At 39.0% G+C, this 144,179-nt stretch overlaps 1 protein-coding gene and 2 pseudogenes across 1 annotated transcript; 2 read left to right on the top strand and 1 right to left on the bottom strand.

The window, feature by feature from the left end:
* Positions 1-44,971: 44,971 nt before the first annotated feature.
* On the top strand, positions 44,972-46,353 carry LOC149192945 (sphingosine-1-phosphate lyase pseudogene; annotated as a pseudogene).
* Positions 46,354-46,552: 199 nt separating this feature from the next.
* Positions 46,553-110,077, top strand: LOC149192944 (sphingosine-1-phosphate lyase-like; annotated as a pseudogene).
* Positions 110,078-114,651: 4,574 nt separating this feature from the next.
* On the bottom strand, positions 114,652-115,173 carry LOC149192943 (uncharacterized). Its single transcript, XM_089407163.1, has one exon. It carries the CDS (start codon positions 115,171-115,173, stop codon positions 114,652-114,654), a length of 522 nt encoding a protein of 173 aa, XP_089263289.1.
* Positions 115,174-144,179: the final 29,006 nt, after the last annotated feature.

Genomic DNA, 144,179 nt, shown 5'->3' with positions numbered 1-144,179 from the left:
TTTCATATCATAGCTATAACAAGTGGTATCAAAGCTATAACAAGTGGTATCAGAGCACTTTCTTGGGCAAAGTGGCGAATTTTTTTTATTTTTGCAGGAATTTTTTGGGTGGCGAGTTTGCAGATCAGATCTATACGTTCTAGTGAAAAATATGCAAAATCTAATTGCATATCTAGATTCTTTGTGAAAAAATACCCAAGTTCAAAAAAAAATCAGCCGAATCGGAGTCTAGATGAGGGAGATATTGATGATTTAAAAATCAGTTGGGTTGTAGACATTTTTTCAGGTCGGTGGGTTTGCGGCACAGATCTGTATGTTCTGGTGCACAATCTAAAGAATCTAATTGCAGATCTGGATTGTTTGTGAAAAAATACCCAAGTTCAAAAAAAAAAATCAGTCGAATCGGAGTCTGGATGAGGGAGATATCACTGATTTAAAATCAATTCTCTTTTCAGATATTTTTTGTGACAGTGGGACAGTTGCAGTGTGGATCTAAAATTCTAGTGCCTAGATCTATATGTTTACCACATGGGAAGATGCAGAATGGTTGTTCCATTTCCGAAAATAGGTCATAATAGGGATTCTGAGCAATATTGATGGAATTGTGGTCATTTCAAATTTTCGCCAAAATTTTTTTGTGATGGCGGGCCTAGATCAGAATTTGAGGGACTTGTATAAATTTGATGGCTCTCATCCAGCCACATGGCTAGCACAAATGGAGAAATATTTCACATTGAATCACATCATAGATGATGCGACTCAGTTGAGTGTGGGAATCATGTACTTGGACCACGAAAGATGGCAATGGTGGCAGTGTCATCAAAAATGTCATCCAAGGACAACCACTTGGCAGATGTTCGCAAAATCTATTTGTTACCACTTTGACCATAAATCTAATTTTGTGGGTCCTCTTACTAAGCTCACACAGACAGGCACACAACCTAGAAAATATTTTATTTTCACAGGAAAGAAGGAAACCAAGAAACCTAAAGGGTTATTTTCTGCTGGTATCTCCTTATTACAAGTTCATGGATTGATTCAGAAGGAGAAGATCATTGTGTCTATAAATCCTAGTTGCAAGAAAAATCTCATAAATGTCAATTTGGCAAAAAAATTGCAAGTTCCAGAAAAACACATTGAAAACACACAGGTTAATGATGAGGATGTGCAAGTTTATAAGGATTTGAAGCTTTCGATGGATAAGTATCTGTTGCATTGTGATTTTTACACTTCATATATGGATAACATGGATGTTGTTTTATGATATCCTTGGGTGGAATCTGTGGGTATTGTCAATATTAATGTGCAGAAGAAATTCCTGAAGCTCTGGTATAAAAAGAAGAAAATTACATTTCAGGATATTTCCATTAAGACCCAAGCAGAGACTATGGAGATAGAAGCACAAAGCTCTAATGACACTTACACATCAGATGATGAGCCTTTGATGATTGACAATCAAACACAAACAGAGGTTGAAGTAGAAAAGGTTACAGGTACTGATACATCAGATGAGGACTCAGTGGTTGAAGTAATATTGGAAGATAAGAAACAACAGCAAGCACCACAACATGTACCAGATACCACTCAGGCTCCATTGTTGGTTAAAACTTTAGCATATCACCACCCACATCACCCCACAAGAAAACAACCAACAAGATGGCAATGAATTAGCCACGAGGACAACAACCCCCACATGATAGATAGAGAGGAGTGGCGATCCAACTGCTACACATCAACACAGAAGAGCCGCCATGATCAACTTCCATCTCAAGCAATCGAGGCACCAACTAGATCGATGGTTCACCTTTCTCTTGGATGGATAGATGCACGTGCATGGTACCAGTGGAATACTCTTTTGAGTAGATCTTATTATTTGTTTTCTTCCCATGTTTCAAGGATGAAACATGTTAAGGGGGGTGGAATGTAGTATACCTAGGGGGGATAATATGGGGTACAAAGGGAGGTACCCAATGGAATAATAATGGGATGGGAAAGAGTAATAAATAAGGTGGTTAACCTGTATCATGTAAGGGACCACAAGTAGTTAGCAATAATGTAATAATCCCATGGTATTAGATAGATGGTATTGAGGAACCATGGTAATGACCCATGGTATTGTATGTATGAGGCCTATATAGAGGCTAGAGACTCCACATTAAGAGATGTCAAGGCATATTGTATGAACAGGCATATGGCTTGTGGAGTATTCTCCTTCCTTAAGGAGTGAATGTATGGTGTTTCCCTACCTTAAGGGTTTGATCAATAAAGAAGCATTTCTATCTATTTCTATCTTATTATTTTTGGGTATATTTGCAGTATCTTATATTTTTTTATCAGATCTATAATGGGGGAGGTGAATCAGTATTCCTTAGTAATTAACACTTTTAAATCTTTTCAAACCATTAGTTAATCTTAAATTATTATTAATTTTTATGTGGTAATAACAGTAAATAAAATAACACAGTAGACACAAGAATTTTAGGTGGAAAACCCCCTCCGGGTCAAAAACCACCAAATTATTTTCTAACAAATTATTTAATCTTCAGCCCCAACTAAAATGAAAGCAAAGACTTCCTATAATTGTAGAAAAGAATTTTTCTCCAGCTCCCACTGGAAGGATGCCCCAACGCCCTGGTTTCTTCAATAGTCAATTGAATTGATGCCCCAATATCCTAAACCAACCTACCACCCTAAAGTTTTCACAGTCTCCAACCTATAGGCGACTTCATGCACCAGCCTAGCACCTCCCTGCCACCCTATAATCATTGAAATGAGACAAGAGTGTGGATTCCCATACCAAGGACAACGATCCACGATACAATATGATTTACAATGATTTTGAACGAACACCCAATCACACTATGACCTGCAACCCAACCATAACATCATCCCAATAGAGACTACTATACCTCCCAATAATACCTTTTCAACTCTAGGCAGATTGACTCTTTTACAATAATGACTCTTTGAATGATGACACTTTTACAAATGACTCTTTTACAACTTTAAAATTATGACTCTTGGCCTTGACACTTCTTCACAATATACAGATGGCTATCATGTATTCAAAGGATGTCCTAATGCAATGCTTCCTTTGATTTGATACTTCTGCTCTTGAATTCTTTCTTGAAGTTGTACTTGAATCTTCTTTTACGTGCATGCAAAATTTGTATGGTGAAACCAATCCCAAAACAAAACAAAATACCTTTCAACTTACCTATGCTTGGAAAACACATGTAAGTGCATAATAAAGAATAAATACAAATTAAAATTACAATGCGTACTTGAAGTGTGCTTGTCACTTTTGTTGTTGACTTGTTGCGGCAATAGAAAAATAATCCCACTCTTGATATAGGCCTGGACTCTATGCAAGACTATATCCAAAACGGACCTAAAGATATATACAATATAAATTGATGATAGACCCTAGACTTGTGATGAACAAAGTTCTAAGTACAACAACAGAGACCATTCTATCAACTATGACAAAACAAGTAACATGAACATACAACATCATATAGATTTAGCAGACTTGGTGTAGCATCAAGAATATGTAGCATCAAATGTGTAGTATCAAGAATAGGACATTTGAAATGTGGTATCAAAACTAAATGTGACATATAGAGGCATAGAGATATAACCGAGACCCTGTATGTACTTACGTTGTCCTGAAAAAACATATGTCGGAGATGATACTCATATTTCAAATGTAAATACTAATCATACATACCTTGTTATAGGAGACTTAACTTCAATTGTTGATGTGTGGTCCTTACTACAGTGATCCTTGAATGCGTGCTTTTTCTTGCCTTCTAGGAGCTCGATATTGAATTTGTTTTATCTATGTAATTTCAGATCTACATGGTCTGAAATTTTGTCCTGTGGTAGCCCTAGGAGTCCTCTTTCCAACCCCAGAGGTCTGATCAAGATTCTATTCTTCAAGAGATAGTTATGCCCAATATCCCACGATGACCTGATTATAAACTAGTTCAGTGGAGTGAACTTGTACAAAGTTCCACGTGTCACTGTTGCGACCTTCGACCCTGAAAACACTACTCAACAAACTAATGTCTATCCTATTTCTGTGACTATTTATGAAATTTGAATCCAATGCTCAGATAGAAAGTTATGACGATTTTCCCAACGTCCCCTGTTTGACATGGAATTTGGGAGCCTGAAAAAACCCTAATTTCCTTAGATCATATCTCCGAAAAATATAGAGAAACAAGATCTAAAATTTGGTCACAAGGTTCATCAAGATTCTAAATAAAATGGGTTTTAATTTAAGCTTCCTAATTTTCACATAAAATAAGTTATAGCTACAATTCCACGATGACATGTTTGAAGCCACAAAATCCCTACTAGAGGAGGATATGAGGGTCACTATTTAAATGAATGTCTTGAGTTTAGAGGGTCCTCAACAAGTGAACGTTGGAGGGATTTTAGAAGAAAAAATAAAAATTATTGATTATTGATTATTCAATGATCACAACCAATTATGAGTGCCATGCCACAACCCCATAGGGTTTTAGCCCACTAACTGGGGTTACTAACTTCAAACATGAATATATCTCAAACCGTGAAGAATTACGTGGCGTGTCATATATCAATGGAAACATCTCGACGAGTAGAATCCATATAGAAGATCCTTAACTTGGAATGGAGTAAGTTGTCAAGTTAAAATACCCATGCAATATCTGGGTAGCCCTTGGTGCTTCTTGGGTTGACATCAATGACAACCACTAATCAACAATCCCCCCCTTTGGCATTGATGGCAACACAAGTGCTCCCCCTGCGGGCATGACACCTCTTCCTACTACCTTCTCTCCCCCTTCGTCATCAATGGAAAATGGTAACTCCCCCTGACAAATTGTCATCTTGCAGACCTGTGCACACCTGCACTCCTCCTTTCTACTTAGTTAGATAAGAGAAAGATTCTAAGGATAACTTGGGAGAATTCCAAGCTTTTGGCGAAGATACTTAAATGCTTCATGAGGTAATGGTTTGGTAAATATGTTAGCACTTTGTTCCTTTGTGCCAACATATTCAATATTTATATTCTTTTCAACGACCTGCTCTCTAACGAAATGATATTTGATCATAATTTTCTTTGTTTTGGAATGAATCACAAGATTTTTGGAGATACTGATGGCACTGGTGTTATCGCAGAAGATGGGAATAGGCTCATCAAACTTAACTTGAATATCTTGCAAGTTTTGCTTCATCCAGAGAACTTTAGTACAACAATCTACTATCGCGATGTATTCTGCTTCTCCTATGGATAACAAGATTGAATTTTGTTTTTTACTTAACCATGAGACAAGGAAACCACCTAGATAGAACGTTGCTCCATTGGTACTCTTACGATCATCAACACTTCCTGCCCAATCTGTGTTTGTATAAGTTTGGATAACCAGATAATTTCCTTTGGGATACCATATACCATATTCTGCTCTACCCTTAAGGTATTGAAGAATTCCTTTTGACGCCAATAATATGAGATTCTTTTGGTGCTTCTTGGTATCGTGCAACTTGTCCAACTACCTAGATCTCATCTGGCAGGGAGACTGTCACATATAGGAGACTACCAATCATGGATCTATACAACCTTTGGTCCATATTTGTTGATGAATCTTCTTGTACCTGTTACCATGGGGGTAAGGATAGGCTTGCAATCTTCCATCTTGAATTTCTTGAGCAAATCCTTGATGTACTTGATTTGATATATGAATATTCCTTTATCCTGCTGAGATATCTTGATAATCGTTAGATTGTCTTGATCCACTTTCACATAAAGATTGCTCGTCAATGCTTCCTTTATTGAATTTGTAATACTTCAACTATTATTCTCCCCCTGAACATGTAATGAAATTGCCATCTTGTTCAAACTACCTATCTGTCAATCATAGACTTGTGTCATATATTGTTGCATAGACTCCTCATATTCAAATTTCTAGGAGTCGATAAGCTGAATTGTTCATAATAGTATGTCATTTAACAGACCGTCTTGACTCGAGTCATTAACTGAAGCAGTTGTTGATTCCTCACAATCCGTTACAAATAATTAAAGCATAATTGTTGGGACTTTATTTCCTTCTTGCTTTTCTTTATCATCTTCTACTTGTTCATCCTATACCTGTTTTCCTTTCCAAACCTTCTTATTCTCATCGTCAAGATTTTCATTCATGATTGATTCTGAATTATACCTGTAGTTATGAGTTATGTGTGCATAGTTATGACATTTGTAACATTCGACATCATCTCTCAAATGATCAAATTTTTTGATATTATTTTGAGTTCTGGAATATCCATTTCTGAACGATGTCCTGGAATTATATTCATTCCAAACATACACGTGACATTCTACAGCTCTATGTCCAAACCTTCCACATGAATAACAATGTAGGTTGGTACCTAGGAGTAAATATTCTTCGAGGAATTATATTCCAAGGTTCTTCCTGAGTCTTGATCTCTTGATTTAGCTGAGAGATCTATCTGCTTGGTAGATTTTGCATATCCATTTTCTTTAATTTTCATAGAAGAACTCAACTTATTTTCAAATTTTTCTTTGTAACCAAGGCCAGTATTGTCGTTGTATGATCGTTGGTTTTTTATGAGTTCATCCAAAGTCTTTGAATTGTTAGCTTAGTTTTGAAAAGTTTTCCCATTTTTTACTTCCTTTCATAGAGCAACTATTTCAGCTCCCAATGCTTCTCTTTCCTTGTTGTTTTCCTTTAATTCTTTCCTGAGAGATTCTTCAATTCATTTGTATTCTTCAACCTTCATTTTAAGGTTGAGGACCTATTCTCTTTCTGTCTTCAATTCATCTTCAAGAGTGTTGGCATGCTTCTTCTCGACTTTGAGCTCTTTGATAACCTTGATCACTTCATTTTGAAATTCAACCTCAGTCATTTCTTCTTCTTCTTCTCATCCTTTGTTAGGTGCCTCTTGCTTATTGTGCTTGGCCATCAACAATACTCTTCCATTGAATTATTCTTCATTATCACTATCTTCTTTGGATGAGGAACTATATTCTTTGGTGAAGAAACTTTTCTTAAACCATTTCTTCTTGCCTTGTTTGTTGAACTTCCTAGGACCTTTCCTTCCATTCGTAGCAGCCTCATTTTTCTAAGGACATTTGGCTGCAAAATGCCCAACCTCACCACAGTCAAAAAATTTTAATAGAAGTTTACCTTTGAATTTTCCCTTACATGTTCTCATTTTCCGTGTGAAGTAGGAAAATTATTTATCTGAGAGTTCTTCTTCCTCTTCTTCCTTTTCTTCATCCTTACAACTGCAAGTTTTTGCTTTCTGAGTTTGCTTGTCCTTACCATTCTTCATGGATGCCAAAAATTTTGTTTCTAAGTGAGGTGTGCCATCCTCTTATTCAATCCTCATTTCATATTCTGTAGGAATTCCATTCAATTCATCTACGTTCAGATTGGTCAGATTCGATCTATCTTCCAAGACAAATACCTTAGGGTTAAATCTTGCTGGCAAGGTTTTGAGGATCTTTCAGACATCAATTTCTGTTTCAACGGGTCATCCCAAACCTTCCAATGTATTTGTTGTTTCATCAACATGCTGAATGTATGCAGCAATATCTTCATCTTCCCTCATTTTGAGTTGCTCAAATTTTTCCCTAAAAAGTTGAAGCTTTGCTTCTTTCACCTTTGAGTCACCTGCATATATATTTTCAAGCTTGCCCCATACCTCTTTAGCAGTTTTGCAACTCAATACCTTAAGATAAAAAGATTCGATAAGCCCACTAATAATAAGATCTTATCCTTTTCATCATATACCATATTTTTCTTACCTTGTTCATCCTGGGTCTGTGTGAAGCCTTTGTCAATGATTTCCCATACTTCGTATCCTTGTGCCAACAAATGAACCTACATTCTTCCAATCCAAAGTGCATATCTATTTCCATTGAGCAAAGGAACTCTATTCTTAGTATACTCGATCTCCTTCCAGTTGTTAGACTTTTCTTGAAGGAACTGGGCTCTCATACCAATTGTTGGAAATACTAAGAGGGGGGGTGAATTAGTATTCCTTATAAATTAACACTTTTAAATATTTTCAGAGCATTAGTTAATCTTCAATTATTATTAATTTTTATGCAGTAATAACAGTAAATAAAATAACATAGTAGACACAAGAATTTTAGGTGGAAAACCCCCTCCGGGGAAAAAATCACCGAACATTTTTCTAATAAATTCTTTAATCTTCGGCCCCAACTAAAATGAAAGCAACAACTTCCTATAATTCTAGAAAATAATTCTTCTCCAGCTCCCACTTGAAGTAAGCCCCAACGCCCTAGTTTCTTTAGTAGTCCCCTGAATGGATTCCCCAACATCCTAGACCAACCTACCAACCTGAAGTTTTCAGATGCTCCAACCTGTAGGCGACTTCATGCACCTCCCTACCACCCTATAATGACCGAAATGAGACAAGAGTGTGGATTCCCATACCAGGGACAACAATCCATGATACAATATGATTTACAATGATTTTGACCGAACACCCAATCACACTATGACCTGTAACCCAACCATGACATCATCCCAACATGGACTCCTATACCTCCCAATAAGTCCTTTTTTACTCTAGGCAGATTGACTCTTTTACAATAATGACTCTTCCAATGATGACACTTTTAACAATGACTCTTTTACAACTTTATAATGATGACTCTTGGTATTAATACTTCTTCACAATATACGGATGGTTGTCATGTCTTCAAAGGATGGCCCACTACAACGCTTCCTTTTATTTGATACTTCTACTCTTGAATTCTTGCTTGAAGTTTTACTTGAATATTCTTCTACCTTCATGAAAAAATTTCCTGGTGAAACCAATCCCAAAACAAAACAAAATACCCTTGAACTTACCTCTGCCTGCAAAACACATGTAAGTGCATAATAATGAATAAATACAAATTAAAATTACAATGCGTACCTGAAGTGTGTCTTTCACCTTTTTTTTTGACTTGTTGCAGCAGTAGACAAAGACTCCCACACTTGATATAGGCCTAGACTCTATGCAAGAATATATCCAAAACTGACCTAAAGATATATACAATAAAAATTGATGACAGACCCTAGACATGCGATGGACCAAGTTCTACGTATAACAACAGAGACCATTCTATAAACTACGAAAAGACAAGTAAAATGAACTTACAACATCATATAGATTTAGCAGACTTGGTGTAGCATCAAGAATATGTAGCATCAAATGTGTAGTATCAAGAATAGGACATTTGAAATGTGGTATCAAAACTAACTGTGACATATAGAGATATAGAGATATAACCAAGACCCTGTGTGTAATTACGTTTTCCCTCAAAAACATATGTCATAGATGATACTGATATTTCAAATGTAAACACTAATCATACATACCTTGTTGTAAGAGACTTTCCCTTCACTGTGGATGTGTGGTCCTTACTGCAGTGATCCTTGAATGCATGTTTTTTCTTGCCTTCTGGGAGCTCGGTATTGAATCTATTGTATCTATTTAATTTCAGATCTCCAGGGTCTAAAATGTCGTCCTGTGGTAGCTTTCTGTGTCCTCTTTCCAACCCCACATGTCTGATCAAGATTGGATTCTTCAAGAAAGCGTTATGCACAATATCCCACAATGACCTGATTATAGACTAGTTCAGTAGAGTGAACTGGTACGAAGTGTCACATGTCACTGTTGCGACCTTCGGCCCTAAAAATTCTACTCAACAAACTACAGTCGGTCCTCTTTCTGTGACTATTTACGAAATTTGAATCCAATGCTCAAAGAGAAAGTTATGATGATTTTCCCAACATCACCTATTTGACATGGAATTCGGGAGCCTATAAAACCCTAACTTCCTTAGATCATATCTCCTAAAGTATAAAGAACCAAGATCTAAAGTTTGGTCACGAGGTTCATCAATATTTTGGCTCAAATTGCTTTTAATTTTAGCTTCCTAATTTTTACAAAAAAAATAAATAAATAAATAAAAATTTATAGCGAAAATTCCACGATGGCATGTTTGAAGCCACAAAATCCCTACTAGAGGAGGATATGAGGGTCACTATTTATATGAATGTCTTGAGTTGAGAGGGCCCTCAACAAGTGAATGTTGGAGGGATTTTAGAAGCAAAAAAAAAAACATTATTAATTATTAACTATTCAATGACCACAACCAATTATGAGTGCCATGCCACAACCCCATAGGGTTTTAGCTCACTAACTGGGGTTACTAACTTCAAACACAAATATCTCTCAAATCGTGAAGAATTACGCGGTGTGCCATATATCAACAGAAAAATCTCGACAAGTAGAATCCATATAGAAGTTCCTTGACTCGGAATAGAGTAATTTGTCAAGTCAAAATACCCATGCAAGATTTGGTATCCCCTAATGTTGCTTTGGTTTGACATCAATGACAACCATTGATCAACATCTAGCACTTAGTCCTTCTTCATTTGGCACTTCTTCCGGAAACTGTAGAGACCTTTGATTGCATACTTTAGAGTGACCCTTGATATTTTCTTCCCTTGCTATTGATGGAGCCTTTCAAACTTAAGGAGATGATCTTATTGCCTCCCAACCGAGCCTTCTTCTCTTTCACAAATATTGAAGGCTTTAGAGCAGCAGTAATGCAGCCCTAGTTCTTCACACTTGTGAGGTAATACCCTCACAAGTATTATGTTAGACTTGTCCTTCTAGCTTCACTTGTATAGCCTTCTTTCACGCTTGAGAGAGAGACCTTATAGGCATAATGATCTAGCCCAACCAACGAAATTATATGACTGTTATAGTGGTGTTTTTATGACCGCATGTAGGGCTTCCTTTCTTCTCATGTGTGACTGTAACAACCTTTTAAGACTTCGGTTTTACTTCCTCCTTTCTTCACTGTCTTGGTGACCCTTTACTTGTCTTCTTTTTACCCTTTTCTTGCCTTCCACCTCCATTGATTTTAGATGTTATTAATTTGTTATCTTTAGCGGAGTGAATAGCCTCTATATATAGAGGATTGTCCCTCCTTTAGACCGACTTGCTACTTTGAGGCTGACTTGTATTCCTTGTTGCGATAAGTGTTTTTAATGGTGTCATTGCTTCTTTTGATGGTGTCTTTGCTAGGAGAAGACTTGACTTTGCTTGGAGTTATTCTCTTGACCCTAATACATAATCATACATGGTGTAACATGTCCTTAAGGCCTTCAACATTTCCTTTTGACTGTTTAACTCACCTATAGCACTTAACATGTGCTATATTTATTTCAATGAGCAAGAAACTCATTGATATATATTATAAAAATAATATTTATTTTCTTGAATAAGTACAAATATCAAAATTACATTTATGAAGACCGAACCTAGTTACATTTCCTTTGACACTCAAAAGGTCACTATGGACCTTGGGAAGAATACCACGCAGGAGCCAAAACACGTAGACGAAGAGGAGCCAGACACGAAGGAACTGGAGTAGGGTGGAGTAGACCCTTTGAAGGAGACAGAAGATATTGAATCTCCTTTCATACTAAAGAAGAGGAAGAAATCCACCACTGGAGGTGCACGCAAGAAGCAAAAGTCTGACAAGACTTCCAACATTAAGTCGATGGTCCTCACTGAGGGGGACATCGATGAGATTGGTGACACTATGTGCTCCATCACCAAGGATATGTGGGGACACATCAAGGATTAGTACAAGTCAGTACTAACGTAGGTCCAACAGGGCCTCAAAGAGCTACAAGTGCAAGCGAGCATGGTTCAGGAAAGCGAGAATCAAGCGAGCGTGGAAATGACAAGTGCGACACCAGCATTACCTTCAATGGTGGTGGTCACCACAGAGATCTATATAGTTCCTATTCGAGGAGGGTCATTGCACTTTCCTACTGACCCAAGTTGACTCAACTCCCAGATTTAACCAAGATCTTTTGCTTCCATGATGTTATTAGAATTTCATTTTTATAAGAGCATAAATGAAAATATATGCATGTTGTAAAGAAGAGGGAACATTACCAGGATCAGCAACATAAAACACAAGATGTTGATAACGGAGTTCGTCCAGTGTGGACTACGTCTCCGGGCCCGGTGTCAAGATGGTGTTGGCGTTTCATTCAATGTTGGATATGGTGAAGATGTACATGGACTATGTGTTCTATCATACAAGGATATGTGCCCTCTATATGAGTGGAAAAGTCTCTCCACGAGACATTTCGCTACAGGGACTATCACTCACAATAGACCTCCTATCAGCATGACATAATCTTACACATGGTGACAATGAGTATCCCACCATGATGGTATCAAGGGGATCTCAACCAAAACACCCATGGTGACAATGAGTATCCCACCATCGTGAAAACAAAGGGATCTCAATAAAAACATACATAACAATCCATGATGAATACATATCACATTAAATAGACACAAATATTCTGCATCATACATCAATAAGGAATCAAAACAACATAGTACATCTCACAGAAAATGATCAAAGAAGTACATGAAAACAACACTTCATATACCTCAACTCTGATGTTGGTTGAAGAATAGAATACTTAGCTGCTGGATCTGAATGCACCATCGAAATTGTGGCATCGAATGGCATAGAATTGGCTATCCACACTCTGAAATCTGACACCTTCACTCCAATCTGGAAAATGGTGGAAAAATAGAAGGCCCGGTTACAAAACCTGACTGCACCACTGAATTTGTGTCATCGAGAAGTGTAAAATTGACTATCCATTTGTCAAATTCTGACACCGGAAAAATCTGGGATTGTAGGAATCTTTTAGATTCCCCTGTGATTCTCCAAAGATTCCCTCCTCTGGGTTGACTGGAGATCTGCAACTCAAATCAGAAAATTGATCTCGCCATTGAGATCCTTGTGAAATTATGAGAAGAATGAGTATAAAGTTGGTTGCATTCTGAATCTGGGAAATTTCAGCCTCCAAGGAATCTGGAAGATTCCCTCAAGATTCTCGAAAATTATCCTCCACTGGGAATCTAAAATCTGCTACTCAAAAGGCGAATCCAAAATCGACATTGCATTCCCTGTGAAAATCTCAGAAAAAATGACTGTAAACTTGATTACATTCTGACAAAATGAATTTTTACCTCCTAGGGAATCTTTTTAGCATCTTAATATTCTCTGCAAAAGTTATCTCTCGAAAAGTGTGCCAATCATGGTTCCACCCTCTGGCATTGCGTCATGGTTCTGTCTCTGGCCTAGCTCATGGTTCCACTGTTCCGTTCGGCCTCTGTTCCCCATTCCATTGTACAACCCTCCCCATGCAAATGAGTGTGTGAGGGTCTTATACACAATGGGCAGCGAAATTAACAATGAAGTGTCATTTGGTCAGTTGGTTTGGTCGTTTGGTTTGAGGTAGGGAAGTCGAGGGATCAAACCCCGCCTCCACCAAAAATACATAACAAAACCTTTTATATTTAAATTTTTCTTTTGCTAGCAATGGTTTGTGGATTGGTTTGTTTTGGTGTGTTGGTGTGACGGTTTTGTGTGGGTGCCCAAGCAGTGGGTCGACCGTTCCGGCCGAGCGGGTTCAAACCCCGTCGCCCACAGTCTAACAAATGGCACTCATATGGGGGTGGGTGTGGGCCAATTCCACCGGAGGTGGCCCACCCAACCCATTTGTATTGTAATAAGTTTGGGTATATGGTGGTTGGGGGTCCGACGAGGTCATGGCCGTCAGCCCATTTTCTTTGTTTTTTAATACATGGTTTTGGGTCTGATGGATGTGGCGTGGGTCATGGCCCACCACCTTTTTAATATATATTTTTTTATTTTTGTAAATATAGGTCATTTTTATTTTGTCTAATATGAGAGATATTAGACAAATTAAATAGGCAACAATTTCGCCCGCTCTCGGGAGCTAAGTTCCCACACTGGTTGACATTGAATTTGTAGGACACTTAAACCTGACCCACAACTTTGACACCAATTTTAAATAGCTCTATCTCCCACATACGAGCTTGGATTTGAGTGTTGTTCACATCGTTGGAATCAGAGCGACGAGCACTTTGATCCCATACTAGTTTTGGAGCAATCTGACCACTTTTAATTTTGACCTTTTCTGAGTCCCCTAGGACTTCTACATGTGTCTGGAGCCACCTAAATCAATGTGTAGAACGGAAGGGGGAACAGAGGCCGAACAGAACGATGGCACCGCAAGCTAGGCCAGAGATGGAACCATGATGCAGTGCCAGAGGGTGGAACCATGATTGGCACTCTTTTCGAGATAGAATTTTTGTAGAGAATCTTAAGTTGCTAAAAAGATTCCCTAGGAGGTAAAAATTCATTTTGTCACAATGTAATCAAGTTTATAGTTATTTTTCTCATATTTTCATAGGGAACGCAATGGAAAGGTTGGATTCACCTTTTAAGCAGCGGATTTGCAGATTCCCAGTGGAGGAGAATCTTTGAGAATCTTGAGGGAATCTTCCAGATTCCTTGGAGGCTGAAATTTCCTAGATTCAGAATGTAGCCAACTTTATACTCATTCTTCTCATAATTTTGCAAGGATCTCAATGGAGAGATCAGTTTTCTGATTTGAATTGCAGATCTCCAATCAACCCAAAGGAGGGAATCTTTGGAGAATCACGGGGGAATCTAAAAGATTGCTACAGGCCCAGATTTTGGGGGTTTCAAAATTTGACAAATGGATAGTCGATTTTACACCTCTCGATGACACAAATTCATTGGTGCAGTCAGTTTTTGTAGTTGAACCTTCTATTTTTTTGCCATTTTCCAGATTGGAGTGATGATGTTAGATTTCAAAGTGTGGACAGTCGATTTTATGCCATTCGACGCCACGATTTCTATGGTGCATTCAAATCTAGCAGCTGAGTATTCTATTCTTCAACCATCATTAGATTTGAGGTATATGAAGTGTTGTTTTCATGTACTTCTTTGATCATTTGTTGTGAGATGCACTATGTTGTTTTGGTTCCTTCTTGATGTATGATGCAGAATATTTGTGTCTATTTTATGTGAGATGTATTCATCATGGATTGTTATGTATGTTTTGATTGAGATCCCCTTGTTTCCATGATGGTGGGATACTCATTGTCACCATGGTTTTTTTGGTTGAGATCCCCTTGATGCCATGATGGCGGGATACTCATTGTCACCACGTGTAAGATTATGTCATGTTGATAAGAGGTCTATTGTGAATGATAGTCCATGTAGCGAAACTTCTCATGGAGAGACTTTGCCACTCATATATAGGGCACATATCCTTGTATGATAGAAAACATAGTCCATGTACATCTTCACCATATCCAGCACTGAATGAAGTAGCCAACACCACCTTGACACTAGCCCCGGAGACGTAGTCCAAACTGGATGAACTCTGTTATCAACGTATTCTGTTTTATGTTGTTGATCCTTGTCATGTTCCCTATTCTTTACAACATGCATATATGTTCATTTATGCTCTTATAAAAATTCAATTCTAATAACATCACAGAAGCAAAATATCTTGGTTAAATCCGGGAGTTGAGTCAACTCGGATCACCTACCACAGTGGATAAGGAAGCAACACCATATGGAAGGAACTCAGAGTTGAACTTAGTGGCATTTCCCATTCAAGAATTACATGAACTCCATGAGGGAGTATCTTCTCTTCGTGATTAAGGACATCAAGAGCCACAATGAGAAGTTAGCTCAGGAATTTGTCAAGGCAATGCAGTATAGGGATGTAGCCATTGCGCGCAGGAAAGAGTTGGAGGACACCATCACTCATACTTGAATTGAGATGCTAGAGCTCCTCATACAGACTGAAGTAGATTCTGAAGAGAAGCTCCACGCGCTGGCAACCGTGGTGAAGGAGTCCATAGCGGAGGTTCAATGAGTCAAGTTTGAGATGCATATGTAGGTCGCAAAACTACAGATGAAACTATAGAAAAAAACACCTCCAGAAGTTCAAGAGCAGCACGAAGCTGCTACTAAGGCTGACATGGAAGTCCTAGAAGCTGCAATTAAGGACTGCATCCATATTTTTTAAAACACCATGGATATGTGGGCCTCGCTGCAGGAGGATCCACATGTACAAAATATTGAAGTGGACATCAGGGACAAACAGTTGCAGTTTGATGAAACCAGAGCAAGAGCGTGGACCTTAGCACCTATGCAACTGTTTTCTAGACTCTGGGAAGGGAAGGCCATTCAGAATCAGATAGATGAGCTGCGACAAAAAGCCTCAATCATTTCAGTAAGAAAACAGCCTTAGGCCAGAGAAGCTAGTAAACTCTCTCAGTCTATCGTGAGTAAACTTAAAAGAATGCAACAAATGCAGAGGACCATTGGCTTAGCAGTCGAGGGGCCAAATACTGAGAAGTTGGTGAGGAGGTTCGGCAAGACGTCGCACAGTGCACAGTAGAGCTTTAAATATTGAAAGCAGAGTTCAACGGCCTCAAAGTGTGCATCAAGGATGTACCATCATAGTGACTTGGGATGAGTCACATCTTTGTATTGGGGGCCTATTGGGATGCGGACCCCCAAGTCTATGATTTGCCTAAGTTTTGAGTCAAATTTTTTAATATTGTAAAGTCTCTGAATTTTGAGGAGCAGAGCACACAGAATGTTAAGAGTCAAAGCGGCTTTTAGGAAGGTCAAATGCCCTTATTTAGTAAAGGGATGGGTTGTTTTTATTATACAATGAACTTCGCCGATGGTTCGCGGACCATGGTAATAGATATAAAAGGGAGTCATCTAGGAATCATTAGGCAGTTAAGTTATAAGCTTATGGATTGTTGATAAGTAACATTTCGAGTCTGTAATTCTATATTATGGTGAAGGGGAAGGTTCCTACAATTGAGTGTGCAAAGACCTTGGTAAGTTTGTATCTGAGTGCATGGGCCCTTGCAGTTGTGTGCGCAGGGTCAGAAGAAGTGTATGTATTAAATATCTGAAGCAATAAAGCATATTTGAAGCAAATCAATGTGTTCTTTGTTTATGTGTTTTTATGCTCAGTTATGATTCAATTCTCTGTCATATTTTTTTAATTGCATCGCGAAGGTTCAAATATACTTTTGTATGTTAACTTATGCATGTTAAAACACTTAGGAAAAGTTCATAGATCTAATTAATTAGAAACTAATTTAAGTTTGTGATTCTAAAGATAAGGATTTTCGAAGGTCAAATCAGGCTCTATATTAAGAAAAAACCTCGTTGCTACATCACATAGCCTTCTAGATGAAGAAACCTGGTTCTAGGATCCCCCAATATTGCCGCGGGTGAGACTGCATTCTGCGCTAAGAGGATTGTTTCCTGAAGGGCCAGTAGTGTAAGGTTTTGTTGGTTACCGCAGCTAACTTTGAACCTAGTTCCAAACCCCCTCAAGCCAACAAATTTTTATAAGACTATTCTTTGAATGTTTATGGTTCGCATTTTCTTTCATCCGTATTGGAGTAGTTGAACTATTTTGGTGATGTGTTGTTATGTTTATAATGATCGTTGCATCTTTGTGAACTTCGCTTGATGTTAGATGAGCCATTCTCTTTTACGTGTGTCTCCATTAGGGAAGTACTATTGTTATCACCAAAAAATTGATCATCTAGCCTAATTTACTAGATGGATCGAAGTATACCATGTAAAGCCAGTTTTACCCTAGTAAAATTGCTTTCACTGTGAGAAATTACCTAATAAACCACCTTTATTAATCAATTTATAGTCAAACCCATGAATAATAATTAAATAAATAACTATTTATTTGATTTTCTTCTCGGAATAATTAATTAAACCATTGTTTTATTATTATTCCTTGTCAAATTTGACCCAATCATGAAAAATAAACAAATAAATCATTATTTTTCTTATTTTTCTCTAAGAATAACTAATTAATTATTATTCTTTGTTAAATTTGACTAAACCCCTGAGAAATAATTAAATAAATCATTGTTTGTTTATTATTCCTTAACTAATTCCTTGAAATGATAAATAAATCATTTATTTATTTATTATTTCTAAATAAAAGTTTAAATACTTTTTCCCTCCTAAACAAATATAATAAAACATTCCAAGTGGTTATTCCAAGAATGGGATTAATAATATTTTATTATTGCTCATTATTCAAGGATAACTCAATATTTTTTTATAAATAGAAGGCTTTTCCATTCGTTATTAACTTTTGATTATTTTCATTATTGCACTCATTATTGTAACTGTGATTATTTTCATTGTCGCACACCATATTTTTGTTGGGTTTATGCATTATAGAGGAAAGAGACTCTATACAAGCTAAATACGTTTGAGGATAGCCAAGAACCCATCCCATAGAGGGGGACTGGTAACATTTCTCTGTTCTATTCATAGGTGTTATTATAAAATTATTCTTTACATATCTGGTTTCCATTGGATGATTGGAATTATTACTCTTTCTTTTGTTGTTTAACTATGATTGTGGCATAGATCCTGACTTTGGCAGGTTTTGTTTCTATCAATTGCTACAAATCTACAATGTTTAGCAACCATTTATATTGTCGAGATTGTTTGTTATCCGCAATCTTAAGTGGGTTCTTTTTGTACATCATTGAGAAGAAAACACTACAACAAATTGGCGACTCTGCTAGGTTTTATACTTCAGATCTAGAAACCTGGGTGACCTTTGGTTTTCAGCTTAGGGTTTCTTCTTTTTTAAATTCTCTTAATTTTTCCTAGTTTTTTAACTCTATATCTGATAAATTTCTGACCTCTGCAAGCTTTCTGTTCGTTTCCGCAGGTCGCAAGAACTAGCCACGACAAAGGCGACGCTTTTTTCCAAAATTTGCATACTAGGATCTTTGAAATAGAAATCACAGTTCTCAGCCCAAAAAGTGTGATCTGGGCTTCAAAACACACCTTTTAGCCCCAAAAGTTGGATTTCAGCAAAAAACATGTCAGTACCTGTGATTTCTGGGTTTTCAGGTTTTTCTCAAATCTGTTTCTAAGTTTTGTTGAGAGTTGTCTGTTGGATGTATGACCTCTATTTCATCCTTCTTAGGCCTTGTTCCACTCTGATTTACTCATCAAAGTCAAATTTAGCCTCCCCTAAGGCTTCTAGTACACTTCCACCTTTCTAGGAGGAGTTTCGTTGAGTGAGTAGTCTGAGTTTCTGCAGCACTTTCAGCCGATCTGTACCTTTCTATTTTAGATCTGTTAAGATAGGTTGTTACCATCCATAGTGTATAATTTCCACTTGTTTGATCATTTTCCTTAGGGTCCCATCGGTTGCCCTAGGTGTTTCACCCATCTCCCTATCTTTTTGCAGCAATCTTTCCCACAGGTTTTTTTTTTTTGTTGCACCACTTTCCAGTAGCTTAGAGTCACTTGATCCCAGTAACACCAACATTCAGATCTCTTGACCATTTCAATGTATTTCCCATCGATTTAGCCACCAATAAGTAAAGTGTTTGCAAACCCATTTTGGGTGGGGTTTAGTTAATTGTTTTGCTGTTCATTTTCTGTTATTTATTTCAGTTTATTTTCAGCAAGATTTTTTCTTTTTTTACGAACACGGTCTAGGCTTAATCAATTAATACACTTTCACATGCAAGTACACCTTAAGCAAAGGGCGCTTGGTTTACATCGCCAATCCAATACTTAACGTAATAAATTTATCTCACCGCATCAGAGACAAAAGATATATTGTTGATCTCCCTTCACCATTTCTGTGTTTTGTGTGTCCTTCCACCATTGCACCACCAAGGTGTGTGTCACAAATACTATTAGGCCTTCACACCCAGTTTCCGCTTTGTATTACTCCTCCCCGTCAATTTTGAGTTCATAGTCCTCTGAGTCCCCATACCAACTCTTCTCCTAGTCCTTCTGAATCCTCATCTGATTTCGATCCTCCTTCACCGCATATCATCACCATGTCTGGACCCATAGCTGGTGTAGGAATCCAACCTGGTGGTGGCTCTGGTTCTATACCGGTGGTCACATCAAGCAAAATAGTCTTAGGAACCCTTTCTGCAACCCCCATGCTCCCCTTTATGGCTGGTTTAAGTCTATCGGATCTTAACTAGTTGATAAATGACCCCATACACCATGATGTTGGTTGGCCCTCTATGCCGACTAAGCTTCTATCAGACATCCCAAAGTTTGAGGGTATTGTTGGAGAGGATCCTACCAACCATGTTCGATACTTCCACATGTGGTGTCCATCTAACTCATAACCGATGACTCCATTCATCTTCGACTCTTCAAATGCACACTCACTAGAGATGCTGCAAAATGGTATGTAGACCAGCCCTCCGCCTCTCATTCCATTTTCGCGATGCTTTCTAAAGCGTTCCTTTCATATTTCCAGTTACCTCTCTGGTACGACACTGGTACTGAGTTATTGACCACATTCCATCAATCCTCTGCCACTCACCTTTCTGACCATGTTCAAGAGTGGCGTCGAAGGAGGAGCACATGTCATGCCCCGCCTTTCGAAGACTGTGTCTATCTAGATTGGTTTCTTAAGAGCCTTTTATCCCCCATTGGGAAAGATGTCGTATCCCATTTTCCTCAGACCAAGGAAGAAGCTCTCCAGACCACTTTGAGATATGATCTGATTTATGCACAATCCAGTTATGTCTATACCGTCATTCCAGACCTCCCTCATCCTGGAAGTGCCAATGCACCAGGGGCATCTCAAGCCATCGACAGTATTGTTTGATCCCTTTCACACTCTTCACCATACCCTCAGTAGAGTTATGGCTACCCACAGGGGGGCACTAGTTCCTCCAACATTTATGCCCCTCCTGCTAGCAACATGTTTCCAGGACCCCAACCCATCTACCAAACTGTTGCTCCTCCTTATGCACAGTCGATCTCTCTAGCCCCTCAAGCATTAGCGTCGCAGCCTCCCATGCATTCTTAGCCCCAGTAGCCACCGCCCCCTCAGGGCCAGGTGTTTGCACAGCAGAGTGATACCAATCCCCAAAATTTGAAGAAAAATGATAAGGGGAAGGGTAACAAGGGTGACCAGGGTAACCAAGGTAACCAGACTAGTGAACCCCAGGGTAACCAACCTAACACCAACAACCAACAACATGGTGGCCAGCCCAAGAAGAACAAGGTTATTCGTATGAATAAGCCTTGTGCATGTTGTGGTGTACATGGCCACTATACACATGAGTGTCCTCTTTTACCCCATATGCGCCAAATGTGGGAAGCTCAAGCAGCTTCTCGAGGCCAAAAATCGCCTCAAAATCCTGCGCCACCTCAACCGGTCGTGCTCACAAATCCTTTCCCTCAGCAAGGATTTGTTGCTGCTCAACCCCAGCCAAGTCAAGCAGCCCACCTCCCCCAACCTTCTGGTCCCGGTGACTACCAAATCCTTATGATGAACTCTAATGAGGTCAACCCCTCCAATATCAACCTACAAACTCGGTCATGCCAATATGACAAACCCTCCACTTCGTCTGCTACCGAGTCCTAAACCAAAGTATCCGTTGAGCCTCTTATGACACCAAATGGTCCTCTAAATATACCTCAACCCAAAGTTGAGGCCATTCCCAATATCCCAAAGGGACGATTATACCATAATGTGGCTTCTAACAGAGTTGCCCATACATAAAGTATAGTAGATGACTTAGCGCAATCACATGCCGCCATGTCGACACTGGAAGTCCTCCAGTCATACCCTTCCCAAATAAATCTCTACTATCTTCCTTGGGTGCAGTGGATCCTTCTGACAATCGTTTGATTGTCTTCCCGGTTGATACGTAAGAGTACCCCCCATTACCTTCATCGGTTTCTTTCCAGATACCAGATAGAATTTGTAATGCCATCATCTCCAGATGCATTATTGATGAAGGCGCATCCACCTATGTGATGTCCGCTACTATTTGGAAACATTTAAAGTCACCTGAGTTGTCCCCTTCCATCATCACTTTGCGTGCTTGGGATGGACACTCCTCCCAGCCTCTCGGCATGTACCGCAACTATCTAATAACCCTTGCAGGCAAGACTATCCATGTCGATATCAAATTCATCGATGCCCCTTTGGATTACAACATTCTCTTAGGTCATAGTTACACATATGCCATGTCAGCTGTCACATCTGCATTGTTCCACAAGATGTGCTTCCCCCATGAAGGGAATATTGTTACCATTGATCAGTTGACTTACTACGAGCTCACATTTGTGACCTCCCCTGAGTCCATTATCTCGTCAATGTCTGACATACAGTCTTCAACTTCTTCCACCAATGTCTCACCGGGAGTCTATAAAGGTTCCTCATTGTTGGGTTCCTTCACTGGTCCTTCCCCTCTAATCTATGAACTTACTTCCATGAGTGTTTGCATGTTACAAGCGTCACGGTCTCCTCTTAAACAGTCTGATACACTTGATCAACAGCCAGCTCCTCAGCATCATGTTGTTGCTCTTCTAGTTGAACCCTCTAGACCCACTCCCCCAGGACCTCCTTCATTTTTAGGTACCTCTCCTATGTTCCCACAAGGAACTATTCCTCTAGGTCTCAACCATCCAGGAGCTATTCTGCTAGGACATTATCCTGCTGGCTAGATACCTTTCTTATTCCCCCCTCCGGGAGTTTTTTCTGTACCTTCCATGGCTTCATTGTTCCTTCCTAACGTGACTCTAGGGATCCCAGTATGGTACATCTATCCCCTGCAAACATTATTCCTGGTCAACCAAGACCATATCAAGCTTTGACCCTGGTTCAACCGGTCCCCATGACCCTTGTCACTGCTTCAATGCCATTACAACCTCAACAAGAACCAACTCCTGTTGCGAAATCATTTGTCCATGGGGGAAAATCCAAAAGGAAAGATTCAAAGGACAAGGCTCCCCAAGATCCTCCAACCCCTAAGGCCCCAAAGCCATCACCCAGGTGTGCTTTGTGTCAAGTTGTTGGGCACACCACCAATAATTATCCTGAAATTCCTCAACTTAAACATTTGGTTCATGAAGCATTCCCTGAGTCAAATATTCTAGAAGTACAAATTAACTTACTAGTCCCACCGAAGAAACTCAAAATGCTTCGCACAAACCACCCTTGTGCCCTATGTGATCTTCATGGTCACTGTTCCCATTGTTTCCCTCATCTCGATGAATTTCGTGATTACCTTGGGGCGATTCGTGAATACGAGGCCACTCGTAGTGGAGCTTCTACTCCTCTACCTGTGGATTCTGGTACCACCAGTCAACCAGAATAGGGAAACTCTAGCCCTACTATTGTGATCCCTCCCCCCAATGTCGATATGACAAACACCACAGGCCCCATTCTTTACATGTCGTCATCCTTGAGTTCCTTGTAGGTAAACCTTTCTGAGGTTTCTGCGCGCATTTCTATCGAGCCTCCTTCGAAATAATCCCAGGTCTCAACATTAATAGATCCTCCATCTACCAATCTGTCATCTACCATTCCAGATGATGTGTATGTGAACCTTATTTCTCAGGTTGATGAACCAGGTAATGTTGCTTCATCATGTAGTCAGTGTTCCTCCCATCCACCCATCTCCCAGTGTGATGAGGACACCATGGAAGCTAGGTATACCCCTGATTACCCCTACCCTTAAGTAAGGGGGAATTTCTTCAGAAGATTTTGAAGGCCATTTCCTTCCTAATTCTCCCCATGCACTCTACCTCCAGAAATTTTGCTCATGGCACATCCCTTTGATTTGCATGTCTTTATTTCTACCATGAAGTTAGGTAGATTTCATCATCTCATCAGTTGTATTTTTCACCTTTTAGATGGATCCATCATCCACACCATATATCAGCCATGTCAACGGTGCAAGTCACTTCTCTCGGAATCTAGCCTCGGCCACTTTTACCCCCTTGCATACGTTAGTCCTTTCAAACTGCGTGTGCATTGGGTCTGCCACCAATAATCAATCTGAATATGATGCAATGATAGGTTTGTTAGTCGATGCCCTCGCTTATCCCATCCTTCATCTTCATGTTTGTTTAGATTCCTTACTACTTGTCATGCAATTGAATGGTGTGTATCATGTGCATAACCAAGTCCTATTTAGAAAATATCTACAAGTGAAGCTATTGGTACGTGAATTTGAAACCATTACTTTCAGTCATGTGCCTAGAGCCCAAAATCACTATGTAGTTACTATTGCAAACAACTTTGTATATTGGCATTTATCACATGTATACCACAGAAGATAAAAACACAAATGGTGAACCATCATCGTCATATAAAATGCATAATCATATTATGTATCATAAAAGTGTTTGGATCCATAGCTCTAAATACATCCGACATGCCCATAGCATGTTACAAAAATCACAATCAAAGGGACCCACATTTCCCTGCATCTAGTCATTGTCCAGTGGATCTCATGCCAAAGGCTCTGATCCACCTACACGTAGATCACGTACTGCATGACCTATCATCACCATGCATCGAACAATACCTCGCCACTCTAAGGGAAGACCAGTGCACTCATCTATGTATCGATCCTCTAAGTCATGTCATCCGCTCTCTGAAACCCTAGTCAAGAGAACATAAAACCTACAATGCCAATCAGCAAGCAGCGTAGTATCCTTTGGACCCTGCTGTGATGATGATGTCCCCTGATCTGCAGCCCGAGGCGCTGCAGCTCAGCCTGCATATCCTGTCGGCTTCACGGTGCTATGTCTGCATACAACATATTTCACACTCAGTACCATATACATGTGATAGAAATATAAAATGCACCATAAAACATAGCAACTTGACACTTATTGTTTGGTCCCCATGCTCGCCCAGGCAGAAGTGGCAAGTCAGGATCCCCCTGATAGTTCATCCCACTATAAGGGAAATTATCAATGTAAAGGGGCTTCTGATCCGAGTGTGTGAAAAATTCAGGTTGGAACACTTGTCCGACTCCCCCTCCTCCTCCTCTCCGTAGTAGCTGCCCCCAACGGTGCATCCTGGGCTTTTGTGGGCCCCCATCTCAGATTTGTACATGAGGAGTGATAGTGGGTATCTTCTCAAAGAAGAACACACACAGTTCTATACCAAAAGTGTAGTTATGATTCACTTGCCTCTTATAAAGACTCAATTGTCGTTTCACCGACAATAGCATCATCTGGGCCCACCCATAGTAGATCCCAGCCGAAACACTCTCAACTAACATCATATGCCCACTAGTGATGTGGTGGAACGCCTGGCTTCCCAAGACCCATAGCATAGTTGCGGCAATAGCCTGTGTCTCTAACCTCTCTGGATCAATAAGCGAGATAGTCATACCCTTGACATGAACACCCTGTTGACAATGGCGCTCCACGAACTTAGTAATGTTCCTCCCACAAGGTAACACCGGATGAATATCCCCCACCACGCCGAGGAGAAGTAGTCCAATCAAAAAGTAGATATCCTATAATGTGAGCTTGATCTTGTGCCCCTACATGACAAAGACCTCCTGGTATGGATCCCAATAGCTAACAATTCTCGATAGAAAGGCCTCACCTGCCCTCATCAATGGGTTCTCTACCAACTTGAGAACCCCATAACAAGCCAATGCCCCTCGAACCGCCTGATCCCCCTGGATCTCAGATCGAAGAGTATCCAAGTCTCATTCACGCCAGTTGATTTTCAGCTCTGCCATATCTGCAAAACACCACATGTCTTGTCAGTTCAAAAAAGAAAACAACCAGCTACACTGATCAACCTACAACCCCCACCAGGCCAACAGACCAACTCTTTCTCTAGCCACAAATTGCAGTTTTCAGCCCAGAAAATGAGAGCTCACAAGTTTCCAGTTGTTTCCTGTGAGCTAGATCGTACTTCTGGACCTATAAAGTGTGATGCGACCGTGAGCAAGGGCAAGGGTCTCTTAGGGCGCTGCCAGGTGCCAAAAACCAGGAAATAAACCAATGAAATTGGAGATATGAGTAAGGCCACCTACTTGAAAGTCACAGATCCAGATTCTGACGGTCGGCTTGTCCGCTATGATCTCCACAATATTTAGGGCCTTTTCCTCCTCTCCAAGTTCACCACAGCTCACTTTGCAAATGAATCCAAATTGAAGGGAAAATGTCCTTTCATAGCAAAATCCCTAATTTTTATATCTCCCATTGCGACTAGACCGTAGCTCAATTTGACGAACCGTTAGAACCATTGGAAATCTCTCACCAAGCTCTAAAATGGGTCTTCCTCATTTTTTGATGATTTGACATTTCACTAGGAAACCATTTTTTCAAGAAATGTCACTTCGTCGCCTCTCAAAATTGACTCTCATCATAAAGCGACACTTGTACTTTGAGGTCCACCTCCTATCAATACTTGTTGTACCATATGTCAATTTTCGTCATGAGTAACCATCATTTACTCATGTTTTCATGGTCCCCACCAAGCCTAGTCTCTGTGGCAGCGTCATCGAATCACCCTTGTTCATAGGATCTGCGATGAGTCACCCTTGCATTCTTGGAATCTATTTCATGTCCCATCATATCATTTCACAGTATTCCATCCATATTTACATAGCGTTCATCCTGTGTTACCCATTTTGGCCCCCAGCCATACTATCCCCATGCCCTTCAGAGTTGAGTCAGTTGCTGCTAGGTCAACCATGCACTTTATGCCCTGACAACGGAAGTCGTATGTTTGTTCCTCAGTCCCATTTCCCCATTATCCCTAGTGTTATTCCATCAGTCACATTACTATTTTCCCTCGTGCTTTAGTTGAGGATCCTTATTGCCTCATCTAACATGGGCCCTATTCTGTCAACATCAGCTCATTTATTCCAAAAGAACAACCTAGAGGGCGGTGTATCTTGGTTCCAACTTCCATTCTTGTTCGGCACCTTAGATCGAGCAGAGGTTCTCCCTATTACCCTTTGACTTGGTTGTTTCATGTTCGTGATCCATACACTTGATGGTCCAGTGATGCAGCAGATTGTACCAGTGATTCCCAAGTATGTGTGAAATGTTTCAGACATCATGATGGGGTGGCCCTCCAGGTAGCCCTCCACATGCCCGGATGCATACCTACTATGCTACAGCCTCAGATGCAGTTCCGCATAGTTGATGGGTTTGGCTCCTACCTATTGCAGTGTTCATAGCATGCACATCTCCTTCAGATGATCCATTCATTTTTGCAGAACCCTTCCTTGTTCAACAGGGCTTCTCCGTTTGTTTTACCCTCCCTCCCACCAATTTCTTGAGGGAAGGGGATTTGTATCTCATGTACTCATATATACTATATTCAGTCCTAGCTCATGTTTTTACCAGGTACATTATGTATATGGAACACATCGTATTATTTTATGGCTCTGTTACGCCAACATGTCATGTACCATTCAGCATGTACTTCATTGCTCAATTTTATATTTTTGGGCGAACCATTATTTTTGTACTAAGTTATCTCAGTGGGTATGGGTATGCCTACCCTGCCTCATTGTGGTTTGGTAACACAACATAAAAAGATACTTGCATTAGTCTCGCCCCCTCTATCCCTATCCTCTTTCAATTCAGCTTCATTGGTCTCTCTCTCTCTCTCTCTCCCCTTGACTCCCCTATGTTGTCTAAGTGATTGTGTCTTTACAACATACTTTATTTTCTCCTTCATAGTAAGAGAACCTTGATACATCTACAATTGAACATTCACAAGGTGCACTTTCTTGCTCATTCAAAAATACATTTACACTTCTCTTTTGTGCTGACAGTTAAAGCTAAGGAATATCTTTAAGTAAACGACAGTCAAGTCATATTCTGGATGGGACTCATACACCAAACAGTGTGAATTCTAGTTGGGACCTTATATCGGGGAGATCCCATGTATGTTGGCGGTATCCAGCACCGTCAACATTTTGGCGCTCGAAAGAGGGTCGCTAGTTTTTTATGGTTGATAACTCCACACACCCTAATCATTCTTCTTTTGGACAAGGTAGCAACATTGCGAGCAACATTTTGACTCTGATTCCTGAAGTAGGAGGATCTTCTTAGCATGGTCTGAAATCAACTTGTGAGGATACCTACAAGGAAATCTGGGTAATTCGACCCATAACATGTTGATTCGTAAAGGTTATCAGATTAATTTCTTGAGTGCAAGAGCTTTCACATTTTTCTAGGAAGAAAGAAACAACTTGTACCAGTATATTATTATCTATAGTGGAAGATTTGGTCTTTGCCACTCTTGAAGATTTGGCCAAATCTGCAGAGCATACAATACATCAATATCACCTTCCACCTCTTAACGAAGGGTACAAGGATGATGTTGTTCTTTCTGATGACATATTTGACAGATTAAATGGTGAAGGAGAAGACTCCTTATATTTTGATAAGGATGAGGACCAAAGAAACGAGAATATGGCTGACCAAGATTTGGATTGGATGGCCCAAGGTCCTCTTTCTCTTATAGAAAATATTCATAAGATGCCTAGACATCACTGTTATCAAAGTATGATCCAAATAAGAATATGAAGGCAGAAAATCACCTCGATGATTTTTACTTACATCTACGATGTTGGAGGTGAGGTGTGATGATGTTGCTTGCAAAATTTTTCTATATACATTAGAAGGTAGAGCAAAAACATGGTACCATAGTTTTCTCGTCAATTTGATCCACACTTGGAGGGAGTTTAAGAATTTATTTCTCAAAAAATTTGTTGATGATAAGACTCTCACCATGTCACTGAAAGATCTCATAAGCATTAAGATGGGGGAAAGGAGAAAGTGAAATATTTCAATCAAAATTTCAATCATATATTGAACAAAATTCCCCCATGCACGTAACCACATGATTTGATTACTATCTATTAATACACAACTGCCTTGCACACCAGCATTTCTAAATTTGTGAAAAGAGCTACAAATGTGACATTTCTATTAAACTTTGTGGAAGTGATCATTATTGAAAATTAATTTCACGCAATTGGAGTTATTATGGACAATGACTAATCAAAGGACTCCAAAGAAACTAGTAGGAAGTCACATCCTTCTTCTAGTAAGGCTAAAGAAAAGGGATCATCGGACTTCCACTAGTAGCAAGCCTACCAACTCCTTCCCTTTTCGAAGGAATAATAGTAACAACAATAATCAGCCCACCAAGTTTTAACATAGCTCAAATGTTCTGATGAATATAGAAAGTATCGGCATGGACAACTATTGATCTTTCCACTAGGAATTTTATTCAGAAAAGGCATGCCCTCAGTGGAACCACAACATGGAAATTATGGTTGCACACATAGTGGATTCCCTATTAGAAAACAAGAAGGAGCAGACACAAGAAACAGAAGAACTTGTGGCAGCTAATGAAAACAAAAATATTGGACATGCAGTGAATGCATATCATTGTATCTACAATGTTGACAAGAATAATGTTGAAGAGACACCACAAAATGAGGCCCCTCCTCAGAAGCAAACTAGTCAATATAGTTTGAGGAGTAAAGGACCCATCTCTAAAATGGAATTGACAAGTGAGAAATTGAAGGAACAATTTCTAAGAATGATTTCACCATTGGTCACTCCTGCTCAGAAGGCACAGAGTATGTCTAGAGATGAAACTAGTTCCAAGAACACTTCCTCCAATAGTAAGAGTAAGTCTGCCACTCCGGAAGTGTCCAATAAAGATACTCCTCCAGACACTTCATCATTGTCTGCTATATGTGACATTATGGGATTTTTGAGGTCTAAAATGGTCCTCCTAAGGAAATTATAAAATAATAGTGGAAATAATAAAATAATATTAGATGACATCATCAAATTTTAGAGGGAAAAAAGAAAAACTATCTTTTCGACTCGTATTTTCAACTTATCTCCCTATGGGTTTACTCAAATTTTGAGCATAAACACTTGTTGGATGCATAATTTGATTCATCATCCAAGGAGAACCCATGTTTCATACTTTTGATGGACTCTGATACACGAAAACTGAGAAATGCATGAAAAACGTGATTGCAATCACGTTTTCTCATGTATTTCTCATTTTTCGTGTACCAGGGTCCATTGAAAGTATGCAACATAGGTACTCGTAGGATGAGGAATCAAATATGAATCCAACAAGTGTTTCTGCTTGAAATTTGAGTAAACCCATAGGGAGATAAGTTGAAAATGTAGTTTTATTATTTTATTATTTTTTAATCTTTCTACTTTTTTACTCCAAAAATGGTGAATCATCCCCCATTTTTGACATCATCATATTGAATCCTATTGGTTATTATAAAGTTCATTTTGATTATACATTTTTCTTAGGAGGCCCATTTTAGACCTCAAAAGTCCCCTAATGAATCAATGACTATTATATAGTGGAAGATATGAAGAAGACATGAGCCAACATTTTTATCTATGAACTCACAAAGATTGTAGGCCAACGTGAACTTGTTATCCAGACCTTTTCACAGCCTTCGACAGGTGATAAAACTTATTCCTCTCAAAAGTTGTCAGGTAACTCTTTCAGTCCCCTTGAATCTATATTGAATGTTGTAACACTAGAAGCTAGAACTCTTTTCCCTCCATTTTTAAATTTTGAAATTTTTAAGTATAATGTCCATTATAGTCTAGTTGAATCTAGTGCATCCATTAATGTAATTCCATTATCTATTGCAAAGAAAATAAATGCTAGATGAACAAAACTGATGCACAAATTATTCAGCTAGACAGGTCTCTTGTCCAAGCCATTGTTGAGCTTAAGAATGTTCTTATTAGATTATCAAAAGACAATCAAGTTCATCAATGTATAAATATTGTAATTGTGGATATACCATAAGCCTGTGATTTACTTCTTAGCAAAGACTAGTCTAGAAAATTGCAAGGGTATTTTCCAATAGGTTGGTTATATTTGTGGCTTCCCTATAAGGGCAGGAATAATCAAATTCGAGTGGAAAGTGATCCATATATGAAGCATACCGTGACACAACTTGAGGGACATAATGAGCCTCTTGCTTTTGTTGATCTAATTTTTGGGAATTGTTTTCTTGAAACTGATATCAGGTGCTATCAGGCACACCCATCACCCATCCCGCCAGATACATAGTTGGAACTCCTTCCTTGTTCTCCAACTGGTGCAAATTATATTTCACTACATTCAAATATTGGAGCCTACTATCACCATCTTGTCGCCTTGATATTCAAATGGTGTCTCATGTTATTCTATGTGTTTCAAGTGTCCTTGAATGGTCTCAAGTGTCATCACATTCATTAGAACATATTTAGGTGCATTTCATGGTTGTAACATCTTTGTTGTTGTAAAACGACATGTTTGGGTCGCAGTCACGCACACCTCACTAGTGCTACTTGGGGAATGTGTATAAAGTGGTGTTTTGATGTATAGTTATCATTTTTCAAGTTTGTCTAAGTTTTCTTGATGATTTGGTATGTGTCGCACATGGTTCTATGTCTACACTCATCTTATTTGCCCCTTGCCTTATATCTCAGACTTAGACAAATCTTCAGTTCAAATGCAACCCATTGAGGCCAAGAGTGCATGAGCACACTCTAAAGCCTTGATGGGGAATCCTTCATTGTTTGGAAGTGCATCCTACACCCTCCAAGAGAGAAAAGTGCACTTCTTAATCCTCTTTTCCCTTGATTTGAATTATGCACTTCAAGAGACTAAGTCTTCCTTGAGTGCATAGGTGCAGCCTGAAGGCCTTAATATCCACTCTTCAGCCTTCCCCAGTGTGCCATACACCTTCCAAACTCTTTGAGTGCATGAGTGCACTTTGAAGACATGAAGCATCAGTCTTCATCCTTCATGAGTGCACCATATGCCCTCTTGAGCTTCTTGAGCACATGAGCGCACCCTGAAGGCCTAAATCCTTCATCCTTCATCCTTTAGGAGTGTGCCCTATGCCCTCCATATTCCCCTTGAGTGCACAATGCACAAGGGAAGCATGAAGTTGATCGAGGTGGATATTGGTGGCCACCAGCCTATTTGTTATCGGGAAAACTAGTGTCTATTCAGAGCTGCTAGTCCCACTAAGATGGGTAGCTATCTTAGAAACAAACAAACTAAAGTCACTTGTGTTTTCCTTTATGAGAGATAGATGAGAAAGAAGCAGAGAGTACCAACCTCAATCTTTCGATTGGCTCCTTGCTTGCTTCCTTTCCCCTTTGACAGAATTTCGCCACTCCTTCCTTACTTGTCCCGCTTAAAAGAGCACCTGTAGAGTCAAAGCAGCATAATACCATCAAAGCATAGAGATCTATAACCATAAACAATATAGGATCAGATGTATATTAACCATACAGATACATATATCAATACAAGATTCAGAGATATACAAGAATATGGAGGAAAACTCAAACAGCTTTATTGATAGAAGTAGTAGAAGAGAGGATTACAACCCATTGGTCTGACTCAGCGCCATCCTCCCAACGTGAAAGCCCTCTTCACCTCATACAAAGCAAGATCATCCAACAATGTCTTCAAAGAGAAACCAACAGCACTTCCTTGCAAATTACAAAATTCCAGCCTCTAGATCCATGGGATGACGGATCCATATATAGATGTTTGTAGAGGGGTGAGTTAGCTTCTAGGATTTTGATTAGTGTCATCTCTCTGATAGTTCTTGGTTCCACTTGGAGATTTCATGATCCCTTACTCATCCCTGGGCGAATTCAAAGAGGCAAGTGTCAAATGAGCAGCTTCTAGAAGATTCTCAGGGTCTCCACCTAGCAAACTGCTTCTGCCATTTGTCTGCTCTCGCTCATCGCACCCTACAGAAGGGCTTTCCAGTATGCATCACACTTTTTGCATGTGGCAGGTGAGATGCATCGCACCCTTAGCACTGGGCAGTCTGTATGGTCTTGTTTTGACCAGTTCTGAGTAGTTTTTTAGGGAAAACTTCTGGGAGATGATGTAATCAGCTGACCTTGCTCCTTTAGGGTATGAAACAACACTTTTAGGGACTTATAATCCCTTGGTTTATGGACATATGTGATTGGGGTTGTAGTGCCCAAATATGTCTATAACAGTTGCCCCCTAAAGCATGAGGTCGTAAATATTTTTGATGTCGGGTGAAATGCTTTATCATGAGGATCCGAGGTTTTTCGAAATGGAAAGTGACATGTAATAAGATACAATACAATACATTATCTTCATAATATTTTTCATGATCTAGCTGAGGCGGGCATTCCCATGCTCAACTTTATAAATTCATTTTCATGTACATAGGATAGACAACCGTCTGTGTGACAGACTGATGATTCGGGTAGAGCCATCATCCTTTGGTTTGGATGATTATCTGTGCAGCAATGATGTACATTTGATGTCTTTATTTTCCTGAATATATTGCAGCCTGGATGGATGAAACCAGATCCAGGGTCTTCAAAACTCGTTCAATCTTCGCCCAAAGTACAAGTCGGTCCATGTGAAAAGATGTTCTGATGTCAAACATGGAAAGACATTGCCTGATTACCAGCCAATGATGTAAGTTGTTAACAGGTGCGAGAGGAATCACCGATGATGATGATGACCCTCAAGGTACTGCAGTACAATTCACGTGGTGTGAATACATGATTCGATGTCGAACACCACACAAAATCTTTCGGTTGAAGGCCATTAATGTAAACCTGTCTTCGGAAGTGAGAAACTTGCCATTGAGGCATTCAAGCTTCAAAGTACTGAAAGGCTTGTTACTAGGTCGACTTCTTGGATAATGAGCTAATGTCGACAAAAAGTGACCCATCGTAGGAGGGCATTAATAAATCCCACATCTACGACACAGAACAGAGCAAATTATTTTGTGGAGGTGAAAACAATCTGATGATACGAGGTTCAGGGTGGCGGTCATGAAAGAATGAAGTGTGAAGGTATTGCAGCGGATGAGACACAAGCTGGGTTGGTGAATTCTTTGAGTGAATTCTCTTGAACATATCGGTGACACTGAAATGGATTGGTAGCGTTAACCCCAAAAGTGGATGGTACTGTGGACCAATGGTGATATGACCGATGAACGGAATAACCCAACCTGACTTAATCATGGTGATGAAGTGAAAGTGTCATGTTCAAGAGCGACCTGCTACCAATAAAGTTTCTTCAAGTTTTCTTCCCAATTTTCCCTAGTCATTTCTGACCAGTACCTCTTTATTTTTGTCAAGCTTGAGGAGGATAACATATGCTTGTTCTATAATTTTCTCTTCAGGAAAACCCGTCGCTATATTTTAACAAGCCTAGCAACAGTGAGACTCGCTCTTATCTGCATGGACAAGTTTGTTGCTATTGTTTTAACGAGTTTAACGACAAGGATAACTCAGTTCTTTTCAATTTTAGAGGGTCTGAAAAGAGACAAAAAGGAAACTCAAATATTCCTTTTTCGTAATATAATCCCTTAAGTCCGAAAAAGTATAAAACAATGCGAAGTGGATGACTTTTCGATAGTTTTAACGAGCCAAACAAGACAAACGCTCAATCTTTTTGTGCAATAATCCCTCAGGTCCAAAAAGATTAAAATCTAGAGGAGGGATGGTGCTTCCAATCACTTTAATGAGCTGGGGAGGCAAATTTCTCGGCAATATTTTCATATTTTACGAGTCAGATGAAAAGAGCTTAAAGGAGACTCGTTTTTTTAGGAACGAGTGATGTTTTTGGATAGCAGTTGGTTCCAGGTAACGTTTGGAACTTTTTCAATCACGGTAGTGTAAAGAAAGTGGCTAATAGGATCACTTGTCGCAGTTGTTCCTCAAAAGGGGTAAACAATCAAATGGAGGCGTATGATCGGCTAAAAAAGAGTGGAGGTGATGGTAAGAACACGACCAACGCTCAAAAGTTGATAATTATGCGATCACAATGGTTATTTACTGGAGGTGGGTTCATTTTTTAATGAGCTTAAACTCTGGTGGAACATATGCTCATTGTTAGGTTTATTTTTTAACGAGCTTGAACTTCGCATAAAACTGCTCGTTCCAGTCGTATAATAAGGATGTCTCATCGATAGGTTTATTTTTTAGGGAGCTTGCCCCATTCGAAACTTTGCTCCGGATCCTTTTATTATGTAAGCTAGGAACAACCAATCCTACGAGTTTAAAGGGTTAAGAACCTACAAACTAAGAAAATAAATGATCGCTTTTCACTTTCATGCAAAAAGGTTTGCATGCCTCTAGGTATAGTGAAGTAGAGTTTCCAGGTTACCCTTCAATTTGCAAACAAAACATTTGTTCTGTCAGGAAAGGCATACCTTTTGATGGAGGTATCTTATTCCAGTCTAATCCCATTTTCCTAAATGGACGGGTGTGTCAAACTAGTCATATATCCTCCGCAGAAACCTACCCTATACCTGAAATTTTCCTGCCGAAGCAGACCAAGGTGCACGCCCCCTGGGTTTCAGTCACAATCACTGAATCACTCGCGCTCATCAGGTGGAAGGACTGGAGATTGATGAGACATTCCTTGCGCAAAAAGACCACTTAGGTATGGAATTTGACTATTAGCTATGTGTGAACAGGGGAATGAAAGCTGGTCTATGAGCTGGACTACTCTGCCTTCATGCGGAAAACACATCACTCGAAAGAGTGAGGAAACAATAGCTCCCATGCTATAAATGTAGTCACGCCCAAGGAGTAGATTGTAATCTAAAGGTCCTTGGAGCGTTCAAATAAATGGTTTTCCTTCTCAAAGTTATAGGCAAATTTGGAAGGATCCCTAACGGTCGACTGGTTCCTTTGTCGAAGCCTGTTAGATTTCGCATCTCAGGCAGAAGCAATGGTGAACCAAGCACTTTCCAAGTAGTTGATGAAAGGATACTCACAGAAGCCCCTTCATCTATGATGGTACCAACCATGACCATTCTGTAAGTTTGCACTATGATTCGGAATGGTACACTAGATGGTAGACGGGGTCTGCCTAGTAGATTCCAATCGAAGGAAATGACTAGGTTGCTTGGAGGTGGGACCGAATAAACGTCCAGATACATCTCCAGTGAACTTCCTTCCTGCGGTAAAGGGACGGGTATATTGCCCCCATGTTCATTAGAGTCTGTGTTTACGAAGAGAATTTGAACGATGTCGTTCTCATTCTCTTTGGTGATTGTATCATCTGAAGGTGGATCCTCTGAAGACAAGATGGGGTCGACTGTTGTCTTGACCTGTTGACTTTGGTCCAATGTGGACTCAGAGGGTTTATCTTCAATGATAGGTGCTTTGACCGACAACAAAGGTGTGTCAGTCGGATTTTCAACTAGCGATGGACTCGGCAAGAGTTTCTTGTATCCAGGAGGAAGTCGTAGCGGTGAAGCAGGACGGTTATCCAAGACTCTTTTAGCTTTGTCTAGGAAGGGACAATGGTGGATGGCATGATCACCTTCACACAGTCTGCAAGGAAATTTAGATCTTCCTTTCTATCCATTGACTTCATTTTCACTAGTTGATGGTGTACTCTCAACATGATCGTCAGAGGTTGACGACACTGGATTGTGCAAGTGGGGAGACCAGTCCCTTAAGATCCATGGGATGCAAGGACAATCTCAATGATAGTGGTCCCCTTTGCAGATGACACATGGAGATTTAGGTTTGGACGGTGCAGTGTGTGGATTTTCACTAGACGATGTACGGTTGCCCCTTTTTGCCGTTGGTTCCTTCTTCTTCTTCTCCTTCCCTTTCTTCTTCTTCTCAGTTACTTGGTTTTTAGTTTTACTAGCTTCACCAAGCGAAGAGGAAGAAGGAGAGGGAGAAACAAACGAAGTAGAAGGTTGGGGGGTAACTCTAGTATCATCTAGTTGTTGATTTGATTGCTCAGGAATCACGGTGCTTTGAATGACAGAGGTCGAGAAGAGCCATACTGGCAGGCCAATTGTCAGTCCTGGAAGGGACAATGTGGCCATATGAGGTGCACCAACATCTCCCCAAGAGGAGAAAGGACTAGGATTTCCCCAAGGGGAAATCCTTGATTGGTGGACTCCATTTTCTCAACCTAAGATCAATGAGGGAATAGTGATGTTATTCCGATTAAAATAAATTTTATGACACTTTGACACAACTTGATTTTTCAATTTTTAAGAGTCGAGAAAAAGCTAAAGATGACTCTAGTCGCCTTCGATTTTTAATGAGTCTGAAGTGACAAGTGCTCAGATGGACCTTTTCCTTTAAGGAGTCTGAAAAGGAACAAAAGGGACTACTCTAGAAATCTAGACAGAGGGATTACCAAACCAATCGCAAAACTACATAATACTTTTTACGATACGGCAGTCAATCTTCCCAAATGTTGTGTTCAGTGCATTGCGATCGATAGGGCAGTAGACACGGCTTCCTAAGGATAAAGGATATAGCCTATTGTGGTCTCCCAATATATACTCGATGGTACGTGGGAGCATAAGTTCGTACTAGCACTTGTCGTCTCAAAGAGGAGGAATCACCCAACCTACAATGAAAGTGACAGTTACCAGGCTTTAAAATGCCGGAATACGTCTCTAGCCTAGACTTCTAGATGTTGTGTGTTAGGTTCCAAAGCGTTTTTATGTTCATTGAATTTATTTTACAGTTGATCTTTCTTAAGAAGTTTGCCTTTAAGGTTCACCACGTGATGTAGATATACAACTCCTAAATATGCAATCTAAGATGATAAATAGTCGTTTACTCTTCTTTTTGCAATGAAAATCCTAACTGCTAGGGAAAGAGAAGTGAAATTCTTTCAACATAGAGCAGAGAGCACACACTAGAATGCACTGTCCTAAATCAAAATCAACAAGCAGTATAAATGCAAATGCACATGCATGTATTTGTTTTTCACTTTCTTAATGTGTGAATGACAAAAAGAATGCTAAGTACAAATCTGAATTATCTTTTCTCTCAAAGCGACAGTACTAACAATTTTCTTTTCAAAAATGAAAGGAAGACAAGGACGACACTTTGCGATTTTGAATTGAAAACTAATTTCGACACTTGAAATACTATTAATTCAAATCAAATACAAGAGTAACAGTGTAATCGACTATCACAAAGAGTAGGATTCTTTTCTTTGGCTGAAAATGACACTTGCGACACTTTCAAATCAAAAGACGACAGTTCAGTTAAGCTACTTTTTTGTAAAAGAGAACTATAAATGGCGAAAAATACATAAAAACATTCACAATTCTTTGTACAATGGAGGCTGAATAATGCAAAGGAAGAGAGTTTCAACAGTGGTATACTGAACACAGACAGCAAAACTCCTAAATAAATCTGAAGACAGTGAAGAAAAAACCAAAATCTGGAGGCAGAAACAGTCTTATCTGATCATCGCACCTGTAACACAGGGAAACAGGGATGCATCCCACCTACTGCACACGGGAGGTGTGATGCATCCAATCTGCCAAAAGGAGACAGTGCGATGGTCCAGGGACAAGACTTTAACTTGGTTTTTGGTCACAGTTTGCAGCTTAGTTCAGGGATTTAGGCTGAGCTAATGATAGTCAGCAAATACAAAGTCTAGGGGCTGATCTAATAAGGTTACTTCAGCTACCACCAGGGCACTTAGGATGTTTGCAAGTCAGTTGTTCAGTTCATAAACAAACCCAGAGATTGACTAAAGTAGCATTGATCTACTTTGCACTTACATAGAAAATGCAGTTCGAAGGCTAGCTGCCTTAACTTCAGGTTCTGTCTGAAGTTTATGAAGCAAACAAAGAGAGACAAGCAATCAAACTATTTTCTCCCCAGCGGAGTCGCCATTTTGTTATCGGGAAAACTAGTGTCTATTCAGAGCTGCTAGTCCCACTAAGATGGGTAGCTATCTTAGAAACAAACAAAATAAAGTCACTTGTGTTTTCCTTTACGAGAGATAAATGAGAAATAAGTAGGGAGTACCAACCTCAGTCTTTTGCTTGGCTCCTTGCTTGTTTCCTTTCCCCTTTGACAGAATTTCGCCACTCCTTCCTTACTTGTCCCGCTTCAAAGAGCACCTATAGAGTTAAAGCAGCATAATACCATCAAAGAATAGAGATCTATAACCATAAACAATATAGGATCAGATGTATATTAACCATACAGATGCATATATCAATACAAGATTCAGAGATATACAAGAATATGGGGGAAAACTCAAATAGCTTTATTGATAGAAGTAGTAGAAGAGAGGATTACAACCCATTGGTCTGACCTAGCACCATCCTCCCAGCATGAAAGCCCTCTTCACCTCATACGAAGAAAGATCGGCCAACAATGTCTTCAAAGAGAAACCAACAGCACTTCCTTGCAAATTACAAAATTCTAACCTCTGGATCTCTGGGATGAGGGATCCATATATAGATGTTTGCAATGGGGTAAGTCAGCTTCTGGGATTTTGATTAGTGTCATCTCTCTGATAGTTCTTGGTTCCACTTGGAGATTTCATGATCCCTTACTCATCCCTGGGAAAATTCAAAGAGGCAAGTGTCAAATGAGCAGCCTCTAGAAGATTCTCAGAGTCTCCACCTAGCAAACTAGGTCTGCCATTTGTCTGCTCTCACTCATCGCACCCTACATAAGGGCTTTCCAATATGCATCACACTTTTTGCATTGGCAGGTGAGATGCATCGCACCCTTAGCATTAGGAAGTCTGTATGGTCCTGTTTTGACCAGTTCTGAGTAGTTTTTTAGGGAAAACTTCTGGGAGATGATGTAATCAGCTGACCTTGTTCCTTTAGGGTATGAAACAACACTTTTAGGGACTTAGAATCCCTTGGTTTATGGACATATGTGATTGGGGTTGCAGTGCCCAAATATGTATATAACACTATTCCACCTAGACCCCCTAGTCAGTTTCATATGTTTCCTTAATTGTAGTACAGTTTACTAGTTTTGGCAGTTTTTTGGGTCTTGAACTTCCAGAGCCATTTTGAGGCCCTAAACGATGTTTTTTTGGCAAACTTCCTTTAATGATTGTCAAGGAAGTTTCATTAATAGTTGTAGTCCTCAAAAATATATTTCCAACTCGGTATCATACGTGTCAAACAAAGATAATATGACCAAGTTACAACCCCGGGAAGTTGGTTGCCCCCAACAGGGCCCATAAACTCTTGGTGTTACATCTCCTCGGGTTAGAGTTTTGGTTTTTTATGGTTTTCTCTTATTGTTCAATAATAAAAAGGCCCTTGAGCCTCATTGTAGCTCAGTTCAGAGGCATGTATCCTCCACATCTCTTCTCAGAGATAAGCTACCATCGCTCGAGCTATATTATTTCCATTATGTTTGTAAGCATAGCTCAGTGTTTTTCTATTAATGAAAGGAAGTGTTTTTCTGCTGCATCTCTGTGTTTATAATTATATTTGTAATTTGTTTCATTCCTATTTAAGTTCGGATCAGAAGCCTTCCCCTTCATCCTTTGAACTTGAGCCATGTGCCCTACCTTGACTTTCTCCCACTTTTGGGCACATGAGTGCATGTCGAAGCCTCGAATACTCCTCTTCTCATCCCTTCAGCCTGAAAGTGTGTCCATGCACTCATAAACCCCTTTTACCTATTTTGAGTGCACTGAAAAGGCATGAACAAAAAATATGCAAAAAACATGGTATATTAGGATATTTTCAGGCTGATGGTTGCTTCAGCTTTTCATGAATGATTGTAGATACAGTTATTCCAAGAACAACATGGCAAGCAAGCACGAGGAATATCGGGTAGAGAGAAAAAAAAAATGGAAGCATGGGAAGAATTAAGTTACACTTGAATCTTGATGATTAAATCACTTCATAGACTCCATCACATCAAAGAGCCTTTGGAGGGTGAGGGAATCAACGTTTGAAGCTACTTGAAAAATGAAGATGCACGTGGCAGCCATGTCACCACTAGAAAATTCCATGTCATCAGTCACTATTGGTCCCAGTCATCAAAGATAGTGACATATCACATTCTCATCACACAATGATGTGGAAGTCATAATGTATTTTGTAATGATTGTAAAGACAAATAAATGGAATTTAAAGGGTCATGTATGAACTAAAGAGTCATTGAAGTCCAAAAGACATGTAATACCAAAGGTCATGTGTAATTCCAAAAGTCATTTGGAATTCCAAAGGTTGTAGAAATCCAAAGGTCACTAGAAGTTGGAAAGTCAAGAGTCATGAGAATATGAAAGGTCATTCCTCAAGTTATAAATAAATCATCATTTCTAATGTAAAGGAATTTTAACCTTGGCTTCTCCCATAAGGCATTAGAGAGACAGAGTTAGTACCTTTAGGGAGAAAGTAGTGGATCCAATGCTCCACTATTGGAGCTAGTGGTGTTCATTGTATTTTTGTATCTTGGCAATTTTTCTTAATATTGAAGCCTTCCAGGCCAATATGGTTTCACAAGCGTATTTTGAATTTTTCTACAACTATTCTTTGAATGTTTATGGTTCATGTTTTCTTTCATCAGTACTGGAGTAATTGAACTATTTCGGTGACTTCAGTGCTCGTTGTTGGAAATGTGTTATTATGTTTATAATGATTGTCGCATCATTTTGAACTATTTTTCTTGATGTTAAATGAGCATTTCTCTTTTACGTGTGTCTCCATTAGGGTAGTACTATTACTTGTCTCTTAGAGGCTCACGTTATTTTCTCCTAAAAATTAAGAGAACCTTGATACATTTACAATTGAACATTCATAAGGCACACTCACTTGATCATTCAGAAGGACATTTACAAATATCTCTTGTGTTGATAGCTAAACTCGAGGAATAACTTTAATTAAATGGAATTTGGTCATTATTTTGAATGGGACTCCTACACCAAACGGTGTGAGGTCTAGTTGGGACCTTATATCAGGGAGATACCCTGTATGTTGGTGGTATCTAGCACTGTCAACACAACCTAACCAAACCTCAACTAAACCAAAGTGGTCATAGAGAATTCATGGGATATTATAAGACATAAATATACTCCTACCATGAATTTGGAGTGAATCTGGGAAAGGAAGGAGCTCAAAAATATATTGCTACAGGAAACTCTTTGTTGCTACAGGATTCCTATAGGAAACTTCCAGCAAGCTTGTTTCTTGAGTTAACCTAATAAATGATAAAGATAATCAAAGACAAATGATGTGGGGTAAAAAAAAAATTATTAATTTGGGTGTTTTTAGGCTTCAATCCAAGTATAATAAACTCAAAAGAGATTCATTAACACGTGTTAAAATTCAGCAGAAAGTAACTACTAAAACCAAAAATTTCTTAATATTGAACTAGTAGGTTGATCTAAGCACCCAAATGCCTAAGCTAATCAAGTGAAAATTATATGGGGTAAATTTTTTACTAAGTTTAATGTTTTTAGACTCCAATCCAAGTGGAATAAACTTGAAAGAAGTCCATTAACATCTGATAAAATTGAGCAGAAATTTATTACTAAAACCAAAAATTCTAGAATTGTGAACTAGTAAACCAATACATGTAACTCAATGATTAATACTATCTTTGATTAAAAACAAATCACTTAAATTTTTTAACCAATATAATCTACAGAGAATGAATCATGAATACTAAATATAGAACTAGGAAATGCAAGAACAAGACATGTAAGTAAACAAGAAATGCAAAAAAGAACAAAAAGTGTACAACAAGGCTCTGAAGCTCCTAGGATGGCCAAACCCAAGCATACTCAAAGTCATATGAAGGAAACCAAGCCTTAGAAGATGAAAATGAAACAAAACTTCATTATTAGAATCAATTTAAGTACAACCCTACTAGAAATGAAAGTAGAACTGCTAAATAACAAGTTTTCTTCACAAGAAGACTAAAAAATCCATGCTCCTAGAGGCTAATTCAAATTGATGGGGAATAATACTCCTTAAAACGAGGTAGATTTCCCCTCCAAAATCCCTCAAAAAGTGGATCTAGTCCCCAATAGTAGGAATCTTTATTAAATATTAAGTTCTGGCTTCTCCTGTAGCAGGGAACACATCCCTAGATTTTCTCAATCCGTGGAGCTATATGTTGAATTTCCACGACCTTGGGTCTAGAATAGAATCTTAAAATCTCTAACACTACCAAACCAAGAATCTCAATGATACTATTTTGCACAGTGGAATATAAACATCAGTAAATCACACATGCACAGAATATAGACAACTTTTTAATTTTTCAACCCAACTTCGTTATATTAATCCTATCGATATAATACAACAGTATAGGGCTCCTGTACCATGGATAGTAACCCTCAAACATCGACTAGTACAAGATAGAAAAAACTAGGGATTGGTATCAATACATCAACGACTAATCTGCCCTCAACAAGATAGTCTAACCATCTGGTTGACGAAGTCAACTCTCTCAACTCCCCTAGGTTGTACCTAGTACCTGTCCAGTCCTTCGACTCCCAATCTGTAGCTCTTGCATGTACCAATGCTCCAAGTCAATATGTCCACTGAATCTTGGCTATCCAATTTTCTCTCTAGTTGATTGTTCATCCATTAACGCATCAACACATTGAGACTCATGTCGAGTTGTTCATAACTCCACTTGTGAATAACTCTTACCCGCCCACTGCTGCTCCTCAACTACTCAGGAACCTCAGCCCACTATGGTCTTACTGCGCTGCTCTAATGAAGATCAACATAGGGCACAGAGGGCTTCCCCCTATCACTGCAAGATGTCCATCTCCCATAATGAACACGGGCTTGGAGGACTTCCCATGTTCAGTTGTAGATTTCCTTCTCCACACACATGTCTAGGACTCCACAAACTGCTCTTGGTTGATCAAACCCTTGAGTTCATCCACTGTCTCTCTCAAAACTACCTTTCTCCATCAAGGTGTTGCTCACCGAGCTCCAACTTGGACATTGTCACGTTTTCCTCCAACATACCAAAAGTTCCCAATCACATCCACACTTGGTCTTCTCTCACGCTGTCCTCCAACACTCCACGAGAGGCCAAGTCCATGTTGTAGCATCTGCACCTAGTTAGGGAATCCTGACACTTAGGAGACCCTTACACATGGTTGCCCACAAACTCCACTAGTCTTCCCTTTCTTCTGCAATAAAGGATCTATTACACAAATCTAGGCATCAACGACTTGTCCTCTCCTAGGACACCATCAACCCATCAACCAAGGGAACATCTGCAACTCTCATTGTTGTTGGCCTATTGCCTTCCAATCTGATGTGACTGTTATCTCCTTGGCTACTTGGTAGGCTTCCCAAAATTCCATGTGGGCTCCTCCTAATAGCTCCTAAGGTACCCTACAACTGCCCATAAAACTGATCCAAGCTCTGGTCAAACTCTTTGACCCAACACACATAAAACTTCCACTCCAAGTCTGTTGCCCAATCACTGTGGAAATTGTAAGTGGTTTAGGGCATCTAACCATGAGGTCTGGCCCTCCTCTATGACTTCCAAAGGATTCTCTATAAACGATCCAAACACTGGTCAAGACTATGACCCATCACAACATAATGTTGCTCAAGATCTGTTTTTTTTCTTGTTGTTGTAGTTGTGACTAGTTAGGGCATCAAGGCACACTGCAACAGCCTTAATCAAGCACCCAAATAGACCTTAATCTCTGCAACCCTACTAAGGAATATTCCTCTACATACCTACTATTGTTCTGGGTATAAATCTACCCCAAAACATCTCCATGTTATCCTTGTTTTGAAGTAATTAGGCCTATGGCCTACCACAGTCCCACGTTGTCACCTATAGCCCACTGTGTTATCACTCAAGAAAAAAAAAATTAAAAAATTTTCACATCAGTTCGGTTGTTTGTCAAAGGCACATAAATCCTTTCTATCAGTTTCGCAGCGCAGCTCGGTTTAGGTGATTTCGTAGCGGAAAACACTGAGTTTGCACTAACTGCGCTACGAAATGGGGAATTCGTGCTGATCCATAGCACATCTCACCCCAGCCGTCATATTTTCTGCAAGAATTTTACGGGAATAGCATGTGTAAGGTCTTACATGTCAGTATTGACACGTGCAGGCTCTGTTGGCATCAAAGGGGCTTTTGCAAAGGACTATTTCACAGAGTTACAGGTATTGTAACAAAGCCACTTGAAGGTGCTAGATCATCTGGTGTGGAGGGTTTTGTTCAAGGTGTCTACAGAAGGTGCAAATGCAATAAGGATGAAAATCACTACAACGATAACCTCTGAGGAACAACTACTTCGTTACAGGCTTCCTCGGGAAATTAATGGAGGCCATGCTCTTCGACCCACATCGAACGGGAGAAGGGAAAGGTTGTTCACAAGATGCAGTCTAGTGTTAAATCTGGACGAGAAAATTGGCAAACTGAGCTTCCAAGGGCTGGTCTTGGTATAGGAGTCATAGAAAGGTTGAAATTTGAGAAGTCAAAAGATGTGCGATGGCAAGGAAGATGCTCTGGTACAGTGTATATTGGTGGGAGTGAATCCGAAGGACATTTTTCACTGATAAATGAAGCATATTCCATGTTTTCTCACACCAACCCGCTGCATTTGAGCGTTTTCCCAAGTATGGCACGATTGGAGAGTGAGGTGGTAGCAATGACAGCAAGCATGTTTGGTAGTAGAGAAAAAGCATCTGGAGGACAAGTTTGTGGTAATATGTCTTCGGGAGGCACAGAAAGTATTATACTTGCAGTAAAGTCTTCACGGGATTATATGAAAGTCAAGAAGGGAATTATGAAACCAGAAATGATAATTCCAGAAATCTTCCCATTCTGCATATGATAAAGCGGCCCAATACCTTAAAATCAAGCTATGGCGTGTACCGGTAAATGAAGATTTCCAAGCAGATGTAAAAGCAATCCAGCGTTATTTGAACAAGAATACGGTTATGATTGTTGGCTCAGCACGGGGTTTTCCTCATGGTATCATTGATCCCATCGAAGAACTTGGAGACTTGGTCTTGCGCTGGGGTATTTGCTTTCACGTTGATCTCTGCCGTGGAGGTTTTGTGCTTCCTTTTGCTCGCAAATTAGGGTATCCAATTCCACCTTTTGATTTCACTGTTCAAGGAGTAACTTCAATATCAGTGGATACTCACAAGTATGGCCTAGGGCCAAAGGGCACAAGTGTTGTGCTGTATCGCAATCATGAAATCAGAAAGCAACAATTTGTGGCTGTAACGGAGTGGTCAGGAGGTCTTTATGTTTCACCAACTATTGTTGGAAGCAGGCCTGGTGGTCTTATTGCTGGTGCCTGGGCAGCTATGATGAGTGTTGGGGAGGAAGGATATCTGGAGGCAGTGAGAAAAGTAATGGAAGTATCAAAAACTTTTCAGGAAGGAATAAAGCAAATTCCAGAACTATTCATTGTGGGAAGACCAGACATGACAGTCATTGCATTTGGATCAGATAAGCTCGATATTTTTAAAGTGAATGATGTTTTGTCAACATGAGGATGGCATCTAAATGCTTTACAAAGACCTAACAGCATACACATATGTCTGACTCTTCAGCATACCCTTATAGCAGAAGATTTCTTGAAAGAGCTGAAAGAAGCAGTTACAACTGTGCAAGAAAATCCAAGTGCATTTGAAGATGGAATGGCTCCAATATATGGAGCTGCTGGAAAGATGCCAGACAGAGGGATGGTGCAGGATTTGCTGATTGAATATATGGACAGTAAAGCATCTTAAGTTCTTTCCCCTCGACACCAAAACAAAATTCATCACATGACTTTGGAACCCCTCTTACATGTTCCAAATATGAACTTTTGATTGGAATTTACCCGTAGGAGGGGAAAAAACCCAAGAGGAAGATGTATCTGATTTTGTGAATGTCACATTTGTTACAAGGTAGCCCAATTCTCCTCACTATGATGGAACAGACACTCAGATGAACATTCGCATGACAAAGCTTGATTTCTTCTGCAACAGATGTACTGTTGTTTCTTTGATTGACTTTGGCATGGAACTGAGTGAATTAATGGAAGTCATATCTGAGAAAGCATCTCCACAGCATGATACGGCAGGTATTACAGTGAGGATGGTCACTGGTGACAAATATTAACACAGCTAAAGCAATTGCAGCGGAATGTGGCATTTTAACAGATGATGGTGTTGAAGCAGAAGATCATAAACCTTCTGAGGCAGTTATCTCTTGTTCAGGGATAAAAACTCAAGACAATGAACTTCGTTTTAGCCTCTTATGTCAGGCAGCTATTGAAGCTCCAAAGATTATTAAGCTCTCAAGCAGTGAACACTTTAGTGGACCTCATGGGGAGGGTTTTATTTTCATTGTCAATGATTGGCATACATCTCTTCTTCCTTGTTACTTGAAGACAGTCAAATTTTAGGTTGAAGCTGTGTTTTTTAAATTACACAGCAGTTTCGTAGCGCGCTACGAAACTGCTGTAGCTGCATGTTTCAGTTGAGCCAATCAATTATGATTGACAAATCAGCAAATTTTTGAAGAAAATGCCTCAAGAACATAAGGGAGACCATAAAAGACTCTCTTAGCTATTCAGAGAATGACAGGTGTGCATTTTGGAAAAGGTGAAATATTTTGTTTTTTGCTAAAGTTTCGTTAAAGGTACTTTATGACCGAATTGTTAGGGTTCTGGTTAAGGTTACCGGAGATTTTGGTTTGTACACCTGTTCAGTCCACAAGGCTTCCAGCTCATTGGGGAGTATGGTGATATGCATTGTTTTTGAAGAATTAAAGAGAGGGGAACATGTTCTTTAAGTAGTGAAGAATGATGGGTGACAAGGACCGTGAAGACAGGGCACTTATCTTGATTGATTAATGAGCCATCTACGCAGCCAGTATCCAAAGCCAGCTTGTTCAGTGTATTCTCCTCCAAGATATCTCGACCAAAACAGAAAGAAGACATGTGTCAAAGAGTCAGGAAGGAAGCATGATACGAGGAGGACAGATTTTGAGTTTTGAATAAATTAGGACCCTTTGTAGTTACAGTTCAGCAATTATGTAATTAATGAATTAGTTACACAGTAGATAGGGATAGTTAATAGCAGCCTTCGATGCTCCCCTCATGCTGGAGGAGGAAGCTCGAGGTGGTTAAACATGTATTCCTATATATGGATCAGACTTGGATGTAATTGGGGTTGGATGTTTTGAGAAAAGACAAGACTATTTTGGTTTATGTATAGCAGATTTCAGTAATGCAAAGGACTGTTGTTTCTTCTCAGGATTCACAATAGATCTAATGGTTCAAATGTATGATGGTTTATTCTCTTTAGTGTTCTTTTACAGTTTTGTTACTGCATAATCACTCAGAACTCATGTGTCATGCTCTGACTTCCTGTATGCCTTGGCAAACTGTGTTTTATGTAAGTTATGTTTGAACATTAGATGTAAAGTGCCCTGATTTCTATGAAAGGATAGTGTTTCTTGTTTGCTGAGATATGTGAGACTCCATAAGCCCAATGGGAATCACTTTGATATTTGTCCAGCCAGCTTATTTTCATGTGTTTTAAGAGTTAGCCATCTTTCCTTGTTATTAGTCAATATTCATAGTCTGTGAGAGAGCCCTCTCTGACTAAGGAGGCTAAGCCTTAGTCTAAAGCCTGGTTTGAAACAGTTACATAGAGTCTTGCTGATTGGCAGCCTTCAGTACCTGATTTTGTGATAACATTTTGGTGCGTCTGCCGGGAGCCTGAAGTCTATTCATTCCCGAAATTAAGAGGTTGAACTTCTGAAGGTAGCAGGAGTTCAGACATCTTTTTGAGGCTGCAAAACTACCTTGGCGACTCCACACATCAAATAACAAATTGGAAGGTGACTCCACTGCTAGAAGATCAGTAGCTTGATGAAGTTTCAAGATGGATTCCACTGCAAGAATGAATGCCAGGTATGCTCCTATGAATCGGTCTCGTATCCCTGGTTTTCCAAATCCTATGTCGGAGGTTGATTGGTTAGATGATCTTCCAATATTCAAAGATGAAGAGAAGGACAATGCTACTCTTCATTTGGTTAGGTTTCATATGCATGTACGTAGTCTTAAGGTTCATTTCCCTGAGGATTGTCTCATGAGGATGTTTATGGCCACTTTAGAAGGAAAAGCATGGTCTTGGTATAAAAGTCTGGAAAATGGTTCAATATATTCACTTGCTAGTTTTCATGATGAATTCTGTGAAATGTATAAAGAATGTTATCCTTCCTTATTGCTGCTCAAAGACTACTGTAGACATTCTTTAGCTCTTATTCAGTACTTGGAAGATTGTTATGATGATGATGAATTTATGGATGAAGAAATTTTAGAGGCTCTTCATAACAATGCATTCCAACACCAAGGAGAAAGTATAACCTCTCATGAAACGCAGCATGAAGACCAGCAGGGGTTTATTTGTGAAAACCATGTTTCATCCCTTGATATTGATGTAGAGATGCAGCAGATTTGTCAGGCTTCAGATCATCATGAGTATGAAATCGATTGCACACAGCAAGAAGAAGTACTGGAAGATAGTTTTTACGACCCTCAGGCAGAGGAAAAGCTTGTTCAATTTTGTAATTCCTTGCAGCAGCTTTCTTCAAATAATAATCATAATAGTGAGGAAAATTCCATTGTTTGTTGGAATGATTCAGAAAAGCAGTTGGATAGCTTGTCAAATAGAAAAGTGGATAGCACATCAAAGGGGTCTTGTGTGGTTGAGAATCAGTGGCCTGAAAATGAAGAGTGTTATCATGATCATTATTTTCAGCAGCTTTCTATGGCAGAACGCAAGGAGAGAATGCTGGTTCCTTTCTCTTTCACGATTGAGGAACTGAACACTGTTGTTGAAGATCAGTTTGCACAGCCGGAAAGTTACAAGAAAAATCAAGCTGATCATGTATTCTGGGATCCTATAGCTGACTACATGGAAGAGTTTTACTCTCCAGTGTTTCAGTTTTCCTATAAAGATCAGAGGCAATTTCAGTGGCAGTGGTCATCACGATTTCATTGTGGCTCTGAACTCCTATGCAGTCAAAAAACTCAAATATCAGATAAAACAGAGGATTGGCTACATTGGAAATTTCATATTGATTGAGCAGAAAGAAGTTGAAATTGTTAGGGTAGGTAGGTAGGTAAATGCAAATAAGCTCAAGGTCAACTGAGCATTTTTCAGTAGAAGTATTTTTCTTTCTCCTACAGTCATGCTTGTCAAGCAAATTTCTGTTTGTCATAAATGAATAAGGCACTGGATCTGCATGTTCTTAGTGTACTGCAGGAGCACACTATCCCAAGTGGAGCAACTGTTATCACTCAAGAAAATTTTTTTTAAAAATTTTTCACATCAGTTCGGTTGTTTGTCAAAGGCACATAAATCCTTTCTATCAGTTTCGCAGCGCAGCTCGGTTTAGGTGATTTCGTAGCGGAAAACACTGAGTTTGCACTAAATGCGCTATGAAATGGGGAATTCGTGCTGATCCATAGCACATCTCACCCCAGCCGTCATATTTTCTGCAAGAATTTTACGGGAATAGCATGTGTAAGGTCTTACATGTCAGTCTTGACACGTGCAGGCTCTGTTGGCATCAAAGGGGCTTTTGCAAAGGACTATTTCGTGGAGTTACAGGTATTGTAACAAAGCCACTTGAAGGTGCCAGATCATCTGGTGTGGAGGGTTTTGTTCAAGGTGTCTACAGAAGGTGCAAATGCAATAAGGATGAAAATCACTACAACGATAACCTCTGAGGAACAACTACTTCGTTACAGGCTTCCTTGGGAAATTAATGGAGGCCATGCTCTCCGACCCACATCGAACGGGAGAAGGGAAAGGTTGTTGACAAGATGCAGTCTAGTGTTAAATCTGGACGAGAAAATTGGCAAACTGAGCTGCCAAGGGCTGGTCTTGGTATAGGAGTCATAGAAAGGTTGAAATTTGAGAAGTCAAAAGATGTGCGATGGCAAGGAAGATGCTCTGGTACAGTGTATATTGGTGGGAGTGAATCCGAAGGACATTTTTCACTGATAAATGAAGCATATTCCATGTTTTCTCACACCAACCCGCTGCATTTGAGCGTTTTCCCAAGTATAGCACGATTTGAGAGTGAGGTGGTAGCAATGACAGCAAGCATGTTTGGTAGTAGAGAAAAAGCATCTGGAGGACAAGTTTGTGGTAATATGTCTTCGGGAGGCACAGAAAGTATTATACTTGCACTAAAGTCTTCACGGGATTATATGAAAGTCAAGAAGGGAATTATGAAACCAGAAATGATAATTCCAGAATTCTGCCCATTCTGCATATGATAAAGCGGCCCAATACCTTAAAATCAAGCTATGGCGTGTACCGGTAAATGAAGATTTCCAAGCAGATGTAAAAGCAATCCAGCGTTATTTGAACAAGAATACGGTTATGATTGTTGGCTCAGCACGGGGTTTTCCTCATGGTATCATTGATCCCATCGAAGAACTTGGAGACTTGGTCTTGCGCTGGGGTATTTGCTTTCACGTTGATCTCTGCCTTGGAGGTTTTGTGCTTCCTTTTGCTCGCAAATTAGGGTATCCAATTCCACCTTTTGATTTCACTGTTCAAGGAGTAACTTCAATATCAGTGGATACTCACAAGTATGGCCTAGGGCCAAAGGGCACAAGTGTTGTGCTGTATCGCAATCATGAAATCAGAAAGCAACAATTTGTGGCTGTAACGGAGTGGTCAGGAGGTCTTTATGTTTCACCAACTATTGTTGGAAGCAGGCCTGGTGGTCTTATTGCTGGTGCCTGGGCAGCTATGATGAGTGTTGGGGAGGAAGGATATCTGGAGGCAGTGAGAAAAGTAATGGAAGTATCAAAAACTTTTCAGGAAGGAATAAAGCAAATTCCAGAACTATTCATTGTGGGAAGACCAGACATGACAGTCATTGCATTTGGATCAGATAAGCTCGATATTTTTAAAGTGAATGATGTTTTGTCAACACGAGGATGGCATCTAAATGCTTTACAAAGACCTAACAGCATACACATATGTCTGACTCTTCAGCATACCCTTATAGAAGAAGATTTCTTGAAAGAGCTGAAAGAAGCAGTTACAACTGTGCAAGAAAATCCAAGTGCATTTGAAGATGGAATGGCTCCAATATATGGAGCTGCTGGAAAGATGCCAGACAGAGGGATGGTGCAGGATTTGCTGATTGAATATATGGACAGTAAAGCATCTTAAGTTCTTTCCCCTCGACACCAAAACAAAATTCATCACATGACTTTGGAACCCCTCTTACAAGTTCCAAATATGAACTTTTGATTGGAATTTACCCGTAGGAGGGGAAAAAACCAAAGAGGAAGATGTATCTGATTTTGTGAATGTCACATTTGTTACAAGGTAGCCCAATTCTCCTCACTATGATGGAACAGACACTCAGATGAACATTCACATGACAAAGCTTGATTTCTTCTGCAACAGATGTACTGTTGTTTCTTTGATTGACTTTGGCATGGAACTGAGTGAATTAATGGAAGTCATATCTGAGAAAGCATCTCCACAGCATGATACGGCAGGTATTACAGTGAGGATGGTCACTGGTGACAAATATTAACACAGCTAAAGCAATTGCAGCGGAATGTGGCATTTTAACAGATGATGGTGTTGAAGCAGAAGATCATAAACCTTCTGAGGCAGTTATCTCTTGTTCAGGGATAAAAACTCAAGACAATGAACTTTGTTTTAGCCTCTTATGTCAGGCAGCTATTGAAGCTCCAAAGATTATTAAGCTCTCAAGCAGTGAACACTTTAGTGGACCTCATGGGTAGGGTTTTATTTTCATTGTCAATAATTGGCATACATCTCTTCTTCCTTGTTACTTGAAGACAGTCAAATTTTAGGTTGAAGCTGTGTTTTTTTTTAAATTACACAGCAGTTTCGTAGCGCGCTACGAAACTGTTGTAGCTGCATGTTTCAGTTGAGCCAATCAATTATGATGAGGTCAGCAAATTTTTGAGGGAAATGCCTCAAGAACATAAAGGAGACCATAAAAGACTCTCTTAGCTATTCAGAGAATGACAGGTGTGCATTTTGGAAAAGGTGAAATATTTTGTTTTTTGCTAAAGCTTCGTTAAAGGTACTTTATGACCGAATTGTTAGGGTTCTGGTTAAGGTTACCGGAGATTTTGGTTTGTACACCTATTCAGTCCACAAGGCTTCCAGCTCATTGGGGAGTATGGTGATATGCGTTGTTTTTGAAGAATTAAAGAGAGGGGAACATGTTCTTTAAGTAGTGAAGAATGATGGGTGACAAGGACCGTGAAGACAGGGCACTTATCTTGATTGATTAATGAGCCATCTACGCAGCCAGTATCCAAAGCCAGCTTGTTCAGTGTATTCTCCTCCAAGATATCTCGACCAAAACAGAAAGAAGACATGTGTCAAAGAGTCAGGAAGGAAGCATGATACGAGGAGGACAGATTTTGAGTTTTGAATAAATTAGGACCCTTTGTAGTTACAGTTCAGCAATTATGTAATTAATGAATTAGTTACACAGTAGATAGGGATAGTTAATAGCAGCCTTCGATGCTCCCCTCATGCTGGAGGAGGAAGCTCGAGGTGGTTAAACATGTATTCCTATATATGGATCAGACTTGGATGTAATTGGGGTTGGATGTTTTGAGAAAAGACAAGACTATTTTGGTTTATGTATAGCAGATTTCAGTAATGCAAAGGACTGTTGTTTCTTCTCAGGATTCACAATAGATCTAATGGTTCAAATGTATGATGGTTTATTCTCTTTAGTGTTCTTTTACAGTTTTGTTACTGCATAATCACTCAGAACTCATGTGTCATGCTCTGACTTCCTGTATGCCTTGGCAAACTGTGTTTTATGTAAGTTATGTTTGAACATTAGATGTAAAGTGCCCTGATTTCTATGAAAGGATAGTGTTTCTTGTTTGCTGAGATATGTGAGACTCCATAAGCCCAATGGGAATCACTTTGATATTTGTCCAGCCAGCTTATTTTCATGTGTTTTAAGAGTTAGCCATCTTTCCTTGTTATTAGTCAATATTCATAGTCTGTGAGAGAGCCCTCTCTGACTAAGGAGGCTAAGCCTTAGTCTAAAGCCTGGTTTGAAACAGTTACACAGAGTCTTGCTGATTGGCAGCCTTCAGTACCTGATTTTGTGATAACACACTGAAAACAAAATTCCCTTACCTCTTTCCTACCCCAAACAGACCTACGTTCACCCTTCTCCAACTTGGCCTTCAAGCTCAACTCCTCAGCCCTCTACCATCATCTCAGTTTCCTCAATTTAGCCCTGAAACTAATCTTAACTCCCTCTCTTCCCTAGCCTTCTTGTTGCGGCTTCCACAGAGTTACCTCTCTCCCTTAACCGAGTTCCTTGGGTGCCTTTGATGAGATCTTTTGATGCACAAATGGATGAGAAAATGATTCTCCCTCGCCCTCTATTTATACACAAATGAGGGGCTGCTTAAAACATCATTTTGGGGGCTTCCATAAGTAGTTAAGTCAAATTAACACCAAGACAACCTTAACACATGTGTGAAAACTCCATCATATAACTTCAAAAATTCATAACTCCTCAACAACAACTTGGAATCAGATGATTCTCATTGCATTAGAATCATCTCGCCGAGAGCTATCATCCTCATCCATCACATGTCAAAGACTTGTCATGGTTTTGGCCCAAACATCTATGGGTGCAAAACCCCAAGATTAGGTTCTAAGCCCACAAGCTTACTTGTGGCACTTTGACCTCCAACCCTCGAACACTAGGGCTTGGAGTACCTCCCAAGCTACATAAATAAACACTTCCTCTTAGCGAGGGAGGTACTTCCAAGACTGGGAAGTAACCATCATCATCTGATCACGACACTAGCCCATCTTGCATCCATCACTACAGCATATCCTATAGGATGAATATGGAAATATCGGTAGTGCCTCTGCCTCATTGAAATTGAACCTGAAGATCCCAAACCTCCATAAGATTGCTCCCTCTAGGGCTAAACTCTCTCTGAGCGTACACAATCTCCACTGGCTCAATCATGTCAGCACTCATCCTCTTGGATCAAATACCACTCATACAAATCCCTCCAATCTCGGATATGCAACATCACAATCTGATGAAGACTCTAGCCTACCAACATGTAGTCCATCACATGAAGCCATCTTGATCACCCTGATCGTGTCCATGCCAAAGAAACCCTTGAGTTTTCCCAACCATCCATGACAAGGCATAGGAATTCCACGATCTACAAACTGCCACATAACATACTGAAGTGCACCAGGTTCACCACTGATCCACTAGAATTCCCAGCCCATCTCATCACATAGTATATCAAGACCACATCTCCATGTCTTTAGTTGAACCCTCTGCTCCATGATCTAGACATCCACAACTCCCTCTGAGTTGCTTCATTGTGCACACTCTGATTCATTGTCCCTCAAAGTATCTCAGATACACTCTGAAACCATGTTGAATTTCCATGACCTTGGGTCTACGATAGAATGTTAAAATTTCTGATGCTACCAAACCAAGAATCTCAACTATACTACTTTGCACAGCGAAATATAAACAGCAGTAAATCACACATGCATAGTATATAGACAACTTTTTAATTTTTCAACCCAACTTTGTTATATTAATCCAATTGATATAATACAAAAATCTAAGGCTCTTGTACCAAGGGTAATGGCCCTCATACATCCACTAGTACAAGATACAAAATTGGGGCTTGGTGTCAATACATTGACAACCAAACTACCCTCAACAAGATAATTTGACCATATAGCTGACAAATTCAACTCTCTCAGCTACCCTTAGTTGTACCCTATACCTGCTCAGTCATTCGACTCTCGATCTACAGCTCTCGCCTCTATCAATGCTCCAAGTCCATCTAGCCACTGAATCTTGGCTATCCAATCTTCTCTCTAGTAGATCGTTCATCTGTCAACACATCAAGACTATTGTTGAGTTGTTCACAGCTCCACTTTTGAACAACTCTTACCTACCCACTTCTTCTTCTTAACTACTTAGGCACTTCAGCCCATTATGGTCTTCTTGCGTTGCTCCGATGAAAACCAACATAGGGCATGGAGGGTTTCCACCTATAACTGTAAGATTTCCATCTCCCATAATTAACACAGGCTAGGAGGATTTCCCATCTTCTATTGTAGATGTCCTTCTACACACACAAGTCTAGGGCTCCAAAAACTCCTCCTAGTTTATCAGACCCTTGAGCTCATCAACCTCATCTCTCGCAGCTCCCTTTGTCCATCAAGTTATTTCTCATTGGGCTCCAACTTGGACATTATCACGTTGTCTTCCAGTAGACCATAAGTGCCCAATCACATCGACACTTGGTCTTCTCTCACTTTGTATTTCAATATTCCATGAGAGACCAAGTCCACGTCGTAGCATCTGCACCTAGTTAGGGGATCCCCACACCTAGGATACCCTTACACACGAATTCCCAAAGATTCCACCAATCTTGACTTTTTTCTACAATAGAGGAGCTCTTGCACAAATCTGGGCATCAACAACTTGTCCTCTCCTAGGACACCATTAACTCATCAACCAAGGGAACATCTACAACTCTCCTTGTTTTTGTCCTCTTGCCTTCCAATCTGATGTGCTTGCTATCACCTTGGCTACTTGGTAGGCTTCCCAACAGTCCATGTGGGCTCCTCCAAACAGCTCCTAAGGTCTCCTACAACTACCCATCAAACAGATCCAAGCTCTAGTCAAACTTTTTGACTCAACACACATCAAACTTCCACTCCAAGTTTGCAACCCAATCAATGTGGAAATTGTCACTAGTTTAGGGCATCTAACCATGAGGTATGCCCCTCCTCTTTGACTTCCACAAGCTTCTCTATAAACAATCCAAAAATTATTCAAGGCTATGACCCATCACAAGATAATATTGCTCCAGGTATTTTGTTTTCTTTTTGTTGTAGTTGTGACTGCTTAGGGAATCAAGGCACACTGCAACAGCCCTAATCAACCACCAAAATAGCTCTTAATCTCTACAGATCTACTAAGGAAGATTCCTCTACATATGTACTATTTTTATGGACACAAATATGCCCCAAAACCTCTCCACATTGTCCTTGTTTTGAAGTAGTTAGGCCTGCGGCCTACCACAGTCCCACGTTGTCACCTATAGCCCACTCAAAACATACTACCCTTACCTCTTTACTGGCCCAAACATACCTACATTCACCCTTCTCCAACTTGGCCTTCAAGTTCAACTCCTCGACCCTCTAATAGCAGCTTGGTTTCCTCAATTTAGCCCTGAAACTAACCTTAACTCACTCATTTCCCTAGCCTTATTGTTGTGACTTCCATAGAGTTACCTCTCTCCCTTAGCTGAGTTCTTTGGGCTCCTTTGACGAGAACTTTAGATGCACGAATGGATGATAAAATGCTTCTCCCTCACCCTCTATACATACACAAATGAGGGGCTTCTCAAAATATCATTCGAGGGGCTTCCATAAGTAGTCAAGTCAACTTAACACCAAGCTAACCTTAAGACATGTGAAAAATCCATCATATAACTTCAAAAATTCATAACTCCTCAACGACAACTCGGAATCATATGATTCTCATTGCATTAAAATTGTCTCGCTGAGATCTATTATCCTCATCTACCATATGTTGAAGACTCGTCACAGTTTTGGCCCAAACATCTATGGGTGAAAATCCCCAAGATTGGGTTCTAATCCCACAAGCCTACTTGTGGTGCTTTGACCTCCAAACCTCGAACACTAGGGCTTGGAGTACCTTCAAAGCTACACAAATCAACACTCTAGAATATTTCTAATGATTTCATATTATCCTATTCATTTATTGGTCCATCCTGCAGCATCCTGTGGCAAGGAGCAAGTCCATAAATTCTCTCTTTCTACAGATCTTTAGAATTTACTCAATATTATCTTAATATTTTGTAAGATAAATACTATTTGGCACATAATATGGAATTTATCTAAACCTTTCTAATAACTCATTAAATATAAGAAAACATTATTAAGTGTATAAGGAGAGATTTAACATAGCCTTTATGTGCCTAGGATTTTGAGAGTGTGACTAGTTTCGGTCTTCATAATTGTTGTTGTACTCATTTCAATATGTATCCTATGTAACAAACAATAAAAGAAAAGAAAAAATTATTATTATTAAAGCATGGGTTTCATGCTCTTTATTTATGGTCTTCCGGGTAATAATCATGTTCTTCATGCTTCTAGGGTTTGTTAGGACTTAGAATTAATTGTCATGAGTCAAAGGAGTCAATGTCATGTTTATAAGACCCTTCTGGGAAAAATGTATTTATAAAATGAATTATTTTTTAGTATAGGAAGTCCTAGAATCTCGTAAGGTACAAGTCAATTCTGAAAACATCAAGTCGCCTAAAGGAGTGAATTCGACCCCTTGAGAAGGCTATATAAAGGAGCAGTTCAACCTCATTCAACCAATAAAAATTTGAACATCACATCTGAAGTTTCTATTGAAGTTACAGAATTGGGTGTGGAACATGTCAAAGGTATAGAATCGGGTGTGGAACAGACCTAAGGTACAGAATTAGGTGTGGAATAGGCCAAAGATACATAACCATGTATGGAACATGCCAAAATTACATAACTGGGTGTAGAATAGGGAAAATGTACAGAATAGGACAAAGGTGTAAAATTGAGGTAATAGACTGAAGGGTCAAAGTAGTTGTGAAAATTGCAAGGTTGAGGTTGGAAAGTTGAAATCACAAGTGGTTGGTGTAGGTTCAAGGAAGGACTCGTTGGAAGGGCTGAGTTGGAACTTGGATAAGGACTTTGTCTAGGGTTGGTTCTATGTATCTCATCTAAAGCATATTCTAAGATGAGAAGAGTTTCTTCAAGTTTTCCCCTTTGAGGGGCTTTGCCCTAGCTAAGAGCCTAATTTCTAGGTCATCTATTGTTTTTATTTCGTTATTTTATTTATTTGATGAAAATATCTAACTAAATAACATAAATAAGACTAATAAATCTCACAAGAAAATATTAAGGTTAAGAAAAATAATAATTACAGGTTACCACTTTATGTTTTCCAACATGGTATAAGAGCTAAGGTAAACAAGGAAGATAGCTGGAAGGACACTAGAAGGATTTGATTATCAAGGGGAAGGAAAAAGGAAACTCTCAAAGCCTGAAGAAGAAGACTACAAGGAAGATATTATCTTGTAGGTATCTAGTTTAAGACTCATTGGCGGACCTCTTTGAAGAAAGCATCAAGGGATCTTGTTATCACTCATCACTCTTGGAAGTTTTTGTTGGAATAATCTAGGGAACATCTTTCAAGAAATTCTCTTTAAAGATCTTGTAGGAATCAATAATATTGAAGACATCATCAAGGAGAATCATGGTCTCAAGTAAGTATCATATTATTACATCATGTTTGAATCTACAAGTCATATTGGTTCTTTCTAAAAGGAGAGAAATAAGCTCGTTGGGGCATTAAACTATATAGCATGGAAGAAAATATTTGACTTGATACTCATAGAATAACAAGTAATGGAATATGTTATTGGGGAAATCACTGAACCAAGAAAAGACAAGACACGATAACTAGAAAAGGACAAGAAAGGGGAAGGAAGGGCTCAAAGGATCATAGTTGAATCAATTAAGGATTCTCTTCTTCCATTTGTTGCAAACTTGAAGACTTTTGAATGCTATGTATAACAAGCTAGTGAATTTGAATATTATAAGTACAACAAGATAGAAGATGTCTCTATGGAATAAGTTATATAGAATGATGAAATCAAAGGATGAGGATGTGGTGTCCTTTCTCATGAGAATATCTTAGCTAAGACATCATCTACAAGGACTTGGGGAAACAATTTATGGTTCGAAAGCAACCATTTATGTAGTAAATGCAGTGCCACTCGAATGGAGCAGATTTCCAACAAGAATCTACTCCAAGAAGGATCCAAATCCAATTGATGAGTTTTGGTCCCAATGTGTATTGGAAGAATCAAGGATCAAGATCAAGGATGATATTGGATCAAATGAGAAATCTCAAGCCTTTCTAGCGTGAGTCAAGAAGCAAAAGAAGGGGAAGTTTGGTAAGTCCAAGAAGAAATACATGTCCAAGGTTCAATGCTTTAAGTGCAATGAATTTGGACACTTTAAGAGGGATTTTCCAAATCAACATAACAATAAGAGAAAGGAAAGAGTGAAGCTCATGTAGGCGAGGAAGTGGGAGAACCTGAGAAGAAGCCAAAGAAGGAAGAAGTAAAGGATATTTACTACTAAAGAAGAAACTTTGTTTGGAAGATTCTTTATATAGAATGGTCTTTCCTTTAGAGAGTATGCTTTGTTAATCTCGATTATGTATAGCATCATAGAGAGAAGCATATTATTGTAGCATGTCTAGAATTTGCATTATTAATTTTTTTGTATAGATCATCTAGAGAGATGGATAGATAGACCATTTTTGCATATTGTTCACCCATGTATTATCTGTGAAAATTCTTAAACTAAAATCCCTACTGCAACAAATTGATGTTACTTCTCTTACTTGATTAAATCATGCAAGTTATTTACTATGTTCTATGGTAAATATCAAAGCAAATACATCTGCATCCTTCACTTAATTTACATATATGCAAAAACAAAATATTGAGCAAGAAAGAAAAATACAACACATAGGACACAGTTATTTTTGGACAAATAGTCCTTGGAAAAACCCAATGCGGGAAAACCAGTGCAGCAGCTCTCAGGGTTTATTATTATGCAAGAGAAAATTATGAGTACAATTCTAGGATGCTCAACTAGCAATCCAATACAGAGATAATATTGAACAAAAGACTAGTGAAATGATCTCACCCTGTCATTGGACAATCAGTGACTGATTCTGCTACTCTGGAGGCTCTGCGTCACCCTTTCTGTGGTGTCTGCACAGAACTAAATCAGCCTGGGCATCTTCTACATCACCCCTCCTGGTTTTTATGTTTCCTCTCCTCTGACTCCTCTGTTGGCTAAGAAATCAACATTCTGCCTCCTAGACTCACACCATGGCTTCTAGCAACTAAACTTCGACTTCCCTCAGCAGCAACTCGACTTCCCCTCAATGGTTTCATTGGCTTTGCATCAGCACTACATAGGCTAGCGTCATCCTTCCTATGGACCTCTTTATGTTCTCCCTCTGCCTCATGCTCTCCAGAAATTCCTTCTCCCGGTTCTCACTTCCCCTCTGTTGCAAAATCTCCTCAATCGATTTTCCTCCTGAGAACTTCTCACTTCAGAAAATGGATTTTCTCAATCTCTCTATGCATTTTCCAAATGACCCTCAAGCCCCTTCTTATATCTTCCTGTTGGACAACCAACATCCTAGATTAAAACATAATCAAAGGCTCAAATTTTTTTGGCTTGATCCATGGATTTTTCTAGAAGTTTCACCCCTGATTAGATTAATACCCATTAATATTTTAATTTTCCTAAGTTTAGACTTAGGAACCCCATTAAAAAAATTAATTATGTTAATAAAATCACTTATGGGTGTAATTTCGCAAAATTCTTTATGGGTTCTTTGGAATACTTGTGCCCAAGCCTCCCTATAAAATTTTAGGATTAGATCACATTCGATGCTACCCCAAATCAACACTCCCTCTTAGCAAGGAATGTGCTCTAGCAATACACTACCTCTCTGCATACTGCTCTGACTCTGAACCACCATTTCTGCGCTAATGATGCCTGACATGTTGTCCATCATTACAATGCTACTACTACTATACTACTACCTTTGACACTGCCATTATCAATTCTACATTTGTACTACAACTCTCTCAAATGTTGCATCTGCTATGCTGCTAACACTGCCACTGCTAACACTACATCTGTACTGCAACACAGTTGCTAAGAGAAGCAACTGAAAACACCCAAAACTGGACAAGTATCTAGTGGATACACCTCGGTTCTAAAATCCTAACTGTTTTTAGTCCCATGCTGCCTTTGAAGCCACTGCATTGTTGAAGCTCTGCGTTGTGCCTCCTCGCATTGTTGCCTCTCTGCTCTGTGTTTCTCAATCTTTGGCTCTCCTAGCCACTGCATATGTCGAATCAACACTCCATGGCACCAATTGAAACTCCACCATCCCTCTACTACTGATCATGGGCTCCCATATCAAGGTGACGATCCAAGAGGTGGGCTCCTCAAGGATCCTCCCCATCTGCAATCCTCCTGACTATAGCTCTATACTATCCCATCTCCCTCCTCAAGGTATCTCGGCTATCATGGTGAACTCCTCCTTATCCTTTTTCTTCAAAGGACATTGGGATTCATAGTGGCCCATCTCACTACATCTGAAGAAATTCACCTTGGAGACGTCCTTATTTTGTCTTTGTTGCCCCTTTTGTCCCTTCAATGCAAGGGATTTTTTATCATCTTCCTCTATTTTGGGCTTCGACCCACTTCTTATTCTACTCCCATCAAGTTTCACCTTGAGCAGGTCTCTCCTCAGTGCTTCTTGTTTCAGAGCTTCCCACATCTCGTACCAATTAAGCAATTTTTTCCTGCCCATGATACTCTGGACAAAGATCTACCAAACATTCGAGACAGAATTTAGAGCTAGTCTCACTAACTCCAAGTCTTGAGGTGTATGTCCCAAAGCTGACATCTCATCACGGGTCTCCTTTAGTTTCATGAGGAATGCATCCACTCGTTTCCCCTTCTGCATCTCAGCAAATCTCAACTTCTACTCTAAGTACATCTTCCGCTTCTCAGTAGATCCCTAATACAAAGTGGCCAAGGTATCCCACATCTCCTTAACAGTCCCTTTACTTGCAACATGACAGACCACGTGATCCTTGACTCCATCTAGGATCATCTTCTTCACCTTAGCCATCTCAGCCTTGTACTTACTTAGCAGATCTTCATCCATCAGGACAACTACCACATTATCAACATAAGTCTTGAGGGCATGCTCATCTAGAAGGAAAGACATCCTAGCCTTCCAGATTGCATAGTTGGAAGTTCCGTCTAACCTGTCCTGATCCCTCAAGCCACTGGTTTCCATCTCCTCCGAATATTATCAAACAGATCCCTCTTCTGCGTAGCACTTAGTCTAACTTATGCACTCCCTGATGGAGCCGTAAATTGTTTCTCTTATACTACTCAGCAATTGAGAAATGTTGATTTCCTCGAAAAGACATCATTGAGTAATTTTCCCTCACTATGCTCTTCTTCTTTCATTTAACGTCTTTCAACCTAGTAAAACTGCCCACTGACAAATTTTCATCGACTAACTGCTCCTCACATTGAGGCTCAGTGCTACTTCCTCTGCCACGGAAAAATTTGAACTAGAATCTCTTTCTCTCCGTCAACTCACTCGGAGAGAGGCTACCTCGAATTTCCTACCTTCCGGCTAGAACTATCCAAACCCTATGGGGTTTCAACTTGTTGCCTCCTCCAACTTTTTGATTTCCCCTTCTGCTCAATGTTTGGGTTTCTGGTTCTGCTCTTCTTGTCTCACCTGCACTAACTCAGATACCATGTGAAAATTCCTAAGCCAGAATCCCTACTGCAACAAACTGATGTTACTTCTCCTACTTGATTAAATCATCCAAGTTATTTATTGTGTTTTATGGTAAATATCGAAGCAAACACTTATGTAGCCTTCATTTAATTTACATATATGCAAAAACAAAATACTGAGCAAGAAAGAGAGAATACAACACATATGACACAGTTATTTTTGGACAAATAGTCCCCGGAAAAACCCAATGCGGGAAAACCAGTGTAGCAACTCTGAGGGTTTATTATTATGTAGGAGAAAATTCTGAGTATAATTCTAGGATGCTCAACTACCAATCTGATACAGAGAGAATATTGAACAAAATACTAGTGAAATGATCTCACCCTGTCACTGGAGAATCAGTGATTGATTTTGCTGCTTTGGAGGCTCTCCGTGGCCTCTACCCAAAACTGCGACATCCTGGGTAGCTTCTATGTCACCCCTCCTAGGTTTTATGCTTCCTTTACTTTGAATCCTCTACTGGTTGAGAAATCAACTTTCTGCCTCCCAGAATCACACCCTAGCTTCTAGCAACTAAACTTTGACTTCCCTCAGCAACAACTCGACTTCCCCTCAATGACTGCACTACCTCTGCGTTAGCACTGTGTGGGCCAGCGTCAGCCTTCCTTTGGACATATTTTTTTTCTCCCTAAGCCTCATACTCTCCAAAAATTCCTTCTCCCGGATTCTCACTACCCCTCTGCTATAAGATATCCTCAATCGATTTTCCTCCTAATAACTTCTCAATTCAGAAAAATGATTTTCTCAATCTCTCTGTGTGTTTTCCAAATGACCTTCAAGCCCCTTCTTATATCTTCCTGTTGGACAACCAACAGCCTAGATAAAAACATAATCAAAGGCTCAGATCGTTTTGGCTTGATCTGTGGATTTTTCTAGAAGTTTTACCCCTAATTAGATTAATACCCATTAATATTTTAATTGTCCCAAGTTTATACTTAGGAACCCCATTAAAATAATGAATTATTTTAATAAAATCACTTCTGGGTGGAATTTCACAAAACGATTTCTAGGTTCTTTGGAATACCTATGCCCAAGACTCCCTGCAAAAATTTGAGGCTTAGAGCACATCCGATGCTACCCCAAATCAACACTTCCTCTTAGCGAGGAATGTGCTCTAGCAATACATTGTCTCTCTGCATACTGCTCTGACTTTGAAGCACCATCTCTGCATTGATGATGCCTAACTTGTTGTACTACTACATTTGACATGGCCACTGCCAATGCTACATCTTTACTGCAGCTCTCTCTCAAATGTTGCATCTGCTATGCTGCTAGCACTACCATTTCCAACACTACATTCGTACTGCAACTTAGTTGCTGAGAGAAGAAACTAAAAACACCCAAAACTAGACAAGTATCCAATGGATACACCTCGATGCTGAAATCTTGATTTTTGTTAGTCCAGTGCTACCACTGAAGCCACTACGTTGTTGAAGCTTTGCATTGCGCCTCCTCGCACTGTTGCCTCTCTACTCTACACTGCTCAGTTTCTGGCTCTCCTGGCCACTACATCTATCGAATCAACACTCCATAGAACCAAATGAAACTCCACCATCCTGCTACTACTAATCATGGGCTCCCATAGCAAGGTGACGATCCAAGAGGTGGACTCCTCAAGGATCTTGCCCATTTACAGTCCTCCCATTTACAGCTTTATATCATCCCACCTCCCTCCTAGAGGTATCTCGGTTGTCATGGCAAACTCATCATTGTCAATATTCGCAGCTACAACCTTGGGATCATGTTTCTCATCCTTATCCTTTTTCTTCAAAGGACACGAGGATTCATAGTGGCCCATCTCACCACATTTGAAGCACTTCACCTTGGAAACATCCTTATTTCGTCTTTGTTACCCTTGATGTCCCTTCGATGCAAGGGTTGCTTTATCCTCTTCCTCCACATTGGGCTTCAACCCATTTTTGTTGTTTCTCCCGTCAAGTTTCACCTTGAGCAGGTCTCTCCTCAGCTCTTCTTGTTTCAGAGCTGCCCACATCTCATCCCAATTTGGCAATGTTTCCCTGTCTAGGATACTCTGGACAAATATCTTCCAATCATCTGAGATTGAATTTAGAGCCAGTCTCACTAACTTCGAGTCTTGAGGTGTATGTCCCACAAATGACATCTCATCACGGGTCTCCTTTAATTTCGTGAGGAATGGATCCACTCACTCCCCCTTTTTCATTTGAGCAGATCTCATCTTCTTCTCTAAGTACATCTGTCATTGCTCGGAAGATCCCTGATACAAAGTGCCCAAGGCATCCCACATCTCCTTCGCAATCCCTTTGCTTGCAATGTGGCACACAACGTGATCCTTGACTCCATCCAAGATCATCCTCTTCGTTGTAGCCATCTCAGCCTTGTACTTCTTTAGTAGATCTGCATCTTTCGAGAAAGCTACCACATTATCAACATAAGTCTTGAGGGCATGCTCATCTAGAAGGAAATTCATCCTAGCCTTCCAGGTCGCATAGTTGGAAGCCTCATCCAACCTATCCTGATCCCTCAAGCCACTAGTTACCATCTCCTCTGAAAACTATGGAACAACTTCATCTTTCTCCCTACTACGTAGCTCCTAGGTTGACTTACGCACTCACTGATGGATTCAGTAAAATGTTTCTCCTCTACTACTCAACAATTGAGAAATGTTGATTTCCTTGGAAAGAAATCATTGAGGAAGTATTCCTTCACTATGCTCTTATTTCTTCTAATGTCTTTCAGCTCGGCAAAATTCCCCACTGAAAAATTTGCGTCCACCAACTGCTCCTCAAGCTAAGGCTCAGCATTGCTTCCTCTGCTACAGAAAAAATTGAAATGGAATCTATTTCTCTCCGTCAACTCACTCAGAGAGAGGCTACCCCAAATTTTTGGCCTTCCGTCTGGAATTGCGCAAACCTCTGGAGTTTTGACTTGCTGCCTCCTGCATTTTTTTTGTTTCCCCTTCTACTCAACACTGGGGTTTCTGGTTCTTCTCTTCTTCTCTCACCTGCACTAGCTCTAATACCATGTGAAAATTCCTAAGTCGGAATTCCTACTGCTGCAAACTGATGTTACTTCTCCAACTTTATTAAATCATTCAAGTTATTTATTATGTTCTACAGTAAATATTGAAGCAAATACATCTACATTCTTCACTTAATCAGAGAGAGGCTACCCCGAATTTTTGGCCTTCCGTCTAGAATTGCGCAAACCTCTGGAGTTTTGACTTGCTGCCTCCTGCATTTTTTTGTTTCCCCTTCTACTCAACACTGGGGTTTCTGGTTCTTCTCTTCTTCTCTCACCTGCACTAGCTCTGATACCATGTGAAAATTCCTAAGTCGGAATTCCTACTGCTGCAAACTGATGTTACTTCTCCAACTTTATTAAATCATTCAAGTTATTTATTATGTTCTACAGTAAATATTGAAGCAAATACATCTACAGCTTCACTTAATTTACATATATGTGGAAACAAAATATTGAGCAAGAAATAAAAATACAACACATAGGACATAGTTATTTTTAGACAAATAGTCCTTGGAAAAAAGCAATGCAGGAAAACCACTGCAGCAGTTTTGAGGGTTTATTATTATGCAGGAGAAAATTTTGAGTACAATTCTAGGATGCTCAACTAGTAATCTAATACAGAGAGAATACTAAACAAAATACTGGTGAAATGATCTCACCCTATCACTGGAGAATCAGTGACTGATTCTGCTACTCTGGAGGCTCTGCGTCACCCTCTGTGTGGCCTCTGCACAAAACTATGTCACCCTAGGCAGCTTCTACGTCACCCCTCCTGGGTTTTACGTTGCCTCTCTTTTGAATCCTGTGCTAGCTAAGAAATCGAATTTCTGCCTCCTAGAGTCACACTTTGGCTTCTTTCAACTAAAGTTCGACTTCCCTCAATAGTAACTCAACTTCCGCTCAATGACTATGCTGCCTTTGTGTCAGCACTACGTAGTCCAGCATTATCATTCCTCTGTATGTCTCTTTGTTCTCCCTCTGCCTTGTACTCTCCGGAAATTCCTTCTCCCAGATTCTCACTTCCCCTCTACTGCAAGATCTCCTCAATCAATTTTCCTCCTGAGAACTTCTCACTTCATAAAATCAGTTTTCTCAATCTCTCTATGTGTTTTCCAAATGACCCTCAAACCCCTTACTATATCTTCTTGTTGGAAAACCAACAGCCTAGATTAAAACATAATCAAAGTCTCAGATTGTTTTGGCTTGATCCATGGATTTTTCTAGAAGTTTCACCCCTGATTAGATTAATACCCACTAATCTTTTAATTTTCCTAAGTTTAGACTTAGGAACCTCATTAAATATATATATATATATATATATATATAAACAAAATCACTTATGGGTGGAATTTCCCAAAACTCTTTCTGGGTTATTTGCAATAACTGTGCCCAAGCCTCCCTGCAAAATTTGAGGCTTAGAGCACATCCGATGCTACCCCAAATCACCATTATCTAGAATTATGTTATAAGTTGTCATCATACTTAGTTGGATCATCATGATTCAAGAAAGACCATCATTTTGGGATGTCTAATGAGCCTCGGTATTGCAACAAGAATGTTGCAACTCCCAAGGCTACCGACTTTAATTATCAACCTGGGTTTCATACAAACTTAAGAGGTATCGACACTATATGTGTAGCATACAATGTGTCCTTCCTTTTTTGTCATGATGTAATGGAGTTCATGTACTGAAGTCAAGTCCTAAACTAATTGTAGAAAATGAAATGTTTGAAATGGAACCTTAACCTATTGCAAGAAAGAAAGTACAAGGAAAGAGACTGAAATCAAATGCTAAAACACACCATTTTCTAATGAACCACTAAGAGGTTCTACTTCAAAATAATGCTAGGTTAACATGTATGCAATCCTACTATCCTAAGAATGTAGATTCAAACCACCAAACCTTCTACTGATGTGCATGTAAATGAATAAAATAAATCTGTTTTTCTTTTTGTCTTTTCTCATGTGAGAGTGTGAAAGCTAATCTCTTTTGGTGATGTGGCAAGTGGATTGGAGATGATGGTGGATGGTTGGTGTAGAAATTTTGAATAATATAACACTTATTCACAGAGATTATCCTGATTATACACTATTGTGGAATGCATGCATAATACATAACCTCCTCTACGTTGATCATCAATTTTGCGGAATTAAAAACATTCGCATGCGCACATTGAAACACATCAATAACACATATCAACACAATATGTAACCGGGGAAAGCATACAGCTGAAAACCCCCAACTATCTATATATTATAATGATAGAGAACATGTAACAATACATAGTACAATACTCCTTACAAGTACTCAGTACTATCTCCACCTGCTACACACAAACTACCTCAGATCTGAATCAAGTCATAGGTTCAAATCTCCTCCGTTGTCTGCCTGCCTCTACTGCGCAATCCAATGTGAGAATAGGAATGATCCAAGTTCGAATTCCCTTTGGTTGTACTATGCAATCCTCATTGGCAATATCCATCAATGATTGTGCAAATCTCATGCACAGCTATAGTCACAACTGATAGCAGTCTCACTCTTTCACCCACCTCTAACACTTGTCTCCACTGAACTGCCCATGCACTGAGTTAACTGATGTATTCTTTAGCTGCTTTATGAGTTAATAATTAGTGAATTAATTAATAATTAATTCACATCACTCATCACTAGTGTATTCTGCAGTTATACTAAATACAACTAGTTCAACCAAGTCAAACTGAACACAACTCCATCAACTCCTCAATCAACTCCACCAAACTCAATCACTTGAGTTCTAACTGAAGTCCATCATGAAATAGCTCAACTAACCCATAAGAAAAGTGTATTTCCTTCTAGCAGTTGCATGTGCCACATCTGAGCTCGAACTGAAGTGCTCCAAGAGGATAAGATAATGTTTATAGTCCAAATATTATTAAGAGCTAATAATATTCGATTGTTCTATTTTTAGCCTGGCAGTCTAAAAATAGACTCTGCCCATATGTCTAAAAATATAATTCCATCTATTTTTACCAACATAACCAATCATCCACAAATAGCATCCTGCAACTCATAGAGCATGATCCATATGTCTAAAAATAGACTTTGCGCCAAAAATAGCCTACGGGCACACTTAGTGAAGGTGGCTTCTTTTCACTAAGCTCCATCATCTTGTTGCATTTTCAACACTCCCTCTCAACAAGATATGGATTATCTGCAACCCCTTTCCTGCAACTTTGGAATGTTCTGCATGTAACACATTTGCCCGATCCACTTACTCCAACAACACTTGCAACAAAAACACTCCCAACTGACCACTCTGTTGGGCTAGAAACATACTCTGATGCTGAAGCTCTACCTGCTGCTGAAAAGTTCTCCCTCTCTGACATCTGCGCTACTGCAATATCTCCATGCATCTTGCACCATTTCACACTTCTATGTGCCACCTAGCACTGTGCAAAACACTTGTGCCTCTCGCATTGCTGCAACCTACTAGTTATGCATTGTCCTATGATTCCCTACACTGTCGCTCTCTCTTCCGCTCCATCCGCATCTGTCTCTACCCAAACAATCAGTTCATGCTACTCCACATCGGGGCTCTTGTAGCAAGGTCTCATCGAAGAGGTTGGGTATCTCAAGGATCCTGCCCCTCCTCCTTGGGACGATCACTCTATATCGCCCCACCTCCTACCTGGAGGTATGGCTGCATGTGATCCCTTAGCCCACCTGGCTCGAAGTTTCCCCCTACTGGAGGTCTCTGCATGAGTATATGTATCTACTCAATCTCCTCTCAGCTTCCCTTGTTGTGGCTGCTCCACAACCTTCTGAAGCTGCTGCACCAATCGTGGCTCCTCCACAATCGTCTGAGACTTCTTCTGGCTCTGCATTTGAGAGGTAATATACGCTCCCTCTCAACCACCAAGTCTCCATCAGTTGCCTCACTGCTCAAGGCTTTGCATGCATCTTGAACCTCAAGAGCATACAGGTTCTTGACCCGTGAACCAATCTGCTTCACCTATCTAGTGATGATGTGTCCAAGGAAAACCTTTCCCTTACTGAAGACTACATCATAGCCTCTGTGTTCCAGCATCGCGATCAAAACCAAGTTTCTCTTCAGTCCTTGTACATATTTGACATCGGTCAAGGTAAGGCGAGCTCCATGCTCCCTCTGAAAAAATAACCGTGCCTACACCTGAGACACTATACTTCTCATCATTACCCATCGCTATGAGTATCTAGAGATCTTTCTCCTCCAAAGTACTGAACAAACTGTTGTCACCGGTCATGTGGAAAGAAGCTCCACTGTCAAGAAACCAACCACTTCCCACCATGGATGAAACCATGCATGCAAAGATTGTGAAATCCAACTCAAACTGTGAAGCAAGTGCCTCACCTTCAGATCCTTCCCCGGATCCCTTCTTGGATTTCCTTCGTGGACAATTTGTAGCATAATGGCCCACCTCATGACAACGAAAGCATTTCACTTTCGATTTGTAAACCTTCTTCCCATCATTGGAAGAACTGGATTCGGAAAGAGAACCCTTCTCCTTCCCCTTCTTTGCTTTGGCAGCCAAAGCGCAATTTTCTTCATCAGATGCCTTTGGTGAAGATTCGTCCCTGGTATTCCGCCTGATCTCCTCTTGCAGAAGATACGACCAAAGTCTCTCCCATCCTGGAAATTTCTCCCGACCATTGACAGAGTCCTGATAGGAATGCCAACTCTTCGGAAGACCTAGGAGAGCCAAGCTCACCAAGTCCTCATCATCGACAGTCACCCCGACACTTCCCAGCTCATCCCGGCATTGGGTGAACTTCGTGAGATACTTGGGCATATTGTCTCCTTTCTCACACTTAATGTTTCTGAGTTTATCCTTGAGCGCCAACTTCCTTTGGTCGCTCTTGCTTTGGAATAAATCTGTCAATGCTTTCCACATCAAGTATGGAGAAGCCTTTCCATGCAAGCTGGATACAATGTGATCCTTCACGCCCTCCAACAGAATCCTTCGACACTTTGCTATCTTCTTTTGCCAAGCCTCAACGTGAGCAGCATCAGTAGGCTTTGGGACCTCAGCATCTATGAACTCCTTCAACCCATTGTCATCTAACACCACCTCCATCCTGTCTTTCCATGCAATATAATTCGATCTACCTTCAAGGGCATACTCCAATCGCAATCCATTGAAAGACATTTCAACTTTAACACCAAGAAAACACTGCTGCAAATTCGAATTCCACCAGCTCAAAACTCAACCGCTTCTGATCTAAAATTCATGAGAACAAAGTATTTCTCGTACAGAGATTGACTATATGGGCTTTTACCGGATAACTCACCTTTCAAAAGAAGGATGAATCCAGAGGCTACCTGGCCTGATTACAGACTCTGCCTGAAGAAATAAAATGTAATCACTTTCTGAATAATAGATCTGATGATCAACTTCGCTCTGATACCATGTAGAAATTTTGAATAATATAACACTTATTCACAGAGATTATCCTAATTATACACTATTGCGGAATGCATGCATAATACATAACCTCCTCTACATTGATCATCAATTTTGTGGAATTAAAAACATTCTCATGCGCACATTGAAACACATCAATAACACATATCAACACAGTATGTAACCAGGGAAAGCATACAGATGAAAACCCCCAACTATCTATATATTATAATGATAGAGAACATGTAACAATACATAGTACAATACTCCTCACAAGTACTCAGTACCATCTCCACCTGCTACACACAAACTAGCTCAGATCTGAATCAAGTCACAGGTTCAAATCTCCTCCGCTGTCTGCCTGCCTCTATTGCGCAATCCAATGTGAGAATAGGAATGATCCAAGTTTGAATTCCCTTTTGTTGTACTATGCAATCCTCATTGGCAATCTCCATCAATGATTGTGAAAATCTCATGCACAGCTATAGTCACAACTGATAGCAGTCTCACTCTTTCACCCACCTCTAACACTTGTCTCCACTGAACTGTCCATGCACTGAGTTAACTGATGTATTCTTTAGTTGCTTTATGAGTTAATAATTAGTGAATTAATTAATAATTAATTCACATCACTCATCACTAGTGTATTCTGCAGTTAGACTAAATACAACTAGTTCAACCAAGTCAAACTGAACACAACTCCATCAACTCCTCAATCAACTCCACCAAACTCAATCACTTGAGTTCTAACTAAAGTCCATCATGCAATAGCTCAACTAACCCATAAGAAAAGCGTATTTCCTTCTGGCAGTTGCATGTGCCACATCCGTAGCTCGAACTGAAGTGCTCTAAGAGGATAAGATAATGTTTATAGTCCAAATATTATTAAGAGCTAATAATATTCGATTGTTCTATTTTTAGCTTGACAGTCTAAAAATAGACTCCGCCCATATGTCTAAAAATAGAAGTCCATCTATTTTTACCAACATGACCAATCATCCACAAATAGCATCCTGCAACTCACAGACCATGATCCATATGTCTAAAAATAGACATAGTCTAAAAATAGACTTTGCGCCAAAAATAGCCTGCGGGCACACTTAGTGAAGGCGACTTCTTTTCACTAAGCTCCATCATCTTGTTGCATTTTCAATAGTTGGAAGGCTTGGGAGACCCTTAGGTGACTTTGTGTGGCTTCCTGGAGGTTTTCCCTCAATTCGACCTCAAAATAGGCGACTACAGGAAAACCTATAGGATGTACTAAAAACCTACAGGATCCCCTGAAAACCTACAAGATACAGCCAAGAGCAAAATCATGGATGTTGAAGGTGATGGAAATCTTATGTAAGGTGGTTGGTGGATGGAATGAGGCAAGGGAGTGCCTAGGACCACTTCAGAACTCAAAACCAAAGTTGGGAGAAGGATGGATTTGCTAAAAAAGTTTGGAGAATTTTCCTTGTGAAATGATGTAATTGGTGAGGGTTTAATGACCAAGCAAATCAAATCCAAATTGGATGAGAAAAAAAAATTATTAACTAGGATGTTGTAGGTCCCTATTCCAAGTGTGATCACTCAAAAATACCTCTGTTAACCTATGCAAAAAAATAAAAAACATTACTAGTCGAAATTCTAGAAATTCAAGAACTAGTGAGCTAGTAAATCTAAAAAATGCCTAACCAAATCAAGTGAAAATGCAATGGGGTAATTTATTTATGAACTAGAATATTTTTGTAAACTAATTCAAGTGGAACCAACTCGATTGAAGCTTGTTAACATGCTCTAGAAAATAGCATAAATTTGTTGTTCTTTGCTAAAAAGGAGGTCCAGCAATCTAGATTTGGGAATAAGAATACTAATCCAAGCAACTCAATGATTACTATGAACTTCCAAAGCTTTTCCAATGATGAAATAATAATTGTGATCCTACAAAATAACTTACATCAACCATTTAACTCGATCCTAGAACAGTAAAGCATTAATTCTAAATGCAGAAGTAGAAAGAAATAAAAACTAGAGATGCATGTGAATAAGCAGTGAAAAGAAGGAAATAGAATGATATAAAAGGACTCTGAGGCTCCTATATGGCCAAGCCCAAGGAAACTCAGAGACCTATGGAGGAGAATAAGATTTTCAAGCTGAACATGACACCAATCTTCATTATTTTCATCAATAGAATTACATCCCTGCAAGAAAATACAATGGAGTTGCAAGAATACAAGCTCTCTCCACAATAACACTAATAAAAATTTATCTAGAGGCAAATTCGACTTGGTACTTATAAAAAATGATTAGGAATCATTCCCCATGAATGGAGGAAGCTTTCCCCACTAAAATCCCTTGATTAGTAGATATGCCCCCCTGATTAGTGGATATGGTCCCTTGATTAATGGAACACATTCCTAGATTTTCTCAATCATTGGAGTTCCACAATTTGTGCCATAATTTCATAATATCTTGTTGACTTATTATTTATTATTGATCCTCCAGTAGTATGAAACAAGTCCCTAAATTATCTCCTCCTCCAACTCCTCATAATCTGCCCAATATTCTCATAATATTCCACAAAAATAAATAATATTAGGCACAAATACTCAATTATTCATTAAGCTTCCTAATGAATATATTAAAGTTAAAATTAAATTATCTAATGAAAAAATAGAGATTTAATGTGCTGAAGGATGGTCATAGGCCTTAATTTATGTTTTAATTTAGAGACATGGGCCTTAATTTATGTCTAATTTAGAGGCCATCAATGTTCTTAGGAAAATCATCATGACAAGGTTAGTATACATTACATGTAATGTGGAATCAATACTATTAAAAGGGATGAAGGAATATAGCTAGATGAAGGAAGAATGCATCTTGGATGTAAAACTTTGGATAAGATTATTATGTATAGAATATTGTGAAAAGAAAGTTTGTCATAGAATATGCTTAAGTATATGGATATATGATGTTTGAAAAAGAATAGGATTTGACTTACTTTAAGGTGAATAAAAGAGTATTAATTTCTCTAGAATATTTAAATAGTGATTAACATCTAGTATAAATCTCTGGAAGAAAAGTTGTAACTTGGTAATCAAGTCCAATACTTGGGCACTCTAATGCATGAAGGAAGTTTCACATGGAGATGGTTGATAAGTATGTTGATGGTACAAGAAGATCATCATGATGAGGTAAGTCTGATTTTAATTGTTGGTTATCTAGTTAAAATATTATTTTTTCTACATGGAAGAATGTTGCAGGGATACATTATGGTAGTTGAGGAAAGGTCTACTATATGGATGAAGAGTATTGAGGAAATCTCAATATCTAGTACCTGACAACTATGAATACAATATATGTCCATCTTGAAGGTAGTAGTGTGAGAAGATAACCTGAAGATCAAAGGAGATCACTTTCATGATGAATTTATGATCAGCTTCAATTTTGGGAAGGCTCAATGCGATTCCTTCATGTCAAAAATGAGAGTGAATAGAAAGAGAGATTACATGGATCCTGTCATGAGAATAAAGAGTGGAGATGACTCCATGATACCTTGAAAGAAATCAAGTATTGCAAAAGAAAGAGGGAGTCGTGTAGCTAAGAAGTTCAAGTAGTTGGTACTCTTATGAAGATAAGTTTGTGGTGTTGGCTTCCATTATTAAAAGGAAGTTAGGAATTTCCTTAGGTTTGAGAGGGAGTAAAGAAGTCTCCTTGAATAAGGAGCAATGTTCTATTCTCAAGATTAAGGTAGAATATGGGTGTCATTTCTGTTTGACAGGAAATGATGTTTTACATCACATGGGCATTATATTCTTCATGTCGTGCACTTAACTAAGACTAGCAGTCGTAATTCTAAGTGAAGTTCATGAAGAAAGAATTGCGAAGAATTGGATAAGCATATGTGATTTTCTTGAGGATATAACATCTAAGAAAGGAAATTTACTGACACTCTTTGAGAATGGGACCGTAATTCAAGAGAAGATTGGTCAAAGAGGATCAATGTTCTTTGAGGACTCAATTATGGAAATCAAAGATAAGAATAATCCTAAAATGACATACCTTGTGGACATCCAGATGGGGTATGTGCCTTATGGAGCTAGTAAAGTATCAGATGTAAAGCCTCCCAACATAATGATCTTGAATTAAGAAGTGCTTGTCTAGTTAGGCATCAGATACAGTGTTGGTCATGATGATGATGCTTACAATATGGCTTATCAATCCAACTCTTCTTGTGAGAACTCTTCAGTTTGAGATATGATGTTGTACTATTTGTACAATTATGAACACCTCCCTAGCTAAGAGGAAGATGTTGAAAATGTAACTAGTTTCAGTCTTCATAATTGTTGTTGTACTCATATCAATATGTATCCTATGTAAAAAACAAGAAAATAAAAGAAAAAGTTATTATTATTAAAGCATGGGTTTCATGCTTTTATTGATGGTCTTCTAGGTAAAAAGCATGTTCTTCATGATTCTAGGGGTTTTTATGACAGGATTTATTTTCATGAGTCAAAGGAGTCAACATCATGTTTATAAGACCCTTCCGAGAAAATTTTATTTATAAAAAGAATTATTTTTTAGTCTATAAAGTCCTGGAATCTCCTAAAGTACAAGTCAGCCCTGGAAACATCAAGTCGACCTAAAGGAGGGAATTCGACCCCTTGAGAAGGCTATATAAAGGTGCAGTTTGACCTCATTCAACCAAGAAAAATTCAAGCATTGCATCTGAAGTTTCTACTGAAGGTATAGAAATGGGTGTGGAACAAGCCAAATGTACATAACTGGGTGTGGAACAAGCTAAAGGTACAGAACCGGGTGCAGAATAGGCTAAAGATACAAAACTAGGTGTGGAACAAGTTAAAGGTACAAAACTAGGTGTGGAACAAGACAAAGGTACAAAACCAGGAGCAGAATAGGATGAAGGTACAGAAATGGATGCAGAACAGGCTGAAGGTGCAGAACTGAGGTAATAGATTGAAGGGCCAAAGTAGTTATGCAAATTTTAGGGTTGAGGTTGGCAAGTCGAAATTGTAGGTGGATGGTGTAGGTTTAAAGGAAGGACTTGTTGGAAGGGTTGACTTGGTACTTGGAGAAGGACTTGGTCTAGAGTTGGGTCTTTGTATCTCATTTGAAGCAGATTCTAAGAAGATGAGTTTTTCCAGGTTTTCCCCTGGACGGTTTTTTCCCTAGATAACTAGTTAACTAAAGAACATAAAGAAGAGTAATAAATTTCACAAGAAAATATTAAGGTTAAGGAAAATAAGAATTACAAGTTTCCACTATACATTTTCCAACATAGGAAAGGTTATATGGGCCTTAATTTGTATCTAATTTAGAGGCCCATCAAAGGCCACATAAAATGGCATTCATTGCTTTACATTATTTACAAATTATCTTTTACCATCTTGGTTAGTTGAAGGAATTGTTGGAACTTTATAACCATCCACCGCAAATATCCAAATGTAAACACCAAGAGACATAAGTTATGTCAACATCCTTATATAACTTAAGGCATAAGTGGTCCCATCAAATAGTGTAACTTAATATAAGAGGAATAATTCTGACTAACCAATTCTCCCTTTGAGATCTAGGCTTCCAGTGGTCATACTACTTCTAAAGTAACCTACTTTGATACCAATTGTTCGATTCATAATTACATTTAAATTGGGGTTGAATCAAAATAGTACAATTTTTACTTATTTAAAACAGTCAAGTACAATGAAACTTCAACCTCATAAGAAAGACATAAAACATAGGATATACATGGATAGCCTTCAAGGTGAAAACCACAAAACTTTTCTTAATTGATTATTCTTTGTAGGCACCAACCTATTGTCACAATATTTCTATGAACCAATCCCCTTTGTTTCAATGTAGGCACCAACCTGTTGTCACGATATTTCTAGGAACCAATCCCCTTTGTTTCAATGTAGGCACCAACATATAGGAGACACCAATCCCCTCTAATCCTTGATCTATGATTTTTTCTTCTATGGTTCACTTTATTCTTCTTCAATTTTTTGCAGTCACCTCATTCCTCTCTCTAAGGTTTTGCGCTTATCCAACCAAGTGATTCTTGCCACATATATTTTGTAATTTCTATAGCCCTAATGCTTTTAATTTTAATCCACATATAACTTGGTCCTATATCGAAGTGTTTATACTTTTGTTGTAATTTCTACAACAACACCCCAAAATTTAGCCTACCACTCAAATTTTGGGTCCCCCTTTGCTTTTCAAAGCTTTCATAGTTATGTCTATGTCTTAGACTGATCAGATCTCTAAAATACCTAGTTGTCATCAAATCCTATGTTTTCGCATGCTTCCATAATGCATATTCTATATATCCACCATTTCTTTATCTTATTTTATCTTCTTTATGAATGCATTGTGGTTTTGCAGATTATTATTTTAGTGATGCACTTTAAAATTTTTGTCTTCGTGACATGCATTGAAATTCACAAATCATGAGTTTATATTACATGAGTGAGCATGACAACCTTGCTTTATTTTAATTCACATTCTATTGAATGCATTAGGGTTTGTAAATTTTATTCTTTCATGATGAACCTTCAAGCCTTATGTCTCCATGATATGCATTGCAAATGATAGGCAAACATATTTTGTTGTTGGTTGTTTTTTAATATGGTTTTCATTATCTGAATTGCTATATTAGAATATGTTGAAGGACATGAAGCTGTGAAAGGATCCTACAAGGAAAGTAAGAAACCAAAAAGGTATTCTGGTTATGTTGCATATATGACAAAGTTGATTGAAATTGAACCATCTACATTCAACAAGGATAATCATGAAGAGGTTTGGAAGAAAGCTATGTAGGAAGAATATCAATCCATCATGAATAATGGTGTTTGGGAAATTGTTCCTAGACCTAGTGACAAATCAGTTGTCACATCAAAATGGATCTATAAGATCAAACATGTTGTTGATGAAAGTATAGACAAGTACAAAACAAGATTTGTTGCTAGAGGTTTCTCTCAAAAGGAAGGCATTGATTATGAAGAAACCTTTTACACTACCATTAGATCATTGGTTTCATTGGTTGCTACAATGGGGTGGAATATCCATCAAATGGATGTTAAGACCACATTTCTAAATGGGACCATTGATGAGGAAGTATACATCAAACAAACGAAATAATTTGAAGTGAATAGCAGAGACTCTCATGTTTGCAGACTTAAGAAGTCCCTATATGGTTTGAAGTAAGCACTGACAGCATGGTATGCAAGAATGGATGCATATCTTCTTATAATTGGGTTCATGAAGAGTATTGTTGATCTGAATCTATATATCAAGGTCGTGAATAATGAGCCCATCATTATTCTACTATATTTGGATGATATATTCATCATTGGTTTAGAATGAAGAATTCAAGAATACAAGAAGATGTCGACAGCTGAATTTTAGATGAAGGATATAGGAATGATGCACTACTACCTAGGTCTAGAAGTATGGCAGAGACCTAGGGAGATATATTTGGGGCAAGGAAAGTACATCATCAAGTTATTGCAGAAATTTGGGATGATGGATTCCAAGTCGATGACTACTCCTATGATCAACAACCTCAATAAGTTGAGGAGCTCCGACTCTAGTCTTGTGGATCCTACCTCATATCGATAGTTGGTGGGTTCCCTGATGTATCTGGTAAATACTAGGCCAGTATTTTTTGTAGTGAACATTCTTAGTCATTTTCAGTTGGATCCTTGTCCTGATCACTAGATAGTTGCAAAACATATATTGAGGTATCTTCGTGGCACTATACATTACTTCTAAAAGTATGATAGTAAGGAATTCAAGCTAATTGGCTTCACAGACTCTGATTGGGGTGGCAGTGAGACCGATGGAAGGAGAACTTTTGGAGGATGCTTTAGTCTGGGAGCATATATGATCTCATGGATGAGTAGGAAGCAATATCTTGTTTCATTTATTAGTGCCAAGGTAGCATATTTGGTTGCATGTGAAGTAGGAAAAGAGGTTGTTTGGTTAAGGAGGCTTCTGACAGATTTGTTCGAGAAGTTTCTAGGTCCTACAGTGACCAATTGTGATAATAATAGTTGTATCAAGATGTATGGAGATCTCGTGTTTCATTCGAGGATGAAACATATCAATAATAAGTTCCACTTTATTAGTAACTTGGTGTAGGATGGGATCATGAATTTAGAGTGTGTTCCGACATATGAACAAGTAGCTAGCATACTAACAAAGGCTCTTCCTAATAAAAAGTTTGAATATCTAGGGGAACCTGCTAGGTTTGGTAGATATTAGTGATTGTATTTATGATAAGGAAATGGAAGATATTTGTTGAGGATTTGTGAGTGAAGCATTACCTGGGAGACATCAGGTAGGCACTCTGTGTTAATGTCTGGATCCTGAAATTTAAAAGGTGGTGTTGGTTATTGAGCTCTGTTTTGGATGCACACCTATATGTTGGGGTTGGTGGTTAGCAAGTAAGCTTGATGGTACCTAGAGGGGATAAAATATTGATTCTACCTTAGTCCCACTTAGATATATTTCATTGGTCAAGAATCTAGTCCATGGCATTGCAGTGCCTAAATTGTTGAGTGACTAGTTAGATAGATTGCCCTAGTCAGGAATCTAGTCCATGGCATTGTGGTTCTTAAAAGTTCTTCATGTTTTCATATAGTTTGATATCTTCCATTAGATATTTACATTATGTATTCCGCCCTAGTTAAGAGGGAGTGTTAGAAAATGTAATTATGTTTGGTATTCAATAATGTACTTGAGTCATTATGTAATGTACTTGTCAAAATATTAAAGAAAATATTTTTTATTATTGTAACAATGACTTATTAAAGCATGGGTTTCATTCTTGGGTCATATTTGTATTAGTAAAAGTCCCCATTTAGGGCTCCTAGGATTAATATTGAGTTTATAGAGTTATTGTACATTCAAAGAGACCCTTTTTGGGTTTTTGGATCATGTAAAAAGGTTTTGTATCAAGTTAAATATGAATTACGTACCCTCCACATCATGTCGGCCTAAGGGATATCAAGTCAGCCTAAGGACCCCCATTCGACCCACAAGAATCCTATATATTCAAGGAGGTCGAAATCATTTGAGCCACTCACTCTCAAGCAAGTTCAATATCTCAAGAAGAGTTGGAGAAGTGCATAGTGTGTCGTCAAGAGGACGAAAGAAGTGCAAGTTTTGGGAAGTCTATAGGGAGGAATAAAATCAAACTTTTGGTGCCTCTCTCTCTATATTCGTGGTATGGGTTGGGAGATCGAAGTCTCCTAAGATTTCGTTGTTGTTGGAAGTTGCTGCCTAGTCGAAGTTGTTGGAAGGGGTCAAAGATTTGGGAGGCTAACATGGTTTGGAGGGAACGTCTATTCTTGGTCTAAGGTAAAGAGTCTCAAAGAATACTATTGAAAGGAAGAATTATCTTGAATGGGTTTTCCTCTCAAGGGGGTTTTTTCCCTAGCATGTTCCTATATCTTGTGTCTCTTGTTTTGTAATCTTCATACCCATATAATATGGTAATTGCTTGATGAAAGATAATATAATAAAGAAGTAAAATAAGCCAACACACTCACAAGTAATTATCAAGAAAGGAGAATCAAACCCTAACAATATATCTTTGATTTTCAAACAGGGCCTATTGTGAATATGTTGGCAATATCTCTCCCAATAAACATAATACAGTGAAAATATGTTTCAAATGATGCCAGGGATACATTTTATTGATGTTAAGGATTATTTTAAATGAAACAATAAGAATTATATTAAAACAAGAGAAGAGGAGCTTATCATAAATGTTCTCATAAGAACTATATATCAACTATGCAATGAATAATATGCAAGCAATATCATGCCAATGCATTGAAATGATAACAAAGAGAGTTATAAATTATGTACACAAGGTGTTGAGGGAGCATATTAAGTTGTGTTGAGGAATGACACACGTTTCATTTCAATGATATAAAAGAATACAAACAATGTGTTGGATATGTCATGCAAACAATGTGTTGAGAGTATATTTCAACAAAGTTCCATAGCAATACATTAAAGGGAAGTGTTTGAATACTACAAGAGGGCAGAATTAAAACTATTCAAAGGATTGTTTGAACCATTCAAAAGGATGTAGCACTGAATAATAATCTATATAGTGTGTTTAAAATAAAAGAATCGCATTGGATAGCAAAATAAAAGTAGCACATTTAATAGAAAAATAAAATAAATACATTGAATAATAATAAAAGAATGTTGAAGATATTGTAATGAGTTGAATGGACAAGCATGTACTTAGAGGATAATATATTAAATTGGTCTAGGATAATAATAATAAAACAATGTGCTTTCTCATTTTCTCTTTGTGGATGACATTTTGTTATTCAGTAATGGATCTCGGGAAGATGTCAGTCAGTTGAATCTCTCCTTGGATTTGTTCCTTAAGGCTACAACAATGAGCATAAATTCTCAGAAATCCACAATAGCACATGAAGGACTCTCGGGAAATGACTTACAAATAATTTCCACATCCCTCCCCTACGAATGTATCCCTATGGGGGACAACCTAAAATACCTGGGGTTCCATTTAAAACTTGATTCCTAAAAAAAAAAAAAACAGGATTGGAACTGGATGTTTTCAAAAATCAAGAATCATATCAAACTATGGAGTTTTAAATGGTTTTCCAAAGATGGAAGATTGGTCCTCATTAAATTTGTTATTATTTACATTCCTGTATATTGGATTTCCCTCACATGGGTCCCAAAAGGTATTTTATCCAAATTAGAAAACTTTGTAGTTGTTTTCTCTAGGCTAGGGCAAAGGAGGATATAGTGCTACCTTGGGTAGCATGGGAAAGAATTGTTCGTCCAAAGGAATGGGGAGGATTGGGTATAAAGGACCCTCCACCTTTTACATCATCTCTAGCAGCCAAATCGGGGTGGAGGCTTCTGACAGAGGATAATTCATGGATAGCAATGGTAAAAAGTGAATACATTGATCCGGGCCCCATGGATGATTGGATACGCAGGCCTAGAAAAGACTCTTCCAAAGCATCAGCCATTTGGAAGGCAACTATATGATCTTTCAAGCTAGTGGAAGAACAACTTGCATGGAAGGTTGTCAATGGGGAAAATATCAAAGTCGACATTGATCCATGGCTAGGGTGCAATGAGGATTTTGCACTATCTAGAGGGGTTATGGACTCCCTTCATGCATAAGGATTGTTCTTCCTGAAGTAGATAACAAAGGTAGAGATAATTACAATATGGCATCAAGGGTCGAAATCTGCAAAGGATATTCAATTAGATCCCCAATGGGGTCAAGAGTGGAAAAATTACATTAGGGAACTCCATCGTACAAATGTTAGGATCAAGGATTGTCCGGACTCTCTTTGATGGGTTGACGCTCTGTCATGGCATTACTCCCCAAAGTTTGGATATTGTTTCTTGATGACTCAAAGGGCATGGGGGGTTCAGGACTTGTGGAGCAAATTACTTTGGAAACTAAAAATCCCAGCAAAAGCCATATTTTTATTTTGGTGTATACTAAAGAACAAAGTGCCTACATGGGAAAATTTATAGAAACAAAACAAACATGGTCCTGGTTGGTGTATCTTGTGCAAGGAATCTGAAGAATCTACTAGCCATTTATTTCTAAGATGCATGTTCTCCATCAAAGTGTGGGAAACAACATTGTCTATCTTAGGCATCAGATCAATCTAGAATGGGGAAGTTGCAGGGAAGCTTGGCAAATTTGGTGGACTATGGCCTCAGACAAAAACATAAAAAAAAATTTAAAAAAAAAATAATAATAATAATAATAATTAATTAATTAATTAAAAAAAAAAAAAAACCATCCCTTTGATTATCTCCTGGGGAATTTAGCTAGCAAGGAATAAAGGCATCTTCAAGGAATTTTCTTCCTCTCCTTCTCTAATTGTTGCAGAATGTGCTTCAATTGTCACTCTCCTCCCTTCCACCGATCCCCCTCAATCAATTAGAAATATCAGTGCATAATAGATTAGACATGATATATCGTGGCCATACTTTGATGGTGCTTTATATGCTCAGAATAGGTGTGGATCGGGGATGGTTATACATATAAATGAAAACATATCTCTAAAATCTTCGGTGGGTATCGGAACAGTCATAAATAACTATGTTGAGTTACTTCCTTTAAAATTTCTTTTATGCTCGCTCATTCACTTGGGGATTGGTTCAATTCAAATATTTGGTGACTCCATTAATGTTATAAATTGGTTCAACAATACTCATAGATGTCAAAATCACATTTTGATCCTTATCATTGAAGAAATTCTCTTTTTAAAAATGTTGTTTGATCTTATTATTGTTTTCCATATCTACAGGGAATGGAATATAGTAGCGGACATCCTATCTAAGGAGGGTCTTCGACAGGATCTGGACATATGGTGCATCACTGAGACAGTCAATGGTAAAGTCTGTGTGTCGTACCACCGGCCATACAATATATAATTTGATCTGACAATTTTTTGTTTTTTCCTTCTCACCATTATCTGGTTCTTGGTGACTTTGGTATATTTTGTATCTTTTGTATAAGTTATTTTGAGACATTTTTTGTAACTATGGTCTTATTATGGGTCAATTTATCCAAATTGGGGAGACCTTTTTTACTGGACAAACATACTTTTTGTGACTAGGACTGTGGCATACTTTTGCACAAGTTGCTTTGGAATTTTACCCCTAGGTGATTTCACTCTTTTTTTAATGCTTAAATACATATTCTATGTAAACTTTTATTTCCTTAATAAAAAATTTGATTTTTCCCTCAGAAAAAAATAATAAAAAATGATTTGCAGGGATATTATGTTATAGTGCGTTGAATAATAATTAAACTAGTACGTTGAAGACAAGCAAAAACAATGTATGGAAAATGATAACGCAATGAGTTGAGGAAGACCATACACATAATTTGTTGAGGGTTATCATAATGAGTTGTGTTGAGGGATAAGAATATAGCACAATATTGCATTGAATTACAAATAAAATGCTTGTGCTGTAAATAAGGTGATTCATCAAAGCATGCAACATTTATGTATCAACACACACAAGAAATTATATATTCAACGTTACTTAATGTAATATTTAATGTGGAAATGGTTTATATTATTTTCTACCAAATGTCATATATTAAATACATGAGAAGGAACAATAAAAATAGTGTTTTAAATAGATATTAGATTGTGTTTAAGGGATTATGCATTGAAAATATTATATATTGAACATTAGTGGCATGAAAGGTTAAACAAAACAAGTCAATGTATACAACAATAAAAAATGCAATGGAGATCAACATAGAAATGGAAATTATGTCGAGAGAAGTTTGCACATCAATCTAAGAGAGCATAAAGTATTTCATCATTCATTATTAACAGGAGAATGTTCTCTTGAAGCAATAATGCAAATAATAATAATTATTTTACATGTCTTAGATGAGGATTCTAATTGTCAAACTTTCTAGGGCGGTCATTGATGGAGAAGAATACCTAACCCTAAATAAATAATTAGCTAATTGCTGAAAATCAAAAGGGTATCCAAGGTCGTATTCCCTGTTGTTGAGCAATTCACCAATTTTAGCTATGCAATTGAATGGTGGAGGAAATACCAGTGAGAAGAATGTCTTTGCAAAATGATGTTGAAGAGTTTTTAAGGGTGCGTATTTTAGGGAGTTAGACAACATAAGCAACAAAAACCACTTGATTCATAATAAACGGACTTATATTTATTTATATATCATCTTTTATATTTTATTAGGTTTAAATATTTCATATGGTGCCCTAATAATTGGTTATGAATTTGCAGAGAAGAAATCATTTCTAGGTAGTACCAGTATGAAAACATATTCTTACAAATATTTGCACAAATACCATTGGCTTCTCTGTGATATTTCCAGTGCCCAAATAGCCATTAGGAAAATAATGGTGGAATTTATATTATTTGTTCCTTTGGGTCCTAAAGATAAACATATTCACAAGTAAATCTTGCTCAATTTGTGTCTGGAATCTTAAATCTTCTAAGGAGTTTTCCTAACGCTCCATGGATCTAATTCATGATACAGGGAGAGACAATTGCTATTATATTTTATATTTTTTATGTTGCAACATTTTATCTTGTTCCCTAATGGTTGGTGGCGTACATCCAGGGATGGAGTTGCTTGAGGGTCACCACAACATATGAATTTACATACTATAGCATTAATCCATTTGTTTAAGTTGTCCCAATAGAAATGTATTGTTTCCTAGAAGCTGATTAAAGTATGAAATTCCATTAATATTGAAGCTGATTTGAAATTATAGTCATAGGAATAATGAGGAGGTTTTAGAAGCTTATCATTCTTTGAAAAAAATTAGAGAATAATGAGTTACTTCCTTGAGTTTGTATCTTAACTTTTGGAAGTGATCATCTCACTTTCCTATGTTTCTTTTCATCATTTCATTGATTATGGTTTAGCTATTTGAGGATACTTAAATGTGGACTTATGTAGTGTTAAGATAATGGCTAATGAATAAAATAATAAGCTTTTAATTGTCATGTAGGAACATTGCAAAACATGTGCATATTGCTTTGGCTTGTATACTGAAGTTGTTTCTCATATGATTTCTAATGTATAAATCTTCAACAAGATGAACTTGGTACTATTTAAAAGTCATAACTATTTAGAGGGTCGACAGTTATAATGATTTTCACGCTTATGCCTCAAATCCTATTTCATTTCTTTTATTATATTGTAATTTTTATGCCAATGAATAAAAATAAGGTCATCCAAGAGTTACTTGGAATGTAAAGAGTTAGAGAGTCGAATGAGCAGTGCGGGAATTTGAAAATCCATGGGAGAGTTGAAAGGTAACCCACCTCTTTGCATAAATGTACCCGCATGCCTCATTCATTATGGGTATTTTGGCACGTGAATGCTTTGGCATAGTTGTATAATTCTAGGCTTTGAGCTCTTCTCCTCTTGGTAGTTGATAGGACAAGTGATTGTGAAGCTAGGGTTTTTGTTTTGAAGATGATATGAATTATGCTCATGCCACTATTGGGTTTTGAGAGGCTTGCAGTATATGTGCTTGGACTTATCAACATTTAATAGGAATATTTCTACTCATTGCACTGATCCCCATGCATGTTAATGGCACTTGTAATGGTTATCCATGATTATTTTGTTTATGCATGTGTGTTTACATATTGGTTACATGTTAATGAACTAATTTGTAGCATGCAGTTGGTATGTTTGCTTTGAATCTCAACTTTTCATTCTATGCAATGCTAGTAATTAATTTGTGAAATAATTTTCAATTTGTTTCTAACACTTTTCTGTTTATGTATATCTTAGTTAGTCCCAATTATATGATTCTCTCTTAAGCCATACTCTTCCTCGTTATGGTGTTGCTACTTTCTTGTATTATGTTTAGCAACCTATAAATGGAGGGTTTATTCCATCCTCATTCTTTAGGAATTTTTCACTTGATCCCACATCATTTCTCTACATTTGAAAGCCAAGAGAAACACATACACACATGGTGGCATTCGGGCCCACATATTGAATAGGGCTCCTATCCCAAATGGTGTGAGGTCTAATTGGGACTTCACACCGGGGAGACGCCCTATTATTGGCAGAATATCCAACATCGTCAACAGCACTAGGAGTGCATATGACAAGCTAACTCTGTGGATTTTTGTTTAAGTCTTTGATCTTGAAATGGCTCCTTCCCATATCTTCATTCCAGGTTTTTTTTTTTTGAAAATATAAATCTTTCAGTACCTAGGAATTTATTCAATCTCTTTCCAAAGAATAAGTTTGATGGTGAGAGGGAAACATTTGCATATGAGCATATCATATGATTTCTTGATATTTGTGTTGATAATGATGTTCATCATGACAGTTTCCTATGCAGGATTTTATTTTTCACCTTTTAAGGTCGCGTAAGTCATGGTGTAAAACTTTGTCGCATAATTCAATTCATGAGAATTTATTTAAAGAAATTGATGAAATCAGAATGAGACTGGATGAATCAGTGGATTATTTTTCCAATAGATTTCACAACATCTACTATAAAATTCCTAATAAATTTAAGGATTGATATCATCCGATAAGAGAGTTTCCACGTCTAGTTGGCCTCTTTCTGAGAGGAAATCTAAATCTAAATATTGACAGTAAAAAATTTGAGGATTCAAGTATTATGTTCCCTAATCTCATTATGCCTACTTTTATTTTGGGTGAAAGTCAAAGAAAACCTCAAGTTTTGGAGGTGGAAATGGCTCCCCCTGATTTCCCTTTTCCTCCTTCATCTTCCTCGTCAATCAAACTTGATGCTTGTAATAACATGAAAATATATGTTGATAATGAATCAGGTAATGAGGAAACTTTGCATGAAAATGGGCATAGTTGTCTTCATTCATAATTTCAAATAAACTTTGTTGAGGTGGAGCAAGCTCAAACTGAAAATCATATTGGTAGACCATCCTTTAATTATCATATTGATGAAAGTTATATTGATTCAGTTAATCCTAAACCTCCCCATGATGTACTTTTACCTTTGTCTTCTTACCATGACCAAGGAATTGTATCATCTAACAATTCATGTTCAAATGATTCCTTAGAGCATAACATGCATGTTGATCCCTTGATTCCTTAGGTTGATACTAATGTGCAAGATGTGAGTTTTGAATTAGATTTAGTTGGAATGGATGTTTCTTCACCTAACTCTTTTCATATTCCTTCATCCTTAACACATTATTCATTGTACACTTATTTATTTGATGAATTTTCTACATTGGTAATGTCTTCAAATCCTTTAGATCTTTATGTTGTTGATCTTGATTGCAATCAGGTACGTGATGGTGTCATTTCAAAATTTGAATATGAAAAGAATAAATCCAATCCTTATGATATATTTAATCTACAATCTTTAATAGGTGAAGAGGAAGATTCTATATCTCTGAAAGCTCAAGAAAGTCCTTTGATTAATTCATCCCCATTCTTAATCCATGAAGAGTATCATGTGTTAAATGTCAAATTTGATCAAATTGGTGGCTTTAACCATTTTCATCCTATTGATAATGTCTTCATTGATACCTCTAATGATATTTGTTCACATTCAATTGTTGATTTTTCTAAGCCACCAAAATTTGATGATCCATCATTTGAGAGTTTAGAGAATTGTCAGAAGGTTGAGTCACTTTAGCTTCCACTGATGGTTATGTCAAGTTCTCATGATCTTGGCAAGATTCATGAACAAGATTGGATTCGATTTTCTTCATGAGATTCTTTCCCTAGAATTATTTCACCAAATGAATCCTCATATTTAATTGTTTTGCATACTTTTCAACCTGATCATTCTAAATTTCATGATAGAATCGTTGATTGGTTGGAGGAGTTTTATTTAACAAGCTCTCTTGATAATAAGAAGTTTTAGTTTTATATTTAGTTTTCTATGAATGAAATTATAAATTAATGCATATTTACAAGGGATTTTCAGGGCGTTCATGTTCATAATTATGATTATCATGATAGAGTTGTGGCCTAGTTAGAACATCATTTTCTAGCTAACTCTTTTGCCTGCTTGTGTGACCTTCTTTCTCATGTGCAAGCTATTCAGGTAAAAAAATTTGTTTCTGAACATTGTTTCATGTTGGTACTAATTGCTAATACTTTTGTGTTTGCAGGTTGGGAGAAACTCTTGTGGTTGCATTGGAATACTTTTGACTTCACATAATTCTGGCCTTATTTTCAATTATATTAGGGTTTAAGCTTAGTTTCTTATGTTTATTAGTTATAATAGTTTTGCATAGTTCATGAGATGCACTTCATTCTTAGCACTCTTTTCTCTACAGTTGCATTTGCTTTGAATGTACATAGTTCCATTGCATGAGCTTTTCACTTTTTTGTTCATCTATATGTTGGCACCTAACATCACATTATTTCATGATTCACTACTTTATGCTCTCTTTTATTACATCTAGTTATGTTATTTTTTGTAGAATAGGAGGTGTTCTAGTCTCGAAACTGTTTGGAGAGGCTAAAACACAGGATTTCTCCATAACCCAGAAATAGTTTTTGGAAATTCCACATAGAAGTGTCTCAATTAGATTATTAGCGTATTTTTAAATATTTCCTAAGTCTAAACTTAGGAAAAGGGGTTAATTAATCAGTATTAATTGAGAAAGGTGTGAATTATCTAGAAACTCACACGGATTCATCCAGATATGATCTCAGCCATCGATTATGTTTTAATCTTGGTCATTGGAGTCCCAACTGGAGATTGTAAGAAGAAGTCGATGGGTAGATGGAATATACACCAGTTGCGGATACTTAGTGATCTGGGCAGTTTGATTTTCCAGTGCAGGTAATTCAGCAAGATAAATCGATCCAGTAGATCAAGCAGCAGGTGACAAAGGGGAAACACAAATGTTTTTTGAAGGAAATTCCAATTCCTAAGAAACAGTGAGAGGAGGCCATATTATTTCTCCGGGAGGTTGCAAAAGGGTTGTGCAAACCCTCAATCAAGCAATTTGATTCATCTAAAGCAGGGGTAGATTCATCTTCCAGTGGCTAGGGAAATTTCCATGAGTGAGGAGGATCACTTCTAGTAGTAGTAATAAGCTATATGTCACATCAAAGGTAGTTTCTAGGTAGTACGAGTGGGATGTGCGTAGAGGCAGCGCAAAATGTTGACACATAAGTGTTCCATAACTACTTTTGAGGCTCATATTGTTACAGGAATGCTTGAGGAGAAGGGTAAATATACATAGATATTTTTTCCAGTATTTATCTAAAATAGAAATTCTAGTTTGGCATCATTTTATTGTACTCAGAAATTTTGTTGCTGCATAATAATAAAAACCCTCAAATGTCACACCGGTTTTCCCACATTGGGTTTTTCCAAGGACATTTGTCCAAAAATAATTGTGTCATCTTTATGTGTGTGCTAGCATTTGTCAGTTCCTATTTTTGCTTCCACGGTATTTTATTTGGTGAATAAATTGCAGTGTGAATATTTTGTTATTTTGTCGTAAACAAATTAAACTGCATAATTAACTAGTTAGGAGAAAAAAAAAATCCAGTTGCTACATTTCGAGGAATTTCACATGGTATCATAGCATATTTGACAGAAATGAGGCTCAGAGTTTAAGGAGGAAAATTTTGGTGTTCAGAGAGAGATGTATAACAAAATTTTCTAGGGTTGCACAATGCCTAGCCAAGCAATATGAATTACTAGGCAAGGGTTCGATTTTTCAGTTGTAGGAAGAAGAAAAAAATTGAGTTGTCCAGAAAAGTGATTCTAGCAAGTAGAGGGAGCAGCAACTCAAATTTTTTAGAGAATATTCTTAGTCTAGGCACAAAGAATTTCTAGCAGTTTGTAGTAGAAAATCCAACACCAGAAGGAAGAGAAATAACACACTGAAGTTTACCCATAATTCTCGAGTGTGGGCATGGATTGATTTGATATTCAGGGAGCTTCAAAACTATCTTCCAGATTGGAGGACGAATTTGCTTGCTTATCAGGCTCAAATTCACAAGGTGTCTGATATATAAACAGTGGATCATCGGCTCATAGATAAGAGTTGAGAACATTTCTCTAACTACAATGAGGAGCAGATGGATTTCTATATTATGATGGGAAACAAAACAAAGTGTACTCTAGTGGGGAGAGGTACCATTGACTTTCACAGGGAGTCAGAAGCAAGTACGAGTGCTATAGATGTACTGCATGTGTCAGGATTGGGTATGAACCTGATTTCAATATCCCTGCTATAAGATAAGCGATATGATGTTCAATTTATAGGTAAGAAGGTGCTTTTCAAACACCCAATTTGGAAGAGGGTGAGATGGATTGGAGTTTGAAGCAACAGGTTATACAGGTTGCAGCTCGACTCTCTAATGGCACTGGTAGGCAGTGACAGTAGCAGTGGGAAGGAACTAAATGAGTAATGGAATAAGAGAATGGAACATTTACATCGTGGATCACCCAAGATGCTCAGAGAGACAGTAACAGGGATTCTAGAACTTGGCACGGAACATGATGATGTGTACAAAGGGTGCATGCTTGGGAAATATGATAAGGAAACATTCCCAAGAAGTGACAACAAGACAGATAACATGTTAGGGTTTATACACTCAGATATTTGTGGCCCATTGTCCGCTAGAGATCTCAATGTGTAATGTTCCTAAATAGGAATGTAAATTATATACAAATCATGTAAACAATCCATCAATCAGAAAAACGAAATATACATTAAGCACCCATGAAAACACTGGAAACAGGGAACTGTTGAGCCATTTTATTAATTCTTCAGGAGAAAATACAATAGTAAAATAGAATGGTGCACCTGAGCTTGTCTCAAAGGACAAGCATGACAAAACCCAGGTGAGAAAATGTTGAACTGAAGAGTACTACAACTGCTGCACCAAACTGAACTGCGTTGCCCCAAAAAAATGCTCTGTCTGTTGACTTCGAAGGGCTATAATCACTGTGTCCCGTGCTCAAAAAATTATGAGATTTTAGCTCCTTTCCCCTTGGCCTAAACCTAGAAAAACCCACGAAGGAATTGGCCAAATGTTTACCTTGGAATTTTGGCCCAAATTCCCCTTAGCTCCTCTGGCTGCTCGCTGAGTTGGGACCACCGTTTGACCCCTTATATCTACCCAAAAAATTCTATAAATTTAGGAGTATGATCCTTGCCCAAAACCCGGAAAAAACCCAAAAAGGGTTTCCCTTGGTTCCAACCTTCAAAAATTGACCCTTCACATCTCGGCCCTCCAATTTCGAATTTTGTTGTTGTGACTGATCCTGTCAATTTCTGCTCTCCCAACTCTAGCAATCCTCCTAAAATGGACCTCCAATTGATCTCCTACTTCTCATGGCCATCTCCAGCTCTACAATTCCTTTCTCCAACTCCCACGTGACCCTAGTGATGGCTCTTTGCGTAGGCCCAGGTAACTGTAAATCGGACTGCTGGGATGTTGGCTCTACTGACTCCACACTTGCAAGAAATGTTGGCCCTTTGCTGCTCTCCCAATCCTCTAACTCTCCCATAAAATGCTTGATCACTGATAGCTCCAAACTCCCCTTGCATATTCTACAACTAGCCAGAAATACGCACTCCCTGTTGTGGCTAAATGGTAGTGTTGTAACACACTCCCGAAACACCTGAAATAATTATGGAACTACCTCTCTAGGGTGGGAACAGATGGTCCCCTGAAGTAGAGGTTGAATCTCCCGCTTGAGAGATTTGTGGCTAAACAATTGGTTGATTCAGCTAAACAGCGGAGTGAACAGTCAAGTAATTTTGATTGCAAGGTGTAAGAATCAATCCAAATGAGAGTTGCTCCCTCCTTATAACTCCTTGGGCCTCCCTAGCCTCATGTGGGCCCCTCCATCCACCTATTCGAATTTCCCTCCAAGCTATTTGAATGGACCAATTCGAACTCCCATGTGGGTGGCCCCCACATTCCACTAGAAACCAAATAAAGTTGAATTTCCTTCTAAGTCCCTAAGTCGAAAATTATGGGTTCTCTTCCTTAGCCGAAATTGTGAAAATTTGTGTAGTAGGACCATGTTAAAAATGTGTTTGAGAAGAGAAATGACACAATGGGGTCGAATATTTCATCGCCTTTATTGATGACCATTCCAGGAAAACTCGGATCTACTTCTTGAAGACCAAGGATGAGGTACTTGATCATTTCAGGGAGTTTAAGTCTCTCGTGGAAAATGCGATAGGAAATAATATCAAGGTGCTTCACTCCGATAATGGTGGAGAGTATATTGATAAATATGTCACAAATTTTTGTGTGATGGAAGGCATAAAAAGGGAGTGGATAGTGTTGGTCGATAGATTTTCCTACTTTTACTTGTTTTTATCCTCTTTACCTTACCCATTCCATAGATTTTTGCGAGGTTAATTTATGTCTCAAAAATGAAGGTATGATAACTTGGCATGTCTTTTTGAATACTAATTAATGAAATGTAGTCCTAAGGGAAAAGATTTCTATGCGAGTTTCTAACTAAAGTTTTCTTGCATAATTGAGATAATGATGATGAGCGGGCTACAAATCAACACACGATTGTTGATGAGATGGCAGTGTTATTCTGGGACAGGGACTACAATGATGTTTAACCAATGAGAAGATGATGGATTAATAGTATTGTTATATTTTTCATTATTTTTATGTGTTAACGATTGTTGTATATTTGCGGGCAGACAAAGTTGTCAAATCTTTGAGTTTGTTAGTACTATTTATGTAACAATTCAATGTATAAGTAATGGTTAAGAATGCAGAAATGTGGACACTGATCCAAGAAGTGTAACATCAAATTTTACTATATTTCCTTTTGATTAATGCAATTCAGATTTCCTGAGGACCAAATAGTCTTCAATCTTTTGCCACAACCCTGATTGGAGAGTCGGGCCCACTCTCTTGATCGGGTGTTGTTGGATTAGTTGTGTGTGTGTATTTATGTTAGTTGTGTTTGTTATAGACATTTTTGGGCACTACAACCCCAAGCATGAAATTTCCATAAACCAAGGGCTCCTAAGTCCCTAAAAGTGTTTTTCTAACCCCTAAAGGAACAAGGTCAACAGATTACAGCTTCTCCCAGAAGTTCTCCATAAAAAACTGCTCAGAATTGGTCAAAACAGGATCATTTCAGCTGCTCCACTGGCCAGGTGCGTTGCATCTCACCTAAATACATTGTGTGGGTGTGTTTCATTTCAAAAAGCCCTTCTATGGGGTGCGATGGGCGAGAAATGACAAATGGCAGTGTCATTCAGCGAGGTGGAGAGGCAATGGAAGCTTCCAGAAACTTCTCCTGTGACACTTGCCTCTCTGAATTCGACCAAGGATGAGTAAGAGATCATCAATCTCCAAGTGGAAGCAAGAACTATCAGAGGGAAGACACTAATCAAATCATAAGCTGACTCATCTCCATTACAGATATCTATATATGGATCCCTCATCCCAGAGATCCAGAGGCTGGAATTTTGCATATTGTAAGGAATTGTTGTTGGTTTCTTGAGACAAGCATCAGATTGTTGGGTGATCTAAGCTTTGTATGAGGTGAAGAGGGGCTTCTTTGCTGAGAGGTTGATGCTGGGTCAGAACAACTGGTTGTAACTCCTCTTGGCTCTTTCTTGTTTATCAATAAAAGCTATTCTAGTTTTCCTCCATACTCTTGTGTCACTGATATTTGTTGCATTTGTATGGTCAATTTACATCTGATCCTAGATTGTTTATGATTATAGATCCATGTCTTTGTATAGTGCTATGCTACTGTGATCTTACAGGTACTTTGTGAAGCTGGGCGTGCAAGGGAGCAGGTAGCGAAAGACTATCAAAGAAGAGAGGAATCAAATCAGGAGATTAGCGCAAGATAGAGGTTGGTCTTCTTGTTCCTCTCTATTTATAATTCATAAAGGAAAAACGAAAGTAGCTTTACTCTGTTTGTTTCTAAGGCAGCTATCACACCTTAGTGGGATAGAGCAGTTCTATATAGACACTTTTCCCTGTAACAAAATGGCGACTCCGCTGGGGACAAATTAGTTTGTTTGTTTATCATTCCTTGTTGTCTATTTCATAAACTTACAGGTAGCATTCGAACTGCATTTGCCATAGCAAATGCAAAGTAGATAAATGCTACTTCAGTCCATCTACTAGAACTGTTTATGATTTAAACAACTGATTCACAAACTCTCTGATTGCCCTTGTGATAGCTCTTAGATCCTCCTTAGATCTACCCCTGATTGCTGCATTACTGATTACCTTTTGCTCGGCCAAAACCCATGAACTGAACTGCAAACTGTGACCCGGAACCCAAACAGAGTCTCGTTTCTGGCCCAACGCAGGTACTGTTCAGGGAATCTGAACTTCAGCGCACTTCCCGAGTGGAGAAGGTGCGTTGCATTTCAAATTCTCTGTGTTGCAGGTGCGCTGATCAGACTAGGCTTTGTGCAGTGTTGGTTTCTGTGATTCATTCTTTCAGTTCTATTCCTGAATTTTGCTACCTGTGATCAGTATATGTCTGTTTGAAACCCCTTTTCCTTGTTGTTATTCCGCCTCCTTTGTACAAAAGAACTATAAATGTTTTTGTATGTTTGTTGAGTCATTTTCAGTTCTCCTTTGCAAAAGTAGCATAATCGTACTGTCGTCCTTTGATTTGAAACTGTCACAAGTGTCGATTTCAATCGTAGGAAAGAGTTTGATTGTTGTTGATGGTCGATTATCCTGTTACTATTGTTTTTGGTCTGAATTTGTAATTTTCTAGTGTCAAGAACAAGTATTCATTTCAAAATCGTAAGGTGTTGTGATCGTCTCCATTTTTTATTTCGAAAAGAAACTTGTTGATATTTGTCGCTTGAAAAGAAATTCAGATTTGTGCATCAACTTTCTTCTTATCATTCATATACTAAGAAAGTCGAAAACAAATACATGCATGTGCATTTGCATATAGACAGTCTGATTGGTTTGATTTAGGAAAGTGCATTTAGAGTGTGCTCTTTGCTCTTTGTGAAAAGATTCTGTCTTTCTTTCCTTAGTAGCTAGGATTTTCATTGCACAAAGAAGATAAAAAGATTGTTTATCATCTTATATTGCATTTTAGGAATTACATCTACATCTCGCGGTGAACCTGAAAGGCAAACTTCATAAACAAGATCAACTATAAAATAAATTCAATGAATCTAACAACGCTTTGGAACTTAACGCACAACATTTAGAAGTCTAGGCTAGAGACGTATTCCGGCGTCGTAAAACCTGGTAACTGTTGTTCTCACTGATGGTTGGGTGATTCCTCCACTTTGAGAAGATAAGTGCCAGTACTGACTTGTGCTCCCACGTACCGTCGAGTATATTTTGGGAGACCCCAATAGGCTTAATCCTTTATCCATAGGAAGCCATGTCTGTCGCCCTATCGATCGCAATGCACTGAACACAGCATTCGGGAAGATTGACTGCCGTATCGTAAAAAGATTCTGTAGTTTTGCGATTGGTTTGGTAATCCCTCTACCTAGATTTCTAGAGCAGTCCCTTTCGTTCCTTTTCAGACTCTTTAACAGAAAAGGTCCATCTGAGCACTTGTCACTTCAGGCCCATTAAAAATCGAAGGAGACTAGAGACATCTTTTGTTTTTTCTAGACTCTTAAAAATTGAAAAACAAGTTGTGTCAAAGCGTCTAAAATTCATTTAATTCGGAAACATACTTCCCCTTTTATTTTTAGTTGATCGAGTAATCCGCAATTGTGGAAGAAAGTCAATTGAAACCCCGTCGTTCGCGAATGCTTACGAGTCAACCGTCTTTGTCTCCGGAATCGAAGCTAGTACGGACAAAGCGAACTCGTTTAACCAGTTCCAAATCTCCTGTTGAAGTTAGAACAAGTGTTCCAACAACATCAGAGACTCCGGTTACTCCAAACATTTCTGGAATCCCTGCCTCTACAAAAGAAGTTCAGCAGCCACAGAAGGACAGTAGTACTGATCCTAGTCTGAGGGTAAGCACTTGTGTTACCGAACCAGTTCCATTTACAACCAGTTCGGAGAGTCTTGCTCCTCAAACATCTGTCGCTGCCGATTCCATACCTTCTTCGGCACCAGAAATATTCTACGGACCTGACGGTCTACCCCTTCCACCTGGTTTGATTGCCATAAAAGAGATTGTGGAAGATCCTCCAATTATTACTCCATCGCAATTTGGAGTCGGGATCACTCTGTATCCTTCTTCATCAGAAGTTAGTCTACCGCAGCGGAAGCTCCTGTAGAATCGCTAGGTAATCTTTTGGATAGACTAGAAATGTCTGAACAACCGTCAACATCTAGGACTGTGTCGTCTGACACGGCGACGGTAGAACTCCCTGCTATCACTCCAACAATGTTCTTCGCTATACCATCTGTCCTAACTAGCTCTCAACCACTAGAAGGAGCCCACTCAGGGACCATTTCGACAGTATGGTCTGTTCCTATTTGTTCATCCGGAATAATATCCGGAAACTCTTATGTTGAGTCTCAACAAATTGATCCATTTGGAGGTCAATTTGGGTAGTCCGGCTCTCAAGGGCAAACCATTCCCTTAAGTTCTGGATTACCACCATATGGGGGGCAGTATACCCTTTCATTATCCCCCCCGGGAGGATATCCATACGGGAGTTCACAACAATATTCGGGTTATACTGGAATTACCTCAAGCGGTTGGGTACCGATACTACCTCAACAACCAAGAGTTGTATATTCGATGCAACAATGCTTACCTATGTCAAATATACCAACTACGCCAGCTATTGTGACGGTGTCGCAAGTTCAAGCGCTGCCTGTTGTATGCCAACCTCAGGTTTCTCAAGTTGTAATGCAACAGCCCCTTGACCCTGCAACTCAACCACAATCGCCGACTGGTGGAATGACACAGGTTCAGACGGGTACAATTACCCCTCATCTTGGTCAAATTGTTAGTATCGGGCAACAGCACATGGCTTCACAACCATGGCTAGTACAATACCAAAAACCACAATTCCAACAAGTATACCAAGGTTCTGAGCAACAAATCTTTGCAAATAGTGGACAGCCGTATATTCAAAACGTTCAAAATCAACCATTTTACAATGGTCATGCCCACCAACCTTACCAAAGTTACCAGCATCAAATGCATTATGCCGGTATGCAAAGACCAACTGCTCAGGCAATCCCATCTTATCTTGGGTATGCTTCACCTAACCTGAATCAATAGTTACCCTTCGTGGCAACTTTAGAGTTACCTGATTTAAATCGGTTAACAAACGATCCAATCGCTTACGCCCCTTGGTGGCCAGCGATTCCGCATAAACTTCCATCAGATATTCCTAAATCTAATGGAAATCCGGGTGAAGATCCGTCGAATCATGTGATGACCTTTCATCTGTGGTGTTCATCAAACACCCTAAATGATGATTCAATTAGGTTTCGCCTTTTTCGGAGGACGTTAACTAGTCCGGCAGCAAAATGGTACATCGAATTTCCTAGAGCTTCATTCGACAACTTCAGTACCTTAGCCACAACCTTTTTAACCCATTTTCAATTACCAATAAGGTATGAAACGGGAACAGAACTCCTTACCAACTTCAAACAGACAATGGCCACTCACATATCTGATCATATACATGAGTGGCGACATCGTCGTAGAATGGTAAAAACATATGTTCCCGATCAGCTCTTAGCTGAATGGTTTATCAAGTCATTACTACCTTCCATCACGGAAGATGTGGCAAAAGGGGGAGTCGTAACAGAAGAGCAAGTTATCGCTCGTGCGCAATATTTGGACTTGATTTACACTCAGTCCGGCACGCTCTACGATAAAATACCTGATGCCCCTAGACCGGAATTCTCAGTTCTTCCTCCTAAATCAAACAATGACTCTCATGCCAGCGATGGCGTGATTGGCGCAATAGACACGAAATCGACAAAGGCTACATCCAAAAAGGCCCGTAAGATTTCAGGTCAAAATGCAAAAGATGAACTTCTTGCCTCGGAAGTAAATGTCGTATCGACAGATAAAGGCAAAGAAACCAATCAACCAGGGGGCAAGAAGAAAGGCAAAGGGAAGAAGAAGAAACAGGAAGAATCATCACCTGAAAAATCTTCGGCAAACCCTCCTGGAAATAGGAAACTAAAATTTTCGTGCATGATATGTGATGAGGATCATCGAACCGCAGATTTTCCACACAGAGCTGAGCTTAAAAAATTCTTCAAGAATTCAAAAACCTCCACAGTGTTAACTGATCCGTTTCCAAATCCAGGAACAAATCTGGTTGAAAGTGGAAATGCTTCCCCGTCTCAAGTGCTAATGTTGTCGGTTTCAAAACAACAAAATGATGCTTTGATATCGACAAGGAACAAAGATTATGGGAATCCGCAACTGTCGAACAACAAGGATGAAGATCAACCTAGTAGTTCGACAACAACTTCGACAGAAGTTGCGCCGCCCATCATTCCTAAATTGACAATAAAACCGCCAAAGGGAGTAGTACACAAGTCGACGTTTAATCCTCGTGCTAGAGCGGCACAGCATTATAATATAGTGGAAGATTTGGCCCAATCGCCATCCGCTATGTCGACTCTTGAAGTACTACAAAATTGCCCATCCCAAAAGCAGGCTTTATTATCAGCCATTGGTGGGATAGAACCAAAGGATTCCAATCTTGTATCCTTCGATCATAAAGGATACAATCCTCAATTACCAGCTCAACTGGCTTTCCTTGTTCAAGTGAAAGCCCTCAACAAAATTGTTCATCGAACAATTATTGATGAGGGGGCATCTACATGCATTATGTCGATGAGTTGCTGGAAAACTTTAGGATCTCCAACCTTGTTGCGATCTTCGACGACATTAAAAGCATTCAACGGAAGGGCATATACGCCATATGGTATTTTAAGTAACTTGAAGGTTGAACTGGGAGGGAAAACAGTAGAAATAGATGTTGAAGTAATTGATGGAAATCTCGATTACAACATCCTACTAGGAAGACCATGGATATATGCTATGGTTGCCGTTGTGTCAACCTATTTTAGGAAGATTGCATTTCCCTTCCAAGGAGGGATTACAATCGTCGATCAACAAAACTTCCTCCCCAATGGTTCTCAAGTTACAGGAAGCATTCCTATGATCCATGGAAGCCCCCATTCGCTTCAAAATATCGAAGTAGGCCTACTAAAAGATCCTATATTAATGGGAACTTTCGCCCTTCCACCTCCAATCAATCTGGCAGAAGTAGCATCAGTAGGAACCTGCAATATGATATCTTCTAAAAAGATCTCAGAAAATGATATCGACATGGATCATGCAATGGTTTTGCCTCCAAGCCCAACGGAAATATTGTAGCAATCAATGTTCCTAGCATGGGAGGCAAACCCAAATCAACGCTCATCAAGTGTTTGGATAGACAGGTCTTAGGAATATGGTAACCCTTCAGATCCTTGGTCGCAAGTGCATATCACCGACGAAGGAATTGTTCAATCAATGGTAATTGAAGGAGCACCATGGAATGATTCCCACCATCGTTCCCTTCTTCCGAATTGTGGAGAAGATACCCCGGATGACCTTTATCATCCTTCAGTTTTTGATTTTCTATCAAATACTATAAACACGGTGGATTTCGAGCGAAACTTGTCCAACATTGAAGAGACTATCACCAGAAATATCTCGACCAAAACAGATGTTGTAGAGAATATTTATGTTGGAAAATGTTGTTCTACTTCAGAACTGGAAATATATGATGCTCTTTTTCGCAAATTCAGAGATGTCTTTGCTTGGTCATATAGTGAAATGCCAGGCATTGACTCGAGTATCGTTGAACACGAAATTAAGATGTATCCAGATGTCAAACCAGTACGACAATGGCTACGGCAGGTGCACCTTAAGAAAGCCGCTGCCATTAAGGCAGAAGTTGAGAAACTTCTCCATGTTGGTTTCATTTACCCGGTTCCTCTAACCGATTGGGTATCGAATATTGTCCCTGTTATGAAAAAACAAGGAACAATTAGAGTGTACATTGATTATAGGGATGTAAATAAAGCTTGTCCAAAAGACAACTACCCTACACCCTTCATCGACCAGATAATTGATGAATGCGTCGGATGCGAAATCTTTTCATTCATGGATGAATTCTCCGGGTATAATCAAATAAATATACGCCCACATGACCAGTCAAAGACTGCATTTATTTGTCCATGGGGCACATTCGCATATCGAAAAATTACCCTTTGGTTTAAAGAATGCAGGGGCGACGTTTCAGAGGGCAATGAATTATGCCTTCCATGACATCAAAAACATCATTCAAACATACCTCGACGACCTTCCGGCTCATTCGCGAAAGCGGACTGATCACTCGCAGCATTTAAGAGCGATATTTCTACGTTGCCGACACTACAAGATACGACTCAATCCACACAAATGTGTATTTTGCGTCAGTTCTGGTCGTTTACTTCGCTTTTTAGTCTCAAAGGACGGGATTCGTCTCGACCCATGTAAGGTTCAGGCAATCATAAATTTTCCTCCACCTTCGAATTTGCTTCAGATTCAGAAACTCCAAGGGAAAGCAAACTTTCTAAGGAGGTTCATTCCAAATTACGCCGAACTTGCTAAAGGATATACACGTCTTTTGAAAAAGGAAGTACCCTTTGTCTGGGATCAGGTTGCGCAAGCTTCCTTTGATGCTTTAAAAGATTCCCTAATGAAAGCATCATTAATGTACGCCCCCGATTATCAAAAAGACTTTAACCTGTATCTAGCTGCAGCGGATACGACCATCGCAATGGTTTTAGTTCAAGAAGACGACAGAATCGAACATCCTATATATTATTTAAGTAAAAACTTAAATGATACAGAAAGCAAATATTCTTATGTTGAGAAGCTAGCGCTCGCAGCTATTCAAGTGATACAGAGATTTCGACACTATGTCCTCTTTCGACAAACTACCATTCTGTCAGATTGCAACCCCATGACTTATATATTGTCGCGACAGTTGCTTGGGGGCAAATATTCAAAATGGATAGCAATCCTACAAGAGTTTGATCTGGAATTTGTAAAATCCAAGTCAAAGAAAGCTCTAGTTTTCGCAGAATTATTATGCGATCTCCCATCGTCGTCCAACGATGAAACATCTGAAGAAACAATCGTGGACGAAAGTTTGTTTCTGATATCTTCAAGCAATGAGTGGTATGGAGATATAATAATTTATCTCCAAACCCAAAAATATAGGCCAAACACCTCCCGCTCCGAACAAAAACGTATTCGATACCAAGCAAAAGACTACATGATCGTCGGTGATACACTTTACCGTCGCGGTATCGATACAGTTCTGAGAAGGTGCCTCACACATGAGGAGGCCGAAAAAGTCCTGAATGATTTCCATTCAGGCACGTGTGGGGGGCATCAATCCGGTTATGCTACAGCGCAGAAAATCTTACGAGCAGGATACTTCTGGCCAACAATGTTTAAAGATTGCATAAACGCAGTCAGAAGTTGCCATGCTTGTCAAATTTTCAATAGCAAAACCAGAAGACCACCCGCACCTCTGCAGCCAATAGTTGTTGTCGAGCCATTCGCCAAATGGGGCATCGATTTCATGACATGTAACCCCACCTCGACCGGGGGGCATGGGTATATCATAGTCGTCGTTGACTATTTTACCAAATGGGCCGAGGCGATGCCTACATTAGATAATACTGGTGAAACAACTGCCCTCTTCTTTTTCAATCATGTAGTCGCCAGATTCGGCGTACCACAAGCTACAGTCACAGATCATGGATCGCATTTTTGCAATCACATGATGATCGAGTTAGCTGCCAAACTAGGGTTTTCTCACGACAGCTCTACTCCGTATTATCCGCAAGCCAACGGACAAGTTGAAGCAATCAACAAGGTCCTGAAACGCATGCTGCAAAGGATGATTGGAGTGCACAAAAGAAGATGGCACCTAATCCTGTACTCAAGTTTGTGGGCTTACCAAACATCGGTAAGGAATGCAACCGAGTTTACACCTTTCCAAATGGTATATGGCCTGGAAGCAGTCTTACCAATCCAGTGCGAAATCTCGTCTCTCAAACTCGCAATTGATCTCCTCCCCGGAACTTCAAAAGAAGAAGTTTGTTTCTTGGAACTAATCCGATTGGATGAAACCCGTCGTGATGCCGCTTTGGCTAATGAAGCCCATAAGAAACGAGTCAAAGTGCAGTTCGACAAAAATGTCAAACCCCGTGTCTTCTCAGAAGGTGACTTGGTCTTGCTTTATGACCAAGAATCCGATAAATTGGGAGCAGGTAAATTTAAGTCTTTATGGATGGGCCCCTATATTGTTAAACGAGTGTTAGCAAAAGGAGCCTACGATTTAATGGATTATGACGGAATTCCACTGGCGCAACCTTGTAACGGGTTGTACCTCAAGCGTTACTATGCGTAATGGTAATCTGTATGCTTTTGTTATGTTTTTGTTTTCGCTAAAGTGTTTATTTTGGTTAAGTAATCCACTTTTTACATTTATTGCGGACGTCAAACCTATTGGAGTCATGTGTTGGATATGCCGATGGAGCGAGTCGTAGTTCACGAAACCTATCTTCCGCGGCCTGGGCCATTTTTGATCCAAGCGGCGAGTTAGTAAGTTTCAGAGGGGTATGTATTGGTCGATCAACAAATAACATCGCTGAATATAGCGCGTTGATAGAAATTCTCTCTAATGCCCCCACACATGGTATACGCCGACTGATTGTCAGGCTAGACTCACAACTCGTCATACTACAACTCACTGGTATCTATTCTATCCGAAATCCAGCTATTTATCTCATGTTCCTAAGGGTTAAGATTTTGGAAAGACAATTTGATTTTATTCATTATCAACATATTTCTAGAAACTTAAACACATTAACTGACTCATTGGCAAATTATGTGTTAGATAGACATTTGCAACATTTATAAAAAGAAGCATACCATCAATGTTTGCATTTGGATCATGTAACTTAACCAAAATAAAACTCAGAAAATCAAAAATATATATAACTGTCTATGGTTTACACATAATGTTCGGTAACCAAGACAAAATCGGTCAAGTGACCAAAAACTCAAAGTGCTAGGGGGCACCCTACTCTAATGATGCTCATGATAGCAAGTCACAGCCTGTGCGATCATGCGTAAGAGACGAGTCCATCGTCTTGGCACACCAGTAGTATGTCGCTACAACCTCAAGGGCAGCTCGTCAGTCCTCACATCTGGAATACCAAGAGTGAGGCCCTCAACCTGCTCCTGTAACACTGTGAGAGTCTCGGCCACATCGAGGTCGTGAAGGATAGCCCTTCCAACAGCCTCTCCTGCTGGGGCGGCAGCTGGCACTCTCAGGCGTACTACTGGCCGAACAGGACCAACATCTGCATGAACACATGAGTTTGATTAAAGTCTTGATAGAATAAAGCACAAGGACATTATAAATGAAAAACGATAAACAGGAATATGGTCAAATATTTTACCAATGGCGCCCCACTGTTCGCCATCCGGCAGTACTAAATCTGGATCACCCTGGAAGTCCATGCCAGCATATGGATACTCGGAATAAACCATCTCCTGACGATCAAACCACCTGAAGAAGGTATCAGAAAATGAAATCTGAGACTGACCAGCATGCCTAGACATATGGTCAACCCATCTCTGCATACGTGGTTCAGTAGGTGAAGGTAAATCGAGTGCAATATACTGCGGCTGCATCAGTGGTATCTTCTCCAAGGCAAAGGCGGTCAAAATAGAACCATACCCAAAGTTCTTCAACCTCCCGCTCTTTATCTTGGTCAATTGTTCTTTCATCACAATAAGTACTGCGTCGCACCAGTTGAACACCTTCGGTTGGAGGCATTCCAAGGCATACTGCATATAAGATCGGTTGGCTACATGAAGAGCCGCACCACCAGCCATCCTACAAAAAGTAAACAGAATAGTCTTGAGGGACCTGTCAGTGACATCACGGATGATGATCTTGTTGTCTTTACTTGGCTGAGATCCCTCTCTGCAATACCGGTGAACATAATCTCTCACAGATTCACCTCCTCGGGCCGAACCTGATAAAGAGATGGGGGCACCCCGCCTCGACAAGCCAGTCAAGAAATAGATGTCTACTACAGTCAAGGGGATAGATTTGCCCCTGATATGGAACACCTGGTTGGTAGGATCCCAAGCATCGAGCAAATACTGCAGTAAGTTGATATGCTGTCTCATGCTAGAAATGCGGAAAAACTTCAGCAAGGCACAGTTCCGCAGTGCGTTTACTGTAACCGGATCATGTAGGGCAAGCATGTCCTCTTCCTCATGCTCACATTCTTGCCATGTAATGGTCATCTTACTCCAAAGATCTCTGAAAAATAAACAAGAGAAGAGTTAGATCCTGATTTTGGTAAGAAACAGGCAAAATTTCCATCAAAAACTGTGCATAAAATTCCTTCTCTGCGCCCATCGCACCTACAATAGTGCTCTGGGTGCGTTGCATGTCAGATGGCCATTAGATAGGACAACATCCAACGCACCTTTCGATACACAGAGGGTGCGCTGAAGGCAGAACGAGTTTTTCAAACCCCTGAGGCTCAGAAAAACCAGGAATCAAGCTCAGAATGCAAAATGGAAAGCATGAAATGAAAGAGCTCAGGTTTGGCTTCTACCTGGTCCAGACGGCGCCGAGAATCGTCCACAGAATCTCCCGGAATCAGCTGATGAAAATCAAAGGGGGAAAGCACCTCCAAAGCTCCAACAAACCAAAGTTCAAATGAAATGGTAAAATGAGAGGTAAAAACACTTTTCATTACTTTTTACGTAGTTCGAAGTAAGATATTAGTGTTATAACTCATTTTTCAACCCTATATGGTTCGTTTCTGACTAGTTTGATGAAGCATTTGAAAATACAGTACAATCTTTGAAAGAACAAAGCTATTTATGGTAAAGTCAAAAAGAGACCATTCAATCGAGCAGTTTTAGCGTGGACTTCATGCTCGTTAAAAAATAAACATAAGAAATGAGCACATGTTCCCCCAGATTTTAAGCTCATTAAAAAATGAACCAATTTCCAGTAAATAACCATCGTGAATATAATACTTCAACCTTTAAAGCCTTGGTCGTGTTTGCACCGTCACCTCCACTTTTGCATTGGCCAATCATTCACCTCCATTTGATTGTTTACCCATTTTGAGGAACAGTTGCGAAGAGTGATCTCACTAGCCATCCTTGTAACACTGCCGTGATTGGAAAATTCCAAACCTTACCTGGAATCAGTTGCTACCCATTTTATCACTCGTTCCTCAAAAGACAAGTCTCCTTTAAGCTCTTTTCAACTGACTCGTAAAATATGAAAAGATTGCCGAGCCATTGGCCTCTCCAGCTTGTTAAAGGGACCGGAAGTGCTATCCCTCCTCTAAATTTTAATCTTTTTGGACCTGAGGGATTATTACACAAAAAGATCGAGCGCTTGTTTTGTTCGGCTCGTTAAAACTATCGAAAATTCACCCCTTCTGTATTGTTTTATACTTTTTCGGACTTAAGGGATTAGATGACGAAAAAGGAATTTTGGAGTTTCCTTTACGTTCCTTTTTAGACTCTCTAAAATTGAAAAGGACCGAGTTATCTTTGTCATTAAACTCGTTAAAATTTCAATAGCGACAAACTTGTCTATAGACGAGAACGAGTTTCACTATCGCTAGGCTCGTTAAAACATAGCGATGGGTTTTCCCGAAGGGAAAATTATAGAACAAGCATATGTTATCCTCCTCAAGCTTGATAAAAATAAAGAGGTACTGGTCAGCAATGACTGGGGAAAATTGGGAAGAAAACTTGAAGAAACTTTGTTGGTAGCAAGTCGCTCCTGAACATGATTCACTCCGCATCCAAGTCGGATTGGGTTGTTTCATTCACCGGTCACATCACCATGGTCCCATCATACCATCCACATTTGGGGTTAATGCTACCAATCCATCACGTCAGTGTCGCCGATATGTTCAAGAGAAGTCATTCAGAGAATTCACCTGTGTCTCACCCACTACAATACATTTATACTCCATTCTTTTATGATCGCCACCCTGAACCTTATATCACCAGATCGTTTTCACCTCCATTAAAATCATTTGCTCTGTTCCATGTCATTGATGTGGGATTCATTAAGGCCCTCCTATGACAGATCATTTATTGTCGACATCAGCTCATTATCCAAGAAGTTGATCTAGGAACACCCCATTCAATACTTTGAAGCTTTCATGCATCAATGGCAAGTTTCTCACTTCCGGCGACAGGTTTACATCAATGACCTTCGACCGAAAGATTTTGCGTGGTGTTCGACGCCAAGTCCTTTATTCACACCACGTGAATTGTACTGCAGTACCTTGAGGGTCATTATCATTATCGGTGATTCCTCTCACGCTTGTTAACAGCTTACATCATTGGCTGGTAATCAAGCGATGTCTTTCCATGTTCGACTTCAGAACATTTCTCACATGGATAGGCTTGTACTTCGAGTGAAGATCGAACGAGATTGAAGACCCCAGATCTAGTTTCATCCATCCGGGCTGCGATATACATTCAGGAAAATAGAAACATCAAATGTACATCATGGCTGCACAGATAATCACCCAATCAAAGGGATGATGGCTCTATCAAAATCATCAGTCTTCACTCAGACGATTGTCTGTCCTATGTACATGAAAATGAATTTATGAAGCTGAGCATGGGAATGCCCACCTCAGCTAGATCATGAAAAAATTATGAAGCTAATGTATTGTATTGTATCTTATTACAAGTCTCCTCCCAGCATTGAAAGAACTTCGAATCCTCATAATAAAGCATTTCACCCGACATCAAAAGATTAACGACCTCATGCTTTAGGGGGCAACTGTTATAGACATTTTTGGGCACTACAACCCCAAGCATGAAATGTCCATAAACCAAGGGCTCCTAATTCCCTAAAAGTGTTGTTCTAACCCCTAAAGGAACAAGGTCAACAGATTACAGCTTCTCCCAGAAGTTCTCTATAAAAAAACTGCTCAGAATTGGTCAAAACAGGATCATTTCAGCTGCTCCACTGGCCAGGTGCGTTGCATCTCATCTAAATACACTGTGTGGGTGCGTTGCATTTCAAAAATCCCTTCTATGGGGTGCGATGGGTGAGAAATGACAAATGGCAGTGTCATTCCGCGAGGTGGAGAGGCAATGGAAGCTTCCAGAAACTTCTCCTGTGACACTTGCCTCTCTAAATTCAACCAAGGATGAGTAAGAGATCATCAATATCCAAGTGGAAGCAAGAACTATCAGAGGGAAGACACTAATCAAATCATAAGCTGACTCATCTCCATTACAGATATCTATATATGGATCCCTCATCCCAGAGATCCAGAGGCTGGAATTTTGCATATTGTAAGGAATTGTTGTTGGTTTCTTGAGACAAGCATCAGATTGTTGGGTGATCTAAGCTTTGTATGAGGTGAAGAGGGGCTTCTTTGCTGAGAGGTTGATGCTGGGTCAGAACAACTAGTTGTAACTCCTCTTGGCTCTTTCTTGTTTATCAATAAAAGCTATTCTAGTTTTCGTCCATACTCTTGTGTCACTGATATTTGTTGCATTTGTATGGTCAATTTACATCTAATCTTAGATTGTTTATGATTATAGATCCATGTCTTTGTATAGTGCTATGCTACTATGATCTTACAGGTACTTTGTGAAGCTGGGCGTGCAAGGGAGCAGGTAGCGAAAGACTATCAAAGAAGAGAGGAATCAAATCAGGAGATTAGCGCAAGACAGAGGTTGGTCTTCTTGTTCCTTTCTATTTATAATTCATAAAGGAAAAACAAAAGTAGCTTTACTCTGTTTGTTTCTAAGGCAGCTGTCACACCTTAGTGGGATAGAGCAGTTCTATATAGACACTTTTCCCTGTAACAGTGTTCCCTTTGCTTTATTGCTGTAATAATTTATTGGTTGTATTACTGTGAATTTAGATTGTTGTTACTATGATTTTTTGTTACTACTATTTTCTTGTTTTTATTCAATTATTATGCTTGATTGATTGCTCAATATTGGGTAGGGAACATGTGGCCTGCATATACTTTGCACGGTAGCCTTGAAACAATTAACGAGCCCTGGGTTGAAAATTAATGTTGGGAAGGGTGAATTCCATAATTCATATATGAACACCAACATTTTGGCATTGTTGTCGGGGAGGCTATCTAAGGTGAAAAAGTACGACCAGTATTGACCATAGGAACACTCTCTTGCCCTGATTAGGTAGTTCTTACCTCTTTCAGGGCCCGAGCTCAGATTTTGTGATTTTCTTTTTCTTTCTCTTAGGAACACTCTCTCACCCTGATTAGGTAGTTTTTACCTCTTTCAAGACCCGAGCTTTAAATTTTGTGATTGGGTTATTTTCCTTTCTTTGTTTTCTTGATTTTAGGAACACTCTCTCACCCTGGTTAGGCAAAGTTTGCACTAAACCTCTTCCAAGGCCTAAGCTTAAATTGTTGGATTGTTTATTTTTCTTGTTAATTATAGGGGCCATCCTCTTGTCCTGGACAGGCAAGTTTTTTTTTACCCTGTTCCAGGACCTGAGCTTTAGATTTATTTGGATGTTTTTCCTTCACTTTTAGATTGCATGAATAGAGAAATGAATAAAAGGGGCAGAGGAAGACCCCCAAAAAGAGGAAGGAAAGATCTAGGTAGAATTACCTATATCCAAGAAATCATTTCAAGAGCTGAGTCAAGAGCATCATCACGAGTTGTTGTTAGGGTTAGATCTCATACGAGATCTGGAGGACAATCAGTTTCACAACTAGAACCTCCCCCAATAACAAAAGCAGAACTCAGGGAAGAAGAAATAGGAAGAGAGGAAATTGAGGAATTGAGAATTGCAAGTTCAGAAGAAGAAGAGGAAGACTTGAGGGAATTAACTCCACCATTTGATCGAGGAAGTGATTTTAGACAAACTCAACCCCGTGTTATAGAGAAACTAGAATCTATTTAGATTCCAAGTGAATATTGGAACATATTCATGGCCCATACAACTTCCATGATCAAATTCCTAATTGAATATATTAGAGATGATGCACCTATGAAACCTATTCCTTTAACAGCATTACATAATTTCCATTGTCTCTCCTCTAAATATCCAGACACATTCCTCTTCGAATTCAACATTGTCTATCAAGGATATGATTATATTTCTGATGCTCAGAAATTGAAGATATTCCCTTCTACTCTAAAAGGAATAGATCTGAGATGGTTTATGGGTTTAGGGGGGAAATCTATTACAACATGGGATGACATGAAGAAAATTTTCCTTAACAAATATCAAGACTACTGCAAATCTTGAGATATTAAAGAGGAAATATTTAAGATTGTGTAGAAAGAGGATGAGAACATGAAGGACGTTGTGGAGCGCTTTAAATATAGCCTACAAATATCGAGCCATAGTGATCTGGATAAGAGTATCTTAAAGATATTTTTTCTCCGAGCAATAAGGGAGGAATCTTTGGAACTCTTGAACGTGGTAGGAAAGGGAGATATCTCAAAGGAATTATTTGACAGCATATGTGAGTTGTGTATCAAATTTTCACGTGGAGCTGCAAGGCATAAGCAAGGAGTACGAGATCTCAAGGCATCCAGTAGTGGGGTTACAAAAGCAAAATTTGGAAACTTGCTAGATGATTTGAGGACTGATATTCTAAGCACATTATCCTCACAGTTGGATATTCTACAGGAAAAATAGAAATAGATGGAAGTTGAGAAGGCAATGGCCATTTTCTGCCCTCAATGTAGGAAGAAGCACAGGCTGAAGGAATGCCCACTCAATACTATTGAAACTTGTGCAATATGTGATCAAATTCATTCCACTAGAACATGTCCATCTCTCCTAGGCTGAAGGAAGTTCTCTAAGAAGAAAATGAAGAAGTAGATCAGCTTTACTTCATGGGATCAAATAAGCCATGGAAACCACAGCCACAGAACATGAATCAAAGTATGTCTCAAGATCCTTCTCAGCATTTTAATAATTTGAATTTTGGGCCTCATCCTATACCATTTCCACCTTCATGGCTGCAACACTATCAGTGTCCAATTCCCTGGAAATCATGGTCCCCCTAACCTGGTCTAGCCCCTTCATGGTCCCAGATCTAGTGTGGACCTCCTCTTCCTACAGGTCAATTTTTCCAGCCTGTTATCACTGAAAATATTTCAAAGGAAAAGGAGAGCAGAAATCTTCATCAAATTCAAGCAAGGCAGCTCCTCAATTAAGCAAGGTATTTTCTTCCAAGTTGTTTTGTCTAAAGAAATTTCAAAGGAGAAAATGTCAAAAGAAAGGAAAATATCATCATCAGTACAACCATCACCAATGTACAAGAATGACAGAAACAAGGCAGCCAGCAGTCAAGAAGAAAGACAGAGCTTTGAGGAGGATAAGGAGAAATTTTGATACCAGCTATGAATCCACGTTTTCGTAGCGCAAACAGTGTAAAAATCCTGTTTTGCGCTACGAAATCAGTGATTTCGCAGCGCGCTGCGAAACCCCTGTAGCAGTCTGTTTCAGCTGAAGAAACTCTGTTTTCTGCTTTTACTATTCAATTTCTAAAAGCTTTCCTGAGCAGCTGAGAACTTAATTTTGAAAAATGAAAGAGTCTTTTCTTCCTAACATGCTGCACTACAAAAACCTCTTTCAGTTTCTTCAAATTCGTTCTGAGGTGGGAGGAATTTATAGTTAAACTTGCGCTACGAAACTGCAGAAAGTCAAGCTTTGTCTACTGGTTTTAGTAGTGTTTTTCAAAATCCGTTTCTGGTCACATGAAAGGCTATATTGGAATTCTGAAGTAGTTTTCTCTTCATAACATTTCCAGCTACAATAACCTATCTCACTTTATTCTTATGTGTTTTCAGTTGGGAGATAAGAAGCTTTCATTGAGACCCTAATTTTCAGAAAACGGATTTTTCCCTGTTTGCCACGTGTTTTTCAAGGACAGTTTCTGGACAGCTGGAGAAATATTTTCAAAAACCAGGAGAGGTTTTTGTTCTGGAAAACATGGGATACAAAAACCTCCTTCAGTTTCGTAAAATGTGTCATGGATGAAGAGATAAAGGCTCTGCAATTTTCAAGGAACTAACCCTAAAAACAGGGAAACATGTTCCCTAATTTCTAGGGTTTCTCATCAGCAGTTGGGTGACCACGTGGGAGGCTTCATCAAATTCGACCTCATGGAGTGTTAGGTGTCAAACAATTCTTTAAATGTTTAGATAAGTTTGTTGTAATCATAATAAGGAGTTACACTCCTAGTTGTATTAGGTCTCTAGGACTACTAGTTAGGTGTCAAATACATTTAATGGTTTGTTTTATGGTTAGAATAGGTGTCACTGATGGCAAATTCGAATTCTCTTGAGGAGGGATGATGGAATCCTAATTGTAAATGCTTTATATAGAGCAAGAGGTCGAATTAGCAAAGGGTTGGAGACTTTTTGGCTCAATTGCTGCTCTATGTGCAGACTGTGTATATTTTTAACCTAATGCAGAATTTCTACTTAGACAACTCAAGATTCATGAAGAGTTCTTGTATGTTCTTGTTTTGATGGCATCTTCCAATGCTTACATTGCAGTGAGGTTTACTTATGATACTCAGAATTCATCAAAGATGCTCTGACTTCCTTCATAGATAAACTAACTGTGTTTCACTGTTTTATATTTGCATTTCTGCACTTGAACTCTATAATGCCTTGACTTCCATGCTAGGTAGAATGTTTTGGCTTCACTACTCAGGATTCAAAGAGGGTTTTTAGTGTCCTATTGTCTCATGGCTTTCCTCTTTCACTTACTTGCAGTGGTATGAATACATGTTACTTAGAATTCATCAATGATGCTCTAACTTCCTTCATGTATTTATAAACTGTGTTTCCTTGCATTGTATCTTTGTTTTGTTGATGTATAAAAACTCTCTATGCCCTGACTTCATGTTAAGTTGATCTTGTTGTGGTACTGAACATACTTTGACTCCATAGCCCAATGGTAGCCAACATTCATCTTTCAACCTATAAACATATACAATCACAAACCATAGAGTTAGCCATCTATCTTATTCTTTAATCAAAATCTTTAACCCTTTGAGAGAGCCCTCTCAGGCTGAGGAGGCTAAGCCTCAGCCAAAAGTTTGGTTTGAAATAGTTACTCAAAGTCTTCCTGATCAGCAGCCTATCAGGGGCATGAACTAGTGTCATCCAGAAATATGTCTAACCTCCCGGCAGACGCACCAAAATGTTATCACAAAATCACTACTGAGGGCTGCAACCAAGCGGGATTTCATGTAACTATTTCAACCTATCTTTAGACCAAAGATTAGCCTCTTTGATCAGAGAGGGCTCTCTCACAAACTCTTGATAAAATCCTTCAAACAATGGATGGCTAACTCCTTATTTAATCATGAAAGCAAAGCTGGTTGGAAACACATCAAACTGGTTCTCATTGGGCTATGGAGTCTATTATATTAAGTAAACAAGGAAAACATGGTCATCTCATGGAAATCAAGGCTCTTTGCATTACATGTCAAACATACTCCACCAAAACATAGCTTGCTGAATACACAGGAAGTCAGAGCATATGATTATGAATTCTGAGTGATTGCATTACAACAAGACTATAAAATAACATAAAGTATAAAACACCATCATTATATTTGAACATGACAATCCATCGAGAATCTTGAGAAGAGAATAACACTGTTTTACTATTACTGTCAAAAAGGTCTTACAATGGCCCAAAACAACTCTGTTTTTCTATAAAATATCCAACCCCTTTTTACATCCTACCTTGATCCATATATAGACAAGCAAACTCAACACCTCGAGCTTCCTCCTCCAGCATGAGGGGAGCCTCGAAGGTGGCTATTAACTATTCCTACATGCTATTTAATTAATGCATTTATTACAAAGTGCTGAAATGTAATTGCACACAATCCTAATCAAACTAAAACATTAATTCCTTTCTCCTCGTATGCTTGATGCTTTTCTGGCTCTTGACACATGTCCTTTTGCTGCTTGAGTTGAGATGACTGAAGGAAAGTACACTAAATGAGTTGGCCTTGGATTCCAGTCACGTAGATGGCTTCATTAATTAACTAAAGAAGGTGCTCTGTTTTTACGGCTTCTGTCTCCCAACATTCTCCTAAAGTGTAGCCACATGTTCCCAAGTCTTTTAATAATCCCAGGTATGGAATGCTGACTTGTTTCTGATTGTGCTGTAGGTGGTATTAATAGACAAGTATTTTTCTTCCTTAACTCCCGCTCACAGTATCACACTAACTGCTCTGCGCTTTAAAACATCACCTACAGCAGTTTCGTAGCGCGCTACGAAACTGCTGTGTGATTTAGAAAACACAGTCTTCTTCACTGGTTTCTGCTAACACTGTGCTTATGGCTCTGAACTGAATCTGCCCTTGATATGCTTTATACTCTGAGGTAGTTGCCTATTTAAGAGCAACAGCTAAGCCAGTTATGATATGATTGTGAGGACCACTTTGAAAACCAGGGAACACAGCTGCGTTAATCTTTTCCTCATAGTCATACTTAACCTCTTGCCCCTGCTTGTTGATTTCTTTGATTATCATGTTCCTTGGATGCTGTGTTTTCTGGCTCTTTAAACTTGGCATATATATCACCTTTGTAGAATTGCCTCGTTCTCAACCCAAGAATAAAAGAAATCATGGCTCCAAAGAGGGTCATGACTGTCATAATGATAAACGAAACCTGAAAACATTTATGCCCAGTGCAAGTAAACGCGCTCACAGACGAACAAGTCCCAAGAGCAGTACACTGCTTTCTTGTCTCTTGGTCATACATATGCTCCACAACTCTGACAAACAGAAGATAAGATCCCAACGGGCTCGCAACCGCTCCGAAATTATAAAGAGTTGCAGCTCCGAAATTATAAAGAGTTGCATAATACTTCAGGCCAAATATCTCTGAGATGACTGCATACATTACAGGCCACTGAGCTCCAAAACACAGTCCAATTATAATGGACGCTATGTACAGTGATCCCGGAAGAGCGAAGGCTATGAAAATATGTCCAATGCAAGCAATAAGCATAATTATGGTCAACATCAGCGGCCTCGGAAATTTATACCTCTGGAGAAGAATTTCTGATAAAAACCCAGAAACAACACGGCCTAGAAAATTCCATATGCTGATAAGAGCAACAAAGGTGGTTATATTCTGGTGAGTGTAACCAAGAGATTTTCCAATTAAAGCTTGAGGAATTATGAAGTATCTGCCATAACTTGGGCTTGGCAATTCGTTGGGTGACAGATAACCATACCAATGAATATCCAACCATATTCATGATCGCCCGGTGCAAAATCTCTGGATTATTATAAGCTTCTGTATAAGCAAGATTTTCTTGAACTGTGGCTTTTAAATGAGCGCCAGAAATTATAATGACAATCCTCCATTTGCGCATGAACGGAATGGTCTATAACACCCGGCAATTCCACAAACATAATCCACAATCCGGCGCGCTGTTGTAGAGGCCATGTGTCATATAGTTAACACGTATGTTATTACCTGTCCAGTAAGACCTTTATTTGCTCATTGCCATCTCTAACCAAGGCTTCACGTTTCCATTACCTTTTTTTAAGGTCGAATCAACGAACCATTTGATGATTAATGCATTTACATTACACCTTTGGAGGTTCATTCAATCGAAGAAAAAAAACAATTAATGACCAGATCAAGTATTCAAGGATGTCACTCCATTAGCAACAACCAAATCATTGATACTATTGCGTTCATACTATTCCAGTGATCTCATGTTGCAGACATTGCACTTGGACTCTTTCACACCATACATAAGACTACTCCATACACAACGTCCCACACATCGCCTTCCTTTTTTTTAACTGTTCGCCCATTAGTCAATGCAAAGGACTAGTTCAGAGAATCACTTGGCCGTGGTTAATCGTTCATACCTGACAATAAACAATGATTAAACCTTCAAAGCATGACCCCAGATCAACGAACATTTGTTTATTCCCACATCCTGGTCCAGATCAACACGCGGGAGCATCTTCATCAATTTGATTACATGACCAGATCAATATAATAATTTCATTCCACAATTAGGACCCTTGGATTATCATTTTGCCCATGCAATCAACAAAATAAACAAGTCATCACTCAACAAACAATCTGCCACTACGTCGGATTGCATTCTTTCATACACAACAACACATTAATTCATCAGGCGCTCTCGACCTCCCTCATTCACCGGTACCATGATATGCTCCATTCAATGCATATAACAACCACAGGTCAACACAACGATTATACCAACAACCGACAGTAAACACAGAGTAACCAAATCGACCTCAATCCATCAACAACTCTCTGGTATTCAACTGACATTTAGGGGATCGACCACCTATTATGTAGAGCGATTTACATTACAGGCTACCCAAATTGCTATGCTTCTAACTTTTGTATTACATATTTAGCATATTGATTTAACCTTTTTGCTACAGGTGCACAAAGAAATCAATAGTCCACTTCAAATATCAGTTCGAGCCACATAAAGACAAGACTATCATATAAAGAAAACCAGATTCACATTGCATCCTTGGAGTGTCTGGCATAGCATCAACCTGTGTGTGAATTGTGTCCTCCTCAGCTACCACACTTTAAGAATTTGAACTAGTGTCATCCAGAAATATGTCTAACTATTTCAACCTATCTTTAGACCAAAGATTAGCCTCTTTGATCAGAGAGGGCTCTCTCACAAACTCTTGATAAAATCCTTCAAACAATGGATGGCTAACTCCTTATTTAATCATGAAAGCAAAGCTGGTTGGAAACACATCAAACTGGTTCTCATTGGGCTATGGAGTCTATTATATTAAGTAAACAAGGAAAACATGGTCATCTCATGGAAATCAAGGCTCTTTGCATTACATGTCAAACATACTCCACCAAAACATAGCTTGTTGAATACACAGGAAGTCAGAGCATATGATTATGAATTCTGAGTGATTGCATTACAACAAGACTATAAAATAACATAAAGTATAAAACACCATCATTATATTTGAACATGACAATCCATCGAGAATCTTGAGAAGAGAATAACACTGTTTTACTATTATTGTCAAAAAGGTCTTACAATGGCCCAAAACAACTCTGTTTTTCTATAAAATATCCAACCCCTTTTTACATCCTACCTTGATCCATATATAGACAAGCAAACTCAACACCTCGAGCTTCCTCCTCCAGCATGAGGGGAGCCTCGAAGGTGGCTATTAACTATTCCTACATGCTATTTAATTAATGCATTTATTACAAAGTGCTGAAATGTAATTGCACACAATCCTAATCAAACTAAAACATTAATTCCTTTCTCCTCGTATGCTTGATGCTTTTCTGGCTCTTGACACATGTCCTTTTGCTGCTTGAGTTGAGATGACTGAAGGAAAGTACATTAAATAAGTTGGCCTTGGATTCCAGTCACGTAGATGGCTTCATTAATTAACTAAAGAAGGTGCTCTGTTTTCACGGCTTCTGTCTCCCAACATTTTCCTAAAGTGTAGCAACATGTTCCCAAGTCTTTTAATAACCTCAGGTATGGAATGCTGACATGTTTCTGATTGTGCTGTAGATGGTATTGATAAACAAGTGTTTCTCTTCCTTATCTCCTGCTCACGGTATCACACTAGCTGCTCTGCGCTTTTAAAAACATCACCTACAGCAGTTTCGTAGCGCGCTACGAAACTGCTGTGTGATTTAGAAAACACAGTCTTCTTCACTGGTTTCTGCTAACACTGTGCTTATGGCTCTGAACTGAATCTGCCCTTGATATGCTTTATACTCTGAGGTAGTTGCCTATTTAAGAGCAACAGCTAAGCCAGTTATGATATGATTGTGAGGACCACTTTGAAAACCAGGGAACACAGCTGCGTTAATCTTTTCCATGTAGTCAGCTATAGGGTCAAAAAACACATGGTTAGTTTGATAATCATCATAACATCCTATCTCTTTAGACCACTGATCCTTAGCCACACAAAATTCCTTTGATGTGCTATCCAACTGCCTTTCTGCATGATGCCCACAAACAATGGAATTTTCCTCATTATTATCATCATCCTTTGGTGTAAGCTGCTGCAAGAAATTACAAAAATGAACAATCTTTTCCTCTACCTGAGGGTCATCAAAAATTTCTTCCAACATTTCTTCTTGGTGCTTGTAATCATGTTCATTTTGATAATGATCCGAAGACTGACAAGTCTGCTGCATCTCTACATCAATATCAGAGGATTGAACATGGTTTTCATAAGTAAACCCCTGCTGATCTTCATGCTGCATTTCATGAGATGTTGTACTTTCTTCTTGGTGCTGAAATGCATTGTTATGAAGAGCCTCTAAAATTTCTTCATCCATAAACTCATCATCATCATAACAATCCTCCAAGTACTGAATAAGACTTGAAGAATGTCTACAACAATCTTTGAGCAACAATAAGGAAGGATGACACTCTTTATACATGTCATAGAACACATCATGGAAATCAGCAAGAGAAGATAATGAACCATTTTCCAAACTTTTATACCAAGACCATGCTTTTCCTTCTAAAGTGGCCATAAACATCCTCATGAGACAATCCTCAGGAAAGTGAACCTTAAGACTGCGTACATGCATATGAAACCTAACCAAATGAAGAGCAGCATTGTCCTTCTTTTCATCTTTGAATATTGGAAGATCATCTAACCAATCAACCTTTGGCATAGGATTTGGAAAACCAGGGATATGAGACCGATTCATAGGAGCATACCTGGCATTCATTCTTGCAGTGGAACTCATCTTGTAACTTCATCAAGCTACTGATCTTCTAGCAGTGGAGTCACCTTCTAATTTCTTATTTGATGTGTGGAGTCGCCAAGGTAGTTTTGCAGCCTCAAAAAGATGTTTGACCTCCTGCTACCTTCAGAAGTTCAACCTCTTAATTTCAGGAATGAATAGACTTCAGGCTCCCGGCAGACGCACCAAAATGTTATCACAAAATCACTACTGAGGGCTGCAACCAAGCGGGATTTCATGTAACTATTTCAACCTATCTTTAGACCAAAGATTAGCCTCTTTGATCAGAGAGGGCTCTCTCACAAACTCTTGATAAAATCCTTCAAACAATGGTAGCCAACATTCATCTTTCAACCTATAAACATATACAATCACAAACCATAGAGTTAGCCATCTATCTTATTCTTTAATCAAAATCTTTAACCCTTTGAGAGAGCCCTCTCAGGCTGAGGAGGCTAAGCCTCAGCCAAAAGTTTGGTTTGAAATAGTTACTCAAAGTCTTCCTGATCAGCAGCCTATCAGGGGCATGATTTTGTGATAACATTTTTGTGCGTCTGCCGGGATAAGACCTTTTATAGGCAAACAAACTTATCCACCTCGAGCTTCCTCCTCCAGCATGAGGGGAGCCTCGAAGGTGGCTATTCACTATCCCTATCTAGTGCCTAACTAATTTATTAGGAACTATAGTTCATGTATATAAGATTGTCCATAAGTTTTTATAAAGTCTTGAGGTCTTGTAAATAGGTTTATTAGTATATGTCAATTTCAAATTTGAAATTCAAGAGTTATTGATGTGAATTCGTGTAAAGGAAAAATCATTAGACACCCTCCATCATTGTTAGTTAAAGCATGTCATGTCATTGGTACTTTGCGCAGTTTCGCAGCGCGGGTATGATGTCTTTGGTACTTGCGCAGTTTCGCAGCGCGGGTGTGATTGGTCAGTTTAGCTGTGAAATAATGTTTTCGTGTTTTCGTAGCGCTCTGTTTGTCAGCGATTTCGTAGCGCATCCTGTTAAATTTGAACTGCCTGCGCTACGAAATCGGGGTTTCAGGGTTTTTTGCAGCGTTTTTCTCTGAATGTCTAATCCGAGAGTAATGAGTCACAAGTCCGTTCATGATTGTCATTTCACACCCTCTCCATGTCATGATAAGCCATTATTTTACCATGAGGTCCGAAGTCATGTAGTTGTGTGTCAGTTTAGAGGACGTTATAGGAAGTGGTCATTTCATAATGAGTCCTTCATATCATATGAACGTGTTTGCTATATGAAAAGCTTAAGCTTTGATTTAAACGGACTACTGCAAGCGAGCCTGCTCTACAAAGCTGAAGATTGTTTTCGTGTTGCAAGCCACCATCAGTCCCTTGTGTAAAAATATTCAAAGAAGCATGGAAAGAAAGGAACATCGTTCTGGTAAATGTGTGAGAACAGAGCCGGAGGGGTTAGATATTACTCTCAGGGATGAGGAGGTAGCAAAGGCATTTCGAAGTGCTGGCTGCTGGCGATTTTGTGAAAAATTGAAGGGTGGACATGCAGAAGTGACCAAGGCTTTCGCATTAAACTTCACGGGACTGAATTCGAAGGTGGCCATGTTGGAGTTTCCGGTGTCCCCTGAAGTTATTTCCACTGTCACAGAAATCCCGAGGGGTGGCCAAGAATGGTTCAAGAACTTCAAGTTTGACATGGGTCCATGCAAGGAGTTTTTGAAGGCACCTTATGTAGATGACTGTTTATATTGAAAACTTGAGTTTGAATGCTGAGGTCAGCAAATGTTTAAAGAGATGACTTAATGCCAGCATGAAGACTATAGAAAGTCAGTCAGATGTTTAAAAAAGGATGCCAGGTGTAAGTATTCGAAGAAAAGGTGAAGTTTTATCTTTTGTTGAAAGTTTCACTTTATGTCCGAATTTTTAGGGTTATGATAGAGCTGCCGAGGTGTTAAATGGTACACCTGTCCAGTTATGGGATGACCAGATCATTAGTTTTCTTCAGTCACACGGGACTATCAAGGGATTAAATGGCTTGAAATTGGATCATTAATGCATGAACATCAATGGGAGGCAAAAACCGTGAATATAGGGTTCATATTCTTATTGGTTGATGAATCATCTGTGCATCAGGCATCCGAGGCTGTTCATCCATTGAATATGCTTTCAGTTTGGATTGGTTATTATTGTAATGCTACAGGTGGCAAGCTCCAAGAACGCAGCAAAGTATACGAGGAGATAGACTTAAAGTGCCAATGTGATGGAGTCCTCTGTTTTCGTAGCATCATATCTCTTGTAATTAATTAGCTTGTTTATGTTATAGTTAAGGTCATTAATGACAGAATTCCGAGCTCCCTTCATGCTTGTTGAGGAGTCTCAGGCAGTAGTTTTTGATGGGCTATATATAGAAATAACTCATATGTAAAAAAGGTTGGATATTTTATAGAAAAACAGAGTTGTTTTGGGCCATTGTAAGACCTTTTTGACAGTAATAGTAAAACAGTGTTATTCTCTTCTCAAGATTCTCGATGGATTGTCATGTTCAAATATAATGATGGTGTTTTATACTTTATGTTATTTTATAGTCTTGTTGTAATGCAATCACTCAGAATTCATAATCATATGCTCTGACTTCCTGTGTATTCAGCAAGCTATGTTTTGGTGGAGTATGTTTGACATGTAATGCAAAGAGCCTTGATTTCCATGAGATGACCATGTTTTCCTTGTTTACTTAATATAATAGACTCCATAGCCCAATGAGAACCAGTTTGATGTGTTTCCAACCAGCTTTGCTTTCATGATTAAATAAGGAGTTAGCCATCCAATGTTTGAAGGATTTTATCAAGAGTTTGTGAGAGAGCCCTCTCTGATCAAAGAGGCTAATCTTTGGTCTAAAGATAGGTTGAAATAGTTACATGAAATCTCGCTTGGTTGCAGCCCTCAGTAGTGATTTTGTGATAACACAGCCTATGCTACCGCAACAGTTATAGCTTCCCTCTAATGCCTCCACCAGCAATCCTCCTCTTCGTCCACAACTTCTTGTTCAATCCAACCCGAATCCAAACAATAGGGGAGCCCAACAAGTTGAGACACTCAACCTTCCTGCATACAGTATTGCCACCACAGAATGTAATGAATTGAATCTTTGGTCCGATCAGGTGGTAAATGCTAAGACTTCACTGATAATTGTTGAACATATTGATGATGAAGCCTCAGAACTAGAACCTAGGAACTCCTCTAGAAGGACCAAGGTGATTTGATACATATTACCATGGAACAACAACCCCCTACTCAAACAATTGTCACTCGAGGATTCCAAACTAGCCCACCATACCCTAAGAGGCTATCCTTGAGCAAACAAATTCCCCAACCTAAATTTGATCTTTTGGGGGAATTACAAAACTTATTTGTCAAAATCCCATTACTACAAGCTATGAAGGATGTGTCGATCTATGCTAAAACAATTAAGGAATTTTGCTCCAAAAAGCCTGGAAGAAAACTAAAAGACCCACCCACTATTCATGTCATGGGAAAATTATCAGACATAATGTTGGGAAAAACTACACCTGTCAAATATGGTGATCCAGGAAACCTGATTCTCACAGTACAAATTAATGGAGTTGACATCCCAAATGTGTTGGTAGACCTAGGAGCTACAATTAACATTATAACCTCTGCAACTGTACTTACCTTGGGCCTACTTGATCTTAAACCAACTCCTACAGTCCTAGAACTTGCAGACCGATCCACTGTAAGACCAGTAGGGAAGTTGGAAGACGTGACTATTTCTGTAGACTCGTGGAAATACCTTATCAATATTCTAGTGTTGCATACTCAATATCCAGCCGGGAGGCATCCTGTGATTCTAGGTAGATTGTGGCTTGCTACCGTACATGCTTACTGTTACACAGTAATTTGTCACCATTGGTCACCGTCCCTATTACCCCTTTCCCGCACTTTGGAGGACTTGTTCCAGGACCTGTGAACAGTGACATAACTTGAAAACACTTGCATTATGTTCCCCTAAGTATGGATTTCATATGCCTTGAAGACATCTCCTGCAAAATATCCTTAAAAAGTCTCATTTTTCCATTAGCGCGGATCCACAGTGTATCACCCACGCCAATGAAGGAAATTCTCCAAAGAGGGTGCGCTCATTGGCGCTCTGTCTCAGAGTCTTACCCGTGCCAACCAAGTTTGGAAAAGTTTGTTGACAAATGCACGCCCGAGAGTTTTTTCCTTTCGACTCATGTGGCTTTTCAGGGATAATGACAATCTCATGGATGTCGAGATTCATCGTATCTCTATCCATAATATCTTTTCGAGGATAATGCTTATCCCATGAATGTCTGGATTCATTGTATCTCTTCCTCCTCCTCCATCTATAAGAGCTTGTTTTGGTGCATTTGACAAGCTAGTTTTTTAGTATAGGGAGAATGATACTGTCAGAAGTCTGAGAGAGTGTTGTTGAGTCTTCTTTACATTCATAGTCAAAGAGAGAGAGAGGCTTGTTCCTGATCCCGACAAGCTTTGCAAGACATGTGTAGCTGATCACCCAGCCAAAGGAGGATTTGACGTCAGAACTTCGGTTGTATACTCCTTTGTTGATTATCAATAATAGATGACTATCATTATGGTTCCATTCTTGTTGTTCATTATAATGATGATTGAATTATATCTTTTCTGACCGATATATAATTGCATCTATTGGATTTTATGCTTGTATTCGTATCGTTCTTTCCATGTGCAGGTGTCCATTCACGGAGATCGTGAGGATCGTGACCGACCAGAGCAAAGAAACGGGAGCATCAACTCTCCTACAACACTAGCGTTGGCATCCAAATAGGTTCTCGTAATCCACCTTTAATTTGCAATTAGGAACCTGCATGATAGTATTGTTTGATTGTTGCTATACCCATTTCGAGCTAGTGGGATCGCCTCTATCAGCAGAGGGGACTTACCTCTCCAACACTTACGTTGGGTGTCGATCGGGAAATATGGTAATATCCAGTGGGGAAATCACGAAGAACCTTTTTCTTTACCCCCTAGCAAAACCAAGCCTGTTGATAAAACCAAGGTTTACCTTAGCACAAAAGTTTCCACCCTCAGATGAGCCTAAACTTGGAAATGAAGATATTAGACCAATTATTACCATTAGTGAAGCTCTTTATTTTAAGGGTGAAATGGAATATGATGTTATTAGCACATTTATTAGTAGTCCCAACTCCATTTTTGGTTCGACCCGGAAGCTATTAGAATCTGTTATGAGTTGCACTACTTAAGAAACTATTGAACCAGAAATAGAAATTGAAAACGTTCCTGTCACTGCACCCCATAACAGTATTCCTGTAGAAATCAATCCAGGGAAAACGTTGAATGTTAATCCTAATCTTTCACCTTCCCAGGTTGAACAATTGTTGAAATTCCTTCAAGATCAGAAGGAAGCCTTTGCTTAGGAATATACAAATATGAAAGGGATCCTTGTTGATCTATGTACCCATCATATATACATAAGAGAAGAATGTCGACCTGTTCGACAACCACAAAGAAGGATGAATCCTGCTTTGAAGAAAACTGTCAAGGAAGAACTGCAAAAGCTATTGGATGTTGGTTTTATTTATCCAATCTCAGAAATTCAATGGGTATCTCCATTAGTCATAGTTAAAAGGAAAAATGGAAAGTGGGGGATCTTTGTTGGTTATAGGGAATTAAATAAAGCAACCCACAAAGACCACTTTCCCTTACCCTTTATTGATCAAATCCTTAACACATTAGTCGGGAATTTATTCTCCTTTTTGGAAAAATTTAGTGGATATAACTAGATCCAGATATCTCCTGAGGATCGGGATAAAACTACTTTTACTTTCCCTTGGGGAACTTTTGCATGCCGAGTCCTTCCATTTGGCCTATGTGATGCGTTTGCTACCTTTCAACGAGCAATATTGGGATTTTTTTCTAATCTAGTTAATGACAGTGTTGAAATTTATATAGATGACTTTACCCCATATGGGGATTCCTTCAAAGAAGATCTTGGGAATTTAAAAAAATTACTTAAATGATGCAAACAGACTCATGTTTATCTTAGTGTATTAAAATGTCATATAATGATGGAAAAAGGGATATTTTTGGGGCACTTACTTTTAGCTGCATGAATACGGGTATATCTTGCTAAGGTTGAGGTAATCTTAAGTTTTCCTACACCAAAGACACCAATGGAGGTACATAGCTTTATTGTTTATGTTGGGTATTATCGACGCTTTATAGGTAATTTTTCTAAAATAGCATTTCCACTTTTCCAATTATTGCCTAAATATGCAGAATTTATGTGGACTGATGCATGTGAAGCAGCTTTTTCAAAAATCAAGGAACTAGTCTGTAAAGCTCCAATATTACGAGGCCCTGACTAGAAACTCCCATTTCATATCTCCATAGATGCTTCTCATACAGTAGTAGGGTTAGTCTTGGGACAATAGGAGGAAAAGAAACCGTATGTGATTTACTATGTCAGCAAGCATTTAACTCCTATTGAACTCAATTATATGGTAACTGAAATGGAATTTTTGGTTGTCATTTATGCTATTAACAAATTTTAGCATTGTATTAAAGGGTACCCCACCTTTGTGCACACAAACCATTTAGCTATCAGGTATCTGATGAAAAAACCGATAACTCCTGGTCGAATTACAAGATGGTTGTTATTGATACAAGAATTTGATATTACTATTGTAGATAAAGCATGAAAATATTCCCTATATAAGTTGAATATTAATGATGAAGATACACCTATAGAGGATAGTTTTCCTAATGAGCATCTCTTTGCAATTTCTACTCACACCCCTTGGTATGTAGAGGTTGCTAACTATCTTGCTACAAGAAAGGTACCTCGTCATTTGTCATACAGGGAACAATGAAGAATTATCCAACAATGTGCCTGTTATACAGGGATTAAGGGATATCTCTTCTACATTGGACCAGATCAGCAGATACGGTGTTGTGTAGGGGAGGAGAAGATTTATTATATTCTAAAAGTTGCCCATGATGGTCCTTGCGGAGGGAATTTTTCAAATAAGCAAACTAGTGATAAGGTGTTGCAGATGGGATACTATTGGCCCTCTATTTTCCACGATACCAAGAAATATGTTTGGAGGTGTGATAGCTTCCAATGAATGGGTTAGCCTGGTCGATCAAATGAAATGCCACTACAACCTCAATTAGTCCTGGAGCCTTTTGAAAAGTGGGCTATCGATTTTGATGGGCCATTTAACCCTCCTTCGCATCAAAAAGTCCACATTCTTGTCTACGCAAATTACATGAAAAAATGGGTGCAAGCCAAATTTGTCACAAAAGCCACTGAACAGGTTGTCTCAGACTTTTTATTCGAAGAAATTTTCACTCAGTACGGAGCTCCTAGAGAGATAGTTTCAGATGGAGGGGCACAATTCACATCACATTTAATAGCATCTCTTATGGAAAAATATGGGATCAAACATAGGGTGACATCTCCATATCATCCTCAGGTGAATGGTCAAGTCGACAGCACAAATAAGGTACTCAAAAATATCCTAACAAAGATTGTAGCTAACCATCTTCGAAACTGGGCTGAAAAACTTACTGAAGCACTTTGAGCATATAGAATGACATGGTGGAATACAACGGGATTTTCACCATATGATCTTGTGTATGGAAAATACCCTTTGTTTCCACTGGAATTCGAAATTAAGACGCTTCGGACAGCTTTTGAAGTAGGTTTGGGTCTTACTGCAACCCAAAAACACCGAATGGAATAGCTAAATGAGTTAGATGAAATTCGTTTGATAGTTGTACAGAATCCTATTGCAATTTAGTAGCAGTGAACCAAGTGGCACAACAAATTCATCAAGAAAAAGGTGTTTAAAAAAGGTGATTGGGCATTACTCTATGACTCTCGACTCAAGGACTTCAACGGAAAAATATGCTCTAGATGGATGGGACCATATGAATTTGATGCAGTGTTTGACAATGGCACTGTTAGAAATATAACAATAGACGAGGCACACACTCCTTTATTTTTAAATGGACATCACCTCAAATTATGTCATCGCCCGACCTCTAGGGACTCTTTTGTTAAGCATATTTCTGATAAATTTGGTTTTGGAATCATTTGTGCAAAGAACACTTCCTCTACATCGCACATTGACTAAAAAAAACATAAATATATAACAATAATAATAAAGTTAAAACTCTACTACTACCCATTGGGAGCGCTCTTTTTCTTGCAAGGACTATTACTTCACCGATGTTGATACTCCATCAATGCGGATAATCAATTGGTGTTGTTACTCCACCGATGTTGATGCTCCACTGGTGTTGTTACTCCATCGATGCGAATACTCAACTGGTGTTGTTACTCCACCTATGTTGATACTCCAGTGGTGTTGTTACTTCATCGATGTTGATACTCCACTGGTGTTGTCACTCCACCAATGTTGATACTCCATTGATGTTACTTCACCGATGTTGATACTACACTGGTGTTGTTACTCCACCGATGTTGATACTCCATTGGTATTGTTACTCCACTGATACTGATACTCCATTAGTGTTGTTACTTCACTCATGTTGACATTCCGCTAAGGTAAGTCACTAGGTACGTCCCCGAACGTCTCTGTTGATTTAATCGATATTTCATTTACGACATGACCTATCATGACCGAGGACTGTCATACCTTAGTTGGGGGGAGATCTTGTATTTAATAATAATGATGTCATTTCATCATTATTATTAAACCTCGCTTTAATCACTCATCATTACCATGATCTGTTTATATTCCCATCATACCCTTCACTTATATCCATGCGCATCAGCAATGGAATTATCTACGAATATGCAGGCCTGCATTAATTTGCAACCTTTTCCAATGCATTGGAGTAATTACCATAACTCCAACACATTTACCATCAATCCTGTTGTAACCCTCACCTAGATTTAAAATCATCACTCTTACTACAAACTTTACCGGCTAACAACCCCCTCAACGACTTGCTGCTACTCTGAGTGCTGCTATAGAACAACGGATAGAATGGGCGTCTAGGCCATTAGACACGAGTCGGAAAACACAGTGTAGGTTCGACATCAAGCAGATGTATGGAAGATTTTTCATGACGCAGGATGGCATATCTATTTTGAAAGGTTATAGGGTTTTGACGAAGGGGTAATAATTGAGTTCACGTTAAATTTGGAAGGGAATCATTCCAGAGTCTGTGGACTAGAAATTCAGGTGACATAAGAAGTTATTTCAACTGTTAGTGGATTATTGCAAGGAGGACAAAAGTGGTTCACCCAAAAAACACCCATGCCAGAATTTCTTGAGTTATTTCTGCAGGAAGGAGAAAATGTGGTATAGAAGGGGAAGGATATGATCGAAAATCGTTGCCGCAACCATGGGTTGAGGTTGCATACTTTGTAATGTGGTACATTACCTGTGAAGGTCATCTCTTTACCCTTTTTAAGTATTATTTTAAGCTTTTGGCATGTCTCTGATTTTTTCGAGTTCATCCTTTAGATATTTCGTTCTTTCTTTGGAACAATATTCAACTAATGGCATAGTCTGTGCACTGGTCGTGCCAAGCATTGGCAGCCCTCACAAATCATGGACTCATCAGATTGTTAGTGATGCATTCCCTATCAAAAAATCCTGTGACTTAGAAACAATTGGTTCAAATAGCAGAAGAGGAGGTTGCATCTATGATGCCAGTAAGGGTCGAAGAGGAATTTTTGGTAGGGGAGGAAGTAATTGTTGACACTCAACCACAATAACCAATGTCAACTATTGAACCTATGGAGGAAGTTATGGAACAATCACTGGAGGGAGAAGAGAAAGAAAGGGAAGAAGAGACGATAAACCAGTCAGATAATGCGGGGGATAGGGGTGAAGTTGAGGAAATTGAGTTAGAAGGCATTAGTGGGGTGGGAATTGAAGATTTTACTCCTCGTTCTCCACTCCCTGCTTCCGTGCCAAGGGGGGCAAGGAAATTCTGTTCTCCTACCCGCTCAGTAAAAGAAAATATTTTCCTCCAGAATTGAGATTTGTTGGAGTAATTACAGAGGAAGGGACCACTGTTGACATTGTACCATAAGAACCAGTGTCAATGGTTGAACAAATAGAAGAGGGAGCCACTATTGTCACTGTCCCATAAGAACCAGTGTCAATTGTTGGAAAAATGGAGGAAGAAGTCACCCTTGACACTGCCCCACAAGAACCAGTGTCAATTGTCGAACCAATGGAGGAGGAAGATACTCTTGACACTATACCACAAGAACCAGTGTCAAATTATGAGAAAGTATAAGGGGGTGTTGCAAGTGACACTACTCCACAAGAACCAGTGTCAACTAGCGAATAGAAAGAAGATAGGGTTACTATTGATACCATTCTACAAGAGCCAGTGTTAACTACTAAGCAAATGGAAAGAGACGTGATCGTTGATTCTGACCCACAAGGACCAGTATCAATTCTCGAGCAAGTATGAGAAGAAATCAAGGCCTCAGAATAACTACAGGAAGCGGACATTAATGGTACCACCCTTCAAGAACTAGTACTAGCTCTTGAGTCATTAGAAACAAATCTGGTGATGTCAGAACCTGTAGTAGGAGGCGTTGAAGTCACTCCACGGATACCATTAGTTGAACGAGTGGAGGAAGTGATAGTAAAGAAAGAACTCGCCGCTGAATTTACTGATGTTAATCCACCAAACCCAACAACATCCGCAAGACAAGTAGAGGAGGTCATTATAAAACAAGAATTTATTGAGAAGCGAATGAAAAAGAAAGACCCCATCTAGAACCGATATCGATTGTTGTTCAAAGAAAACATTCAATTAAAAATGGAAATTACTAAATTGAGAAAACATGTGTTACGGTCACGGAGAAGGGAAAGAAAGAAAAAAAGTAATATCGATTAAGCTAAAGTAACTCCCAGAACCGATAGAACCACTTCGGCAGCAATGTAGATAGAAGACAAGCAAACAGCCTCAACATCCACGTAGACCAAATTGCTTCTCCATTTTGTTGACAAAAGATATTCAAAAATGGAATGCTATTGCTTCCAGCCTTCAGTGTGGATCTATTCCTATAGAAGCTCATCGGAGAGGAGTGAAGGAAATCCGGGAGCAAGCAATGAGATTGATGGTTGATCATATCACTCAGGTGGAGAAGGCCAAGAAGATTCAGGAAAATCTAAAGAATAAGATTGATGAGTTGCAGGGGCAGGTCCAGTTACTAAAAGCAGACAAACATGAGATGTTTTCCATGACATAGCAGATCATGGCATGTAGACTTCATGCAAATTTCTATGCCATGTTCCTCCATGAACAATACTTGTTCTTCTTCCTAGAGAGTACCCATCAGGAGATAATCCATGATATGGAAGACTCCATGCAGTTCCTGAGGATTTTGAGAACCCACAATCAATTAAACTAGCATTTGATATGTGAACTTTATATGCATAATTACATCATGGAGAATAATCATTCGTTCAATCCAGTAATGTATGTGGTAGGCATTCAGCTGAGAGCATTCACATCCATCATGATTAATCAAGTGAAGTGGAAAAATTCCTTTGACACATTCGATGAAAATCAAGCAAATTGGCCACTTGTGATCAGAATGGAACATTGTCAATCTGTGGATATTTATAACAGACATAAAAAGTTCTTGAAGCTAGAAGGATGAAAGGACCAGATGTTGACAACATAGAAGTGGTGTGTTGACATGTGTATGAGGAAAATTTGCACTTGTCAGGAGGAAGCCCAGGACGCTTGTCACAAGCGTTGGATGTTTTCATCATCAGCAGTTCGTGTGAGAGAACCTTTTAGGGCCCCCAATTTTATCAAGGCCTTGAAGAGAATTCCATGTTATATCGCAAGCATATGATATTGTGGGGTCTGTCAAGCAGGGCTAAGATTTCAATACCCCATCATTTGGCTGCCTTCTGAGCAATAAACACTAACTTATGTGGCAAAAGAGGAATGGTGGAAGGATATCCTTCGCTCGGTTAGATTTAAACCTCCCAGGACAGCTATGGCCGCACGGTATGATCTTGCACAGCTCCATTTCAATCATAGTGGATCTAATCCAGACCTTCATAGGAAACGAGTTGCATGAGGACACGTAGATAAGCCAGTTGGGGGGAGATGTTGGTCGATAGATTTTCCTGTTTTTACCTATTTTTATCCACTTCACCTTACCCATTCCATAGCTTTTTATGAGGTTAATTTATGTCCCAACAATGAAGGTATGAAAAATTGGCATGTCTTTTTGAATACTCATTAATGAAACGTAGGCCTAAGGGGGACACTGCCTATGCAACTTGCTAACTAATATTTTCTTACAGAATCAAGATAATGATGACTAGCAGGCTAAAAATCAGTGCATGATTGTTGATGAGTTGGCAGTGTTATTCTGGGGCTGCAATGATGTTTAACCAACAAGAATTTGATGGATTAATATCATTGCTATATTTTGCATCCTATTTTTTCTTTAACGATTGTTGTATATTTTCGGGAAGGTAGAAATGTCAAATCTTTGAGTTTGTTAGTACTATTTATGTAACAATGCAATGTATAAGTAATGGTTAAGGAGGCAGAAATGAAGACACTAGATCTGAGAAGTGTAACAACAAACTTTACTATATTTCCTTTTGATTAATGCAATTCTGATTTCCTGAGCACCGAATAATCTTCGATATTTTGCCACAACCCTGATCGGAGAGTCGGGCCCACTCTCCTGATCAGGTTTTGTTGGATTAGTTGTGTGTGTAGATTTATGTTGGTTGTGTTTGCTTTGCTTTATTGTTGTAATGATTTATTGACTGTATTACTGTGAATTTAGATTGTTGTTACTATTATTTTCTTTTTGTTATTCAATTATTATGCTTGATTGACTGCTCAATACTGGGTAGGGAACTTGTGGCCTGCATAGACTTTGCACGGTAGCCTTGAAACAATTAACGAGCCCCAGGTTGACAATTAATGTGGGGAAGGGTGAATTCCATAATTCATATCTAAATAGCAACAGATAGCTCCATACAATCCATATCATAATGGGGTAGCGGAGCAGAAAATAGATCTATAGTTGGGGCTACAAAATCTATGTTATATGACCAAGATTTGCCCAGGTTTCTATGGGAAGAGGCATGTAACACAACAGTGTATATTCAGAATGGGACTTCTCATAAAGCATTAGGGAAGAAAATTCCAGAAGGGGTCTTCACAAGGAAGAAGCCAGAAGTTAGTCACTTTTGAATATTTGGTAGCACTTCTTATTTCCATGTGCCAGATGAAAAGTGTACCAAATTAGATCAGAATGCAAAGAAGGGTTCCTCGTTAGATATAGTGAAACCTCAAAGGCATACAGGATCTACATTCCTAGCGATAGGAAGATTGTAATGATATGGGACGTGAAGTTCATGAAGGACCGAGCTTTCAAGAGATCCCTTGCCTGCAAGTGATCATAATCATCCAAGTGAAGCTCCATTGGTCCTGCAGCAGGGGAAACCATTGGGGTAGCAAGTGGGATCGTTTGTGGGATAGTTGCAGGGATCCAATATAGTGACTAGTACTAGTATTTCCTAGAGTGCATGGGACCCAATGAGATCACATCAGACAGAGCAGCAGAGGAATTTATTTTGACATTAAGAGATGCAGAAGGGTCCATTGGAGCTCCTAGGATGTACAAGAGAGAGCGTGGACAGCCTAATAGAGCATTGGTGGGTCAGGTTGCAAAACCTTCCAAATTTCAGGAGATCGCAGAGTATCAGTTGTGTGTATATGCCATGGTGGAGGAATACAGCTCTATCATGATGAATGATGTTTGGGAGGTGGTACAAAGGCCTAAGGACAGGTCAGTTGTAGGTTCTCGTTGGATCTACAAGATCAAGTATGTTGTCTATGGCAGAGTGGAGAACTACAAGGCTAGATTTGTGGCAAAGGGGTATGGCCAGAAAGAAGGGATAGATTATGAGGATACCTTTTCCCTAGCTTCCACATACACTTCTATCAGTTTAGTTATATCCCTAACAGCTCAGATGGGGTGGAAATTCACCATATGGATGTCAAGACAGAATTTTTGAACGGGGTGATAGAGGAAGAGGTGTACATAGACCAGCCATAGGGCTTCGAGACTCATTGGAGGCATACTCATGTGTGCATATTGAATAAATCACTATACAAGTTCAAGTGGGTTACCAGGGCATGGTATGGTCGGATTGGTAGCTACTTGTAATAGATGGGATTCGTCAAGAGTGAAATAGATACCAACCTTTACTATTTGATGGTAGAGGGTGATCCACTCATCCTAGTATTGTATCTGGATGATCTCTTTCTAACAAGGTCATCAGGGCTCATATAGGAATGCAAGAGGAATCTTGCAGCAGATTTTGATATGAAATATTTGGGGTTGAAGCACTATTTCTTAGGATTGAAAGTGTGGCAGAAGGACGAGGAGATCTTCCTTGGGAAAGGAAGATATGTTATAGATATTTTGAAGAGATTTATAATGCAGGATTATAGACCCATGTTTATGCTCATTATCACCAACTAGAATAAAATTGATGTTGAGATTGCAACAAGATGATGGAGCTTAGTGAAAAGAGTGGCCTTCACTAAGTGGGCCTGCAGGCAAATTATGGCGCAAGTTCTATTTTTTGATCCCAGCAGGGATGATCACAGTATGGATGATCAAAGTATGGGTGATCACAGTATGAGTGATCATAGTATGGGTGATCACAGTATGGGTGATCACAGTATGAGTGATCACAGTATGAGTGATCAAAGTCTATTTTTAGACTGGCTGTCAAAAATAGAAAAGTCAAATATTATTGTCTCATAATAATATTTGGACTATAAACTTGATCTTATTCTCTTGGAGCACTTCAAGATGGGCTACAGATGTGGTACATGCAGATCCTAGAAGGAAATATGTGGTTACCTATGGGATGACTAATATTTGCATACAGGACTTCAGGTAGAACTCAAGTGAGTTGAGTTTAGTGGACTGGAGGTGCAGTTGATGGAGTTGTGTTCAGTTTAGCTTTGTTAAACTGGTTGTATTTAGTCTAACTGGAAAATAGACTAGAGATGAGTTGGGTGAATTAGTTATTAATTAATTCACAAGTTATTAACTCATAATGCAACTATAGAATACATCAGTTAACTCAGTTGCATGTCAGTGCATGTTCAGTTCAGCAGGGACATGTGTTAGAGGATCAAATTGCTATCAATTGTGACTATAGCTGTGCATGATGATTTGCACAATCAGAGGGATTGAGTATGCCAATGAATTGGCCAATATCAAGAATTGTAGTCTGTGCTCACGTCCAACACAGTGTGAGTGATTCTTTGCAGGTGAAATACGAGTTTGGTAAACCATTCTCATCAATTTTTGAGCAGGTATTGAGCTGGAGAGGCAGGCAAGCAGTGGAATAGATTTGGAGATTAGATCTGAGCTGTATTATGTGTAACAGGTGGAGCTGGTACTGGATTGCTTGTGATAAGCATTGTACTTTGTAATGTTACATGTTCTCAATCATTAATATACAGATAGTGTGGGGTTTTTAGCAAGATTCTTTCCCCATGTTACATATTGTGTTAATGTGTGAATGCTCATGATGTTTTATTGTTATTGATGCTGCTATATTGATGATCAACGTAGAGGAGCTTATGTATTGTGTATGTATTCCACAATAGTACATGATCAGGATAATCTCTGTTGAATATGTGTTAAATTATTCAAAATTTCTACAATTGATGCATTAGATGACAAGGATGTTAACCCCACCTTGTATATACATCTCATCTATTCTCTCATGTACCTAGTCAACATTATGCCAAATATTTGTTTCAGGGTCAATACCCTCAGTCAGTTTATGTTGGAACCGAAAAAGGTGCATTAGAAAGAAATGAGGCACATTTTGAGGTATGTGTGTGGCACAATCGAGTATGGGTTGAGATATACGCGAGGGGATGACGTCAGACTATGTGGGTTCACAGACGTAGATTGGGTAGGCAGTTCAATGGACAGGAAAAGTACCTATGGGTACTGCTTCAGCGTTGATCAGGGATGGTTTCTTGTTGTAAAAGTAAGAAAAATTCAATAGCAGTAATCTCTACAAAAGTAGAGTATATGGCAGCAAGAACATCTACTTGCGAATATGTATGGCTTCAGAAGCTATTGATAAGATTGTTCAGGAAAAGGATGGAGGTAACCAATGTTTACTGTGATAATCATAGTTGCATCAACGTCTTTAAAATCCAGTGTTTCATGATAGGTCAAAACACATAGATATTTGATGTAATTTAATCATAGATTGTGTGCAACATGGAGTGTTCCAGCTATAGTATGTTCCCACAAATGAGTAGGTTGCAGATATACTCACGAAAGCTCCAGGAAGAGATAATTTTGTTCATTTCATAGAACATATGGATATGGTGGAGAACATGTTTCAATAGCAAAGATAGAATATTTTGGATGCTTCTCAGTTGAAGTAGTTGCAGTGACAGCAACAATAATTGAGAGGGAGTTTCAGTGTAGATGCAGAGTTGACAGCAGTATAGTAGTGTTAGCAACAACAGAGATGCAGCATCATAGTTGCGCAATGGTTGCTAGGAAGTGCCAAGAAGTCACAGTAGCCAAACATCAGCAGCATGACAAAGGGTGATACAGAGATAGGGTGTTGTAGTAGTAATGCATCACTAGAACACTTTACTTGCTAAGAGGGAGTGTTGGTTTTTGTAGCATCAAAGGTGTTCTAGTCTCAAAAATTTATGGAGAGGCCAAAACACATGAGTTCTTCATAACCTAGAAATTGTATCTAGAAATTCCACCTAGAAGTGTCTCAATTAGATTATTATCCTATTTTTAAATATTTCCTAAGTCTAGACTTAGGAAAAAGATTCAATTAATTAGTATAGTATTAATTGAGAAAGGTGGTAATTATATAGAAACTCACACGGGTCGATCCAAATATGATCTCAGACATCAATTATGTTTTAATCTTGATCATTGGAGTCCCAACTGGAGGTTATAAGAAGAATTCGATGGGTAGATGGACGATTCACCAGTTGTAGATACTGAGTGATTTGGGCAGTTCGATTTTCCAGTTTAGGTAATGTAAAAATTCCTTGTAGATTCAAACTATTAATTGTAATATGCCAAAACAATATACTTGAATCTACTCTACTCGTTAGTGGAAACACTTAAACGATCGTGAAATCACGAAGCATAATAGAAAAAGAATTCATTCAACACATTACACAATGATTTCTTGGGGAAAGCCACAGATAAAAACCCCTGCTATTTGTATATTGCATTAGTCAAAAAGTATGAGAATATTACAATGATTTGCTCAAGCCCGAGCAACCTTTGCACTATCTCTATTCGTCTCACATCTTCCTAGACAAGCCCAGAATAAAACTTAACCAATTTCTGCTTATTCAAGTCCCTATTTCCTTTCGTTGTTCCCTTGGGAATTAGCCCCCTATTAATTAGGTAAATTCCTCAATAGGAATTGTGCCTTATAGGCCTTCTTCCGACTGCATGCACCACATGTACAATTCGGATGATTATACAACTGATAGTGCATTGTCCCCTGAACTCTAATCTCAACTGGGTAACTCTCATATCTAACATGCATGAGTTATTTATAAGTGAATCATCAGTTTATTGGTTGATCATTGTAGGCAGCACCACACTACACTATAGGAAAAACCACACTACTAGGCCTCCCACTAGTTCCTCCAACAGTTGGAACTAGTTTAACTGACTTTAACTCAATTAAACTGAATTAATTAATTACAACTCAAAATAAACTCAACCAGGGCTCCTATAATGTATGAGACACTCTACATGACTCAAGTTAGACCCTCAACTCGAATTAACTAAGCCAACTATGTCAAATTAACTTAGTTAACTAATACAAGTTGTCATGAGATGTGGAATTACAATTTTATTCCCAATTTAATTCAAGGACAAAATTAAATTAGGATTTTCTTATTTCATTTTCAACACTCCCTCTCAACAAGAAAGGGGTTATCTGCTACCCTGATTATGCCTCTGTGAAACTTGAATTTTCATCTTGACAATGCCTTTGTCAAAATATTTGCATCTTGTTCCTCTGTAGGGATGTACTCCAACAACATGATTCTCCTCTATACACAATCTCGTAGATGGTGATACCAAATGTTGATATTCTTGGACCGATGATGAAAAATTGGATTCTCATAGACTTTGATACATTGTAACAGTAAATCATTGTAGGATCCTTCTACTGACAAAATAACCCAACAAGGATCTTCCTCATCTAGATAGCATCACAAGTTGCTTGACTAGCATCCATGTACTCTCCTTTTGCCAAACTGAGTGCAACTGATCTCTGCTCACTGTTGTACCAAGAAATTGTTGTTGACCCAATATTGAAGATTCCCCCTAATTTGCTCTTCCTATCGGATGGACTCCCTGCCCAATCTGCATATGTTAAGCCTTGAAGCTTCACTCCCTCTATTCATCTGTACCAAAGACCAAATTGAGTGGTGCCTCTAAGATATCTCAACACATGCTCAATTGCCTTCCAATAGAGTTTGGTTGGATTAACCATTGTGTGACTAATATTTTAACTGCAAAAAATATATATGATCATGTGTTCACCAAATACATAAGTGAACCCACAAGTTTCCTGTAAATAGTAGCCTCCACTACTTCACCTAAAGTAGCATCTTCCTTCCTCCAGTTCCCTACTAGAGGAGTCTCCATGGGTTTGTTGCTCTCCATATGGAACTTCTTTAGTATCTCGTTGGCGTAATTTCCCTGAGAGACAAATAGTTCCTCATCTCCTTGTCATACTTCCATGCAAAGGAAATAATGCATGAACCCCAGGTCCTTCATCTCGAATTCTCTTGCAAGATCCTCTTTGCAATATTTTATCAGCTTCTCATCACCTATTAGAATTAATTCATTGACATATAATATTATAATCAACAATTTATATTCAACCACAATATGGTAAAGGTTCGCATCTGCTTCACTTTTGGTGAAGCCCAACCTGGTGAAATAGTTTTCAATCTTGGTGTATCAAGCACAGGGTGCTTATTTCAATACATACAGCGCTCACTTGAGTCTGCAGACATGTGACTCTCTGTTGAAGGTCTCAAATCCTTCTGGTTTCTCAATCTACACCTCTTCCTCAATCACATCGTTGAGGAATGTTGTCTTCACATCCATCTGATGTATATTCCATCCCATCTGTGTTGAAAGTGCTAAAATATATTTGATTGAAGAGTACCTTTCTACTAGAGAAAATGTCTCCACGTAATCAATTCCCTCCACTTGATAGAACCCTCTGGCCTTGTGTTTCTCCACACTCCCACATGTTTCTTGATTTACCATGTAATTCCATCTAGAACTCACCACTGACTTGTCTTCTGGTCTTGGGACCACTTCCCAAACATTGTTTCTGATAATGGAGTCATACTCCTCAACCATGGCATCAACCCATAATGGTCTCTGCACTACTTCCTCGAATGAGTATGGCTCAATATCTACACTCTCGCTCATCAGATCCATGTAGCCAATGCACTAATCTGGTGATATCATGTGCCTGCATTATGGTGAGGGTTCTCCCACTCTCTCTAGCATCATGTATCAATATTTCAGCCTCTCTAGTGCACTTCCCTCCATCTATGGAAGTCTCTGCATGAGAGGGTGCTTCCACTCTTTGCTCGTCTGCATGTGGATACTCCACATCATCCTAAGGTTCTTCCTTTGGAGCTAAAAGATCCTCTTCTCCATGCAACTGAAGCTCCTCTCAAGGGAACATCTCATGGACTTCTCTTCATCGAAATTCACATATCTACAAACCACTGTCATCTTGTGAGATGGAAGGTACGCCTGATAGTTTTGAGGTGTATCATTGTACCCCACAAGTATTCCAAACTCAATTGTTCGTTCTAGATTTTTCCTTGCATCCTTAGTAACATGATAGTAGACTTATGAACCAAAGATCCTAAAGTGTGCCACATATGGTTTCTTACCTGAAAAATATTCTTTTGGTGTACTCATCCAGAGAATATAATGATGACTCTTATTCTGCAAATATATAGTTGTGTTGCATGCTTTACCCACAAGTGCAACGGTAGGCCTTGATCATGTAACATCATCTATGTAGCTCCCACAATACTTTTGTTCTTCCTTTCAGCCACTCCATTTTTTTGTGGGTTAGGGAGTGTTATTAACTCTCATTTAATGCCTTCTAATGCACAAATTTATTGAATTCATTCGACACATATTCTCCAGCGTTATCATTCCTGAGAGCTTTAAATTTCCTGCTAGTGTCTTTCTCAACAAGTGCTTTAAATTCACAAAATTTAGCAAACGTTTGATCTTTCTTCTGCATGAAGAAAATTCATCACTTATGAGAAAAATCATCTACAAATATTACATAATACATGTGCTTGGTCGTGGAGGTTGTCGAGAACAGTCCACACACATCTTAGTGAACTCTTTCAAGGATCACTTGCGCTCAATTGTCTTTATCATGAAAGGTAGCTTTGGTGTACTTCCCTATGAACACCCTTTTCATGTGTCTCTCTGCTCTAGTGTACCCTTGGGAAGTCTTGTATAAATATGTTGCATGATCTTCAAATCTTCGTGGTGCAAGTGACCCAATATTCTATGTGAAAACTCATTGATGTCTCGGCTCTGCACCTTCTCTGCTTTTGTGCTCAAAGCAACACATTCTTCTACATCCAATTTGTGTTCTTCACCCGAACCTTGATCCGCTTCACTTGTCGTGAGGCTATGTGATGAAGGAAATAGTTTCCTTTACTAAATATCACATTGTATCCACAGTCCTCCAAGATGGAAACTAAAAACAAATTATTCTTCAAACCTGAAACATACATGACATATTTTAATGTGAGAGGAGAACTAGACTACCTTTGACAAGTAACAGTACCGATGTCGGTCACTCTATACCTTCCATCATCTCCCATTTCGATGTGCATCTCGTGGTCCTTCTCCTCCAAGTCACTAAAGAATTCTTATTTCTGGTCATATGGAATGAGGCTCCACTATCCAGATACAACACACTACCCATCACCGATGCCACCATGCAAGCGATGAGGGTAAAATCCAGTGCGAATTGTGAAGCAAGAGCTTCACCTGCCACTCCTCCAAAGGGATTCTTATCAGCCTTCTTCTGTGGAAACTTTGTGGAATAGTGTCCCAATTTGTGACAATGAAAACATTTAATCTTCGACATGTCCTTCTTCTTTCCACCCTAACTCAAATATGATTTGGAATGGGATGACTTCCCTTTCCCTTTCTTCTCCTTTCTAGCTAAGGCACAGTTCTTCTCATCATCATGCTTGGGTGAGGATCCATCTCTAGTGTTCTGTCGAATCTTTCTTGCACCAAGTCTGACCACAAATTCTCCCACTCTAGTAGCTTCTCTCTCCCATTTATTGAGTCCTTGTATTTGTGCGAGCTCTTGGGAAGGCCTAGAAGTGTTAGGCTTACCAGATCATCTTTAGCAGCTGTCACACCAACACTTCCAAGCTCATCCCGACATTGGGTGAACTTGGTCAAGTACTTTGGTATTGTGTCACCCTTCTCCATCTTGGTTTTCTTCATCTTTTCCTCCAGTGAAAGCTTCATGTGGTCACTGTTGTTTTGAAATAGCTTTGTCAAGGCCTTCCACATTGCATATGGAGTCTCCTTATCGTGTAGGTTCGAGATAATATGATCTCGAACTCCTTCTAGGATTATCCTTCTCGCCTTTGCAACACATTTTATCCACTTTGCCAGGTCTTGAGCATCATTTGGCTTAGGGATATCTTTGTCTATGAATTCCTTCAGACCGTTGTCTTCCAATAATGCCTCCATCTTTTCCTTCCAATCAATATAGTTCGAACTACCCTCAAGGGAATATTTGAGTCTCAATCTGCAAAAAAACATCTTGCTGGCTCTGAAGTATGATACTTCAAATTTAATTTCACCTACAAAAGACAAACTCGTATTCTCCTCTTCGATAGTGAGTTCAGCTTTGTTACCATGTAGAAATTCCTTGTAGATTCAAATTGGTAATTGTAATATGCTAAAACAATAAACTTGAATCTACTCTACTCATCAACAGAAACAATTAAATGATCAGGAAATCAAAAATCATACAAGAGAAAGAATTCAATCAACACATCACACAATGATTTCCTGGGGAAATCCATAGCTAAAAACCCCTGATATTTTTTTGTATATTACATTAGTCAGAAAATATGAGAAGATTACAATGCTTTTATCGAGCCCAAGCAACTTTTGCACTATCTCTATCTATCTCATAGCTTCTTAGACACTCCCAATCCAATACTTAACCAATTTTCTACTTGCATAAGTCCCTATTTCCTTCTGTTGTTCCCTTGGGAATTAACCTCCTATTAATTAGGGAAATTTCTCAATAGGAATTGTGCAATCCTCATAGACCTTCTTCCGACTACATGCACCACTTGTACAATTCAAATAATTATACAATTGATAGTACATTGTCCCTAAACTCCAATATCAACTGGATAACTCTTAGATCTGACATGCATGAGTTATTTATGAGTGAACCATCAGTTTACTATTTGATCACTGCAAGGAACACCACACTACTAGACCTCCCACTAGTTCCTCCAACCATCGGAACTAGTTTAACTGACTTTAACTCAGTTAAACATAACTAATTAATTACAACTCAAAATAAACTCAACCAAGGCTCCTATAATGTAGGAGGAACTCTACATGACTCAAGTTCGACCCTCAGCTCGAATTAACTGAGCCAACTAAGTCAAATTAACTTCGTTAACTAATACAATTTGTCATGAGATGTGGAATTACAATTTTATTGCCAAGTTAATTCAAGGACAAAATCAAATTAGGATTTTATTGTTGCATCAACAGGTAATTCAGTAGGAGAAATTGAGCCAGTAGATCGAGTAGCAGGTGACAGAGGGGCATCACATAGGTTTTCAGAGGAATTTCTAGTTCTAGAGAAGTGGTGAGAGGAGATCATAATATTTCTCCAGGAGGTTGTGTAGGGATTGCACATAGCCTCAATTAATCAGTTCAATTCAGCAAGAGCAGGGGTGGATTTAGCTTCCAATGACCAGGGAAATGTCCAGGAGTCCAAAAGGATCACTTCCAGTGGCAACAAGAGGCTATATGTCACATAAAAGGAAGTTTTTGGGTAACACTAGTGGGGCCTGTGCAGAGGCAGCGTAGAAGGTTGACGCATAAGTGTTATAGAGCCAGATTTGAGGCTCAGATTGTTGTGGGATTGCTTGAGGAGGAGGATAAATATCCTCATATATTTTTGCCAGTATTTATCTTAAATAGAAATTCTAGTTTGGTGTCATTTTATTGTACTCAGAAATTTTATTGTTGCATGATAATAAAAACCCTCAACTACTGCATTGGTTTTCCCACATTGGGTTTTTTTCGAGGACATTTTTCCTAAAATAATTATGTCATTTTTATGTGTGTGCTAGCATTTATTAGTTCTTATTTTTTCTTCCGCGGTATTTTATTTGGTGAATAAATATCAGTGTGAATATTTTGTTATTGTTCCATAAACAAAATAAACTGCATAATTAATCAGTTAGAAGAAATATTTTCAGTTACTTCATTTCAAGGAATTTTCACAAGTTAATGGTGTCATATTTAACACTCACATGCATTCATATTTCACTATGAATAGGCATAACATCATGCATTCATTTTACATTTAATATCATTTTACTACATTGAATTGCATGACACTCTTGCATAACTTTTGCATTTCATATAGCTTTTGATTGTTTCATTGCATTATCCATTCATATTTACTTTTTTTGATGGAAGTGATATTTTTCTTGCATTATGCCTTATTTTGCATTTAGCAATCTCATCCCCTAATGTGGATTATGAAGGAACAAAATGAAATACATATATAAACAAAAACACATATCTATAGCAAAACAAAACTTCAATTCATTAATAACAAAGTATTGAAAATTGTTTACATGCAGAATGGAAATAAATTAACTCAGGAAATGGTAGCTTATCTCTAAGAGATGTGGTGGCTACATGTCTTTTGAACTATGTTACAATGAGGCTCAAATACCTTTTTATTATTGAGAAACATTGGAAAACCCTAAATATCAAAAAACCTAACCCTAGGAGATGAAGCGCCAAAATTTTATGGGCCCCGTTTGGGTTAGTTGGTACATCAACTTCCCAAATTCACAACTTTGGCCTACTATATTCATTTGACACTTATGATACCTCGTTTGAAATATCTATCTGAGGAAAACAACTTTTAACCCATGGTTGTGGGTTTTCCCATTTTCCAAAAAAAAACGTCCTGTAGGGCCTCAAAACGACTCAGAAATTTTAGGACCTAAAAAACTACAAATAATAGTAAATTGTGCTACAATTAAGGAAACTAAAAGAAATAGTGGTGAGGGTCCAAGTGTAATAGGAGGGTGGCCACCAATATCCACCTGGATCAGTCCTCCCCTTCAGGAAGAAATGGTCCCCATTGCGTTGAGCGCCTCCATGAGATGGGGAAACTTCTTATGAACTTGGTCCCTTGTGAACCACTTGCCTTGGTGCAAGAGTTGGTCAATTTTGAAAACCTGATACAGTTTGATATTTTGTTGGAAAGTGTTCTTGATATGTGTGTCCATGATCAGATTAGTTGTGGCTTATTCCATGCAGTCTGGGTTCAGATTTATTGGTATTATTTGTTCTGCAATGTCTAATGTGTCCAACAATGGTGGATAGTATGGTCGAAGGTGGTCCACATTGAACACTAGGTGCAATACAAGGAATGGGGTAATGTTGAGCTCAAAATAATTATCTCCCACAACAATGGTGATGTTGTAAGTCTTGTATCGAATTGTTCGAAGCTTCCTATGGGCTCCAGCAAAGTGTTCTTTCTGCAAATGCAACCAAACTTTGTCACCCACATGAAACTTATGTGGCACTCGATGTTGATCATGTCGTTGTATATACTTGGTTTTGGACTTATCCAAGATGTCGTGCACCTACTGGAAAATGTGTTGGATGCATTCAATAAACCTGGTTTCTTTATCAGCCTCCGAATGTACATGTGTGGACTTTTTCTATGTAGTTGAATGAGGCATGGAAACATCAATCATACACAATGGTTGAAATTCCAGACCCACTTAAAAGGGACTGTGGCCAGTTGAGCTATGGAGAGCTTCG

Source organism: Pinus tabuliformis, chromosome 2_2 (genome assembly GCF_031772625.1).
Source record: "Pinus tabuliformis cultivar Carrire ecotype Pingquan chromosome 2_2, CPIR1, whole genome shotgun sequence".
Lineage (NCBI taxonomy): Eukaryota > Viridiplantae > Streptophyta > Pinopsida > Pinales > Pinaceae > Pinus > Pinus tabuliformis.
Note: the sequence above shows the minus strand (reverse complement) of the source record. Positions and strands in the feature narration are given on the sequence as shown.

What these genes read in the sequence shown, in the direction of transcription:
- LOC149192943 (XM_089407163.1), bottom strand. Translation starts at nt 115,173, where the DNA reads ATGCTTATTGCTTGCATTGGACATATTTTCATAGCCTTCGCTCTTCCG.